The following is a 144179-nucleotide window of genomic DNA, read 5'->3' on the forward strand; positions in this document are numbered from 1 at the left end:
AATGAATTACCCTATCCAAAATGTCTGCTAGAAGGAATGTAAGGAATCACTACAACTATGGCATAAACTGAACCAAAATACGACAAAATTTTGGCAGTATAATGGTAGTAAAATGGCTGTAAGAGACCCAATAAATGTGCTAACAAGTCATGTGCATAAAGCAATCGAGAATAATGGAAAAATTTTGGCAGAGTTTCCCCAGAAAAATGGCTAAAAAACAAAAAACAGAAGCTGAAAATAGCTCAAATACCATATCTCCCACTGTCTGGCAAACTTTTTGCATACATGAGAGAACCAAACTATCTCTATAAATGACCAAGTCACAATGAATATACCATAAACAATGCCTCAAAGGCATGTAAGAGCACAAGATGCAAGCCCAGACTATCCACAGTCTCAATACATCCTATGTCGATGCCGAAAAAGGGTGCTCGAGGGACTTCCACCTACATCACTGAAAGGATCCCGGACATGGGTATCCCCCATCTAGAAAACCTCACAACATGTCCCTCACAAAATAGGCTATGAAAATGTCTGTGAGCTAACCACAAAATAGTACATCCTGTCTGTCTAGAAGAACAACTGAAAGATCATTGCGGCGATCGTGTCTACTAGCGTGACTCACAACCAGCGGACCCACAATGATACATACATCAATCTGCTCTATACATGCACCAAAAGGGCTTAGCCATTGTATGGCTAAGCTTGACCTACAAGCTAGAAGAGCAAAAAATAGGAGTATCCAAAACCAAGACCCAGTCTAGGCGTCCCGGGAGCGGGGTCACTCACAAATGGGAACGATGATGAACATGGTCGAGAAGCCAAAGGAGGACTCGAAGCTTGTAGACAGGATGAGAAACCTTGAAGACAAAGTCAAATGCTAGTAGACATGATGAAAATGGCTCAAAACAGACCAAAAATGCGACTGGAGCGCAAATCTGTGTGAAAGGCTGCTTAAGCTTTAATTAATAAATTAATTAAGCATTAGTGGAAGAATCTATGCATGAAACAGAGAAATGTGTGTGTGTGTAGATGAAAAAGCAAACTGCAAATCTCCTGCTGGTGATGCTGGGAAGCAAGCCAATGATTGCCACAAGCTCTCTCAAGCTGTAGAAGGTGGAGTAGGTGAAGCACAAATGCATAAAATGAAAATGCACAGGCTTCAAGAGATGCTTTCAAAGTGCAAATGGAGTGTAAATACTGCTCCTAGAGTAGTCCACAGGCTGTGTGCAAAGCAAACAAGCAACCCACACACTCAAAACACTCACAAAATGCAAAATCGATTTGCACAGAATCACTCTCTTGCTCATCCACTCCTTGCCATAAAATTTGTTCACGTGCGAGGTGCAAACAAAGTGCCAAACCTCATGCTCTGATACCAGATTGAAGAGAGAAGACGTGAACGCAGAGCAGACAAGCAAGTGTGCGAGAGTGTAAGGAAGGAGAAGCACACATAGAAGATTAGGTTAGCACGAATGTATTTACAATGAGTGGAAAATACAAGTATATGTTAGTTGTCAATGGGTGGGCAGTAGGCCATAGTAGATGGCCATTTTCCCAACACTTCACATTTCACAACACTAGTACTTCTTGTCAGATCACCTAGCTTTACTAGTTTTGCACATTCTGAGCATAGTGACCCGCTATATGCTAAGTCACCATCATAATACCAAGGCTTTCCATTTTGGCAATCCTATTAGGGAAACTAGCAGTGAATTAGAATGGCAGATAGAACTGAGAGAGACAGGAGAGCTGAAAGAAGAGCAGAAAAGATTTGGTAGACATCACCAGGAGGAGATGTATGAAGAGCGGGTAAACCATCAGTACACAATTGTAGAGTCTGAAGGGGAAGAAGAACCTCGAGACCAACATCATGAGCAACAAAGAACATTTGGTGGTTCTGGTGCTCAAAGTAGCAGATGCTAGGGCTCCACGAGCAGATCACAATCTACTAGCAGAAGCCGGCAGAGTGTAATCCAGACCACAAAGCTAGAGATGCTGATCTTTAAGAATGGAAAAAAGGGAGATCTCGATGTTCATGTGCTAGCATTTAAGCACTGGGCTGTTATGACAGACATTCATGAGGAGGATTGGGAAATGTTTTTTCCCAGTACTCTGAAGGAACAAGCTCAGAAACGATATTACAAATATCTGCCAAAGAAGCTGCCAACCTACAAAAAGATGAAGAAAGCAATCCTGACCAGATTTAGGGATGAGAAAGCAGATGAAGAAATTCTCTGTGATCTTGGGAAGATCAAACAAAGAAACAATTTGGTTAGGAGGTTTGTAGAAAGGTTAAAAGACCTCACCAAGAAGTTAGAGGAGGAACCAAAAGATACAAACATGAGAGCCTAGTTTTTGAATGGTAGCAATAGCAGAAAGCTAAAGAGTGCAAAAGTGCTGACACCAACTGGAACTTTCAACGAACTAGTGGCTAGAGCTCTGAAGCTTGAGAAGAAAAACAAAAAGTCATCAAAAAGTGATTCTTTTGATACTTTTGACTCAGAGAGTTCATCAACTTCATCTGAATCTTTAGATTCAGATAAAGAGTGCAAGAAGAAGAAGTCGAGCAGAAAATCAAGCAAAGATGACACTAAGAAGACCATAGAGCTACTAACAAAGTAGATAGAAAAGCTCACAGCTCAAAGAATTTTAGATCCAAGCAGAGGGAAAAATTGTGCATCCATTGCAGAATGAGCAATCATTCTATAGAGGAATGCAAGTTATGTGATTTCTGTGGAGCTCGTGGTCATCTTTGGGACAGATGTAATGTTCAACTCTGACTCATGATGAAAGAGGGTCAAGAGGTCAGAGTGGTTGCAAATGTGCAAGCATCGGGCAACATAGAATTTGGCACTTTGTATGGTGGTTGAGGCTATGAACGAGGGGGCAGAAGAGGAGGCAGAGCTGGGAGAGGTCCCAGAACATATACCTGCTTCACCTATGGTAAAGAAGGCTGCTTTGCCATAGATTGCCCAAACAAGCCAAAGCCCAAGGAGGCTACACCAGCATTGAATATGGTTAGCTCTATAGATGTTTCTGCCATAACCAAAAGTCAAAAAAAGATATTGGCCATTGAAGACATGCCAACAATTTCTGAGAATTATGAAAAGAAAGAGAAGCAGAAGGATGATGAATGGTAAGAATAGAGGGACCTTGCTGCAAATATTTCTGAAGAGTTCTCAAAAAGAGCTCCTGAACATCCAGAGATTTCTGCAAGGGAAGAAGGGGTCATAACATTGCCAAAGAGCAATGTCATAAAGAAGCAAAAAAAGTCTGCTGAAGATGTGAAAGTAAAACAAGTTTACCAGCCTAAGACTTCTCTGTTATTAGAAACAAAGCAGAAGGTCAGAGAGATAGAGGATTGCAAGGAATAGGAGCAAAAGCTACTTGATGTGGAGGAAGGATTAAGGGGTGATTCTAGTGAGAAGCATCAGACACCATCTAGTATAAAGGAGGTAAGATTTGCAAATCAAGAAGGGTCTATTGAGAATGAAAAGAAGTCTAGTTCTGTGTATGTATGCAGACCAATATTGGAGAGAGATGATGAGTTCAGGAGAAAGGATGGCAAAGCACCAATTGAAGGGAATCAGAAGAATTCCAAAGCTACCTCTAATGCATCAGGAAGGGAATGTTCTGCCAAAAGTAATGCAAATAAGAGTAAGACAATAGAATTGAGTGATCAATAATGCTGACAAGGATGCAGTAGTTGAGTTGCTTAAAGAAATATGGGTTAAAAAGTCAGCAAGTAAGATGAAAGGTGCTGTGACAAGCAGAAGAATAAAATTAAGAAGAGCAAATGCCAGGTCCAACCAAAAATAGGAATTCTGGAGTGGAGAAGGGTGAGAGGGACTAGCAATTTAGAAGCTCAATGCTCTAACTCTGAGGAGTAGTGGTAGGAGTGTGGTTCTTAGCATGCATTCTAGACAGATACCCAATAGCATCAAGCCAAAAATGCTTTTCCAAAAGCAAACCCCAATGCAGATCGAGGCAATGCTGATAGCACTCAACATCATCCCAATAGTAGAGATTGACCTTAATGTAATTGTGGCAGATGTTATGAAGGCCCAAGAATAGAGGGAGTTTTTCCTAGAAAACTTCCAGGAACAAAAAGAGGGCACAAGAGAGGCTATGATAGAGGAGAAGAAGGTGCTCGCGCAACAACTAGATCATCAAAAAAGATTAAATTCTGAAGTTTATGAAGGATCGACGACCTTTCTGTAGAAAAATATGCTCCTAATGTATTAACACAGTTGGCTCAGCCGGAGGAACCCAATACAATAAGTTTTGAATTAGACAATGTCATTGGACTATATGAAATATGTGTGGATGCAGTTAAAAAGACAGATGAAGAACTGCAAGGTCCACTATACAAGATATTGCTTGCAGATTATATAAAGTAGTAGCAACCTGACAGTGAGGCTGAGAATGAAGAGGATAATGAGGCCTCGAAAGATGGGAGTAATCAAGAGGACCATAAGGATGATGAAGACCAAGGGGGGGGTAATCCAACAAAATGTGGAGAATCTAATGATGAACACTCTGATGATGGTGATGAACCACCACCAACAAAACCTGCACAGAAGGACAAGAGGATAAAACATAGATAGGAAAAGTCGCATGCAAAATTTGGTAAGAAAAAGTATGGTTTTAATGCAGATTCTTCTCCAAGTTTGCAGGAGGCATTCATGCAGGTTCGGATAAGGAAAAAGCAATTGTAGTTCAACATGCTGGTCTGGATAAGGGGAAGGCACTAACAGTTCAGAAAGTGACCTACCCTCCTCTAGAACCAACCCATTTAGTGGTAGCACCATCCTTTCAAAGAATCATGGAAATACTGCTAGAAACGCAAGGCATGTCATTAACCAAGGAGTGGCTACACAAAGTGTAGACCCATGCATTGCAAGGCCCGCATCTAAAAATAGGTGTGCTATATTATGATTATCTTTTACGACTTCAGCAGGAATATGAGAGCATGCAGTAGAAATACCAAACTATCCAACAGTAGGAGATTTTAACTATGCCCATATTGGACACTCACCTGCATTATCAAGTGGAGTTACTAAATGAGCAAGCCAATAAGCTGATGAGCCAGTGGCCCAAGTATAATATGCATGAAATTTTAAAGTGCCATCTACCTGAGCATCTGTGTACCATACATGTGATGGATCTACCTCCAAAACTCAAGGTCTCTGAGGCAGATAAGGGGAACAACCCCATGTTGAGAAGGCTCACCATTGCTAGCTTGGACAAGATCCAAACACCCCTAGAATTGCTGCTAGGTTAGAAGCCACAATGGGAATGCCTTGAAGATGTAAAGGCGGCTGTCAGAGATTTGTAATTTTAGTATGCTGAGGTGAGATGTGCTTACATAGACAAGATGGGTTAGCTAGTTCCACCTGATACAGATGATGTCCATGAATATTTGTAGTACTTCAAGAATTTAATTTCCCAATTGGAAGAATACAAGGAGATCATGACCAATGATGTCATGTCCCCATCCTAAAATAAAGGGAAACATGTTGACAGTACCTAGGACTACCTAGAATTCCAATGGACGACACTCTGTCCTGGCACCGAGTCCAAAGATACGAGCCAAAGGAGTCTAAATCCTAAGTCCATCTCTGTACTAATGTAGTCTCCTAGAAGTCTTTTAAATCTAATTTCCATCATACGTCTCTACATGCGTCGGAAGAATGGAGTTGTAGAGGTACTTCGCCTGCACACCAGGAATCAAGTTCGACTCCCCGAGACTCAAAACTGACTCTGAGAGGCGACATCCTTGGTTCAATGAACAAGTCCTGGCTCCCCGAGGCTCAAGGACCCGTTCGTTCCCTAAGATGCGGGTGCTATTGCTATGGTCCTAATGTTTTTTTTTGATAGAGAAGCCACGCAACTTATCGCATCCACCCAACCATAGATGTCTACCATCCGGGTAGAACATCTCCCGCTTACCGTGTTTAGATTAGCCTTGCGTTTCCTTATTACTACCACACTGTTTGAACACAAAAAGACAAGTTCCTTCAATTATTTCCAGAACATTGTTCTTCAAATCAGCCCTTCAAACATTCTTTTCCAAACAAGAGAATATAATCATTTTGCATCAAAGACAAGACACATCATAACCAATTCTGAAAATCACTTTACTTCATTTGATATTTACAATCACTTGTTGCTTCACCAGCTAACAAGTTGTTAGATAACTTGGAATTTCTGATTCTCTGCTCAGGTTCCCCACCTGAGAGAGACTCTCAACTCCGGTTCACCACCAGGAGGAGGTACCAAGGGACCATGTGCAAGCATCAGCTTGGTAAGGCTCTTATTTCACCATCTATCTTCATGCACAGGAAAAATAGATAGCTCATCCATCCATGATCTACCTGACCCTCTCTGTGGATCGGGCAATCGGGTTCACCACCCGGCATCGGGTTCACCACCCGGTATGCCAATGAAGGCTTTTAGCCTTGCCGCCTGTCTGGACGCAATTATAAATAATAAAGAATCTTTATTTCTTTTTCCAAGCAATGTCATACAATTGTCATTTTGCAACCAAATTTGAAGGAAGACATTCTTTTGAAATAAGTGAATACACATGCCGAGTTTCCACGACCTCGTCAAGGTTTTTCTTAGTCTGTTTTTGTTTTTGGGAACTCCTAAAATTTCACTAGGTCTTACGTGATGCAATGTTAACTTATTCCTTTAAAACTTAAACTTAATAGATCTAGGATCAACCTCTTGGGTTGCACGGGCAACTGTTCGTTTGTGTATCGCTTCCTCCTGTTGCTCTTCGACTGGAGCCTTCCCTTTTTCCTCGGTCGACAGGCACTCGTGCTCCTAGCTTGATCCAGCTTCATTGTTGTGGGTTGTCCTTGCGCATTTGGGAGCCATTTTTAAGTCTACAAAAGGCTAATAAGGTTAAAGAGTTCCTTTTAAAGATTTCCTCAATTCTTGGAGGTATGTATGTTCTAACACATGTGATCATGTGTGTAGGTATCCTTATCAATCCTCGTCTTACAATTATACTTTAATCCATTGAGATTTAATTGCTTTTCTTTTACTAAAGTTTCCACTAACCTTATTTAATCCTAGATTTAACCTTAGGAGTGCACAGGTACTTTAGCCCTCTCATCCATAATTAAGATCCTTCTTGATCCTAATTTATTTTACCCTTTTCTCATTGATGGTCAATGAGCCATTAATCATCAATATTACCTAAAAATTTGCCCTAGTCAAGAGTAGATTCTTGGATTAGCACTTAGACAATGTGCTGAGGTATCCTACCCTCTTAATCCATGAATAAGTCCTAAATTAATCTAAAAGATTAATGAACAATCCATTCTTCAAATCTATTAGCCAATTTTCCTAAAAATTGCCTAGTTTCGATGCTAATTAAGGGTCCGATTTGATTAACTCTTAATCAGAATTTATAGAGTTAATTCAACCCCTTAATTTCCAAAATTAAGTGTCTAAATCACAAGAAAAATGATGGTACTCCATTCCTCTAACATAAATGAATCATTTAGTGCCAAAGTTGCCTAAAAATTGCATAATTTTGAGGTTAATTAAGGGTCGGATTTGATTAACTCTTAATAAAAAATTATAGAGTTAATTCAGCCCCTTAATTTCCAAAATTAAGTGCCTAAATCACAAGAAAAATGATGGTACTCCATTCTTCTAACATAAATGAATCATCTAGTGCCAAAATTGCCTAAAAATTACCTAATTTTGAGGTTAATTAAGGGTCCAATTTGATTAACTCTTAATCAGAAATTGCAGAGTTAATTCAGCCCTTTAAGTACCTAAATTATAAGAAAAATGATGGTGCTCCATTCGTCTAACATAAATGAATCATTTAGTGCCAAAATTGCCTAATTTTGAGGTTAATTAAGGGTCCAATTTGATTAACTCTTAATCAGAAATTACAGAGTTAACTCCCTTAATTTCCAAAATTATGTGTCTAAATTACAAGAAAATGATGGTGCTCCATTCCTCTAACATAAATGAATCATTTAGTGTTAAAATTGCCTAATTTTGAGGCTAATTACTAGGAGCTAAATTAATCAATGATTAAATGATTGAATTTAAAACTAATTTAATGAAGCTTTAGGATCAGAATTTTATCATTGATTTTCATGAATCATTATTGAATTACAAGTGCTTATTTTATATATTGGGAAGATTTGATTTATCTTTTCCTAAAACACAAATTCATGGATTAGCTTCCCGGATTACTGCTTTGAAGTAGACCGTTGATTTGAGTTGAGCTTGATTCTCCTTCTTCTTCCTCTTGAAATCAGCCCTTCCTTCTTGAATTTGATACTTGATTGCTCCTCTTCAACTTGATGCTTGATTTAATTCCCCTCTTGAATTAAGGAATGCTTAATGATGATGATTAATTCTATGATTAGATAGATAGTAGAGAAAATAATGAGTGTGTGAGGCTAGCAAATGATGAGCATGTGAAGGAAGCTCATTAAATAGGTGAGGGAGGAGCTGAAGTGCAGCCCACACACACCATCTCAAAAATGCGCATTTTTGTAAGAGAGAGGGAGGGAGTTTCCTTTCCAAATTTTGACTCAAGTGGTGCTCTCATCTCATTGGTCCACACTCCACTTTCTCATCCATGACTAATCCATTCACTTTTCCACTTATTTGATCAATTTTTCCAAGCCAATTTAATTGAGAGAGATGTGCAACTTACTAGCACATGAAGGAGTTTCATACTAGCCTCACTTGAATCCGGTGCATTGTCCCAATACTAGCGGAACTAAAAAACATTTTCCCGCTTTTTTTTTCACTTTTCATTTTTTTCCTCTTAAATTTTTCTTGGAATATAACTTATGAAAATAAAGGAAATGGATATTCTTATGGTTTTGGGAACATTACATCCTCCCCAACTTATAGAATTCGAGATGTCCTCATCTCGAGAAAAACTGGGGATAGTCTTTACATAATAGATTCTTCTCTTCCCAAGTGGCATCATGGGTTGGAAAACCTTTCCACTGAACTAGATGTTCCTTAAGAGTCCTATTTTTAAGAGTCCTTTCCCTAGTATCTAATATACAATCAGGTTAGATTTCCAGAGTATTCTGGGTTGGTATGACCATCTGCTCGTTGTCCAATACATGAATAGAGTTTGGTACATATGGCTTTAATAGATTAACATGAAATACATCATGTACCTTCAATTAAGCTAGAAATTTTTGCTTATACGCTACCGATCTTGACTTCTTGATAACTTCATAGGGTCCATAATATCTAGGGCTAAGCGTTTTATACTTATTCAAGGACCAGGTACTTCTTTTCGGCCTGACTTGCAGAAAGTTCTTGTTGCCTTGTGTGAATTCTCTTCCAAATTGTCGAAGATCAGCATAATGTTTTTGGCAAACCTGAGCTGCTTGAATATCCTTACAGATGACTCTTGTCTGTTGTTGCTGTCATTTCTTCAACCATCCTTTCTGAAGCTTCCATTCGCAGGGTAGGATCTGAGAAATTCAGAGGAGACCAACACCCTTGACCATAGAGAGTATTAAAAGGAGTCATACCTATGCTTTGGTGATAAGATGCATTATAAGCATACTTCATCAAGGTAAGTATTGAATCTGTTGCAATAAGATTTTAAAATATCCTTAATGGTTTGATTCATCTTTTTTTTTTGTCTGACCATCAGTCTGTGGATGATATGCTGTACTAAAGTTAAGCTGAGTGCCAATAGCTTGAAATCCAGAAATTTGATGTGATCTTAGCATTTCGATCGCTCATAATCCGCTTTGGTAACCCATGCAATTTAAAGAACTCTTTAATGAATATTCCAGCAATGCTAGATTTGTTGCCTTGATTCTCTGATATGAGAGACACTGACGAAGAATATCGCCTTTTACGGGTAAATTTCACCTTATCTAGGTATTACTATGAAATATAATATCTTTTCACTTATGTCGATTAATTCTCAATGTCCTGATGTTTTAGGGTTCCTTTGAAAAGATCCCTGGACACGTTTGGGTTGGAGTTTCAAGATATTGGTCTTAGACCATCATCACGTGATGTGGGATGGAAGGTCACTGTGGGATACATTGAGTTCCTTAGATAGTTTGTGTCGTGCTTCATCTTTATAAAGGTGTTCGTATCTTTGAATTTACATACTCCCCTATGGAGTAGGCAGTAATTTCTAGTCTTACTTGATTGAAAAGGATTCTTTTCCTTGTATCTAGGCACAGTGTTCTATGCTATACTATTCTGGGCTTTATTCATATGTTTTTGTGTATAGTATTAACCCCAGCTTCAATAAATTTTGATGCTTTAGACTATGTCTAGGTCATCTATCTTTACAAGCTGGAGTCATGTGGTATTAAGATTTTTGCAAAACTTTCAGTCTTAATATCTTGAATCTGGAATTACTTAAGATATCGTGTCTATTATCTTATCTTTAAATTGTAGCAAGCCAAACTTATTTCAAAGGTAATCCTTTTACATAAGGTAATTCTGAAGTGCTATCTTGATGGAATAGTCAATTAATGCTCAAGGTTCTCATCAACTTATTCCTCTCCTTAAATACTCTTAATTTGGAGATATCAATTCAACCTATGGATTATCTTGAGCTCAGAACTTGTCCCAATATATTCTTCATAACATGACTATGAAATATAACTCAGAGGTTTCATCTAGCATGGCTTAGAGACTGTATTTTCATGATACCCATCACATATAACATCAAGAATTCTATTTCCCTTATAGAAGTAATTCCAAGATTAAATCGTAATGAAGGCATTAACTGCCTGGCTTGGAATTTATCAATAAGTCTTAAGGCAGTTAGACTTAAGGTTCTCTTAAGATCAAAATTCCTTCAAAATAAATAATCATAGTCGTACACTCGTTCAAAGATCATGGTCTCAGTCAAAATTTATGGTTCAAGTTTAAGAAAACCCAAGATGATCATTATTCTTCAAGATAGAAAATTACATAACTTGAAAATATCTTATTTAACCATAAAGTAACCTCATGTAAGAAGAATCCCGAGATTATATACACCCTAGTATTTACAAGGTAGTAAAAACTTGATTTAACATGAGGTATATTACTTAATCAAAGCGGTTCGTAGTTCTTTATGAAATTTCTCCCATCCAACTTCCTTGAAATTGGGAGGCTTGGCTGTTACTTGCAAAACTTGGTATTCTTTTGGTAAGGTGGGTAATCCAAAAGTGCTTGGGGAAGGTGATCGTCCGATGGCTGCAATTTGATTGGCTGCTATGACTTTGGTTATCTGATCATACATCCATCGGTTTTGCAAAACTAGTTCTTTGTCAAAAACAAATTGTTCTTCTGATTTGGGAATTGCAATAAAGAGATAAAGTTGGATTATCTTAAGCTTTTCCATCCATGAGAATCGAATAAGATCATATTCGAGGAATGCCATTTGTGAAGCATTAATATAGAGATAATTTCCTCCGTCTAGCCAAAACGGATTCTAGCAATGAATCTTGTAATCCCAAAAAAAGAAAATTTTCTCTAAAATGCAAAGCATATTTTCCTGAAAGGAGGAATTCGTAGAAGTTTGAGTAGTGTTGAACATGAGCTTAAAAATCAAAACTGATTCATAATCTTGGATAGTGCTCTGCTCAAGAAAGAGAATTGATAATTACTTGACAATTTTAGAAGAGAGTGATCATAAAACATCATCTTATTTATGAACAGGAGTATTTACAAATTGGCTTAAGTAATTTAAGCTTCAAGCTAATCATTACTTTGAAACATACTCATCATCACTAAGAATAGGATTATACTTCTCTTTGCTTCTTCCTTTCCCATCTGTCCCAGAGAAGGAGTCATTAATAATTGTGGAGGTAAATTCCCCTTCTGGTGGAGGAATGTCAATCATTTCTTTATAACCATGAAACTCATGAGCTAGAGTATACACATAATAGGGTACTGGAGAGAAAACTTCCAAGGTCCTATATACATATGGTAATTTTGGAAGACCAAAGGTACTTTCGGGATTTGAAAGTGAAGTTCCCCTACCCATGACAGCGATTCTATCAATAGGAATGACACTTGATACCAAATCATACACCCAATGATTCTGGAATAAAATACTGCCATTGATTACGACAGTAGAGCCTGGGTGAGTTTCGAAGAAGCAAAACAAGCAAAAAAGACGAAGCTCCTTAACCCAACTTATATGTTGCAAATCAAGGGTCAAGTTCTCCATCCTTTTAGCATAGATGTGAAAATAGGGAGTTCCTATCACACAACATGTAACTTGGTCCCATCCTTGATTGATACTAGAAGGATGTGGGTTTGTAAGACTTTCCAGAGTCTGCATGACCATATTTCAGACTCCAAGATGCGACAAATTGCATGCCATAGGATATAATCATTGAAGCATGCGTCCTCCATCATAAAACTATGGGTCGACCTGCCATCATAGCTTAAGTTCTCGTAAAGAAGTCTTAATTGAATGACTATTGAAAACCAAAATCCAACAACCACACATTCTTGTAGAGAAGTCCTTGATGTGTAAACATCATCATGACTTAAAATTTTTGAATCCCATATCCTAGTTTTCATCATGAATCCCAACAATGTACTAGAAGATAACCTCTTACTATGAGTATTTTTCAAGAACTCCAGACCTTGCGGGTAGTTTATGTACAAAAATATCTACTCATATTTATCCTTGGCACTAACATTAGGATGATCATCAGTATGATAATCACAAGCCTTAACTTTCTTAAAGGTAGGAGGGTACTTAGAAGTTTCTAACACGCGATACCCCGACGGTTTTTTTGACTTACATTTCAATGCTTTTTTTGATGAATATTTAGATGTTTATACAGACGTTATTTTCGACGTTGGCTTTTGTCTCCTCTTGAGGACAGCAACACGATCATGTGGTAAGACCGTCAGCACTTGATTATAAACCCAATGATTCTGGGAGATCTCTTCTTGGTTCTTGATTAGCTTCTTGGTGGGATATGTCAATCGAAACTTAAAGATAGTGATAATTTGGAGGCTGTCAGCCCACTTCAAATGCCATAAATCTATCTCAATATGATCCACCATTTTTTGGTCTAATAAAGAAGTAATGGTATCTTGCCCCCACCAATCTATGTAAATTCATTGGGAAAGATAAGGATCCACTCCCGGTAAAGCCATGTAATTCAGGATAGACATCACTTTGCCTTGGAAATGCAATGATGGCAAAATGCAAGCCGCCATATACATGGTTCAAAACATCATAAATTAAAGATAAGGGTCCATCTCACCCTGAAATCGATTCAAAAACCAATCCCACTTTGGGGTAGATATCATAAACTAGCTCCCTATGGAGTTTAGTTTTCCAGAGATGCTATAACAATCTTCCAGTTTTTTCTTCAAATATTTTTCTTAGCAGTTCACCACTGCCTTCATTTCTCAACAGTTACCCACTGTCTTAATTTCTCAACAGTTCCCCACTATTTTTTTTGCAATGATAAGCAGTTCCCCACTACAAGTTTTTCATTAAGTTTGCCAAAAATAAAGCAAATACCAATCAATTTATGGCTATAAAAACAAGCAGTTGTTCACTGCATCAAACATAGAAAAAAAAATCAAGTAATTCCAAGATTTTGGCTCTGATACCACTCTGTCATGTCCCCATCCTAAAATAAAGGAAAACATGTTGACAGTACCTAGGACTACCTAGAATTCCAATGGACGACACTCGGTCCTCGCACCAAGTCCGAAGATACGAGCCAAAGGAGTCTAAATCCTAAGTTCATCTCTGTACTAACGTAGTCTCCTAGAAGTCTTTTAAATCTAATTCCCATCATATGTCTCTACATGCGTCAAAAGCATGGAGTTGTAGAGGTACTTTGCCTGCACCACTAGGAATAGAGCTCGGCTCCTCGAGGCTCAAAGCTAACTCTGAGAGGTGACATCCTTGGTTCAATGAACAAGTCACGGCTCCCCGAGACTCAAGGACCCGTTTGAACCCTAAGATGTGGGTGCTACAACTACCATCCTAATGTTTTTTTTTGATAGAGAAGCCACGTGACTTATCGTGTCCACCCAACCATAGATGTCTACCATCGGGGTAGAACATCTCCCGCTTCCCGTGTTCAAATAACCCTTGTGTTTCCTAATTACTACCACACTGTTTGAACACAAAAAGGTAGGTTCCTTCAGTCATTTCCAGAACATTGTTCTTTAAATCAGCCCTTCAAACATTCTTTTCCAAACAAGAGAATACAATCATTTTGCATCAAAGATAGCACACATCATAACCAATTCTGAAAATCACTTTACTTCATTTGATATTACAATCACTTGTTGCTTCACTAGCTAACAAGTTGTCAGATTATCTAGAATTTCTGACTCTCTGCTCAGGTTCCCCACCTGAGAGAGACTCTCAACTCCGGTTCACCACCAGAAGGAGGTACCAAGGGACCATGTGCAAGCGTCATCTTGGTAAGGCTCTTATTCCACCATCTATCTTTGTGCCCAAGAAAAATAGACAGCTCATCCGTCCATGGTCTATCTGACCCTCTCTGTGGATCGGGCAATTGGGTTCACCACTTGGCATCAGGTTCACCACCCGGCATGCCAATGAAGGCTTTTAGCCTTGCCATCCATCTAGATGCAATTATAAATAATAAGTAACCTTTATTTCTTTTTCCAAGCAATGTCATACAATTGTCATTTTGCAACCAAATCTGAAGGAAGACATTCTTTTGAAATAAGTGAATACACATGCCAAGTTTCCACTTGACCTCGTCAAGGCTTTTCTCAGTCTGTTTTTGTTTTTGAGAACTCCTAAGATTTCACTAGGTCTTACGTGATGCAATGTTAACTTATTCCTTTAAAACTTAAACTTAATAGATCTAGGATCAACCTCTTGGGTTGCACGGGCAACCGTTCGTTCGTGCATCGCTTCCTCCTGTTGCTCTTTGACTGGAGCCTTCCCTTTTTCCTCGGTCGACAAGCGCTCGTGGTCTCGGCTTGATCCAGCTTCATTGTTGCGGGTTGTCCTTGCGCATTTTGGAGCCATTTTTAAGTCTACAAAAGGCTAATAAGGGTAAAGAGTTCCTTTTAAAGATTTCCTCAATTCTTGGAGGTATGTATGTTCTAACACATGTGATCATGTGTGTAGGTATCCTTATGGATCCTCGTCTTACAATTACACTTTAATCCATTGAGATTTAATTTATTTTCTTTTACTAAAGTTTCCACTAACCTTATTTAATCTTGGATTTAACCTTAGGAGTGCAGAGGTGCTTTAGCCCTCTCATCCATAATTAAGATCCTTCTTGATCCTAATTTATTTTACCCTTTTCTCATTGATGGTCAATGAGCCATTAATCATCAATATTACCTAAAAATTTGCCTTAGTCAAGAGTAGATTCTTGGATTAGCACTTAGACAAGGTGCTGAGGTATCCTACCCTCTTAATCCATGAATAAGTCCTAAATTAATCTAAAAGATTAATGAACAATCCATTCTTCAAATCTATTAGCCAATTTTCCTAAAAATTGCCTAGTTCAGATGCTAATTAAGGGTCCGATTTGATTAACTCTTAATCAGAATTTATAGAGTTAATTCAACCCCTTAATTTCCAAATTTAAGTGACTAAATCACAGGAAAAATGATGATACTCCATTTCTTTAACATAAATGAATCATTTAGTGCCAAAATTGCCTAAAAATTGTCTAATTTTGAGGTTAATTAAGGGTTTGATTTGATTAACTCTTAATCAAAAATTGTAGAGTTAATTTAGCCCCTTAATTTCCAAAATTAAGTGCCTAAATCACAAGAAAAATGATGGTACTCCATTCTTCTAACATAAATGAATCATTTAGTGTCAAAATTACCTAAAAATTGCCTAATTTTGAGGTTAATTAAGGGTCTGATTTGATTAACTCTTAATCAGAAATTGTAGAGTTAATTCAGCCCCTTAAGTGCCTAAATCACAAGAAAAATGATGATGCTCCATTCCTCTAACATAAATGAATTATTTAGTACCAAAATTGCCTAAAAATTGCCTGAATTTGAGGTTAATTAAGGGTCCGATTTGATTAACTCTTAGTCAGAAATTGTAGAGTTAATTCAGCCCCTTAATTTCCAAAATTAAGTGCCTAAATCACAAGAAAATGATGGTTCTCCATTCCTCTAACATAAATGAATCATTTAGTGTTAAAATTGCCTAAAAATTGCCTAATTTTGAGGCTAATTACTAGGAGCTAAATTAATCAATGATTAAATGATTGAATTTAAAACTAATTTAATGAAGCTTTAGGATCAGAATTTTATCATTGATTTTCATGAATCATTATTGAATTACAAGTGCTTATTTTATGTATTAGGAAGATTTGATTTATCTTTTCCTAAAACAGAAATTCATAGATTAGCTATCTGGATTACTGCTTTGAAGTAGACGGTTGATTTGAGTTGAGCTTGATTCTCCTTCTTCTTCCTCTTGAAAGCAGCCCTTCCTTCTTGAATTTGATGCTTGATTGCTCCTCTTCAACTTGATGCTTGATTTAATTCCCCTCTTGAATTAAGGAATGCTTAATGATGATGATTAATTCTATGATTAGATAGATAGTAGAGTAAATAATGAGTGTGTGAGGCTAGCGAATGATGAGCATGTGAAGGAAGCTCATTAAATAGGTGAGGGAGGAGTTGAAGTGCAGCCCACACACACACACCCATCTCAAAAATGCGCATTTTTGGAAGAGAGAGGGAGGGAGTTTCCTTTCCAAATTTTGACTCAAGTGGTGCTCTCATCTCATTGGTCCACACTCCACTTTCTCATGCATGACTAATCCATTCACTTTTCCACTTATTTGATCAATTTTTCCAAGCCAATTTAATTGAGAGAGATGTGAAACTTGCTAGCACATGAAGGAGTTTCACACTAGCCTCACTTGAATCCGGTGCATTGTCCCAATACTAGCGGAACTGATTTTTTTTTTCCCGGTTTTTTTTGTCATCCTGCTAGATCCATGGATCTTTTGCCCATTGCCAACATTAGGGTAAGGGCAGTTCTTATAGTCTTAGGGATGAAGATTCTTCCCAAAGAACAACAAAGCCCATTGAATTTCAGGTCAAAGGTAGTCATCTAGCAGAGGAAGGCTAGAACAAAAAAAGAAAAAGGGGAAGAATGAAGATGGTACTTTGCAATTTTGACTCATCAGAGTTCTGGTAGAATCTAGCAGAATGGCGGGCTGCACTTGGTGGGATGATATCCGAACATCTAAAAGCTATATAAGTACCAAGCCTTGGCCATTGTGGGGGATGATAGTTGACACTCTTTGAGCACATAGAGCACATATAGCCTATCAAGCCTTCTTGAGCTTTGAGAGAACATGCTTATTTCTTGTATTCTGATATACATTGTACACAGTTTATGACATGAATACATGATCTGAGTCTTGGTTTTCAGCTTTTTGTCTTTACAATTCTTGTTCACAGTCTACTATGGCTATTTTTGTCATTTTACCTTGTTGACTGTCATCTGCATGTCTGGAATGTACATATTTCTCTTCATTTCTGCTAGATTGTACTAGTAATTGTTTCTTTGGCTTATCACACGTGTCATATTGTCATTTATGCTCTCTGTCTGACAATATTTAGCAAACCTAATAAGTACTACATAGTACTTTGGACAGAAGTCCACATTGCTACTTACCTTTATATCTAGAATAGCCAGCACTTCACATTTCAGAACACTAGTACTTCTGGTGTGATCACCCAACTTTACTAGTTTCCACATTCTAAGCATAGTGACCAATATCTGCTAAGTCACAATCATAAGACCAAGGCTTTTTAGGGGGGTAGAGAGAGGGGGGTTAGAGAGAGAGAGAGAGAGAGAGAGAGAGAGAGAGAGAGAGAGGGGGGGGGGAGAAGGTTATCTCGGTGGGATTTTTTGGGGGCCCGGTAGGCCATTGGGATACAACAAAATCCCATTGGGATTTGTAAAAAGGGGGGAACCCCTAGATTTAGAGGTCCCTGTATAAGGCCTCTCACTATACCCGACATTTACCATTTAGAAGTGTGAAGAGATATCTGAGGTAATTTTAATTTATGTCTTTTTTGTAAATAAAAATAATATCTAAGCTTGGATTAATAGCCCTTAATTGGGTTGGATGATTCTTGCATCAAAATTTTTTGGTAAACATCATGGTCATTTGTCCTCATGGAGAGTGCTTTATTAAGGCCGTGGATAGTGCTGGAGAAATAAAATGTGGCTCTTATATAGCCTCAATTATTAGTGATGTTATTGATGAGATTGGTGAAAAGAACATGGTTCAAGTGGTGATGGATAATGCGGTAAATTGTAGATCAGTATGGAGAATCTTGGAGCAACAATATCCAAGGCTCTATGCATCAGGTTGTAACACACATAGTCTAAACTTAGTGTTACAGGATTGGTATAAAAGCAACGACATAGAATTGTTCAAGACCAGACAAAGCAAGAAGAGTTGTGAAGTTTATCCTCAAGCAACAAAGGCTTTTAGATTTGTATCATCAAAGGATGTCAACTGTGCTTCGTCTCCCTTGCAAAACTAGGTTTGCTACAAACTATTACATGGAAAAATCACTTCTACACAATAAAAACATTGTGATGGAGACATTTGTTTCTGCTCCTTTTTTTGAGTGGGAAGCAAGTCAAACTGAATACGTTAAGGCAAAGATTTTTTCATTGAGAGATGACATTGCAAGAAAGGTTTTTTGGGATGAGGTGGAAGATGCATATCATATCATGATGCTTGTCATTTTTGCCTTACAACAACTAGATTCTAGGGCTCCAAACATTGGAAAAGTGTACATGGCCTGATGGACTATCCAAGAAAGTCTCAAGAAGCTAGAGGAGCCTCAAGAAAATTTTGTGAAGCCATGGAAAATTCCTTTCAACAAAGCAAAGTGAGAAATCTTTGTGTACGCTCAATGGATAGCAACACATAGTCCATTGTATAGTGCTGTTTTTCTACTAGATCCTAAATATTGGGCCATGGATTTGGATGAGCTTGATGAGGAATTCTAGAGGACTTCTATGATGCTATTGCTAGGTGGTTTTGTGATGCAGATGAGTAGGCTACGGTTGTGATAGAGCTCACAAAGTATAAATTAAAGGAAGGTTAGTTTAACAACAACTTTGTGCAGAAACTAGTGACTGAGCAACCTGCATGGAAATGGTGGCTTCTTAATGGTGGGTTTGCTCCTCTGCTACATTGCTTGGCTAATCAAGTGCTAGCCCAATGTGCCTTAAACAATAGCTTAGAGAGAAATTGGAGCACATACAAGTATGTGCATTCTACATGCATAAACAAGCTTCTAAGCTCTAGAGGTGACAAGCTTGTGTACTTATATTGTAACAATGAACTTGTAAGAAAGCTTGAGATTGATGATTATATAATGAGGAAATGCCTAGGTGGCCATATGATGTCACTAAAGAAGAGGAAGCAGAAGAAGAGATGGCAAGCTCATCACAAGTGTACTCTAGGATAGAGATAGAAGAAAACTTGGCAATAGATGTATCTATACAATGCTTTGGCAAGCACAGATGCGTGTCGTAACTTGCAACTTGTAAGCTATAAGTTGTGACTTATGATTAATTGGCCCTATGTGAATTTTTCCAAGTGATACTCAAAATATGTGGATTTTTGGTTTTTGATTAACACTATGTAAGATTTCTCCCCAGCCTTCGAGGTATACAGGAGTAAGAATCTCCCTTTCTGATCTTATAATTATTCCCTCTCTAAAATAAAAGAAAGTTCTGTTTAACAAAGGAAGACCCTTTTCCTAGAATACTTCTCAAGAGTCCCACCTGTTTTAAGGATTCAGAACAATGAGTTCAGAAGTGAGAATCGATGTTTTGGATATCAAGGTTTTGGTCTCGAGTACGGCCCAAAAGAAGTTCTTTATCTCTTGGGAAGTATAAGAAGTTATCTCCCAGATATTGTGGACCAAAGGAAGTAGGTGATTTAGCTTACGAACTTCTTTTATCTCCTCATCTCAAAGTTCTGAATGCCTTCTATAGAAAAATGTGCCAAACCCAAATCATGGAAAGACGGTAAAACTTTAGTGGCAAGTTACCGTTGGCTTCTAAGTTACGCTAGCTCCTTCCTTTATATAAGTCGTAACTTTTACTTGTCGTTCACAGTAATCTTACTCCCATCGATCTCCTTTCTTTCTTAATCTCCTTCATGGCTTGGCAACAAGAACTAGTTTTATCCATAATGATTCCTCACCTTCAAGACGCAAGTGAGTCTGTGAAGAAGGATTTTATAGAACAGTATGAGCGCTCACTTTTTCCTCACCTAGGAACTTCTGTAGCGCAGACCAAATGGCGGACCTATCAAGACATAACTAGGGTAACACCCTGGGGTCAGCAACATTTTCGTAACAATGTCCGCTTAGCCATGGTTATTGAAGCTTTGGGTTTGGGTCCCCGATACTACTGCGTCATGAGATCAAGGCATCCTGGGTTTTCTGAGCGGGTCTTCTTACTGGCGTGTTTTCTTCCTCATGAGAAGATATGCCTTTACCCCGTTTTTGGCTTGCCTCTCAGAGGTCCTTTTCTTAGAACACCTCATACCACTGAGATAGGCGCAGCAATAACCCACAGAATCATTCCCATAGATGAGTTACCTTATACTTGTCCAGCTTGTGAGGACTGCTTTTGTGACCATATGATGGACGGACTTATGGAAGTGTAAAGAGTTCCTCTATCTTTACTGTATAAGTTCCGAGAATGAATAAAGTTTAAATCTTGTTCGTATTTTGAATCTTGCTCTCTTTAAGACTTATCTTGGTGGTTAATCTTGATTAAAATTTTTCTCTAAGTCTCATATTCGTGCATCTTGCGAAATTATCCCAGTTTGCGAGATGAGGACATCTCGCATTTTTTTAAGTGGGGTAGAATGTAAGATTCCTCCCCCACCCCCTTTTTGATGTCTAGTATCTTTCCCTGTAATCAATCCCTCTTCAGAAATATAAAGACCTTGTTTCTATCTGTTTTAGCCTAGAGAGAGAAAAATATTCTAGAGAGAGAATATTCAGATTTTGAATATTTTTGGATAGAAAAATATCTCTTCTAATTCAGATGAGTTCCCCTGAAACAGAAATTCAAAAAGAATTTTCCAATGTGCAATTGGAATTAATTGAAAATAGCTATAAAGAACCTTAACCTAAGGGTCTAGATTTTCAGAAATCTTTAGACTATGGTCCAATTAAGGTTCCTATGGACCAATAGCATCAATCCATGTGTAGGGAGGAGATAAATCCAACTTGTAAAAAGAAAATACCCAAAAATGAGTAAATGCTCACATGAGGTGAAGAGTTGAAAATGTACAAGGTTTATTAGTAAAAAACTATGAGCAATATTAAAAATATGACATATGTAAGGAAGGGGAATTCTTTAAAGGAGGTGCATATTTCACATAAGATGAAGAGTTGAAAATGTACAAGGATTATTAGTAAAAAACTATGAGCAATATTAAAAATATGACATATGTAAGGAAAGGGAATTCTTTAAAGGAGGTGCATATTTCACATAAGATGAAGAGTTGAAAATGTACAAGGTTTATTAGTAAAAAAAAACTATGAGCAATATTAAAATGATTCCATTATGACACATATGTAAGGAAGGGGAGTTCTTTAAAGGAGGTGCATATTTCACATGCTTGAATGAGTTTTAAACTCATAAAAATTGAGATATTTCATCTCTCCTCTCTCCTCATTCAAGTCTAGTTCCAAAAAGTTAGCCTAACTGATCTAAAAATGGTCAAATATTGACCAAACTGATTTAGAAAATTCTAGAATCAGTTTGTTTGGTTAGGAGCTCAATTTTTCCTATAAATAGAAGCCTCCCCCTTGTTGAAAAATATATAGTGTTTATGCATCGTTACTCTACTCCACCTAAGCCAGAAACTGTGAATTCATTTAATAATTCACTAGTTTTTGGAGCTTCCCTCTTTCTTCAATCCCCATTAGTGGCTCCATCAACATACTTAACCAATTGATTGGTTGGGGGCCTCTACCGTGAACAAAGAATCAAGCAAGTTGTAAGGTAATTAGTGAATATTGATCTTTCTATAATTTCTCAATGTTTCTCTCTTCTCAACCCCTCTCAAGCTTGAGAAGTTTAATTGGTATGGTTTTTTTTTAATGCTATTGAAGTTTGAATAGTAGTGAAGAGTTACATAATGCTATTGAAGTTAATTTTCATTTATGTTTAAATTCTAATGATTTTTATGTAAATTCTCTCTCTCACTCAAGAAATGGTCATAATCATGAACCGTTCTCAATCCAAATCAAGCTTTTCATAAAGCTTTTCCTTAACCCAAGATTAAGCTATGCTTGAGGCCAAATTAATGGCTTTTTCTATGCTTTTAGTTTATATATATTAATGATTCAATCCATTATGGATTGATAATCCAATTAGAGATTATTTTAATTATTTTCTTAATGATAAGCATTATCCCTTAGAAAAATTGAGATTTATCAGTCATAGCAGCGGAGCTATGGCAAAATTTTTATAAAAATTATGCATAAAATAATCTCATTCAAAGCATAAAAAGAGGACTTCCTACCATATTCTAGGAATTATCATCCTAGATTAATTGAAAGAATTTCATTACAATCATGGAGAAATTGAATTTTAATATTATGCATAATGGATAAATTTTTATATCAAAAGTGTTATTTTTATCATTTTTAATTTTCATGCATAGAAGTATGCATAAAGGAAAATTTTTATATCAAAAGTGTTACTTTTATCATTTTTAATTTTCATGCATAGAAGTATGCATAAAAGATAATTTTTTATATTAAAAGTGTTACTTTTACCATTTTTAATTTTCATGCATAGAAGTATGCATAAAGGAAAATTTTTATATCAAAAGTGTTACTTTTATCATGTTGGATTTCATGCATAGAGGTATGCATAAAAGTTGAATATTTTATTATAAAAGTGTTACTTTTAGCATAATTGAATTTCATGCATAGAGGTATGCATAAAAGATATGGGAATGTAGATGTGGATGTATGGATGTGAATGTGGATGTGGATGTGGATGTATGAATGTGGATGTATGGATGTATGAATGTGGATGTATGGATGTGAATGAGGATGTAGATATGGATGCATGGATGTAAATGTGGATGTGGATGTATGGATGTATGCATATAGATGTGGATGCATGAATGTGGATGTATGGATGTGAATGAGCATGTGGATGTGTATGTATGGATGTATGCATGTAGATGTGGATACATGAATGTGGATGTATGGATGTGAATGAGGATATAGATGTGGATGTATGGATGTGAATGTGCATGTAGATATGGATGTATATATGTGAATGGGAATGTGGATGTGGATGTATGTATGCATGTGGATGTGGATATGGATGTGTATGTATGAATGTGGATATGGGATGTGGATGTATAAATGAGGATGTGAAAATGGAGATAAGCATGTAGATGTGGATGTATGGATGTGAATGTGGATGTGGATGAGGATGTATGAATGTGGATGTATGGATGTGAATGAGGATGTGGATGTGGATGCATGGATGTAAATGTGGATGTGTATGTATGGATGTATGCATGTAGATGTGGATACATGAATGTGGATGTATGGATGTGAATGAGGATATAGATGTGGATGTATGGATGTGAATGTGCATGTAGATGTGGATGTATAGATGTGAATGGGAATGTGGATGTGGATGTATGTATGTATGTGGATGTGGATGTGGATGTATGAATGAGGACGTGATAATGAATGTATGCATGTGGATGTGGATATGGATGTGTATGTATGAATGCGGATATGGATGTGGATATGGATGTGTATGTATGAATGTGGATATGGGATGTGGATGTATAAATGAGGATGTGAAAATGGAGATAAGCATGTAGATGTGGATGTATGGATGTGAATGTGGATGTGGATGTGGATGTATGGATGTGGATATGGATGTGAATATATGATATGTGACGTGAAGGAATCTGAAGTGAAGAGATGGAAAATGATGTGATTGGATGAGTACACATATAAATAAAATGTGGAATAAGTAATGTGGATTGTATGAGGGATAATGTGGAAAAATGAGAGTTAACATAGAAATTGTATTTGTAAACTGTTTATAAATGCTGTTTGTAAATGGCTGTTTTATGTCAAGAATGCTGGGAAAGCATTTTGACCGTCTTGTGATTAAGGTCGTGGAGACCTAACTGATGAAGTTGCAACTGCTGACGGAGAGTCAATGGAGGACGTCTCACGTAGCAAGGTCGGCCGAGGTCTTGACCAGCCTCGGTTCGATTAAAATGGTGAGCTTCCGGTACGGTGGATGAGGGACCAAGGAAGCGGCCTATGAGTGAAGCGCTAGGTCACCTGCGAAGGATCCTAGAGGGTGCTGACCATACGGTGCTCGGGCTCTGGGTCGCCTAGGATACCCACGCGTGCGTCGAGGAAGATATTGGAACAAGGAGTAAGAGTTGTTTTCTGGAACCGGGCATGGATCTGGTTGACTGACCTTGCTGGTCCTCAACGGATGAGTCCATGGCTCTTTTATATGGATCTGTTGGTTGATCTTGCTGATCTTCAACGAGAGTCCATCTTGATAAGTGATTATATTGTTGAGTATTATGGGCTAGGAACTATTGAAACGGCCCCTGTGTGGACAGGTGGTGAGCGTTCTAGTTGCCAATGATGCCATAGATACTCTGATGAAGGAATGATGGGAAATTATGAATCAACTGGATAAATTGGGAGATTGTGATCAGTGGTACTATGGTTTCATTAAAGGATTGTTTTAAAGTTAGCTGATGCTAAGAAAAAGGCAATTTTCATATTGGGTGTGTAAGTGGTGTGGCTAGTTTTATGTTTGCATGAAATTCCGGCTAGGGGGCCTTGGAACTCTTTTCCTTGGTACCCGGGACAAAACCTAACCAAATTCCAAATTGGATCCTATCACTACAGTGGTTGGGCGGTTGGCTAACCCATGGGATCGGATGGGGTTAGGCTGGACTGATGGATCCGTAAATCGAGATTTAAATTCTATTATTACGATAGATGAAGTAAATCCCGGATAGAAATTGTTCTATGGATAGGAATCAACGGCTGTGCCTCTTGATGGGGAAAAAAGCGTTGATCCTAATGATCCAAGTGCAAGTTTCTTCCTTGATTTGACCAAGTACCGTTAAAGGTGCAGTCAGATCAGTTGATCCGTAATGATCTTGACTACGCTAGAGTAAAGAGTTATCCTGGTGGAATCGCCCATGCTTTCCGGGTAAAGGAAGTTTTTCCGGTTTCGGTTTTGGACAAACCAACGGATTAGTCTCTTGTCCGGATATCCGTGGGCGAGGCCCCGAGTGTGAGACCCCTACCCGCGCATGATGTGCTACTTCCGCTGCTAGTAACCCGAATCCGTTGCACGGTGAAGATCGGGATCTCACACACTAGGTTGGTAATGGGACACTTTTATGTCTTGGGACACTTTTATGTCCTTTGAAGTGACTATTTCTTGAATTATTTCAAGAACTTCAAAAAGGATTTTGAGGTGCTATCTGTTTAGGAAGTTGCCTTGTGAGTTGAAAAAAACTTGATTTTTTTTTTGAAATATCAATTCCATCATTAACCTTGTCCTTGCACAATATTTCTCGACCTAGAACTCATGTTTGTGAGGTCTATAATGTTAGAGAACTATCTTTAGTAGTTTTCAACATGTTTTGATGCTCCTAGGGAGAAATAGAAGTTAAAGTTGAGAGTTATGACCAAATTACAAAAATCACATAATCTTGTCTTTTGGCCAATTTTAGCACTTTTATGATTATTTTGGTGGCTTTCATGATATCCAAATGCAGTTTTGATTTTCTAAGTGGCATATTATAGCTTATATTCCTTGAGTTTTGGAGCAATTAATACTCTACTCTGCATAGTATACACTGATGGTTGATTTTTTTAATTGTAGAAGAATATGCAACATTCTAGTATAGTAACTATAGCTTTCTCAATATTGTTAGTTTCCTATGACAATTGTATGCATTTTGTAGGTAGTAACCATATCTAATCATAAGCATCAAATTTGGCTAGATATTGGATAGTTTCATTGGGATTCTAAAGGTAATAATATTGAACCCAATTTTTTCATGTTTGCTTTATTTACAACTTCATGTTTGCCCCCAGGATTCCCCTTGGTAAGAGATCTATTATGCCTTTGACATGCTCCATGGCTTCTAGTGAACTAGAGGCCCAAAGAGAACAAATAAAACATGCATATATTATCTATATGGAGCGTTACTATAGAAACTTTGATGATAGGTTTCGTAGAATGAAAAAATTCCACTTTTTTATACCTGCATTTTTGGTTGTTACCTTGGATCATACACTGAACAAGACATTGTGGCCCAACCCTCAATTCTATGTATATAGTCAAAATGAACCCAGGCTACACTCAAATCCCCTTCTCCAATTTGTCTCATTTGATTGACAAGATTAACACCTGATCCTAGTGTTACAAAAATTATATATTGTATAATTTTTTGACATAAAATTATATTCTATGTAGTTTTTGGCTTGAAAAGAATTTTCTCTCTCTAGAATTAGCCATTCTAGTGAGAGAAAATCAAGCAATGATAATGCATGAAGAGTTGTCAGGGCATCTTAAAGTGCCAAAGGGATGAAAAAAGCTTCACAAGTGCATAGGAATTTTGATCGAGACATCACCATGTTTTTCAGATGTAAAAAAGGATCAATAACGCTCCCGGAATAGTGAAATTAAGTGCTGGACATGTGGGAACAGGGTTTAAGGCTTTGGGGAAAGGGATTGGTGGGCCAAATTTGAGGCTAGATAGGGGCAAGAGGGGCAAGAGTTCTCCCCAAGTCCCTCTTCAAAAATGCACTTCCAAAAAGTGCTCTAAAGGCCCTAAAAGTGCTCCCTCACTCTCTCTCTTGCTTTTTTTGCTAAAAATAGCAGTGTATGCTCAATTTGCAAAAAATGTGGGCTTGAAGGAGGGATAAAGAGTGTATGATTTGCCTATTTTTGAGCAAGGAGAAGTGCAGGTGATATCTCTCTTCATGCTTGATTATCCCTCAAAGGTATTGCTTCTACCCACTTGGTACAATAATCCATAACAACAAGAATATATCTGCCTGTTTGCTTAGCCCTTGGTTTAATAGGTCCCACAAAGTCCATACCCCATTTCTAAAATGATTCCAATGGAAGTACAGGTTGATGTGGCATCCTATCTTCTTGTGTTGGTGTGCCTTCCCTTTGGCACTATATACATTGTTTTCCATAATCCTGTGCATCCTTCAAAATAGTTGGCCACCATAATCCTACGTGAAAACTTTTTCTTCCTATAATGTCACCTAAAAAGTGACCACCTACTATTCCTCCATGGGCCTCTTTAAGAACAACCTCTTGTTCAAAGTCAGGAACACATCTCTTGATAACCTGATCCACTCCTTTCTTGTACAAGACTCCTGCAACCACTAGAAATGTCCTGCTCTTCAATGCTAATTTCTTTCTCTGCTCCTTACTCATTACTTTAGGAAACAATCCCTCTATAAGAAATCTGATCATACCAATTATCTGACTCTGTTGGATAAATCTGAAAAATACTTGCATCAGGCAACTCTCCCAATTCCTCTGTTGGTTCTTCTCCATTCTCCAACCTGCTTAGATAATCTGCCACCATATGGCTTCTCCCAGGTGTATGAATCACTGAATAGTCAAATTCTTGTAATAACAGAACCCATCTTGCAATTTTGCCCACCAGTTCTTACTTGTTGACCAAATAGAACAATGCTTGGTGATCAACATGAAACACCACCTTATTGGCTAAAACATAGTGTTTGAACTTTTTAAGCCCAAAAATCATTCTAAGAGCTTCCCTTTCTTTTACTGTGTAATTCTATCTACTACAGACAACACTCTACTAGCATAATACACAGGTCTAAACCATCCCTTGACTTTCTCTTGCATAAGGACAACACTAATAGCAATATGAGATGCATCCACAAAAATATGGAACTCCAAATTCCAATCAGGTGGTTGTAAAATTGGGGAAACAACCAACATCTTCTTTAATAATTGAAAAGCTTTATCCTATTCCCCAGTCCATATAAACACAGCCGTCTTCTTTGTTAATTGAGTCAATGGATGACATACATGAGACAGATATCTTAAATACCTATTATGCCACTTGATTTGTCCCACAAACCTAGAAACTTATTTTAGAGTCTTGGACTTTGGAGCATCCATAATTGCAACAATCTTTGACACATCTATTTGCATCCCCTCCTTGGAAATAACTTGTTCCAACAGAATACCCCTACTGATAGCAAATGCACACTTTGCAAGGTTCAATGATAATCCATCCATTCTGCATCTCTCAAAACACAACCCTAAATGGTTAATATGATCCAATAACTTCCCAAAAACACTTAAATCATCCAAAAATACTCTCATGAAAGAAGTCAAAAAAGGTCCAAAAACTTCCTACACCCATTTTTGAAAAGTTGGGGGAGTAGTTTTTAGGCCAAATGTCATCACATTACGAGCATAAACTCCCCATTTTGTAATGAATGCTATTTTATCCCTATCCTCAAGTGCCATCAACACTTGGTTATATCCACTAAAGCCATCCAAGAAACTGTAAATTTCATGCCTTGCTATTGCATCAAGAAGTGTATCACAAAATGGTAGTGGGAATGGATCAGTAATTGTTGCTGCATTAAGTTTCTTGTAATCCACACACACCCTAATCTTCCCATTCTTCTTAGGTACAATGACAATAGGAGACAACCAAGTAACTTAATGTACAGGGTAAATGAAACCAACTTTCAATAGTTTGTCAATTTCTTCCTTTATTTGTTTTGCAAAGTTAGGGTTCATCCTGTATCTCTTGTGGACAACTGGCACAACATCCTTTTCCAGGTAAATTTTATGCTGGAAAAATAGTGGATTCACACCCTTCATATCAGTATACTTCCATGCATCCTAACATTTCTAGGATCATCCTGTGTTCCCAGATTCAGATCTTCTAATTCATCCTCCCTCACTCTTGTTAACTTTGACATATTCTTCTCATACTCTTCTTCTGATTTTGCCAGAGCCTTCAAAACTTCTCATGTTTCTTCCATATCATCTCCCTCCTGATCCTGCATAGTTTCCTCCTGCATCTGCTTGTCCAATTCCTGGTATGTTTTGATGGGTTCCTTTACACCATCTTCCTTCTTTGGATAGACATACTGTTGCAGTACATTCTCCACATTCACTTTGAATACTGGCACAACATAAGGATTATAATTCAAAAACTCTTCTTCTTCATCCTCAAGCAACTCAAGAATCATATTAATGGTCTCCACCTGTAATGGCCTAAATTCTTGTGGTAAAGCCTTCTTAGAAGTCATTACTAACTTCATCTTCTTCTTGCCCTTCCTAATGATAATATTATCTACACCTCAATCTTGTTTTACTTTGGCTGCTCTTATCAAGGTCTACCCAAGATCATAGGATAATGTTTCTTTGATTCTTCCAATCTAAGAACCACCAAATTGACACTAAAATTCAATCTAGCTACCTCCAGCTGTCTTCCTCTAACAATTCCCAAAGGTTGTACTCTCCTTTCATCTGCCATTCTCACATGAAATGGTGCATTCTCAAATTCTGTTATTCCAAGCTTCTTACAAACCAATTTAGGGAGTATATTCACTCTTGATCCACTGTCCAACAAAGCATTTTTTATTTTGAATCTTGCATATCTAACATCCAAAATAGGGACCTTATAGTCCACATCCTCCACTTCTGGTTTAACCAAATTGGTCTGTTGTTGTATCCTATGCACTGAAATTTCCTCCCCTATTTTCCACTTCTGCATCAACTTGTGTCTAAATGTAGGTACTAAACTCAGAATTTGATCCAATGTTGAACTGAGTCTAGCTTTCATTAGATCTTCCACTAAACTGTCCTGTTTACCCTATTGTACATCCTTCCCTTCCTCCCCAGATGATTTTTGGAACATTGGTAAAGAAGATATCTTCTGGGATGGGGAAACTGGGATTAATGGCTCCTGTACATTTATTCCCTAAATTTTTTGTAGATCCTTGACAACTTCAGTTCTCACATCTTTCTACACATGCCACTGAATAGGGTCTTCTGATTCTGAACCTTCCTGCTGTTTCTTAGCATCCTGTCTCTTTGGTCTTGTGATGGCCAAAAAATCACCTGCTAATTTATCCTCCTGTACTTATTGCACCTGTACACACTTGGCACAATCACACTGCCAATGGCTTGTACAAGATTCTTCTGGAGCATTGACCCCTTGTGGAGATATTTGTATATCTTCATCCATCAAAACTACATTCAATTGTGTAGGTGGTTGATTTTTTTCAGGGATTACGATCACGTAATAACGTTTAGGTGATCATGTGAATATCATTTGATATTCACATGGTCTTATAGCGTTAATAACGTTAGTATTCACATTGACCTGTCAAAACTGGCCAGGCTTGTAACCCCGCCGGGGTTTTTCATTTTCCCGACGGGCCCACCGAGGTTTTGATAAATCCCGGCGGGCCTACCAGGATTCTTCCAAACCCCTTAGGGGTATGTTTATATAAAACATTTGATGTGTGCCGCGTCACTTTCACTTTACCAGCTTTGACTTTTGGCAAGGACATCCTTTTTGGGTGTAAAATTTCCTAAAGTTCAAAGCTAAGAGTATCTTAGTGAATGATTGAGTGGCCCTTACTGGACCGTATCTCACTCTTAACTAGGGTGCTTAAAATTAAGAGTTTTATTTGTGTTCTTGGCTAATTCGTCCTTTTTTGGATAAAAATTATCCTTGAACTCAATTAATCAAAATTATAAATTATCTGGTTGTACGTTCAATGTCTACTATAGTCCTTTTTTTGGGCTTAAATGGTAGCCATTGAATTTGCGATATTACGTTGCATGGTACATTCTTTTATTGCTTTCTCTCTTTATTATTTTTCAATAAAATAGAATTAGAAGGGTTGTTGCAAGATCAGGGTGTCCAGTTTTATCCAGTTTATGCTGGACTGGGACAATGCTTGGAGAGCAAGTTTTGGGGAGCAAGGTACTTAAAATGAGATCAAGCAAATAATAGAAAATACGCTTGTCCTTAAATTAACCCAATATAACTTAAATTAATATAAATTAGTCTAATTAATGAAAATTAATCAAAAATATGATGAAATGATAAAAAAATGATCTTTCCATACTTAGAGTGATCCAATTTATTTTTCCATAGATGCACCATTACAAGCACACTAGTCCCTATAGGTTTTATATGATTCACATCAAAAATATAATTTTACTAATTAGATTATTAATATTTGCAGGCCTTCTGATAGTCTGGACGAATTTTAAAAAAGAGATCATTAAAAATCCAACCATTGGATTTGCAATTTTTACTAACCACCACATTCTACTAATGTCTCAGTATCTACCCACTCTTTTGATCTACAAGATTGAGGATTTTAAGTGGTAGCTATTGTGGGTACAAAAAGTGGCATATATTATAACACTTTAAAGACCTTGAAATATTTAAAGAAAATAGACAAATATCTTAAAATTTTCTCAAAAAATCAAGTTAAGCTCCATATTATGTGAAGATATAAGGTACAAAGTGGGAATCTCATATGAGTTTATATGTAAAAGATATTAGCATTTTATGGAATCAGTTCAAATTTGGGACAGGGTGTATACATTGACTTTGTACCTAAGAAAATGAGGACTTTTGACTATCTAATGCTTAATCAAATTATGCAACTATATTTCCAACTTTGAATATGATGTTCCAATAAAAGAACTTGAAACGAAATTCCTTCATTTACTAGGAGAGATTAGCCACTAAAGGTAAACAAATGCCTGTTTTTTTACTGTTTACAGGGTGCCTGAGTGGACAAAACTGGGCACCCTGATCTTGCAACCACCCAGAAAGTACATCTCTCGCTTTACGTCGGTATAAGCGTCGATATTCATCGGAAGAAATGTTTGTACAACAAGAGAAACAAGCTCATAGAGCTTATTCAAACTCATGAACTCAGCAAGAGTACGAAAGAAAAGGTACTGGCTTTTGTAGTGCTTAATTCACCATTAAGATAATTTTTGAGTTATTATACTATCAAGAAATGAGAGAGATACACATACACATACACACACACATACAATGGATAGTATAGAGTTATGGTTAGTATAGAGTTTATGCATCCAATGTTTAGTGCATAGGACTTGAGTTATCTATGAAAGGTTGGGCTTGTGCATTGCAATATGGTAAGTGGGACTAGGATTATTATATTTGTTGTTGCGCTGCTTTGCGGGGTATGGAGTACACCGTTCGGAAATATGGTCTTAATAATGCAGCCTTGTTAGACTTGCCTATGGCTTAACCATTATTAAGTTATTAGTAAGCTCAACAGGAACTAGCCCGTGTCAACTTAGCAATGTTAAACCCACTCCACTACTCTTTGCAATTAACAAGATTCTAAACCAAGGGTGTGGATACTCGAGTATGTAGCCATTACACACAGGCTTTAGGCATTAGTATACTGTATTAGTATAAGCGTCATGCATGAGCCATTGATTTGGGGATGTACCGGTAAATTTTCTGCCATGCACATTCAAATTTTCTTGGACTCGCATGTCAAAGTAGAAAGATGTAGCACTGACACATTTGAGTCCGTTCAAACTTTAAATGTGCATGGTAGAAAATTTATTGGTACAAAATATAATTAATGGCTTAAGCATATTGCTTATGCTAATGCGTCAGCCTAATGCCTAATGCCTATGCCTAGTGCAACACAATTCTATTGACCACGGTGTGCAATTTTAATTATCTTGATTGTAAATTAGACATTACAAAAATTATCTTGATGGTGATTTAAGTACTACAAAAGCTAGAATCTTTCCTTTTGTACTGTTGAAATCATGAGTTAGAAGGATCTCTATGAGCTTGTTTCTCTTGTTATACTCATTTAAGTACTCCACTCTTTGATCAATCAGATCCGTGCTCGAGCCTACTCAACCAACAAAGAGAAAGATGTGGTCCACAGAAATCTGATATGATGTCTTCATTCCCTACTTTATATAAACATGTTTGTAAGGACTATAGATTTGAGTAAAATGTAGTGTTCTTTCTTTTTTAAGTATGGATCAATGAGATGTGAATGCAAATTGTGGCCAGTACATGATGATGTTTGCATCTCATGAAAATGTCATCCTTTGCTAATGATCTATATTTCTTGAATTTATTGATGAAGTACATGATGTAATTAATCATAAGAGGGTTGAAAAAGAGGAGGCTAGATATATGCTTAAATGGCTAGTGTAGACATTGCGTGATAGTAAGTTGAATGCATCATGGCATGCAATGCCAATTTTACAATAGTACAACCATCTCACAAACATGAGAGAAAATGACACCCCTTGGGGGCCTAAAAACAACACAAATATACTTCAAATGTAACCGGCCAAGGTTAGTATAAACCCCACTAGGTCCGCCGGGCTTTAGAAATTTCCCGTCGGGCCCGCCGGGGTATTGAATTTTCCTGCTGGGGTTTTGTGGGTTACCAGGTTGCCCTCCAACTGGCACAAGAGTGATTAATTTGTTTGTTATTATGTTAATAACATATTCACACTCAGTGATCACACAAAATTTTGGGTGATCATATTCAATCCCTGATTTTGTTGATTGGGATTCCTATCCTACCTATCATTATATCAGACAATCCGTATGCCCCTCTCATTTTTGTGCTTACACCACAGTTCACAAGCTGGTCCTTGTTTATGTCCCTACTGAGCACAATAATTACAGATGTTATTGTTATCATTGAAATTTCTATTCTGATTATTATTGTAGAATCTCTATTGTCCACCTCCTTGATTCTGCTCTACTGATTCATAGGTTGACATTAACCGTGATTCTGATTGTTATTTCTTCTTGGAGGACCATGCCCCCTTCTTTTCTCTACCCCCTACTTGATTAGCCTGAGGAGTAGCATTCTAATTTGCTTGCAAAATATGCAAAGACACTCTCCCTCTATAATTTGGGTTATACCAATAATTTGCAGCAGTGTGTCCCACTTTGCTACAAATATCGCAATTTGTCTTTGAGGTTTCCCCTATCGGTGGCACCCCAAGAGTTCTGATCTTATCCAATACTCTGGCTTCCAAATCCTTCTCCTTCTTACTTGACTTGCCCTTGACAACTTTCATCTTTTTCTCCTCCTTTTTCTTTTTGTTGCTTTTCTTGTTCTTTTGCTTCTTTTTCTCTGACCATTCTTCATCATCTAAATCTTCAGAATCGGAATTAGAATTCTCTTCTTCTTAATCACAATCTGTATCTTCATCATCTGAATCTTCCTCCTTTTTCTTGGAGGTTTTCCCAATTCTTCTTTCTGCCCTCAAAGCAGTATTCACCATATCTGTGAAATCATTTTGGTTTTGAATATCCGTTCCAGCTACTACTGACCCCCGCAATGCCTTTCTTAGACCCTTATAGAAATAATCACCCAATTGTTCCAGTGTAGGTCTCTGAGTCGGTAACAATTTGTTTATAAAGTTCTGAACTTTTGGGAGTAATCTTCAACCCCAAGTTTCTTTTGTTTAAGAGTTCTCAACTTCTTAAGCACGTCTTCAGGAGTCTTCTCCTTCTTGAACCTTGCCAATAATGCCACTCTCAATGCATTATAATCTGCAAAATGTGCTAACCCATACTAAGTAAACCAAGTTTCTAGGTAATAAAGATGTTATTTTGGGGGCACCATGGTTTCACCGCATGTATGCCAAATTAGAGTATCCTTCTAGAGATATTAAAATAACTTGTAGGGGTAGGAAAATTATTCTTAAGACTGAAGCAAAGGGTAATACCATACTGATTGTATGGAACGATTCCACTCAAAAGATAATGAAATCATCTCTTTTTGCGTACTTGATTTTTGTACAATCACCTCAGTCTTTTGAATCTTCCTCATCTCAAGAAGTGCAAGTTAATAATGTTAATATTTCTTATGCTAATTTGCACAATGATGCATGCAAAGAAGAAGTTGAGAGTTACTCAACACAATACAAAGATTGTTTTTCTGATGAACTCCCTTCTAAATTACCTCATGTACGTAATGAGGATGATCATAGGATGGACCTAATTCCAGGAAGTGTGCCTCCAAATAGACCTCCTTATCATGTATCACGTGCACAACAAGAGGAGATCATGACTCAAGTACAAGAGCTACTTGAGAAAGGGCTTGTATGTCCAAGCTCTTCTCCATTTTGCTCTCCCGTAAAGATGGTACCTACCACATGTGCATAGATTACCGTGCACTAAATAAGAGTACAATTAAGAACCATTTCCGGGTTCCACGCATCAAAGACATCTTTGATAAGTTACAAGGCTCTTCTTACTTTAGTAGGATAGACCTTAAGGGTGGGGGTACCATCAAATAAGGATAGTGCTAGAAGATATTCATAAGACCACATTTTGCACAAGCTTTGGTCTTTATGAATTTTTTTAATGCCCTTTGGCCTTACAAATGCACTGGACACCTTTAATAGGTTAATGGATTGCATATTTTGTAAGCATAGGCATTACACAGGTGTGTTCTTTGACAACATTATAGTGTATAGCAAGACACTAGAAGAACATAAAGAGCACTTAAGGGTAGTTTTTGAAGAACTACATGCACATAAGCTTTATGTTAATGCAAAGAAAAGTGAATTTTTCTTGCGAAAAATTTGATATTTAGGCCATATCATTTATAAGGATGGGATAAGCATGGATCCCGAGAAGCTTAGAGTGATAGAAGAAATGCCAGTGCCAAAGAACATACATGAACTGTGAAGTTTCATAGGTATGTGTTCATATTTTCCTAGATTTATTGCTAAATTTGTGGTAATAGCTAGTCCTCTACATGACTTAACTAAGAAAAAGGTTAAGTTTCAATGGACTCTAAAGGAATACTATGATTTTATGACTCTCAAGAAAAGGCTAAAGTCTAAACCTTTACTTAAGCTTCCCAATTTGGACCAAACGTTTGAGGACGTGTACTGCAATGCAAGTGGTGATAGCCTAGGAGCCATCGTTTCTCAAGAAGGGCAGCCCATAGCCTATGAAAGCCGCCACTTGCAACCACAAGAGCATACCTTAGGAATCTATGAAAAAGAACTACTTGCAGTTATACATGCATTAGATTCATGGAAGCATTACCTATTGGGAACACCATTCATAATTCGTACTGATAATCAAAGTATACGTTACTTTATGACTCGGCAAAGCTTTCAGAAAGCAAATGAGGTGGGAAAATTTTCTATCTCAATTCCACTTTCATATTGCACACATTCTTGGAAAGCTTAATCCCATAGCCGATTCTCTTTCACGAAGGCCTATGGTGAATGCTATCTCCATTGCATATAATCATGATCTTATGAGCATGATCAACAAGTATGCACAAGATGAAGATTATGCATCCATAGTAAAAGATCTTGAAGAGGGAAGGGCTCATGAACACTTCTCACTAAAGGAAGGGTTTCTTATGTATGGTTCTAGACTATGCATAATCAAAGACCTTCATGAGAAAGTAATGGATGAATCTCATGCACCACCTTATGTGGGCCACAGGGGGATTCAAATGACCCTACAGGCTATAGAATCTTATTTCTATTGGCCTACCATAAAGCAAGATGTACAACGCTTTGTGGAAGAGTGTATGACATGCCAAAAGTTTAAGTTTGACAGGGGTAAATCTCCTAACTTACTTCAGCCATTGCCTATGCCTACGGCTTCATGGGAAAGTATTTCTATGGATTTTATTTTTGGGTTACCCAATATATTCATGGAAATATGGGCATATGGACTATTGTTGATCGATTTAGTAAACAGGCACATTTTATCCCTATTGAAAAGACTATTAAATTGCATCACATGGCTACACTATTTGTGTCACAAATTTTCAAGTACCATGGCAAGCCAAGTTCAATAATCTCAGATAGAGATCCTAGAATGACTAGTCTCTTCTGGAAAGGATTATTTGAGAACTTAGGAACCAAGCTTAATTTCTCTTCAGCCTATCACCCACAAACAGATGGCCAAAGCAAAATTGCTAATTTGACCATACTAGATCTCCTCAAAAATTATGTTGACGGTGCAGATCAAAGGGGTCAATGGGAGAAATATCTTCTTCTAGTAGAATATGCGTATAATAATAGGATGCATAGTTCTATAGGGAAAACTCCATTTGAAATAGTGGAAGGACGACCTAAGGTTCCTCCTATTTTAAGGATGAAAGGCAACATTTTTGTAGCTAATGAGCATGTTAGGGATATTAAGGAATCTTTCCAAAAGATTCGTGAAGCTATCCTTGCATCTCAACAACTTAGAAAAAACGTGCTGCCGACAAAAGCATTGAAGACATTTGGAGTTTAAAGAGGACGATTGGGTTCTCCTCAAATTTACCAAGGCAAGGTTAAGACACAGGGCTGGCAAGGATAATAACGGTGTGCCCACGGGACATCAAAAGTATTATGCCAAGCTTTGCCAAAAGGTATTATGGACCATTCCAGATTCTCGAGTGAATCAATGAGACGGCTTACCGTCTAAAGTTGCCAGAGTCTTGGAAAATCCATAATGCATTTCATGTTGGTCTTTTAAATCCATAATGCATTTCATGTTGGTCTTTTAAATCCATATAAGGGACAACCTCCCAAAGGGCCTCTACAAGAGGATCCTCCTGCTTTTGAAGAGGGAGATGAAATCCTACATCCGGAGAGTATTCTATGACACGAGGATAAGGTATTGAGAAATGGTAAGGTTTTGCATAAATTTCTAGTTAACTATAGGAACTATCCTTTTGAAGATGCCAGATGGATGCAAGAAACTCAAATGCAAGATTCAATTGATCTTGTACAAGCTTATATGGTTTCCCAAGGGTTAACCAATTGAGCTCATGACATTTCAAAATGTAAGTTAATGCAACTATTTCCTTTCTCATGTTATGTTTTTTACGTTTTAATGTTTTAAGATTAAAGGATGCATTAAATGTTTAAATCGTGCACATAAAAACAAATGTAAGTTAGTTTTTCTTGACAAGTGTCTTCAAAATGCCTTCTCGTTTTGCCAATGGGTCTAGGAATGTAACTTTCACTCAAAAGTGGATCCTGAGTGAAATGATGGCAAGCCTTTTCCTTAAGAAAATGCATAGTCGAGGATGAATATGGATTTTAAGGGCAAGGAAAATGTTACAAAAATTATATATTGTATAATTTTTTGACATAAAATTATATTCTATGTAGTTTTTGGCTTGAAAAGAATTTTCTCTCTCTAGAACTGGCCATTCTTGTGAGAGAAAATCAAGCAATGATAATGCATGAAGAGTCATTGGGGCATCTTAAAGTGCTAGAGGGATGATAAAAGCTTCACAAGTGCATATGAATTTTGATCGAAACATCACCATGTTTTTTAGATGTCAAAAGGATAAAAAACGCTCCCGAAATTGTGAAATTAGGTGCTGGACATGTGGGAACAGGGGCTAAGGCTTTGGGGGAAGGGGTTGGTGGGCCAAATTTGAGACTCAACAGGGGCAAGAGGGACTAGAGTGCTCCCCAAACCGCTCTTCAAAAATGTGCCTCCAAAAAGTGCTCATAAAGGCCCTAAAAGTGCTCCCCCACTCTCTCTCTTGCTTTTTCTACTAAAAATAGCAATGTATGCTCAATTTGCAAAAAGTGTGGGCTTGAAGGAGGGCTAGAGAGTGCATGCTTTGCGTGTTTTGAGAAAGGACAAGTGCAGGTGATAGCTCTCTTCATGCTCCATCAGATGATATGCACAATTCTCTTCTATTCTCTCCTGCTATGGTAGCTATCCAAGGTAGCATGCTTATGTAAACCAAGAGATTTACTTCTCATAATATGTATTAGCGCTCAGCATTCTTTTGCAGATGGCTCTACTCCTTTTCCCCACAGTTCTACTAGCCTCAAGAGGCTAGCCACGGCTTGGGAATAGGAAAACGTTGTTTTGTTGCAGGAACAAGTGCCCAAAAGTGGTAGTTTATGGAGCTCTAAGCCTCCATAGCCTACCAAATGGACTTAGTTCTCTCAACCAGTGCTTGTATTCAAAGTTTCCTTTTGGAGCAAGAGTTATACAAAATTTTCTTTCGAGGGGGGGGGGGGGCTGGCTGTTACAAAATTCCAGCCCTCATTGTCTTTGCAAGTGTTTTTAATTATCTATGTTGCAATTTATGTGTTATGCTTAAGATTGTGTGTGCTAATATTATTGTTTGCTACACACATACACACCCAAATAGCTGTATCATCAACTGTTTCCACATAACCTGGCTGTTCTGGAATATGCAAATCATTAAACCAATTTTTGTAATGCGTCATATGGTTTGACGCACGAGAATCCACATACCATACATCATCTGCACAACTACCTTATGCACAAGCACTCATCATGTGCTGCATAACAAACAGATGCTCAGCATTGTTATTTGATGATGATGCATAATTACTTTGCTGTCCACGACCATATCTTCTGTTATTGTTATTATTCCTGCTATAACAGTCATTTGCATAATGACCTATTCTTCCACATTCCCAGCAAACTATGCCTTGATTATTCTGCCTTCCACCTCTTCCATGAAAGCTCCCCCTTCCTCTAAAATTTCCTCGACCTCTGCCATGACCTGTATTCTCTGAATTCTACTAATTCTGATTATTCTGGTTATTTTGATTATAACCTCTCCCTGCACCATGTCCTCTCTGGGATCTCCCCCTGCCTCTACCATAACCTGAGTAGAAGGCTTGTGCCTACTCATTAGGACCCGTACCTGAAGAAGGTCCTCCTATATTCCTCTCCTCTATAATCATCAAGGAGATAAGCTCATCAAAATCTGGAAGGTTCTCTTGAACATTCACAGAAGTGGCAAACGCTTTTCAATTTTCATCATGCTTCAAACCATTCAAGACTGCAGACACTAAAACATCATCTTCTATTGGTGCTTCAATAGATCCTAATGCATCAGAGACTGCCTTTATCTTCAAAACATAATAATTCACAGACATATTGATTTCCTTCTTCATGTTGTTCAATTCGTTCTTCAACAAAATCCTAGTGCATCCCAGACATCTTTAGCACATGACAGATCCTGTATCTGTCCTACCATACTGTTAGACACGTTCTGTGAGATCACAAACATCACCTTCTTGTCTTTTTTGTTCCACGCTTTCCATGCTTTCAGATCCTGTTGTGTTACGTTTTCTATGGGAAGCTTTGGTTCCTTTTCTTCTCCTGATACATACCCCCACAAGCTTTTGCCTCTCAAATACGTCCTCATCCTGAACCTCCACGGCTGGTAGTTGTCCTTATCTAGCTTCTCAATACCCATAGAATTGTTTCTCTCACCCATATCTGCAATTTTTGCAAAATCGTAAAACCTGCACTATTTGCGATTTCAGTAGGCTTACCTTCAAACAGTCGTATCTTTCAAACCGTAACTCGGATTGCAATAAACCGAAAGGCTAAATTTGACAGCACGACCTGATCTTTCAAATCTTCAATAACGCCACCACCAAATTTGTGTCATCGCGCCATGTCTCCAAATTCCCTTCAGAAGACCCGCAAAATTTACCTGCAAGATCGGGACCTCAAAACCTAGAATTGTTTTGTGAGCTAGTCAAGCTCTGATACCATGAGAAAACACAGGGGTACGTGCTTCACTGTGTTGTGGTTCTTTTCCTCTCACACACACACACACACAAGCTCTCTTCCTCGCTCAACACAGACACATAGAGATGGAGACAAAGTCTCTTTTTCTTCTTCTTCTTCTACATCAACAATAATATGAGAAGGGAGAAACCCTAAAAAAAATGGTGTGTAATAAAGCTAGAAACTAAAACTGGCTAAGTAGGTATGCCAGCTATAGACGCTGTGTAGTCATCCTCCTCATCATAAATGAGTATCTCTAGCAGATCCCGTCAGTCACGCTGGCTCCAACTAGTCGGTGCATAGTCAGTGCAGTCGACCCGTCATCCCGGTGGGTCACCTGTCGAGCTTGATATATCAACACAATTGATGTGCACCAGGAAGTCTTCATAATTGATAGCCATGTCTGTGAGAAAATAGAAAGAAGATGTAAACTGTCTAAAATTGCAGAGTGGTTTGCCTATTGCCCTCCGAAAGTGAGGCTAATCATATTACCTTATTTTTTAGGGTATGTATTCTATTTACTCTAGTATGTTGCACTATTTACTCTAGTATGTTCCTTACAATTAGAACATGGAGCTTTGCAGGAGCCATTGGAGTCTTGCCATTTTGGATATTCATGATAGAAAAGTTTTTCTAGCCAACTCTTTGAGGACAACACAAAGACGTGTGAAGTTTATGTGCCATGTTTGTCATTGCTAGAAGTTTTAATATTTTAAGTTCACATCTATACTAATTTGGTGTAATTGAAATGCAGGCATGTCAAAATACTAGTTGTAGGATTTGAGGCCTTTCTCAAGTCGAGAAATTTGTAAATGTTATTGAATTTGTTGACCTTGATGTACCCCATCAGAATGACAGCCACACCTGTGGGTGGAGGGTCATCTACAATGCAAAGATTATATTAATCCACTACTATATGCTTATCTCGATGGTATTGTGAATCTAATATTATGCAAAACATGAGAAGATTTTTTGTAGAACATAAGAGAGGTTGATATTGAAATGTTGACATTAAAACTATCTTTTGTATCATCATCAGGATGACATGATCAAAAATACAATGACTACGAACTCCGTGGATTCAGATTGTACATTATTGCCAAGATTTTGTACAATACAGTTTTGGCTTCTTGGACTACTATGTGTAAATCCATAGCTATCAACACTAAGACAATGGACACACAGGATGAGGATGCGCCTGAAGAAGAGACCAAGGACCCACAATAGAAAGTTGGAGAAGGTGTGGAGAAGGCTGAGGCTGAGGCTAAGTTTAAAGAAGATGAGAGCCTGCATGATGGCAAAAAAGAGTATTTCATCCATGAGGTGAAGCCAAAGAAAATTGAGGAGCAAGATGATGAGTAGAAGTCAAAGGATGAGGAAGGGCAGAATAAGCCAAAAGATGAGGAGGAGAAAATCAAAATGGGGAAGTCAAAAGATGGGGAGAAGCTGTAGGAAGATGGAGAACAGAATGTAGAGGGTGTGGAGGAGACACTCAAAGAAGTGCACTAGGAAGGTGGGGAGAAAAAGGTAGATAAGGATTTAAATGAAGAGGAAAGTTCTAGTGCCATTGCTTGAAAATCCTCTTATGTAGGGATTATATGAGCCACTTTTCCTCGATGTTGTATATCTTCACCTTTCTCTTCCTTCTACTTGATACCTGAAAGAAACAATATACATCAGCATTTTTGTAATATTGTTATCTTTTCTGAACATTGTAGCAATTTAATAGAGAGGAGTTGTTTTACATATACCTTTGAGTTATTCACTTTAAATAGAAAGCTTTCTGGTAAATCGATTTCATCCTCATTTACCAGGTCTGCATGTAGCTGAGACAAATTGCAATCCTTTCCAAGAAAAATGATAGTTTGGATTTCATTATTCATGAATATCTCAATATCAACTATCTCCCCCTCTTGTTCCTGCTCCCCAATATCTAAAAAAACTTGTGTGTCGTGAACGAAATGAAATCTTCTATAAGAAAAACTGAGAATAAAGTTTTGGCTTTTAATCATGTACTTTGTAGAAACACACCCTAGATCTATCTCACACAGAATATTAACACTATATTTTCTATTCCATCCTTCATCTACAAACTGAAGAATGGTTTCCTGTTCCATATTCTTGCAAACTAGGATGGTATTTTTTGCAGATATGGGATAGCATGCAAAGAAATCCACAAATATCTCTATAGGCATAATCACTTTAAGTTTTACATTTCTAACTGGGTTATTAGGCTTAAGTGCTTTTTGAACTTTACAAAATAGCTTACATCTAAAAGATTCACTAACATTGGAACAAGGTAAATCCTAGTTTGCACTAAGAAAACTAGGCAAAGGGATCTTGTGTAGTATGCAACTCTCTAATCTAGGGTTTACATGATAAAAATGGTTATAAAAGAAAATACTGACTTTAGCTAGAGCCCCATGCTTTCTTCCTTTGTACAATTGTTCACCTATGAAAGAATGAAAGCAGATTATTATCCCAACAATGCTTTGAACGGGTTTCCATTCTTCATATGAGTTGAGATAAAAATCTGCGATAATTAAAGGTACAACAATTTAGGAACATGTAGAAAATCGAATAACATAAACATTAAAACATGAAACATTTTATTTTTTTTTCAAAATAATAAAAATATACTCATATATACTCTCACAGTTTGGTCTATGTAGTGGTAGTTCTTCAGGCCAAGTAGCAAAAGAAAGCTCCTTGTGCATATATACGTGATGTACTAGAACTTCTCTTACTGTTTTCTATGTTCCTAATAGCCTAAAATCCTTGACTCTAGCTTTCCATTGGTCTAGAAATTCATTAGGAGATTCTATTTTTCTTTTTCGTGTTTGTAATAGTATCCAACTACATTTTTTGAGGGTCAATAGAGTCCTCTTATTATCCTCATATAATGTGTAAGATATAGTGATAGCTTCTATAGATGAAAAGGGCCTTCGTGGCCTATTAGAGGAGCTCATAGTAGAGTTCTTGCTGGAGAATATGCAGAGAAGCTGGAGTGTTCAAAATGAAATGGGTATACAAAATGAAATGGGTATACAAAACTAAGATTAGTATTTTGGAGGGAAGATATCCCTTTGATATGCATCTGCTGGTATATGCATGTACCATTCATAACCGAACGTTTGAAAATGAGATCATGAAGGCTTCTTACCCTAATAGGCCTCATATGATGTGATCCCTTTGAGCACCTTTGTGTAGGATCTGTTGAGAATGTAAACTGCAGTGTTGACTGCAGTGTTGACTGCTTCTGCCCAGAAAGTGTATGGTAACCCTTTCCCTTTCATCATGCACCTTGCCATTTCCTTGACTTTACGGTTTTGCGAGGTTCCACAACTCCATTTTGTTGAGGTGTATGTGCATCAGTGAGATGGCACTTGATGCCATGCTCATTGCAGTACTCATTGAATTCACCGAAAGTGAATTCTCCTCCTCAATCCATCTAGAACTTCTTCACCTTCTATCCTGTCTCATTCTCCACAAATTTATGCCATTGTTTAAACTTTCCAAAAGCTTCAGCTTTATCCATGGAGGAAATAAACCGACAACTTTCTATTGTAATCATCAGCTAATAGTAAAATATCCCCCCAATGCAATAGTAGACATCTTACCCCACAAAGATCAACATATACTGGCTCTAGAGGAGACTTTGCTTGATTGTTCATCTCTTGTGGAATGCCTTCCATTGTTGCTTGCCCATCATACAAGCTTCACATGGTTCCTGCAATTTTGCAAATGTAGGTAAATTTTCCACCAACCCCATTTTATACATCTCCTTTAGCATAGCAAATACGATGTGACCAAATCGCTCATGCGAAAGTTTGCTTGTGCCCTTGTCTGCAAACAAGTGTAAGAGCACTCAACTCATACGAATTGTTATTCCTCGCAACTTTGCCAACTGTCTTCCTGTTAGCATCTAGAATCTCTGCTCCTGTTTTCTTGAAGCCTACTTCAAAGCCATAATCTATTTTTATTGCAAAAAACTGAGAGTAGGTTTCTCTTTATTTGAGGCACATAGAGCACAACAAATGATATGGTTCTAGACCCTTCAGCTGGACATTTAGCATTATTATGGACAATAACATTGATGGATTGTTGTAAAGGCTATTAGGAACTATATCTCACATTGATGTGTGGTGCACATTTGTATGGCCCCCATTATGAGGAGAAGACATTGGTGCACATATCTTTAGTGGGAACCCCAGCTTAGATGCTAGAAGGGGTCGTAGTTGGTGACCGTTGATGGTTAGGAGATGATGAGAGGTAGTACAAGCATGTTTATCATTAGTGGGCGATGGTTGGTGGGGATGCGTTATGAATACGTGGGTGGTGAGCTGCGTTAATGCAACGTAGCGGCCCACGTCTTGGACACGTCCACTTGCAACACTATAAATGGACATAGCTGGCACAAGCAAAGGCATATATTCCCTATACTCTCAGTATGCCCTCTATCTAGAGTTAGTCTAGATCACCATCTAAGCTCTACACTAGAGCGCACGAGTGGACAACACCGTCATATTGTACCTATCTCTTGTTTGGTATAATCAGATTTTAAAATCCTCTCCATGCTCTTTATTGCATTATCTAGTGCACTTTCTCTTGTTGTATTTGTTTCCATTGTGCCATATTCTTACATGGTATCAGAGCACTAGGTGCTCTTAGCAACAATAGTACACACAGTCTAGTCTTTCGTAGCATAGAAGTAGCTTGGAGTGATGTTTGCTTCAGGTTTCGGTTCTGTTGCTGCTGCTATTCCAGTGCTACGCATCCGTCCACCTGCCTTTACTGAGAAGGAAAATTAGATGGGACAAATTACACTCTTTAGAAGTTCAAAATCAATGCCATCCTTGATTCCTATGAGCTGCTAGAGACCGTTCTAGGAACGGACTAAGAACCAGTGGAAACCATTGACCCTAGGATAACACAAGAATGATTCCACCAGATGCTGCTCTTCTTCGGGCATGGAAGTGGCACAATGCAGCTGCACTTTGCACCATTGTTACTAGTGTAAGTGATTCTATTCTTACTCTAATTTATTCTATTCTTACTCTGATTCAACACACAACCAAGGAATCCATGGTTTGGACCATACTGAGAAATCAATATGAGACCCGAAATTAGACTAGGATTCAAAACCTAGAGAATTAGCTTACTACTGAAAAGTTTGCTGCAATAACAGATCGTGGCCTTGAAGTACACTTCAAGAAAATAGAAGCAGAGATTCTAGATGCTGAGGGGAAGACAGTTGGCAAAGCTCTGGAGAATAACAATTTGTACGAGTTGAGTGCTCTTATAGACAAGGGCACACCAAAACTCTGGCATGTCACATCAAATTTGTTGTGCTAAAGGAGATGCAAAAAATGGGGATGGTGGAAATTACCTGCATTTGCAGAATTACAGGAACCATGAGAGGCTTGTATGATGGGCAAGTAAAACGGAAGGCACTTCCACAAGACAACAATAATCGAGCAAAGTCTCCTCTAGAGCTGGTACATGCTAATCTTTGTGGTAAGATGTCTACTATTGCATTAGGGGGATCTTCTTACTTCATGCTATTAGTCAACAATTACAATAGGAAGATGTGGGTTTATTTCCTCCTCCGTGAAAGGCTGAAGCTTTTGGTAAGTTTAACAATGGCATAAATTTGTGGAGAATGAGACATGACAAAAGGTGAAGAAGTTCTGGATGGATCGAGGAGGAGAATTCACTTCAAGCAAATTCAGTGAGTACTGCAAGAAGCATGGCATCAAGCACCAGCTCAGTACTGCACATACGCCTCAACAAAATGGACTTGTGGAACACCACAATCGCACAATCATGGAAATGGCAAGGTGCATAATGAAAGGAAAAGGGTTACGAGACTCTTTATGGGCTGAAGCAGTCAACACTGCAGTTTACATTCTCAATAGATCCTGCACAAAGCTGTAATTTTAACAACATTCATTGCTGTTCTCTTCTTTCATGCGCTGGGGCCATGAGCTTGTCTGTCAGGTCTTCTTGCTCCATGTGAGCAACATGTTTAAATGTTTGTTTGACAGTTCTTTTGGGCTTTTGATATTTATCTTGTATCATTATGCAATGCAAACCCAAATCTATGTGGGAGGTCTTACCTCTTGTCCCTTATTCTCGACAAGGGTAGTGTCTGATCCCATTTTTACACTGATGTAATGTGCCCAATACATAATGCATATAGCATTCATTCTTATGCACATTCCTAAATGCAACTCTGGCTGTGAATAATCTTGAATTTGAGTGAGATTTACCAACATTAACCAAGGGTTAAATGCAAAATGATGATTACGTAATTTTATTAGCATAATTTTACCAAAAATTACATTAAATCAAGGGTAACCAATTTGTATAGAATGGTTGGAGTATCAAACAAACTTTGAATTGCAATTTGAAGCTATAGGGATTTCTATCAGATACCTAATGGTTAATTTGAACCTTTAATTGCACCAAAATATAGTGATGATTAGCATTGATTAATCACTGATTAGTAAATTAATCCTCTATTTTGTGTGCAGAAAACAGAGTATGCGGGGAGCCCAGATCTGGGGCCTTAGACTTCAAATGAGCTCAAATTCTTTCAAGGCCATCAATACCAATTAGTCTAGTAGAGGATTAAGCCAAGAAACACAAGATTTGACCAAACATTGAATGCTTAATCTCTATTTTGCCAAAGTCACCTGTAGATTTGATGAAGAGCTTGGATCTCACTGTAGACTTGATCAAATCAATTTCTCACTTCACCAGCTTGTAGAGCATGCTTGAAAACCCCGGGAGCTATAAGGAATTAGACCAATTTGATTTGTGGAAGTAGAACTCTTTGATTTGCTGCAGAAAAACGGTGCCCACTAATCAACGAAAATCGGGAGCTTCCATTGGCGGTTTGACGTTTTGTCTTGATGGGCCGAATCGTGGGGATGATGGCTATTTGTGGCTAAAAGCAATGGGCCTAATTTGATGTGCGTAAGGAGATAGAGCTCCTCCACCAGCTGGGGGTACATAGGTTAGTTGAAAAAAAGGGAAAAATATTTATTTTCTACTAATCCTAATTAGAAAATTAATTAGCTAGATAATGGGCTCACAAATTGATGGATTCTAGGCTTGGCTCTGATACCATGTTAAAATTACAGCAATGTGATGAGCTATGGTGGATCAAATACTAGAATCAATATCATTAACAAAGTGATTAGATGATAATTAACAAAGTGATTAGATGATAATTAAGACTTGATTAGTGAGTAATTAAGATGTGATTAGATGATAATTAACAAAGTGATTAGATGATAATTAAGATGTGATTAGTGAGTAATTAACAAATAGCTTAATGTAGGCATGGATAATCAAAAACCAACAAATTCTCATTAGGCCAATGCCTCAATTTATAGAGTTTACATCCAAGCATCTAATCCCACTGATTTCTCCTTGATTCACTCCACCTCTTTTGCTTGATTCTCTCCCCACCTCTCCCAAAATATCTCCACACCTCCTAAATCTTCTCATGCTACCCTTTATTCTCTCCCAGTAGATTCTTCTCACCTTTTCACAGGTCCTCTCACATTTACAGATTCTCTTTTACACCCTCTAACCAAGGGCTTGTTCTCGCACACACCCTATTCACTTGTATATTTCAACAAATGTTACATGTATATACCAGATGCAAATAGAACTAAGCTTGCTGCGAAAAGCAAGAAATGTATCTTCCTTGGATACAGTACAGAGTCGAAGGCTTATCAACTATTTGATCCAGAGGCTAAGAAGATAATGGTCAACTAAGATGTGGTGTTTGTGGAGCATCCACATTCAGTGGAGGATAGGGATCCGTCCACTTTATCATCAAATGGAGAAATAATCCACCATGTGCCTAGCCCAAGCACTGGAAAACTAAAGGAGGAGGAGTTTTCAGATGATGAAGACTCTCATAAATCACACCAGCCTGCCCCTGCACCTAAAGGACATCCACTTCCTACCTGGGTAAGGTAGCTCTTTGATGATCACAACCCCCAACCTGATGTTGTATAAACTTCAGCAGATGGCTTACGTAGATCAAAGAGAATAGAGGAGCAGAGAAGATCTCCTAGGTGAGGTAGTATGGTTGAGGAGGATTCTAGCAAATATGGGAGTTCTAGTGAGGTCAGCCAACGACCTAATGATAATACAATCAGAGTTGTATGGCCATTGCAAAGAACCCTATGTTTCATGCTCGCACAAAGCACATTGAGTTTCAATATCATTATGTGCGAGAGTTGATCGAGGATGAGATTATGGAGTTGGAGTATTGTTCTACGAAGCAGAACTGCACTGACATCTTCACCAAAGATCTTGGGAAGGACCAGCTCATTCCACATCTTTATGGACTTGGCATTGGGCTAAGGAATTCTAAGTTCTTCGGGTGGACTTGGCATTGGGCTAAGGAATTCTAAGTTCATCTTCGGCGGGTGGACATTGAGGGGGGGTGTTAGTGTATGTTCTGCCTCTCACCATGTATTGATGTGTTGAAAGATCCCTGTCCCCTCCGTGCAACGAATTCTGGGGTGCTAGCAATGGAAGTAGCACTTCTTGCGCAGGGCAGGGTCCCTCACTTGGGGCCTCGCCCACGTATATCCAGACAAGAGACTAATCCCTCGGTTCTTCTAGAAAAACTTCCCTCGCCCAGAAAGCCAGGCGATTCCTCTAGGATATTTTTACTCTAATGTAGTCAAGAGCCTTAACTAACTGAACTGATCTGACCGAACCGTAAGTCCCATAGTCAGATCAAGGAAAAAACTTGCACTTGGATCATAGAGACAAACGCTTGGATCATAGAAAAAACTTGCGCTTGGATCATAGAGACAAACGCTTTTTTCCTCATTGAGAGGCACAGCCGTTGATTCTTTTCCATAGAACAATTTTTATCTGGGATTTACTCCATCTATCGTACCATAACAGAATTGAGTCTCATTTTAGAGATCCATCAATCTAGCCTAACCCCATCAAGTCCTGTGGGTTAGTGATGGGATCCATTTAAGAATTTGGTTAGGTTTTGTCTCGGGTACCAGGGAAAAGAGTTCCCAGGTCCCCTAGCGAGATATTCATGCAAACTTAGAACTAGTCACACCACTTACACACCCAATATGAAATTGCCTTTTTCACAGATTCAGCTGTCTTCAAAACAATCTTTTAATGAAACTATAATATCACTGATCATAATCCTCCAAAATATTCGGTTGAATCCTAAATTCCAATTTTCCCTTCATCGGTGTACTTATGGCATCATTGGCAACTAGAACGCTCACCACCTGTCCACTCAGGGGCCTTTTCGATAGTTCCTAGCTCATAGTAATTGGCAATATTTGCACTTATAAAAATCAAAATGGAATCTCCGTTGAAGATCAGCAAGATCAACCAATAGATCCATATAAAAGAGCCATGGACTCATCCGTTGTTGAGAGGACCAGCAAGGTCAATCAACCAGATCCATACCCAAATTCAGAAAACAACTCTTACTCCTTATTCCAATATCTTCCACGACGTACGTGTGGGTATCTTCGATGACTCAGAGCTTGAGCACCGTATGGTTAGCACCCTCTAGGATCCTTCGCAGGTCACTTAGCGCTTCACTAATAGGCCGCTTCCTTAGTTCCTCATCCACCGTTAGTGACAGCTCGCCATTTAAATCGAACCGAGGCTGGTCAAGACCTCGGCCAACCTTGCTACGCGAAACATCCTTCGTTGACTCTCCGTCAGCTGTTGCAAATTTATCAGATAGATCTCCACGACCTCACTCACAAGACGGTCAAAATGCTTCCCCAGCATTTTTGACATAAAACACTCATTTAAAAACAGGTTATAAATACAGTTTCTATAACAAACTCTCGTCTTTCCACATTGTTCCACATCAATCCTCATTTATTTCATATGTATTCCCATTCTCATCACATCATTTTCCATCTTATCACATCTTTTCTCATTTATCCGCATCAGATCTCATGCACTCGCATCTACCATATCTCATCCACTCGCATCTACCCATATCCACATCTCATCACATCATATTCATTCACCTCACATATCACATCTATCCCAATTTACGTCACATCTCATGCACTCACATCCCGATTCACATGACATCACATCTCATTCATTCACATCCCGATTCACATCACATCACATCACATCTATTCACGTCCATCACATTCATTTACATTACATCCATCACATCACATTCATTCATATCCATCACATTCATTCATTCATATCCATCGCATTCATTCTCATAACCATCCCATCACATACATTCTATCCACATTATATCACATCACTTCTATCCACATCATATCTCATTCATACACATCTCATCTCATTCATCCACATCCATCCAATCGTTCACATGTACGACTACTCACATCTATCCATACATTCATATCTATCACTTCATATCCACATATATTCATGTCACATCACATCTCTTTACATCACATCACATTCTTTCACATGCACATCCATATCCATTCTTTCACATACATCCACATATATTCATGTCACATCACATTCTTTCACATGCACATCTATATCCATTCTTTCACATACATTCTCGTCTTTCCACATTGTTTCACATCAATCCTCATTTATTTCATATGTATTCCCATTCTCATCACATCATTTTTCATCTCATCACATCTTTTCTCATTTATCCACATCAGATTTCATCCACTCGCATCTACCCATATCCACATCTCATCATATCATATTCATTCACATCACATATCACATCTATTCCAATTTACATCACATCTCATTCACTCACATCCCGATTCACATGACATGACATCTCATTCATTCACATCCCGATTCATATCACATCACATCTATTCATGTTCATCACATTCATTTACATCACATCCATTTACATCCATCACATCACATTCATTCATTCATATCCATCACATTCATTTACATCACATCCATTTACATCCATCACATCACATTCATTCATATCCATCACATTCATTCATTCATATCCACCACATTCATTCTCATAACCATCCCATTACATACATTCTATCCACATTATATCACATCACTTCTATCCACATCATATCTCATTCATACACATCTCATCTCATTCATCCACATCCATCTAATCGTTCACATGTACGACTACTCACATCTATCCATACATTCATATCTATCACTTCACATCCACATATATTCATGTCACATCACATCACATTCTTTCACATACACATCCATATCCATTCTTTCACATACATCCACATCCATTCTTTCACATATTCATCCACATCCATTCTTCACATACACATTCACATCCATTCTTCACATACACATCCATATTCTCACATCCGTTCTTCACATACACATCCACATCCGTTCTTCACATACACATCCACATCCGTTCTTCACATACACATCCACATCTGTTCTTCACATACACATCCATTCTTCACATACACATCCACTTCCATCCATTCATTCACATCTATGTGATTCAGATCACATCTATTCACATCACATCTTATCACATTTATTCACATCACATTACATCCATCCATTCATTCACATCTATCTGATTCACATCGCATCTCATCACACAACTATTCACATCACATCTCATTTCTATGCAAGTTTTCAGTTTTGATTTTTTTTTAAATACAAGACGTATTTCTTGAATCAATATTCCCAAAACTTCTTGATCGGAATTCTGAATTTCATACCAGAATTCCTTGAATTCTATAACCTTGATCCATAGATGAATTCGAAGAAGGGTCTCAACTTAGTTTCAGATTTGGCGGGAGTTTTGAGTGTATTTTTCTAAACTGGTCACACCTTCTTTCCTCAAAACTGACGAAAGAGTTTGGTCTTGGTCATAGTCTAATTCAAGGTTTGAGTTGGATAAGATTTTTCTTGATCTATCTTTCTCGAAAAGGTTTGATAATTCAGTTACTATTTTATTGAATTTCTATCTTTGAATATTCACTTAACTGATTTCTTAATTAGTTACGAATTCTAATGAGAAATAGATTAATCATTTATCTGAATATTTCAATCTCGATAGATTTCGTGAATTCTCTTTTTACAATCCGTATGAATATAAAACGATAGAAATTTCTTTCTTAGAGTATTTAATTATTCATTTATCAAATACTCACAGAATTTAAACATCAAATTTAAGAGAATTCTAATTTTGATATAAAAATTCTTTATGCATCTATTTATGCATAAAAATCAACTTCAATGGGAAAACTCTTTTTTCTTAAAAATCCTTTTATGCATCTATTTATGCATAAAATCAAATTTAATAGGAATAACACTTTTAAAATAAAATGAATTTCTATATACATCTATTTATGCATAAAAATTGGTTTTTATAAGAATAACGCTTTTATAATAAAAAAATCCTTTATGCACCTTTCTATGCATAAAAATCAAATTTAATAAGAATAACACTTTTGTAATTTAAAAAAAATCCTTTATGCATCTTTTTATGCATAAAAATCAAATTTAATGAGAATAACGCTTTTGTAATAAAAAAATTCCTTTATGCATCTTTCTATGCATAAAAATAAAATTTAATGAGAATAACACTTTTGTAATTAAAAAATTTCTTTATGCATCTTTCTATGCATAAAATTAAATTTAATGAGAATAACACTTTTGTAATAAAAAAAAATTCCTTTATGCATGTTTCTATACAAAATATCAAATTTAATTAGAATAACACTTTTGTAATAAAAACATTTCCTTTATGCATCTTTTTATGCATAAAAATCAAATTTAATGAGAATAACACTTTTGTAATAAAAACAATTCCTTTATGCATCTTTCTTTGCATAAAAAATCAAATTTAATGAGAATAACACTTTTGTAATTAAATTTTTTTCTTTATGCCTCTTTCTATGCATAAAAATAAAATTTAATGAGAATAACACTTTTGTAATAAAAAAAGCTCCTTTATGCATTTTTCTATGCATAAAAATTAAATTTAATGAGAATAACACTTTTATAATAATCGCTCTCGCTGAAGCTCTCGCTCCCCCCTGCTCGCGCTGACTGCACACCCTCTCCCCATTCCCGCCTTCGCATCTGCTCCCCCCCGCCTGCCCTCGCGTTTGCCCCCCTCCCCCGACTGGCTGTCCTGCGCACCCCAGCTGCGCGCCCCAATGCTGTAGCGCCGCTGTCCCCTGCTCCTGCTCCCCTCCTTCGCGCCCTCTTGTCTTTCTTCAGTGCCATGCCCCCCCTTTAGCCGCCATCGCCTTTTCTCCCCCCCGCCCCCTTTTTCGCGCTGCTTCCGCCCTAGGGGCTTTTTGTCTTCGCCGCCTTACCCCCCCCTTTCCTGTTCTGATTTTTCCGTCCCCTCTGGGGTTTTCTTCCTTTTTGCCTTTCGCCTTCCTCCTCCGTCCTTTGTGTGCAGCTCGGTTCTTGCAGGACTCTCCGCATTCGACATAGCAGACACTGATGGAGGCTCCTCCCGCCCCACCTCAGAGGAGGGACTCCCCTGCAGCCCCCTCGCCTGAGGACACCCCCATCAGGATTTCTCTTTCACCAGAAGAGGAAGCGAGCCTTGCCAGGTGGAACGCCTCCAGGCACATTCCACCATCTGCCGTATAGTCGGCACACTCGCCCCAACAGAGGGGAGATCTAGGATCTTCTCTTGGCCCGCCTTCTTGCAGATGTGGGCAAGATCCTGGACGTTCTACTGGGCCATGGACACTACCAGATCAAGTTCGAGACAGCCCAGAGTGTGGCCAAGGTCCATGAGGCCCCTTGACATCAGGTTTGCTCGAGCTTTCTTCAGACCTTGGCAGCATGGCTTTGACCCATGGCTTTGACCCAACAGCGACCGAGCAGGGAGAGCGCCTTTTCCATGTTACAGTTTGCTTCCCTGGACTCCGCCAAGAGTACCTTCCACTCCTTTCTAGGCTAGGAGCATTGGTGGGTTTAGTGCTAGAGACTGGCCCCACAGCAGCTTCAGTGGTGGCCAGAGCAGCTGGGCTATACCTTCGGTCAGAGTTTTGGTGTCTGACATCTCCTCCCTTTTCCGAAGGTCATTCAACTACCTAGGATAGGGGGGATGGATTGATTAAAGAGTGGAGTTCTCGGGGCGCCCGAACCAGTGCTTTATTTGCAGGCAGGTCGGCCATCTGGCCAAGGCCTGCTGCCCTCGCAGGAGACCTCGACCTTCACCGCAGCAGCAGCAGGCCCCTGATGGCCCGCCCACAGATGCGGCTCGGCAGGCAGCCTCCGGGACACCTGCTCAGCCACAGAGACCTCAGAGTGGCAGCCTCGATAGGGGCACCGTCGAGGGAGACCGATGCAGCAGCACGTCTAGAGACCGATGCAGCAGCACAGCCACAGTCTCAGCATCACTGGGTTCCCGTGATGAGGAACAGCTTTGCTCCCCTCCAGGAGGAGACCCGTGCGACGACTGAGGACCAAGAGATGCCAGCACCCCCTCCTTCACCCCCCCACCCCCGTCCCCGTCCCCGTCCCCGCCGTCCCCCCCTACCGCCTCGCTTCCACCTTCGCCTCCTCCCGTCCCCGCTCCGGTTTCGGTAGCGGCTCCTTCTCCACCCCCCCTCGCCCCCCCTCCTCCCCCCCCCCCCCCGCTTGCCTCAGCTCCTCAGGAGGCCCTGGCAGTCCCCTGGTGTTCACCTGCAGTCCGGAGGGCTCTAAGCACCGACCTTGCTCGAGCACCGCAGAGAGGAGACTTACCATGCCGATTCGGGCTTCACGGATATCATCTATCTGCAGTCGGCTGAGTTGCCTCGGCACTAGACAGCACTCGGAGGCTTTTGATTACTCCTTCACACGGATTTTTGGAGCAGAGGGCCCCCATGAGCCAGCACCCATCAAAGTTCATGTAGTGATACCTCCCCGGCCCGTGGGGAGGAGGCACTTGATTTAGCGGTGGCCTTCTTGTTCCCTCTCTATGGCCCATGCGACCGGGAGTGGACTCTGGAGCTCGCTCTTAGCACTTTGAAGACTCAGGCAGTTGAGTTTTCACACCATGTGAGCGATCTGGAGGTGACAGATGTGATAGGCGGACTATGGGAGTTGGCTCATTTTTTCTTGGATCCCACGAGTATGGATGCCTCAGGGATTCGTCATTTGGTCGTTCGGATAGTGGCAGACTTAGCACGCGACCCTGGATATGTATGTATACACGAGGTTGCTCTGCCTGAGCGGGAGGCAGTCGCCATGGGACACAGCCCACTGGCGCCTGATCCGTGATTCTTGCAGCACACCGGGTGGGCAGGTTCATAGCCGCTCAGATGGGGACTACTCTCCATCCAAGCCGCTTGCGAAGGCCTGCCATACGGCTGAGACAGCATCCACCTCAGCAGGTTATCCATGAGGATCATCTCATGGAATGTATAGGGCCTTGGCGGAGCACATTATATACGCTATCGTGGTTGCTTGAGGCAGGAGCTTCAGAGATGCCTGGTTGGTGGCAGCATTGATATTTTGATGATGCAGGAGCACCACTTGGGTGAGAGCACGATCCGGAGATATGGTTCAGAGATGCCTGGTTGGTGGCAGCATTGATATTTTGATGATGCAGGAGCACCACTTGGGTGAGAGCACGATCCGGAGATATGGTTCAGTGATGCCTGGTAGATGGGACACCTTTTGGTCTACAGGGTTTGGTCCTTTGGTCCTTTGGGTGGACAGGGTTTGGTCCTTTGGGTGGATAGGGTTTGGTCCTTTGGGTGGACAGGGAGGAGTATGCATGGTCATTTGCAGATGTATGGCGGAAGGCCATTGTGGATCGAGGGATCATTGTGCCTGGTAGAGCACAGTATGTCATTCTAAGGATGCATGATGAGCTATTGGGCGTGCTCAATGTCTATGCGCCCAACCATGCTAGTGCCAGAGCAGAGTTCTGGACCCAGGTTACGGATGCATTGCCAGAGGCCGCACATTGGTGTGTCGGGGGAGACTTCAACATGCTTGAGGACTCGACAGATAGGGTGGGAGGCAGTCATGTTACAGTGCACGGCATGGAGCTTGCAGCTTGGGAGCGATTTTGCATGTCACTGAGGATCACTGATGCATGGCAGCATGGGGCCTTCTCCCGCTCTCAAGACAGTCTTAGTTTCTCTCGGTCGGATCGCCGACAGGGAGGGACTAATCTATCACGGATTGATCGCTTTTATGTGAGCGACTGGTTAGGGGAGCGAGGGGGCTCCATTGGCATTCTCGCTGGCACCTCATTTTCAGACCATGCGCCAGTTATTTTGACACTTGAGGAGAGGACACGGGAGCCCAGCTTTTATGTGGGCGACTGGTTAGGGGAGCGAGGGGGCTCCGTTGGCATTCTCGCTGGCACCTCATTTTCAGACCATGCGCCAGTTATTTTGACACTTGAGGAGAGGACACGGGAGCCCGCTTGCAGTTGAGGATCCCAAAGAGGGTACTTATTATAGATCCTAGTCTCGCTGAGGACATTGAGAGGATCTGGCATGATAGTCAGTGCTCTGACCAGGATGCAGTAGGCCAGTGTGCCCATGGACTCATCGAGCTTAGCTCTTTTCTGCTCGCTGTAGCTTTGACACGGCTGGGAGAGATTCGCGAGCGGGAGCATCGGTTGAGACGCAGCCTTGCTTCGCTTAAGCGCCTTCAGGTTCAGCAGCGTGCATGTGAGTGGGTGGCATCCCAGCTGAGCCAGGCACGCCAGGAGGTTAGAGAGGCAAAGGAGCAGAGACATGAGTTTTACTATCGTCGCCAGGCCTCTCAGTGGACGCAGCTTGGTGATAGAGTGACTGGGGAGTTTTTTGAGATTAGTGGACCCCGCCATGCTCGAGCAAGAGTCCATCAGCTTGGGAGGCCGGACGGATCGGTAGCTACTGAGCCCGGGGAGATCAGAGCCATTGCCACTGGGTTCTATAGAGACCTAAGCCACTGAGGCTCAGGATGCTTGCAGACGGCGGACTGTGTGGGCCCATGTGCAGAGGAGGGTCACACATCGTATGCGTACAGTTCTGGGTGAGCCTCTTTCCGAGGATGAGCTTGCTGAGGCCTTGAGGGTCCTGCCGCGCCATAGTTGCCTAGGGGAGGACGGCCTTTTTTATGCGCTATTGGGACCTTTTGGGGCCAGGCCTCCGCAGGGGCTTTCAATATGTTTTGGACACTGGGGTGATGCCACAGAGCTTTTTAGAGGGCTTGATCTTTCTTATCGCCAAGGGGGGGAGGGAATTTCAGATGATATTCGGCATTGGAGACCTATTACGATCCTCAATACTGTCTACTACAAGGTCTTAGTAAAGGCCTTAAACAAATTCCTTTATGCATCTTTCTATGCATAAAAATCAAATTTAATGAGAATAACACTTTTGTAATAAAAAAAAACCCTTTATGCATCTTTCTATGCATAAAAAATAAATTTTAATGAGTAACACTTTTGTAATTAAAAAAATTCCTTTATACATCTTTCTATGCATAAAAATCAAATTTAATGAGAATAACACTTTTGTAATAACAAAAATTCCTTTATGCATCTTTCTATGCATAAAAATCAAATTTAATGAGAATAACACTTTTGTAATAAAATAATTTCCTTTATGCATCTTGCTATGCATAAAAATCAAATTTAATGAGAAAACACTTTTGTAATGAAAAAAATCCTTTTATGCATCTTTCTATGCATAGAAAATCAAATTTAATGAGAATGACACTTTTGTAATAAAATGATTTCCTTTATGCATCTTTCTATGCATAAAAATCAAATTTAATGAGAATAACACTTTTGTAATAACAAAAATTCCTTTATGCATAAAAATCAAATTTAAGGAGAATAACACTTTTGTAATTAAAAAAATTCTTTTATGCATCTTTCTATGCATAAAAATCAAATTTAATGAGAGTAACACTTTTGTAATAAAAAAATTTCCTTTATGCATCTTTCTATGCATAAAAATCAAATTTAATGAGAGTAACACTTTTGTAATTAAAAAATTGCCTTTATGCATCTTTCTATGCATAAAAATCAAATTTAATGAGAGTAACACTTTTGTAGTTAAAAAATTACCTTTATGCATCTTTCTATGCATAAAAATCAAATTTAATGAGAATAACACTTTTGTAATTTAAAAAAATACCTTTATGCATGTTTCTATGCATAAAAATCAAATTTAATGAGAATAACACTTTTGTAATAAAAAAATTTCCTTTATTTATCTTTCTATGCATAAAAATCAATTTTAATGAGAATAACACTTTTGTAATAAAAAAATTCCTTTATGCATCTTTCTATGCATAAAAATCAAATTTAATAATTAATATCAATGATATCCATGCATAATCATAGGTGAATATGTACATGGAGTAATTAGAATATTTCTTTTAGATGCAAAAATGGTGGGAATTACTCTTTTGGAATAACATAAAAACATACTTTCTTTTCCACAAAATTTTAGAAAATTTTGCCATAACCTCCTTTGTATGGCTGACCATTTCTCATTTTTATCATTCTTTATTTAACTTAAATTAACCCAAATTAGATTTATAGAACTCGAATCTACACAAGTTTTTAAATTCAAGAGAGTAAATAATAAAAAGAGTTTAATTAATCTTTTAGTTAATCTTTCTAGGATTGAGAAAGGTTGGAATGTAAAGAGGAGAAGGGGGTGGCCTTTTTATCAAAGGCATAGCATTTGAATTTAATTCAACATCTACAAAACATAAAAATTAAGAAAATCATAGATTCTTCATTAAATAAGTAAGAAAATTAGCTTACATAAAGCTTCTAAGCTCTCCTTTGGCTTGAGGGATTGAGGGTTCTACTCTTGTTTGAAGCAAGAGTGGCCACCAATTCACTTTGGAGAGGATTAGGCCAAAAACAATTGAATTATTAAAAAATTCAATGTAGATGGCTCAGGACAGGAGCAGAGTAATAGTGCATAAACACCATTAAGCTTTTACAAAGGGGGAGGCTTCTATTTATAGGAAAAGGTGAGCCTCTAACCAAGCAAACTGATTCTAGAATTTTTCAGATCAGTTTGGTCAATTTTTAACCATTTTTGGGTCAGTTCAGCTTACTTTTTGGATCTAGTTTTAAAATAGGAGAGAGGAGAGATGAAAATATCTCATTTTATTGATTAAAAATTAGGGGTAATGATGAGAAAAAGGCGTCTACTTCATGAGGGGAGATCCCCACATTGAGGTGTCAAAATTTAGTTTTTTAATTGTTTTTTTGGTCCTTAGTCCACTCTTCATCTTATGTGAGCATTTACTCATTTTTGGGAGCTTTTTCTTTTATTATTCAATTTATCTCCTCCCTACATTTGGATTAATCTTATTGGTCCATAGGAACCTTAATTGGACCATAATCCAAAAATTTCTAAAAATTTGGACCCTTAGGCTAAGGTCCTTTATACCTATTTTTAATTAATTCCAATTGCACATTGGAAAGTTCTTTTTCAATTTTTGTTTCAAAGGAAACCATTTTAGACACTAGAAAGATTTTTTAATCCAAAAATATCTCAATTTTGAATTACCTCCCTCTAGACATTTTCTCTCTCCAGGCCAAAACAAGGTAAAACAGGATCTTTCTTTTATTTCAGAGAAGGGAATAGTTATAAGATCAGAAGGGAGGGTTCTTACACCTGCACACCTCAAAAGCTGGAGGGAGGAATCTTACATCGTACCCCACTTAAAAAACGCGAGATGTCCTCATCTCGCAAACTAGAGGACAACTCTTTCCCTTAAGATCTAACTGATTCTGGGGTTCCTTACAGTGTGGTGAACCCAATAGAATCCTGGGATAAAGATCCCTTATATAGAACTCATCATCAGATAATAATTCATTCAGATCATATCATTCATATCCTTAATACAATAATGGTCCATTAGACCGAAATTTCCATCTGAACATTCCTCCATGGGAATTTCAATAATACAGGTTTTTAATTTGTCATCCCTTAACTTAATCCACTGGGTCAAGTGTTAACAGTAGCAATTTGTTAGCACAATCCACTAATCTCATAGTGATTTACTGAAGTCATTATCGTCATTCCAGTTAACGAACATCATCACAGGGACTCGTCCCATTCATCCTCATTGTGGTTTTGCTCAGCTTATCGCTTTTCAACCAAAATTGAGGAATCATCATTTTTCAAAGAGAATCCAATTCAACTCATTAGTTCTCAACTTGAATTTTAAAATCATATCTACCACATTATTCGAATTCATCATCAGGATAGCATTTTTGCTTATAATTTCAAGGTCTTAGATTTACTCGTATATATTGCCAGTAAAGAGCTACAGTTATACCCTCAGTATATACGAGTAGTCACCGTCCTTCGAATTTTAAGGTAAATACCATCATGTCGTCTAGGTCTCAAGCAAGTCAGGGATCCATACAATTACGGTACTTCCTTTTGAAGGCCTAATCATCTATTTATGAATCTTCATTATGAATATCAATTTGTATGCATTTCATCACACAATTACAACCTTTTACTGTAACTTCATAAATTTGCCTTCCAAAACAACCCAATCATCAAGGCGACATGTACCTGGGCCATGGCTGAGAGAAGCAGCCCAACCAAACAACACATCTCTGCTCCTACTACTAGCTGCACCCCAACATGACGACTGATCCCTCTCTCACCTCCTCTCAAAACATCATCACCTCAACCCTCCAGCTGCCCTCAGACACCAGCGGTAGCAAACCAACAAAACACACACCCCTCGACTCAGACACCAGGGGGCAGTAACCCAATGAAACAACACACACACTCTCTCACTGGCAGCAATACTAACAAAAACTAAACACGAGCTGCTCAGAGGTATCTACCCAATAAAAACAGCTCACCTATGAGCTCTGTCGGCTCTCTACGTATACAAATAAGCACACCACTCTGTGCCAAAGGCGGCAACCTCAACAATGTACACACACACATAAAAAACTCTCTCTGGCATCACCAAACACCAGTCGCCCGCGCAGCAGCCCTATTGCCATCGCCATCACTCTGAGAAAGCCCACCACTACTGTAACGATCACATATTTGAGCTGCAATGGCCACGACTATCATTCCCTGTAGAGCCGCCACACGTTCTCTTTCAGCTACTACAGGTTCTCCGTCAGCTACATCATTTAAAAAAATCAGATATGGTTACTGTAGGTGGTGCTATGCACTCCATCATCAATCATGTGCTTGCTAAAAATGGCCAACATCCACATACTATAGGCACCAGAGAATGATATCTAGAATTAGCACAGGATCGACCAGCCATCATCACATTTAGGGTTCCCATATATTTCCATGTGGAGGCATCATATATGGTAAGAGTGCACTATCAAAACCATGACTCCATACATGCTTTGTCCAATCATTATCCCAATATGGAGGCATTACCAAGAGCTCTTAAAAAAGCATGAAATCATCATGTTCCAACATACATGCATCAAAGCCCAAAGGCTGCCAACATCAAAGGCCTTCCGCAAGCTTTCTACACATTGGAGACCAATCTTCCCCAAGGCCATACGCACAGCTACAATGAAAAAAAAGCTTCAAACCTCAAGCACCTGCTCCGAGAAAAAAACCATGCATGTACTAGCCTACTACAAAACTATCCACTCTGTACACCTGCCAGGGCATTCAGGGCAAAGCTTTTTTGCATGCCATGCATCCCATATGCACACAAGCCCAAAACACTTTTACAAAATTTTGCCTGACATACTTTGCCCAACCCCTAGCCTGCTAGAGCATTTATGCGCAGCAAAAAGCATAAAGTCCAATAGCTATCCACCAGGATCAAAAGGAAACTGCTGTAACTCACCATCCCATTTTCCAACATCTGTGAAAAACAATGGCTGCATCCCTACATACCAAACGTCAAGCATATGTGCCACAAAATCATTTTCGTCCATCATTGATAAGCATTCCACAGACTCTGACCACGCAGCATCACCCTCAAGCATTCGCTCTTCAAATAAACCATGAAAGAACACTTCACCCGCAATAAACCTCCTTGTCTTCAAAACCTGTGGCATTGCAACATCTAGCATCCAATTCATCAATACCAGTTCCAACATTTTGACCTTTATGCACACAAAAATCCACATCCTTTCCAACAGCACTGTCCACAAGCACTTCCAACTCTTGTAAAATAGGCATCTCTTCACAACCATACAACTCAACTGGTTCAGAATCCTTGTCATCCATGGACTTTGTCTTTCCAACAGCACTGTCCACAAGCACTTCCAACTCTTGTAAAATAGGCATCTCTTCACAACCATACAACTCAACTGGTTCAGAATCCTTGTCATCCATGGACTTTGTCTTTAGCATTTCAGTAACACGCAAAGAAGCCTTAGTTACATTCTCAACCATATTTGCGTCCATGTCTATTTCTGGATCCTGTTCATCAAGGCTAGCAACTTCCCACATATCATCCTCAAGTACAATACTCACATCACAACACTCTTCATCAGCCCAATCTACATGCATATCTTCTTGAGTGTTGCCAACCCCCCTGGTATCATCGTCCAAAGACTCCCCAGCACATAATGCATCAAATGGAAAAACATCCACATCATTCATCGCAGGTACCATACCACCATCAAGTTGTCCAAGAAAATCCATAAAAATAGGATCTTCCTCCATGCTTTCCACATCCACATTGCAAACCGTCTTCACTTCATCACAAGTCTCTACCCCATCCTCCTCCCTTGTAGAATCTGGCAAAGAATCATCCTCAAAGCATTTTGTATCAACTCCTCTTCCTTCTTATCATCAGCCAATCCCAAGGCATCATCCTCTTTGCTTCCATGTGCATGCATGTCATCCAGATCCGAATGCAAATGATCTTCAATAGAGCATTCCAAATCATTGTCATGCACAACCATGACGTCCCAATCCAAAGAAGAATCCACTGGCAACTCCTCATCTACAAAAGTCTCAAACCTTGACCTAGATTCCTCATCCTGCTTTTCAACATGCACATCCTTAGTTTCAATCGCACATCCTTAGTTTCAATCGCAACATCAATAGGGAAAACCTTAGCTACATCCACATCATTCATCAAACACACATCTTCACTTTGCTCCTTCACCTGCTTTTCATCCACCTTCACATGCTTTAAAGACTTTGGAAAAAAATCAGAAGGCACATAGAACATCCCCCTTTGCACCTGCATAGGCCTTTGAGGCTCCTGTCTAATCAAACTTTGCAAAGGACTCTTATCCACCTCAACCAAATTTACATGCATATCCCTTGCAGACACAACACCTTCATGCGGATACCCATCTCCATCTGCTTCAAAATCTTGCCTTCCTTTTCCCTAGCAACCCTAACTGCATCATCAAATGACTTGGGATTCTTCAACTCAACCCTGACCTTCAAATGGGGTAGCAAATAAACATCAGAAACATAGAAGGAACTTCTTGCTTCAATGTCGTACACCACCTGCCCCATAGACATGAAAATACCTTCACAAAATCATCCAATGACCTGCTTCAAGATGCTCAACTCCTACCAAGGCACACTAGGCTCCTCTGCTTGTTGCTGAAAATGATCCAAAAGGCCTTCTTTCAACCTGTCTAAGGTCAAAACACCATGTAGCTCATATGCCGCATCCTGTGCTTCAAAATCTTTAAGCCAGCTTCGGGCATCGTCCTTCAAGAAAATCTTTACTAGCCTCAAAACCTACTCTTCATCTCTGTAACATGATTACTAATGCATGCCAACTCCATTTGCTCCAAAAAGTCAAACACATCTTCACCCTTCCTGCCATGAAATTCTGGATAAGACCACATCATGAAAATCTGCAACAATCCCTGCCAACACTACAAGACAATGCTGTCATACACGCGTTTCATACACGCGATAAATTACGAGCGCGTGTATGGTCGCGCATGTATTTGAATAGAATCGGGCACGAGTATTTTGGCATTTACATTTGCGTGTATATTTGCATTTATCAACGCGTGTATAAGCGCGTTTATATACACGCAATAATACACGCTGCCATACACGCATTAATACATGCTTGGCAAAGAAAAACTGAATTCCTTTACAAAATTAAGAACTATTTTCTTTAAACCATCTCATAGTACATTACAGTATATATCATTACACAATCCCACTACATGCATTTACAACAATGAAATATATTCAAAAATAAATCATGTATATGAGATGATAATTAAAAGACAACACATACAATAGAAATGTCATCAATTTAGAACGATACAGTGACGGATTGGTTAGGGTTTGATCTCATCTTCAATAAGATCCATCCTTGCCAAACGATCAACATCAATATCCATTTGATCAATTTGTAAGGCTACGATTAAATTTATTCCACTATCGATATTCTGTACTGAGCCATTGATAATGGTGTATCGATGTCCTGATCATCCTCATCAACATCACCATCATCCTCAATGGTAGGGTCATTCTCATGATCATGAGAAATGGCATGCTCATCCTCATTATCATGATCATCTCTTATTTCTTGATCATCGATCACAACATCTTCATTGGCATGTTCGACATCATCTTCATTGCGGCTTGTTACATCCTCCATATGCTCCATATCAGTGAATGTATTATACATCACTTTGGAACGTGGTGCAATAGGGATGACGTACCACCATTTAATGTCATGCACCATTGGTAGATAGATAACCTACTCAAATACACATACTACAGTAATTAATTAGCATATCAAAAGTCAAGGGGTACGCGAGCTTAGATATATATGTACATGAAACACATTAGTAAAAAAATGCATACCTGCTCACATTGCTGTGGCAATACGAGCCTATCTTTCTTTGTTTGCCAAAACTTTGTAGAGTTAATAGTTACATAGCCACTTGCATGGCGTTTTATCATTGCATCAGGCCCGTTTTCCACCACGTTCATTTGCCATTTGACATCCAAAACATACACAAAGAAGCGACGAAAGTCAAGCCTAAATATGTCTTGGATTATGCCACAATAATCATCCATTTTTCCATTAGCTCCCTCAAAGCTACTAATGACACCGCAATCTTGTGTATTCCTCTTTTCATCAATTCTTTGTGTTAAAAAATGCTTGCCTTCACACCATATAGCATTGAACATAGTGCACTGAACCAAAATAGAAGCAATATTTGTGTAAGCAATGTGAATAAATATTAAAAGCAAATCACTTACAACTAATGCAAAACATTAGTTCTATGTACCTTTAACATGCATCCTCGTGCATACTCCCATTCTTCCGCCGTGATATGCAGCCCCTCGTCGCTCTCTGCTCTCTCCATTTCCTCATGCAACCAATTAACATGGATATCATTCGGAAGTGTTGCTAGATGCTTAGGGTACGCCTTACGAGAGCCATGTTGCCTCCGAAAGAGAGCTCTTTCTGCTTGCCTTTTTGTCTTTGCATCCTCATATCTTGTAACCCATCTGCTCATCACGTCACTATTAAGGATGCAAGTGAAATTGAGATCATCAATCAATGTTCTGTCAATTACTTTACTCTGTCCTTTTCCTTGAGGCACAATAGAGGTCATCCTCAAGTCCTCTTCATTGCTCCATAGTCGTGGCAAAGAGCTGTCCACCTGACCAAGAAATTTTGAAATATATACTATCAACCAACCCTCGGCCATGCTTCCTTCAGGCCTTGCACTTTGCCTCACAAAGTCTTTTAAGGTCTTCATGAAGCGCTCTAGGAAGAACATCCAACGTGCATGCACAGTACCACATAAAGCGATTTCGTCCACTAAATGCACAATGAGATGTAGTTGACTTGTGAGAATGGTTCGCGGAAAAGTCTCCTCTACTAAACAAACCACCTCCACTGCCATAACACGCGCATCATCCAACGTGGCTGGATCAATTGCTTTGGAACTAACATATCTGAAAAATAAATAAATAGTACGTTATACCTCATGCACGTTCATTTTGCAAGGTATAATGAAGGGTGATCTGACATGGGTTTTACATACCTCACAAGCTCGCCCATCTTATAAATACATTTTTTCAAACTCTTATTTGCACAATGGTCGATGCTAGTAGGTAGTATGAACTGCACACATAAGAACACATGTATGTATGGTTCATGGCATTACAAAATTTAATTTCAACGTACAAGACTTGGAAAACACTTACTTGAAGCATCTTGTGCCAATCGTGGGACTTCAACCCATATAGTTGCTCAACACCTCTTTTCTTAGTGGTTGTAAAGGCTCCCTTCAATGATCTCATGTATCTAGTGGGAGTACGCAAAGTGGTGATGGCCTGCTTTACCTGCTTCTCCTCTTTCTTTGATATAATCCATGGTGCAGGTGGAAGATGAACGTGCCCACCCACCTCTCGTGGCCAAGCTTGACGCATACGTCCTGCGACTCGCAAGTCCTCACGTACGCTAACATTGTCTCGTTTACCAATAATATGTTCCCAAATACCAGATCCCACATTCTTGAAGATGTGCATGGGATCAAGAAGATGGTTGATCTTAAGATGGGTCCAATATGGTAGCCGAAAAAAATGGAGTACCTACACAAGGGATTGTTCTATGTGACCTTTAATCCAATTAGAGACTACACAAAACAAGATTGAAAAAACATTACTATACCTGTTCATGCCATCTGGAGGAAGAATATTTGTAGACTCCCAAATACGCTTCCAATCTTTTGCACAGGAAGTGTTTGTGGAGGAATGTTACTCTTACTAGCAACATATTTAGGATGATCTGAGGGGAGAAATCGATGATGATTATCAAATATGGTCTTACACAAACCGTCAGCATACTCATGTACTAACGAAGGGCCACAAACAGGACATGCATGTTTACCCGATGTTTTCAAACCTGTTAAAATATAAATAAAAGTTAGAATAATAAAGTCAATATGTATAATTAATATATATAACCAATAGTATTAGAGTATGGAGGTAATTAGAATTCTTACCAGAACAATCGCTGTATCCTGGAAAGTCATGCATTGTCCACATCAACACTGCTTTTAAGTCGAAGTGTCGAGAGGAGGGAGGCCTACTAATGTCCACCACCACAACACCTCTCCATAGTTCCTCCAACTCATCAATCAACGGTTCAAGATAAACATCCATATGCTTGACTTTATATTTCCCTGGAATTAGAAGGGATAACATAAGATGTCCCTTCTTGATCGCCATTGATGGTGGAAGGTTGTAATTCACCAACACAACTGGCCACACGTTGTATGCGGTGCTTTTGAAACCAAATGGATTCACTCCATCCATACCTAGGCCAAGTCTCAAGTTTCTGAGCTCTGTTTTAAAGCTGGGCCACTCATCTTCAATATGCTTGGAGTGTCTGCGGAAATTCTCCACATGCCATCATCCGATCGATGTGAGGAATGTCATGACATGAGCTCTGCTATGGGGATTTGCACTTAAACATGTGTTTGATGCGAGGAATTATAGGAAAGTGTCGCAAGACTTTACGAGGTACATCAAAACTCTTCATATCTGTTCTATACCTTGCTTCACCACAAGTGGGACAATGTCGAGCCTCCTTATGCGTCCCACAAAGAGAATGCAATCATTGACGCATGCATGTATGCGATCATAATCCAATCCTCCAAGAGATGTCACATAGTGCCTCGCTATGTCTCTTGAGGTGGGTAGTCTATTTCCCTTTGGAAGCATGTTTGATAATAGCCTGCATCCAATATCATCAATTATAATTAGTCTTAAATCCTAAACCTTAAACCACTAATTCAAATTTGTAAGTTAGAATGCTTACTTCAATAATGCGTCAAGACTTGCATTGCTCCATCCATAAACTGTTTGTATATTGAGTAGTTCAAGTGAAGCACGTAAAATAGAGAATGTGCACCCTTCAAAAACCGGTGTCGATGAAGCCTTGTAAAGATGCTCTTGTTCCATATCATCGTCGTCCATACCTTTGGGATCATCCTTAAAAATATTCCGCACCATATCATCAAGCACTTCCTCTTCCACAACTTCGTGGGGTGCAGGGCTATTGTCATCCCTTTCCCACTCATCTCTGACAATAGATCCCGAAGCTCCAGCATCATCTCATTGACGCTTTGCGTGCTCTCGTCGCGCGTAGGGCACCATGTTAGGGTGTGGTACTGCATCCTGCTTCAATTAAAGTTTATATATTACAACTCTATTAATTTAATTTGGATACCATGAGTCATTTGAATACCATCAATTTACATCTACTCACCTCTAAACCTGTTTGATTCCATTCTCCATACATGGAGATGTGATTCAAGGTAATTCGACGTGCTCGTACAATGCATCCTTGACATCGATTACACATACATTTGATCCGTTGTCTCAACCACACATCGCGATTATGATGACGCATTGTCTCATCTTTCCCAGAACTGCTTGAGGAGGTTGATGACATCCTATGTACAAACCAGAAAACACAAAATCATAATATGTTTTTAATGAAAGTATAAAAATCGCGTGTATTAACGCGGCTATTTCCTAAAAATTACGCGTATTAACGCGGCTATTTCCTAAAAATCGTGTATATTAACGCGGGTAATTCTTGCAAAACGCGTATATAAACGTAGCTAAATTATCATACACGTGTTTATAAACGCGACGATCTGTTTAAACTAAAAATAGCCCGCCTTCCCCAAATAAAGATTTTGAACTAACAATACTGTTCTTTTTCGTTTTCGCCTCTTTCAACAGAAATGAAACCTAAGTGCAAGGAGGGAGAAGAGAAGAAGCACACACGGGAGGAAGCCGACCAAGAAAGAAGACTCACTTTTTCAGAGGTGAGTCAGTTTGTCCTTTGCCTTGTCTCCTTCCTCAGATTTGTTTATGCTATTTTCTCTTTGCTTTTTGGGTTTGTCTCCGTCCTTTTGCTTTTGTGCACACGATTTTGGGTGAACGATTCTGACAGGGGCGACAGTGGGCCTTTTATAAGGACACATTGTCGGAGGTCGGTCCCTTTCAAAAAAAAATTTACGCAGGTCGCATGTAGAAACGCGTGTAAAAGCGTGTGTATCTTGTCTGCAAAGTCTGTTCACGCGGATATACACGCGTTTTTGGACGGATGTATACACGCATTTTTTGACGGGTGTATACACGCGTTTCTGGATGGATGTATACACGAGACTGCGTTTCCTGTTTCTATGGTTTGCAGGCTGATAGGTGACTTGAATGATGATATTTGTGGTTGGGGAGGTGATAGAGGCTGTACATAGTCGGTACCCCAATCCCCCACATGCTACATTCTCGGATGTATGATGAAGGACGCGAATAAGGGAGATCTTAAGTAATAAAAGATCTCACCTTAAAAAACTCGCGTACGATGACCAGCTAAATGTAGCTGCGGGTGGCTATCCTGCCGAGAAACCTGCCCACTGCGCACAAACGCGAGTGGAAGGAGGCAAAGAAACGAGCAGAGGGTGGCGTGAAGAGCAGACAGCATGTGGAGGCACGACCGATCTAGATGGAGACCATTAGATCTTCGCATTTCGGATCTGGCGGCGTCGAGTCATGGAAGGCAGAGTTCGTAAGTATCTTGCCACTTTATTTGATTGTTTACTTAATTCATTGATTCTATGATTGTTTTAATCTTACAAATTGTGTTGATTATGATACAGCGAGACGGGTTACGGGGAGGAAGCCCACAACCCACGATACTGCGTATGCTCGTCGGCATAGCAGACGTGATACGTGGGCCATCTTCAGAGCCGAGGGACGTATTACAGACGCGCAGTTTGAGATAGCCATGAGACCATACGGTCCACAGGTACTTGAAAATTTTAAACGAATGATTTTGGTTTATTGAATTACATATATATATACTTATATACTATATATTACTTGAACAGGCACAAGCTGCTGATGATCCACCCGCCGCCACTGCAGAGGGTGGACGTGAGCACTACTCATTGGACATTCCGACTGATGTGAGCTCATCTGAGCATGGAGGGAGCACTAAGTCATCATCTGGGTCTGAGTAGTACTCAGACTTATAGTATCACATTCCATATTGAGGATGTGGTTGTATATATTTTTTTGTAAACTGAAGCCATGGGCTACTTCGAGATATGGACTCCCTTGTATATATGTGTGAAATTTTGATAGTAATATTGAATCGTGAATCGAAAGTATTACATTCATGTCTGTCTTGAATCGTGTATTGACAATGCATTCATGTCGTTCTTGTCTTAATCTTCCTCGTGGTTCTTCGTGGATGGTCTAATGCACAAAAAAAAAATCCAGAGAGTGTTATTGGGTGCTGGAATGCTGGAACAGCATTCAGGCAGCACCAAATAGCACTCTCTCGATTTTTCTTTTTGCTCTCTGTTCGCGTATATAAACGCGTCAGAACTGCTAAAAGTCGCGTGTATATACGCGGATAATCTGTAAAGCACGCGTGTATAAACGCATCAAACCTGAGAAATACGCGTGTATAAGCGCATCTAAATTAACAAAACGTGTGTATAGACGCTTGTATCAACGTGTCTAAATTCATCTGAACTGACGGAATGCGTGTATATGCCCGTGTATGAGCGCGTCTGCGCAGTCCTATACACGCGCTTTTACACGCATGTCTCTGGCCGCGATGATACATGCGCTGATACACGGGCCCGCTACTTTTTTTCACAAGTCATCTTTAGCGGCTAGGAACGCGGGTATGAGCCCGATCCCTTGTAGTGCAAAAGAAACGGTACGAGTCTCTCTCCTATGGGGCATACATCCTTGTAGGCAAAGAAAAACACTTGGCTCTCCTCAGTGGGGGCACCAAAAAGCTGTGGAGTGGAAAAAAAACAAGGAAACAGGCCTCTATAGCTTCCCACTCCCCTAACCTTGGAATCACTAGCACAAAATAGGGGCACCATAGTCAAAGTAAACACCCAGCAAACACATATGCTCTCACTGTGTGCATGACGAGGTAATCGAAGGCTGGCACAAGGTGCACTGTGAGAGTGTAAACCCATGGACTACACCACCAAACACGTCAATCATGCCTTCTCCTTCAAATCAACACACACAAGAAACAAACACACAAACCATAGCCAGATACATCACCTATATCATCCATCTTTGAATTCCCCAATCAACACTTCCATATATTAGCTTCTTTCGACACACAGGAGCTTTTGCTTCACACCATCTCACATATATAATGCCTTTCAAAACAACCCAATCATCAAGGCGACATGTACCTGGGCCATGGCTGAGAGAAGCAACCCAACCAAACAACACATCTCTGCTCGGCTACTACTAGCTGCACCCCAACATGACGACTGATCCCTCTCTCACCTCCTCTCAAAATATCATCACCTCAGCCCTCCAGCTGCCCTCAGACACCAGCGGCGGCAGCAAACCAACAAAACACACATCCCTCGGCTCAGACACCAGGGGGCAGTAACCCAACGAAACAACACACACACTCTTTCACTGGCAGCAATACTAACAAAAACAAAACACGAGCTGCTCAGAGGCATCTACCCAATAAAAACAACTCACCTATGAGCTCTGTCTGCTCTGCAGTAGCTATACAAATAAGCACACCACTCTATGCCAAAGGTGGAAACCTCAACAATGTACACACACACACATAAAAAACTCTCTCTGGCATCACCAGACACCAGCCGGAGCAGCCCTATTGCCATCGCCATCACTCTGAGAAAGCCCACCACTACTGTAACGATCACATATTTGAGCTGCAATGGCCACGACTATCATTCCCTGCAGAGCTGCCACACGTTCTCTTTCAGCTACAGGTTCTCTGTCAGCTACATCATTAAAAAAAATCAGATATGGTTATTGCAGGCGATGCTATGCACTCCATTATCAATCACGTGCTTGCTAAAAATGGCCAACATCCACATACTATAGGCGCGAGAGAATGATATCCAGAATTAGCCCAGGATCGACCAACCATCATCACATTTAGGGTTCCCATATATTTCCATGTGGAGGCATCATATATGGTAAGAGTGCACTATCAAAACCATGACTCCATACATGCTTTGTCCAATCATTATCCCAATATGGAGGCATTACCAAGAGCTCTTAAAAGAGCATGAAATCATCCTGTTCCAACATACATGCATCAAAGCCCAAAGGCTGCCAACATCAAAGGCCTTCCGCAAGCTTTCTACACATTGGAGACCAATCTTCCCCAAGGCCATACGCACAGCTACAATGAAAAAAAAGCTTCAAACCTCAAGCACCTGCTCCCAGAAAAAAACCATGCATGTACTAGCCTACTACAAAACCATCCACTCTGTACACCTGCCACGACATTTAGGGCAAAGCGTTTTTGCATGCCATGCATCCCATATGCACAGAAGCCCAAAACACTTTTACAAAATTTTACCTGACAACATCAATGTGTGACATGTCAGAAAGTCAAAGCCGAGAGAGTAAAAATGCTTGGGAAGTTACATCCATTAGACATCTCCCAGATGAAGTGGGAATGTATCAGTATGGATTTTATTACTGGATTACATTCAGTGTAATCAGGTTACAACTCCATCTTCGTGGAAGTTGATAGACTAACCAAAGTTGCCCATCTGATTCTAGTAAATGAAAAAATAATCAGGTGAAGGTTAGTTTAGTCTCTTGACCCCATTAGAAAATTTGTTATGGAAATCAAAAAGGTGAAATCGTCCCCGTTTTTTGGGCAAGGAAAATTTTTCCAATTTCGATTTCGGTTTCGGAATGACCACCAGATTAGTCTCATGTCCAGACATTTGAGGGCGAGGCCTCGAGTGGGAAACCCTGCCCCCACGCAAGAGGAAGTTACTTTCGCTGCTATCAATCAGGAATCCGGTGCGCGGAGGGGGTAGTGGGAAAAACAAGATCTTTTATTATTCTGAAGAAGGGATTGATTACAGGGGAAGATACTGGAATCTTGAGGGGGTGGGGAGGAATCTTACATTCTCTGCCACTTGAAAAACGCGAGATGTCCTCATCTTGAGGGGGTGGGGAGGAATCTTACATTCTCTCCCACTTGAAAAATGCGAGATATCCTCATCTTGCAAACTGGGGGTAATCTCGCAACAGTTTGGCTTCTTTCTCCCATGTGGCATCTTCAAAAGGATAGAACTTCCATTTGACCAATAATTTTCTCAAAATTCTATTCCTGAGAACCTTTTCTCGCACATCAAGGATTTTTTCAGGTTGGAGTTCCATCTACCCTTGGGTTGAAGAAGTTAAGATTTCATCATCAAGCACTTGATTCGGGCTTGGTAAATATTTTTTAAGAAGGCTGACATGAAATACATTATGTACTTTGAGATGAGGAGAAGAAGCTCGTAGGCTAAGTCACCTACTTTTTTTGTAATCAGACATGAAATACATTATGTACTTTGAGATGAGGAGGCAGAAGAAGCTCGTAGGCTAAGTCACCTACTTTTTTTGTAATCAGATATGGCCCACAATACCTGGGGGATAACTTCTTGTACTTCCCAAGAGATAGAGAACTTCTTTTGGGGCGTACTCGTTGGGGCGTACTCGAATGAAGACCGTATCTGCTTCTTTGAATTTTTTGTCTGTCCTCTTCTTATTTGCATACTGCTTCTGTCTATCCTGGGCAGCTTTATATCTTTGCGAATTGATTGCATCTGCTACTCCATGTCGTCAAGCATCTGTTTGGACATCTCGACCCTAATCAATGGATCGGACCAAGTTAATGGAGTTAAGCAATCTTGTCCATACAGAGCTTTGAAAGGGCTCATCTTGATACTTCGGTGATAAGAAGCATTGTAGATGAACTCGACTAGGTGCAGATAGCTTAGCCACTTCTTGGGTTCCCTTCCATAGCATGACCAAAGTATATCTTTGATTACTTGGTTTACCCTTTCTGTTTGACCGTTGGTCTCGAGGTGGTAAGTTGTGCTGAGATCTAAGAAAGTTCCAACGGCTTCAAAAAATACAGTCCAGAATCTTGACGTGAATTTGGGATCTCGATCACTTACTATTCTTATGGGTAGGCCATGCAATCTGAAGATTTCTTTGAGGAACACTCTGGTCCTTGAATTCTGTAACCTTGATCCTCAGATCAATTCAAAGGGTCTCAACTTAGTTTTAGGTTTGGCGGGAGATTGGAGTGTATTTTCCTGAACTCATCACATCTTCTTTCCTCGAAACTGACGAAAGAGTTTGGTCTTGGTCAAAGTCTGATTCTGGGTTCAAGTCTGATAAGGTTCTTCCTGAACTATCTTTCTCGAAAGGGGTGATATTTTAATACTATTTTACTCAATTTCATTCATGGAATATTCAATTAACTAATTTCCAAACTAATTAGGAATTTCGATGAGGAATAAATTAATCATTTATCTGAAATTCTGACTTCGATAGATTTTCTGAATTTTCTCATTACCATCGGAGTGAATATGAAACAATAGAAATTTCTCTCTCAGAGTATTTACTTATTCATTTATCAAATATTCATGGAAATTAAACATAAAATTAAAGAGAACTCTAATTTTAATATGAAAATTCCTTATGCATCTATTTATGCATAAAAACTTCAATGGAAATAACACCTTTATATAAAAGAAAATCCTTTTATGCATTTATTTATGCATAAAATCAATTTAATAGGAATAACACTTTTAAAATCAAAAGAAATTATTTATGCATCTTTTTATGCAAAGAAATTGAATTCAATGAAAATAACACTTTCATAATAAAAAAATTTCTATTATGCATCTTTCCATGCATAGAGATTAAATCTAATGAAAATAACACTTTTATAATAAAAAAATTTCTATTATGCATCTTTCCATCCATAGAAATTAAATCCAATGAGAATGACACTTTTATAATTAAAAAATTTCTATTATGCATCTTTCCATGCATAGAAATTATATCTAATGAAAATAACACTTTTATAATAAAACAATTTCTATTATGCATCTCTCCATGCATAGAAATTAAATCTAATGAAAATAATACTTTTATAGTTTAAAAAATTCTATTATGCATCTTTCCATGCATAGAAATTAATCTAATGAAAATAATACTTTTATAATAAAAAAAATTTCTATTATGCATCTTTCCATGCATAGAAATTAAATCTAATGAAAATAATACTTTTATAGTTAAAAAAATTCTATTATGATGCACAAACGGTGGGGATTACTCTTTTAGAATAACATAAAGATAAACTTTATTTCCATAAAATTTAAGAAAATTTTGCCATAACCTCCTTTGAATGGTTGACCATTTCTCAAATTTTTACATTCTAATATCACTTTAAATTAATCCCAAGTTGAAGTAAAACACTCTAATCTACTCAATTTTCACTTTCAAGTGAGTAAACAATAAGAAAGCTTAAATCAATTTATTTGTTACTCATTTTAGGATAAAGAAAGGCTAAATTCTTAATGAAGAGAAGGGGGTGGCCTTTTCATCAAGGCATAACATCCATATTCACATTAAAAAAAGTAAGAAATCAGAAAATCATAGATTAGAATTAAAAAAAAGTAGAATTTTTAACTTACATGGAGTTTTGTGAGCTTTCCTTTGGCTTGAGGGATTGAGGGTTCTACTCTTGTTTGGATCAAGAGTGGCCACCAATTCTTTGTAGAGGATTTAGTCAAAAACAATTGAGTTATCAAGTGAATTCAATGTTTTTGGCTCTAGGGATGAGTAGAGTAACAGTGCATAAACACTATTAAGCTTTTACAAAGGGGGAGACTTCTATTTAGAGGAAAAAGTGAGCCTCGATTCTGTCTTTGGATACCAGGAAGCCCAAGTATTCAACATGGTCAACAAAGAAAGTGCATGCTCTTTTTAGCAAAGAGTTGGTGCTTCTTTAGAATCTCAAAAACTTTTCGGACATGAGCTTCATGGTCAGCTGCATTCTTTGAGTAAATCAGAATATCATCAAAGAAAACAAGAACAAAATCATCCAAGTATTCTCTGAGAATGTTAGGCGATTGAATGTCCTGCATTAGGCAATTGAATGTAGCTGGGGCATTTGTCAATCCAAATGGCATGACTATAAATTCATAGTGCCCATATCGAGTATTGATTGCTATCTTCTTCAGGATATCTTGCTCATTAATCCTAATCTAGTAATACCCTGATTTGGGATCTATCTTTGTGAAGATCTAGGCTCCACTTAGCCTGTCCAGAAGCTCATCAATTCTGGGGATAGGATACTTATTCTTAACTGTTAGCTGATTGAGACCTCTGTAGTCCACACAGAGTCTTATCGTTCCATCTTATCTTTTCTGAAAGAGAACTAGTGCTCCCCACTCTCATTGTAACCGGTTACATCAAAGTACTCTTCCATTGTCTCGATCCATTTTTCCACTGTTTCTCCTAATTGTTCCCCTTTACCCTTAAAAGGACCAGGTTGGGATCGGTGCAGGGATTTATGAACGTCTGGATCTAACTCTTCATCATCGGTAAGAGGATCCAGTTGCCTAGCACGGGCTGCGTGCCTCATGATTCTGATAAAACGAGATTTTTGTCAACTTAACTTCGTCATCAGATTTATGATTTTTGAGATTTATTTCTTAAACAATAATTATTCCATCATAATTCTTAAAAACAAGATTCACTCTGATAACTTTTTTAACCAATATTCACAACCACAAAAACAATTTGGAATCTTTTGCAAAATGTCATTTATTATCAAAAGTTTTTGATATATACATAGAGCATCTCGGCTCCAAAAGTCATTGCCTCAATTGCGTACGCATAAAAAGGGGATACTATGATGGAGACATGCTATCATATACACGATCCATCACTGATAATTCTACTTCTAGGGTTAAAGCGACTCAGAAGTCTAAAAATTCGACAAGAATTTCTAAAATTCAAGGCGAATGATTAAAGGGTTGGACATGATGAACAACTCCTAGCCTTATCAAGATCATGGCTAAAGAGATATTCTGCCTGAGTCTTTGAAGCTGATTGGTATTAACATTAGTACATCACCCTCCAAAGAACCACATGTGCTGACGTCTCTCTACAGGATCAGGGAAGTATAGATCCTCAAAGTGACGAGCGAGCCTCACTCTGCTTTCTCAGGTTGTAGTCGAGTTGATGAGATGTTCGAAGGCAAAGGCGATCGTATCTCCCGACTCTGGGAAAGTCCAGGAATGCTAGAGAGATTTGGGGTATCCATCTAAAAATCCAATTTTGATCCTTTTCTTTTCTCATCCTATTCTCTTCCTCCCGTCTGGCCTCCTGTTCTGCCGTTGCTCTTGTGAGATACCACTGCCCACTCTGCGCACCAGATTCCCGATGATTGATAGCAGCAGAAGTAACTTCCTCTTGCGCGGGGCAGAGTTTCCCACTCGGGACCTCGCCCTCGAATGTCCGGACAAGAGACTAATCTGGTTGTCATTCCGAAACCAAAACCGAGAGAATTTTCCTTGCCTAGAAAATGGGGATGATTCCACCTTTTTGATTTTCATAACGAATTTTCTAATGGGGTCAAGAGACTAAACTAACCTTCACCTGATTAAACCCGATAGAAGGAAAACTATTACAGACTTAACTTGAAGAAATCAATGCTTTTTTCCTAATTGAATCAAACACAACCGTTGATCTATTCATTTAAGAAGTCTTCAAGCTTATTTTTTTAACTACTTGAGTTCTAAGCATATTCCTATTATTCAATTACATTATTAAAACTCTATTGACATGGGTTAGCCACCGCCCAAGCACTGGAATTGGTAGAACCAGACAATTACTCACCCACCCATAATTGAATGCCTTTCTTAACTTTTGCTTTCGAATACAGATACACACACACTCCTCTTTAAACTTTAACTTATAAAACAATCCATTGACAAATAATTATTGGTTACAGATGTCATAACTCAAAATATCCATCCAATCCTTGTTTCTAAAAAAATTAGTATTACTCTGGACTCTCCGTTGAGACGAGATGGTCGGGTAATAGATTACAATAGTCATTGGTCCATCATACAATATCTTCCACGACATACGCATGGGTGTCCTCGACACCACGAGCCCGTGCATCGCCATCCCAGAATATGGAATTATATATATATATGTGTGTGTGTGTGTATGTATGTATGTATGTATATGTATGTATGTATGTATGTATGTATGTATGTATGTATGTATGCATGTGATTGTTAGTCTATACACCGCCTATATATGCCAATCAAAAGGTGGCTCACCCTAGTAGCAACCTTTGCAGTAGAACAGAGAAGGGACTTCACGCTTTCTTCAACTTTCAAGTATTTGAGCCAGCAAAGTTTGATTGTATATAGAGTCAAAGGTAAGGGCTTCTATTGTGGATCGGAGTGTGGTGGAGGATCGCCAATCTAGTTGTGCTACTTGTTACAATATCGAGCTCAACTAGTGCTATGGGTGGACATTGATGACCCGCCTGGTGATATGCGCCCAGTGGGATGACCGGCTGTGTGACAAGCCATTTTGGATTACTAGAGACTGGCATAGTTATAGTGCCAGTTCATTTAGTCGGATTCACATCATGGACTGACCCTTGTATGTTGTAGTAGTTGAGTACTAACCCATATAGTGTGTACTCTTGTTATGTTGGTTAAGTAGAGAAGTGTGTACTCTTGTTATGTTGGTTAAGTAGAGAAGAAAAAGATAGAAGAAAATTCAACTATCCATCTCTCTCTTGTGTGTGTGTGTGTGTGTTTTCTTGCTAGGGTTTGAAGCTCTCCCTCTCCCCCACATTCTCTTTATGGTATCAGAGCAGCCTGGTTCGTGTGTGAGAGATAAGGATGTAAGAAAGAGGCAAGAACAAGCAAGGAAGGAAGCAGTACTACACAGGTAAGAGCACCATTATCTCTTTCCCCTTCTTGGTTTAGGTACAACACCCCCTCAGTAGCTTCGTGAGCTACACATCTCCGATTGAGGAGATGTCTTCGCGGGAGTGGAGCTACAGGGCAGGTATATTGTCTTATCGGACACCATTTTTTTCGGTCAAATTTACATTTCGGGTGTGTTACAAGCCCTGTTTTATCACTGCATGGTATTTTTTGCTGGAAGTTCTAGTAGAGAACTGTTTCTGCTCAAAATCTAGTTATTGCAGTGCAACAGTGCATTTTGGAAGTGCAGACAGGGTTTACACATGTATTGTTCATACTAGGTGTATGTACATATACTCTAGTCACATTTAGTGAAACACACAGTGTGCTAAAGTACCGCTGCTGTAGTAGTTACAAGAGATACTGTTGTAGTAGTTACAAGAGATACTGTTGTATTACAGGTTGCATACAGAAGTTATCTGTTTGCAGGTTATTTGATTGCTGTAGGAAAACATGTCTGACAAAAGTAATTAGATTGTTAGAGAAGCTGTGGATACGAATAACTTCCATGCCTGGAAGTTCAGAATAACCAATTTCCTAATGGGTAAAGGATTTTAAGATTATGTAGAAGGAGACAATGAGGAGCCTCCACAGTTATCTAAGGAGAATACCACTCCTACGTATATAAAGGCATTCAAGGATTGGAATCAGGGTGTAAGAAAAGTCATGTACTAGCTTTCAATTAGTGTCACAGACACTATGATAGGACACATATAGGATGCAAACACTCTAGCAGTTGCATAGAAGAATTTGGTTCAGATATTCCAAACTAACACAAAGGCAAGGCAGTTGTAGTTAAAGCAAGAGTTGCATACTGTGGAAAAGAAAAGCATGTCCATCAATGAATATGCCTTAAAGATCAAGGGCATTGTTGAATCCCTTGGGTCTATCAATGTATCAGTGGAGGATGATGATTTGGTGAGTGTTTGTTTGAATGGGCTTGGCAAAGATTACAAGCCATTCAAGACCTCCATCGCAATTAGGGAGAATGTTAACCCATGACGGACATTGAGACGTACTATGTTTTACGTCATTAATTTAGATATTCTGAGTCATGGGCCAGGCTTGTCGGCACCATATGTTAAGGATAAAGGGATTGGGTGATCGTCGCCGATGAGAGGCGCACCTTGAATATCAGCAGGGTAAGGGTTAGGATTGGCCGGCCATGTATGGGCGCCCAAGTGTGAACGGCCAAGTCACCTATAAGAGTCAAATGTAACCCTAAAATCCTCATTCTCATGTGTTGTGAATACAAGAGTGCTCTTGCCTTATCTCCTTGGTTTCCTTCTCCTGCGTGTGTGTGTGTGAGAGAGAGAGAGAGAGTGAGAGAGCAATCGAGCACTGTGTAGCGGCACGGCGGCGGCGGCGAGGCGGTAGAGCGGCGACGGCGGCTCCTCCTTCACGGCTGCGACGCGGGAATCCTTCGAGGCGGCAGTTAAGCGGTGAGTGACACACCTTTTTGCATTTTGTTTGAGCTTTCCTTCCCTGGTTGTATGCTTGCAGCCATTCGTGGCTCGCATACGGTGTTCGACAAGTCCCCAGCTACGACCTGTGCGGCAAAAGCGCACATTTTTGGCGAAGTTTAATCTACACTGTAGGAAAGCGACTGTGTGTTTGTTGTTGAGGTGTTTCTGTATTTTGCAACCTGTTTCTGCAATTTGTCTTCTGCATTTCTGTTTCTTTTGTTATTTTTCCGCTCCACGTGTGGGCGTGCGATCTGTTATCTGGCTATCTGCGTGCGGGGGGGGATTTCTGAATCCCCACATCTGTGCTGTGTGCGAATTGCACCGCGGCCAAGGCTGAACCCTAAAGAAACCCTAAAAAACTTATCTCCAAAAAAAAACAAAAAATAAAAATGTAAAAAATATAAAAAAAATATAAAAAATTATTTCTAAAGAAAGAACCAAACGTGTGGAGAGGAAAGATTTTCTAATTAGAGAAAAAATTAAATTTTATTTCTAAAGAAAGAACCAAAAGTGTGGAGAGGAAATATTTTCTAATTGGAGAAAAAATTTGTGAAAAGAAAGAACCCCAATCGACCCCGGCCCCGGTCTCGGTCTCGGTCTTTTGATATATATATATAGGAGAGTGAGCCTCCATAGCTTTCTTTCAAGTGAGAGCTTATGGAAAGTTGTGCCCTATATGTAGCCCACTCCCCAAGGAGTAAAGTGAGCATGTGGGATAAAGCCCTCACCCTTTCCTCCACAAGCAAATAGGCTTTTGCCCCTTCCCCCATAGGGAAACGGACTGTTTTGAGGACCACGAGAGCTCCGGATAGGCAAACACGGTGCTGTAAAGCACGCTAGAACCCTTTGAACGATACGCTCGTTTCGAGCTATCACACGCCCTAGTCCAAGTTCGACCGTAAGTAAGGGGGTCAAAAATGAGTTAAAAATAATCTAAAAACAAGTAAAAACGGGGTGCGAAACACCTAAGAAACCACTTGTGTGAGTTTCGAGGGTAGTTACCAACGCACGTAGGGTACCCACATCACATGCATCTACGTTCTGGTCGGGTGCTAGAGCCTGAGCCACTAGAAAGCATTTCAGTTTACGCAGGCTCACACCATCCCTCCACGTTAGCATCTTGGCCTTCGGCTGGAACCCTAGGGAGTGCAACCCAAGATCCACGAATAGTGGATAGTGACTCGTCCTCTGACTCAGAAGCCATGGAAGGGCACCCTACCAAGAACCCTGAGGAGACAAGCCAAAACATGCCAGTGTGGGCCCCACAACCCGGATCTAGCATGTTTAGTCGTCTAATAGAGACCTTTAGTAGAGCTACACGCTCTGAACATGCGACAAGCGAAGTAAATGAAGAAGGAGGGGTAGTGGATTCGCCATTCACATCTTATGTGGACCCTACCCTCCCAAAGAGTGTCCATGTGGATATTCTACCCACTTCGTTTAATGAGGGCCCTACTGAGCTACCACATTCTGATGCTCTTCCTAAAGTAGAGGTCCCTAGAAGCCAATCCATAAGAAGTGACATTGCGTCCACTTCAAGAGAACCGTTGGCACACCAAGTCTAGATGGGATATTTCTCAATGAAAATTGGGAATATGATCTACACACAGAGACTCTAACTGACCTATACACGGGTTACACATACCATATAGGTTGGTTAGAAGTCCTACGATCTACATCTAGCGCCACTAATTTGGAGGAGCAACAACAAATGATATGTGAGGTTATTCATAGAATTATCCAAATTGAGAGGCAAAATAGGGGAGTGAACCTGGTTTCCACTGGCCCTATGAGATTTTTGGATACGGGCAAGGCCAAACAACCAACCCTATCACAATTGGAGACTCCCTCGGTGAGTCCCATAGACCCTTCGTATGTTGTTTCGCCTGGGGTCTCACAATGCAGGTTGAGCCCACGAGCAGTAACTTTAGTTTTCCAACCTTGGCTCAACTTTCCATTAAGGAATCCACAATGCCTACCCCAATGATGAGCATGACAGAAAGCGCACCTGTTACCACTGTAGTTAGTACGACACCGCTACCTAGTGGAACAGTACCTACAACAGTGCGTGCCAGTGCCTATCAACCATATGTACCTATCGCCGCTACTCATGCTCAGGTAGCTCCTACGCCTCTTAGTATGCCAATGGCGTATGCTCCACGACCGCCTTATCACAACCCTTATCCAAGAGGAGCTAGGCCTAGCTACATATCATATCCTATGTCAGTTGCCAACATACTCAGACCAACGCCAACTCCTATCAGCCAGGCTATCCCAGAAGTGCCTCCACCAGTTATGCCTGCTCACCTAGGTGATCTCGTAGCGTTTGCTCAGACGATCGGACGATCTATTGCGGAAAACATGCAGGGTATGCCTGAGAGAGAACCTAGAAGCAAGGCAGTACAAGTGGCTAAGCTCACTCAAAACTTCAGTGGTAACGAGGATGTTAGGAAGCACATTGAAGTCTTTGAACACGTGTGTGATTCCTTGGAAGAGCACAATGAGCTGCATAAGTGTAAAGCCTTAGGCTTAACCTTGAGTGGAAAGACTGGAGATTGGTATCGAACCTTAAGGGTTGAAGAGCGCACTCACTACCCCACTCTCAAGAGATTGTTCTTGAAAGAATACATACGTGAGGGTGTGCTTTGGGAAATAGCATCTCAACTCCAAAAAGCTGAACGCGAGGAAGGGGAATCAGTGAGAGACTTTATAAGTCGATTGAAGCATCTAAATTCTCGCTGCACTCCCGAGCGATGAACGCTTTAATAACAACCAACTCCTCGATAGATTCATCCGAGGATTGCGCCACGAGGACATTTACAATGGCCTAGTCATTAGAAGCAGTCACTGCCAATGCAATCCAGTTAGAGGACAACTTGATGATTGCAGGTAAAAAGGTGTCTTCGGAGACAAAATCCGTTAGTTCGCAAGTATCTGGGCACGGGCCAATGACGGTGAAACCCATTGCCAACAAGGAGCCCAAGATATCTGAAATGTCTGTGTGATCGACCTTACTAAGGCTCTCTAAGAATACTTTAGGGGTAATCGAGCTCCTCAGAATAGCCATATATACCCAAGGAGAGAGCAACAATGGTGTTCGGTTTGCTTAGGCCCACATAGCATGAGTGAATGTCCCACATTCAGAGTCAAATTCAATGGGAATTGCAATGCATGTGGTAAGTATGGCCATCAATCTAAAGATTGCCTAGTACTTAAGCGAATGCTGGCGAATCAGGCACCACCAGCCTGGTCAAACACACCTCAAGTACCCGCGCTGATGCCTGCACAACCTGTCAAGCAACCGTCACAGCACATAGTTCCAAGGAATCCGAATGTAGTCCAGTCTGTGCCGTTACCACCGCCAGTGCTAGGACCACAACCTCCACATCCCAAGGATTACCCTAATAAACCAGATGGGTTGTGAGTCACATAGTGCGTGTGGGGATTATGAAGAGGAGATATACCCCACTGCTCCATATAGGATTGATACGTTTGAAATGATTCCCCAGTACTACATGGAGGATCATTTCGGGCAAGTCAAGCCTGTATATCAAGCGGCTGCTCTCACCACACAAGAGGGCAAAACCTTAATACCTTGGCAAGGAGACCACCTCTTCAATGCTATGAGTGTGGTGGACCACATCGTGTAGCGGAGTGCCCTAATAGGCTACAAAAAATCACTACTCACATGCAACCAAATCAAGGGAGCATATCGGGAATGCCGGTACTTACATGTAATCGTTGTGGGATAGATCATTTGATTGCTCAATGTCCACATAATCCTAATGCACCCAAGATTACGCCATTGAATTTGGTTGAGGTCACCAACCAAGCACGAGGAACCACACCCGTTGTACCCGCGAATGTAGTTACACGGTAAATGCTTCAAAATCAAAACTACATTCTTGAAGAGAGGGATACTGCATCAATCACTCAGGCAAAGAAAAAGAAAACACGGCGGAAGAGATCGCTTAATTCCACGAGCTCCAAGCCTAGTTCAAAGACTAACATAGGGACAGGAGACGACCCCGTGTATATAAATGATCCTGACCGATTCAATAGAAACCATGGGGACCAAAGCCACTACCTTAAGGGAGGAACCCACTCGGGAGCTCAATGAAGGAGAATCAAGCGAGTACATAAATAAGGGGAAACAGAAGGAAACTTCCTCGGTCCCACAACCAAGTCAGTTAATGCCCTCTCGACCACAACCAAGTCAGTTAATGCCCTCTCGACCACCCAAACTGACTGAGACTCCCCAAGACAAGCCTTGTGGGCTAAAAACCCTCAAGAAAAAGTTTGGAACTTACCCAAACCCAGTTGAGGAGATTGAAAAAGTGCAACACTTAAGGGGTTTGGTGGAAGAAACACAAAGAGAATTGGAACCAAACCCGAGAAAAGTCAAAATTCCAGATACATTGTTTCCTACGCAAGTTCAGCCTCACAGGAACCATAAACTGTTAGCTATACCTAGTATCATTCGGGAAGAAAGTGAGGATAGGACATCAGGAAGTGGGCAAACACCCTTTTTGCTTGAAAGAATGTTTAGTGAGGGAATGCCTGACCCCATTGAAGAGGAAGTGATTCCATCTTCACCAATCCCTAGTCAAGGGGCGATGTCTCGAAAAGTACCGTTGAATGTGTCTAAGCTAATGGATTTCATGTCCTCTGAAATCAGAACCACGATCATATCCAAATTATACGGAGATCCTGAGCTATTCTTAGCTCTTCGAGCATTTCTCAATGGAGAAATAAAGGCGGGGCTACCACAATTTGTAAATATGGATAGACCTGACACGCTTCAAGATGAAGGGGAACATTGGGATCTACAACCCAACTTAGATGAAGATTCGGTCGTTGAAATACCTGTTAACAAGTTGGGACAGTACTTTGAAGGTGACGAATCTAATGCAACCCTCCCCATTACTACCAAGGGATTAACTCTAAAGGGAATCCTTGATGGTGGTGCTGGAGTGAGCATTGTGACTAAAAACTGTTGGGAATCTATGGGGAGACCTCACCTCGAAGTCACAAACATAGTGGTTAAGATGGCAAACGGAACTATTGCTAAACCTATTGGAATGTTAAGGGACCTTAAGATCAAGGTTCTGGGATACAAGGTACGACATACCTTCATTGTAATGGATTTCTCCAAGCATCCTATGTCATATCAAATGATCTTAGGACGTCCTTTCATGAGGGAAGCACAAATGGTGCATGACTGGTCGAAAAACCATGTCTATCTACAATTCCAAGACTCTCTCATTCGAGTTGATCTTGAGAATGGTCGTGCACATCCTTTAGGAAGCAAGGTTATCATTGATAATCGATCGGATACCACTATTCACTCCGCCCCATTAAGGTATTGCTATACATGCAAAAAAGAGACTAATGATGGGAAAGATTCTCCTTATATGGATGTCCTACCGGGTATGACTGAGTCGGATAACGTGGATTGGGTACACCTAGCAGCAACCATAGACACATGGGGAAATAGAGGCACAAGTTGGGTAACACCTGAGGGGCAAGATATGCCACCGTTAGTGCCAATAAACATGATAGGTGTTATGCACTTGACTCCTCATGGCGAGAAAGTGGTAAACTCCACTAACACTGAAAGTAGCGAAGACTCTGACCAATGCAACTCTGAGTATGAATCTCAAGAAGAAACTGACCCTGAGCCTGAGGGGGAAAATGAATCAAATATTCACCCAAATGTGAAAGCAAGGTGCTCAAGGCCTAGGACAGTGACCTCCTGCAGTTCATCCGAAAGTGAGGGGGACACAAGTGAAGATCGACCAAGTGAGTCCGAATCTGATAGAAACAAAAATCAAAGACTTGGTAAGAAGAAAACGAGACATAAGCGCCAACGCTATCGAGCTAATGTATGCACTGCAATAAACAAGGCAGGGTGCACTATATGGAAGCCCCTCCTACGACGTGCGTTCAAGGGGTATTTAAAAAACCCCTTATCTGTGAATTTTGAGTTGATAAAACTACCCCTTTTTCTTTATAGACTTACGGGTTTTTTTCCAAAGTACAATTAAAATACCCCTCTTGTAATTGTATTTCTGTAAATTTATCCAAAATTTTGGATTAAAAAAACCCCACCTAATGATCGCACGTGGTAGACTTACATTTTTTGAGGTGCACCCCCCGAGAAACAAGGAAAGATCCACTGTAGAATGGCTTAGTTATGTAGGAGCCATTGATGCTCATCGGAAGTTAGTGGATAATTGGGGACAATACCTCCAAAGCGTCATGTGGTGTATTCCGCAACCTCATGACGTCGCCCAATTAGAAATCGAAGAGAAGCCGAAACTAAGTCGTACTGCAAGAAGGCGGCAAAACCAAGAGTTGGCTCAACAACAAAAGGAAGCAGAATTGAAAGAAAAAAGCCTGGCACAACAAGAACCAGTAGACTTACACCCCGCACCCGAGCATTTCAAATCCTTTAGCACAGGGGAACGTAAAGTGGTCTACACAAAAGCCCAACAAACGCCTACCAATGGGAGTAGCGGTGTCTACGATGGCCCTACGGTAGTTAAGGAGATAGACTTAGCAGATCCGGGTGAGGAGTCTAAACCAGTTTTTATTGCTCAAGACCTCACCAAGGCGGAAGAAGCTGCACTTACGAAGCTTCTTAAAGAATTCAAGGACATATTTGCTTGGACATATCATGATATGAAGGGTGTTCCACCCTCGGTGGTGCAACACACAATTCCAATGATTAGCACTGCTAAACCAGTCCAGCAACGTCCCTACCCAATGAATCCTAAGTACGCAAAGATTGTACAAGAGGAAATTGAAAAGCTTGTAAAATGTGGATTCATATACCCTATTGAGCACTCAGAATGGGTTTCTCCGATAGTCATCGTACCAAAGAAGAATGGGAAACTTAGAGTGTGCGTTGATCTCAAAAAGGTTAATGCAGCTACCAGAAGGGATCATTACCCCTTGCCATATTCTGAACATGTGCTTGAAAGAGTGGCAGGCAAAGAGGCATAAAGCTTTTTAGATGGGTACTCGGTATTGAGATATCGAGCTCTAGTGAGGCGGTGGACACTGATGACCCACCTGGGGGATAGGCCCCGCACTTACACCACTGGCATGGTTGGTGAGATCTTGGGTGATATGTGGCCAGTGGGATGACAGGCTGTGTGACAGCCACTCTAGAGACTGGCATAGTTATAGCGCCAACTCATTTAGTCGGGTTCACACTATAGAGAACTGTATGTATTGTTTGAGTACCTTTCATATTGTGTGTACTCTTATTCTTATATATGGTGTGTTGAGTGTTGAGTAGAGAAGAAGAAGATTTTCAGCCTCTCACCTTGTGTGTTCTCTATTAGGGTTTTGTGAGTGTGTGTGTGTGCTTGCAAGAGCTCAAGCTCTCTACCCCCCTGCATCTTTTCATGGTATCAGAGCCTGGTTCATGCTAAGGGCTGATCTGCAAGCAAGAGAACCACAGGAAGCGGTACGAGGGTAAGAGCTTCAACTACTCTTCCCTATTGTGTTGGTGACTACACCCTTGTCGGGAGCTCTACGGGAGGCACCGGCAAACGGTCTCTGATTGAGGAGCTTTCTTTGTGGGAGTAAAGCTATAGGGCAACTATACAGTCCTTTGGACTACGATTTCCGGGCCGAAAACGCGTTTCGGGCGCGTCTGGACCTCCGTTTTTCAGAAAGCAGGCGATATCGAGCACTGCGGGTAAGTCATCGATTCTCTGCAGAACTCTGTTTTAAGAACTGCAGGAAGACAGATTGACTGTGCAGACACTGTGGGTGCTGCAAAGAGGTCTACAGTTGCCATTGGGGGTGTATGTATGCACATTGAAGTCACTGGTTGTGACATTTGAGAGTACTACAGTACCACTGTGCAGAAAATACAGCATTTGTGCAGGAAAAACCAGAGTGCAGGTTCTGGTAAAATTGTGTGTTTGGCAAGATGTCTAATGATGGCATAACACAGATTGTGGCTGAGAAGCTTGACAAGAATAACTTCCATGCTTGGAGGTTCAGGTTGACGAATTTCCTGATGGGAAAAGGCTATTGGGACTACATAGAAGGTGAGCATGAAGAGGCACCGGAGATACCGGATATAAATCCGACTGCTGCAGATGTGAAAGAGTTTAAAGACTGGAACCAAGGAGCCAGGAAGGTTATGTATTGGCTTTCCATTAGTATACAGGACACCATGATTGGGCACATTCAGGATGCCAAGTCCCCCAAGGAGGCGTGGGACACCTTGGTAAAGCTTTATGAAACAAATACCAAGGCACGCAAGATACAGTTGAAGAATGAACTTCATACTGTGGAGAAAAAGAGCATGTCTGTGAATGACTATGCGCTGAAGATAAAGGGTATTGTGGAATCCCTTGCATCTATTGGTGTGTCAGTAGATGATGATGACAAGGTGGAAGTCTGTCTACGTGGTCTCGGGCCACAATACAAGGCGTTCAAGACGTCTATTCAGACTCGGGAAAACATTCCCAACTTTACAGATTTGGTGTCTATGCTGATTATCGAAGAGAAGAACTTGGGTGAAGACCAACAGTCTTCACAAAGCAAAAATAGTTCAACAGGCCTTCTACACGAGTTCAGGAAGAGGACGAGGTAGAGGAGGCCGTGGACGCGGTCAAGGAGGTGGCCGAACAGGTAATCAGAATTATGGCCAGCAGAGCAGCAGCAACAACAACAGTCCCAGAATCAACAACAACAACAACACGTAGGTGGAAGAGGCAAATTCAGAGGCAGGGGGAGTCAAAGAGGCCGTGGAAATTGGCAAAGGCAGTATAATGATGCATGTGAATGTTATTATTGTGGCAAGCCTGGACATGTGCAGTCAGAATGTTATAAGAAGCAGGCTGACATGCAAAATGGGAAAGTGCAGCAAAACAACTATGCATCCTCAAGCAGAAATAATGAGGATAATGAAAGGTTGTTTGTTATGCAGCATGTTGTGAATGCCATGTCTGAAAATGTTGATGCAGCACAAAAGGATAATGTATGGTATGTGGATTTAGGCGCTTCGAACCACATGACGAGTCATGGGGAGTGGTTCAAGGAGATGAAAAACCCGGAAAGACCAGGTTTTGTGGAAACAGGGGATGACACTGCTCATCCAATTGCCCACGTTGGAGATGTGCCATTGTCTATGCAGGATGGCAAAGTGAAGTACCTTGCAGATGTACTTCATGTACCGACGAACATAACAAAGAATCTGGTTTCAGTTGGCCAGATGATTGAGCAGGGTTTGCAGGTTCGGTTTAACCCTGATGGGTGTTATGTTGAAGATTTTAAAGACAAGTGCAAGTTGGTTGCAAAAGGCAACAGAGTGGGCAGAATGTTTACGTTGGATGTAGACATGCCTGAGATGAGTGCTGCGATGTTTGTAAATGGTTCAGGAATTGTTGCAGACACAGACATGTGGCATAAAAGAATTGGACATGTAAATGTGCAGAGATTGAAGTCTATGCAGACAAAAGGAATTGTGACAGGGCTGCCAAAATTTAAAGTGGAAGGTATGCAGAAAATATGTGAAGCATGCCAATTTGGGAAGCAAACAAAGCATGTGTTTCCACGTAACAGATATGTGAGCAAAAATGCACTAGATCTTGTGCATTCAGATGTATGGGGTCCTACGAAGACCGTGTCTATGGGAGGCTGCAGGTACTATGTCACTTTCATTGATGACCACACAAGAAAAGTGTGGGTATATTTCATGAAGGAGAAGAGTGAGGTGTTCACTCACTTTCAGAATTTCAAAGTTTTGGTTGAAAAGCAAACAGGGAAATATGTAAAGTGCCTAAGGTCAGATGGAGGGGGAGAGTACTTCTCCAATGAGTTCTCTGAATTCTTGAAGAAGAATGGTATTCGGAGACAGTTCACATGCAGATACACTCCGCATCAAAATGGAGTTGCTAAGTGGAAAAACAGGCACATTGCTGAGATTGTGCGAGCATTGATGGAAGAGAAGAATATGCCGCATTGCTATTGGGCTGAGGCTGTTTCTACAGCAGTATACATCATGAACAGGACTCCAACTGCAGCCATACATGATGTAACTCCAGAGGAGAGGTTTACTGGCAGAAAACCAGATTTGTCTCATCTGAAAGTTTTTGGATGCATTGCATATGTGCATGTGCCGGATGAGCTGAGAACTAAGCTGGATCCGAAAGCTGAAAAATGTGTGTTTATTGGATATTCCCTTGAGCAAAAGGGATACAGGTGTTATAACCCTGCTACACGTGAGTTGAGGGTAAGCAGGGATGTTGTCTTTGATGAGATGAGCAGCTGGTATGCTGCTGAAAAAGAAGCTGTTGGGGCTGATGTGAGTGGAAGTGTGGTTGCACAGAATGCAGGTCAGCAATCGCAGTCTTTGAGTGGACCAGGAGAGTCCTCATCTAGTGGGTCTATTGATAGACCATGGAGTGGGCAGGCTGCGTCATAATACCAGCCCTGCAAATGTGATTACTACATCACGTAAAGGAAAAGAGAAAGTGGTTGAGCCCCTTGGTATGCCTGACATTTCTGCAGGGCATTCTCATGTTGATGGAGAGTCTAGTGGCTCAGATATGAGCCTTGATGAGGAGCTTGGGATCCCAGCTATGAGAACACCTGGTGTAAAGAAGGCTATGGAAGCCATGAATGAAAAGCTGCGAAGATCTGGGAGAGTGAGAAATCCTGTGCAGAGATTTACCTATGATGGTTATGTGGCACATCACTATGCATATATGGCAAAGGTTGTGCAGGTTGTTGAGCCCACATGCATTGATGAGGCTATTGGAAATGTGTGTTGGGAGAAAGCTATGGATGAGGAGATGGATGCACTATATGGAAATGAAACTTGGGACTTAGTGCAATTGCCTGAAGGCAAGAAAGCCATTGGATGCAAGTGGGTGTACAAAGTTAAACATAACAGTGATGGAAGCATAAACAGGTACAAGGCTAGATTGGTAGCCAAAGGATATGCGCAGACATATGGGATTGATTATGAGGAAACTTTCAGCCCAGTTGCCAAGATGGCACGGTGAGAGTTGTGATAGCAGTGGCTGCATCAAAGCAATGGTCTTTACATTCAGATGGATGTAAAGAATGCATTCTTGCATGGGGATTTGCAAGAAGAGGTGTATATGTTGCAGCCACCTGGTTATGAGGATGTGGGTCACCCCGAGCATGTTTGCAGGTTGAAGAAAGCCTTGTATGGCTTAAAGCAAGCACCAAGAGCATGGTCTGACAAGATTTCAGAATATCTTGTCACTATTGGCTTTCATGTAGCCAATGCAGATTTCTCGCTGTATGTGAGACATGGTGATAGAGGAGTTGTGCTTGTTGTCATCTATGTAGATGACTTGATCATTACGGGGGACCATGATGCAGAGATCTTTGATGTAAAGATCCTGCTTAGACAGAAGTTCGAGATAAAGGATCTGGGGGAGCTCAGATATTTCTTGGGCATTGAGGTGATTAGGTCACCACATGGTATTGGATTACTACAGAGACAGTATGGCTTGGACATGTTGTCCAAGTATGGTATGACAGGCTGTAAGCCTATTTCTGTGCCATTGGATCAGAATGGCAAGTTGAGTGCAGATTCAGGAGAGATCTTGGAGGATCCTACTATGTACAGACGCATAGTAGGAAGTTTGATCTACATGACGATCACCAGACCAGATTTGAGCTATGCTGTTGGGTTGGTGAGTCAGTTTATGCAGGTTCCACGGAAACCGCATTTGGATGCAGTGAGACGCATACTGAGGTATGTGAAGTCTACTTTGGATTGTGGACTATTCTATGAGACTGGGACAGAGATATGTGTACATGGGTACACAGATGCTGATTGGGCTGGTAGTATCTCAGACAGAAGATCTACCAGTGGATTCATGTTTTCTTTGGGGAGTGCTGCTGTTACTTGGAGCAGCAAGAAGCAGCCTACGGTTGCTCTATCCAGTACAGAGGCCGAGTATAGAGGAGCTGCTATGGCAGCATGTGAGGTAGCTTGGTTGAGAAAGCTACTTGCAGATTTGGGTCTATCAGTGGATAGACAAGTTGTCATTTTCTGTGACAACATTAGCAGTATACAGTTGGCCAGGAACCCAGTCTTTCATGCTCGTACGAAGCACATAGAGGTCCACTACCACTTCGTCAGAGAGAAGGTCAGCACAGAGGATCAGGTAGCTGACATCTTCACCAAAGCATTGGGTACAAAGAAGCTCCGCAGATTCAGTTGGTGTACATGAGATGGAGTTGAGCTCGAGGGGGAGTGTTGAGATATCGAGCTCTAGTGAGGCGGTGGACACTGAGATGACCCACCTGGGGGATAGGCCCCGCACTTACACCACTGGCATGGTTGGTGAGATCTTGGGTGATATGCGGCCAGTGGGATGACAGGCTGTGTGACAGCCACTCTAGAGACTGGCATAGTTATAGCGCCAGCTCATTTAGTCGGGTTCACACTATAGAGAACCCGTGTATGTATTGTTTGAGTACCTTTCATATTGTGTGTACTCTTATTCTTGTATATGGTGTGTTGAGTGTTGAGTAGAGAAGAAGAAGATTTTCAGCCTCTCACCTTGTGTGTTCTCTATTAGGGTTTTGTGAGTGTGTGTGTGTGTGCTTGCAAGAGCTCAAGCTCTCTACCCCCCTGCATCTTTTCACTCGGGTTATAATCAGATCACAATTGCAGTCGAGGACCAAGCTAAAACAGCATTTATCACGGAGTTTGGAGTGTTTGCCTTTCGCGTCATGGCTTTTGGCTTGACCAATGCACCTGCAACATTCCAACGATTGATAAACACGGCCTTTAAGGAATATCTAAGGGACTTCTGTGAAGCTTTCTTAGATGATCTTTGTGTTCATTCCTCTTGGGATGAGCACTTGATGTGTTTACGAAAAATATTTGAAAGGTGTAGATTATATCGCATCTCATTGAATCCTTTCAAATGCCAATTCTGGGTTAAACACGGAGTTATCTTAGGGCATATAGTGTCCAAAAATGGGATTTCCACTGACGAGAGTAAAATCAAGGTCATTCTGGAATTACCCCCACCCACCAACTATAAGGGAGTCCAACGCTTTATGGGCCACGTTGGTTATTATCGAAGATTTATTCTATTCTTCGCCGAGATAGCGCGATGTTTAGGGTTCTCAAACACAACACAACTAACTACTTCTGACACAGCAAAGACACCCCCATTAGGTAACACTAACTTCAATTGCCACATCAGGCTAAACACAAACAGAGCATAGAGAACATGGATTGAGCAGAGATTTGCTAAACAAGATAGAGAATAACAGAACAGAACTGAAATACCATGTTTGATTGATCAAGATGAATCGTACATTGCTTTCTTCTTGTAAAAGACGACTACAAAGCCCCTATAAATAGGCGACTTCAGACAGTTTTAGACGGATGTAACTAGAATGTCACAAGACACTAACAGATGATATCCGACTAACCAGATCATAACAAACTCCGACTGATCAACAATCCGACTGAGTAGAATTCCGACTGAGCAAAGATACATATATCCGACTAAGCAACTATTAGGTAACTATTAGGTATTCTATCTGTAGTTCAACACATGGCACAGCCCGGTGGTTGATTTCAAGGAAATCAGACTTGAATTCACAATCCCTTGATCAAAAAATACTGGCCACATGACAAAATTTGATGCTGCTTCTTCAAATGTCAGGTACTACATCACTTTGCTGCTCAGCCTGCATCCCTTCAACAACTGGAACCTCCTTCAAAACTTCAGTCTTCTCTGCTGATTTATCTTCCACTGAAGTCTCCACTGGCTGCTCACTCTGACTTGCTGTTTGCACACTCAAATTTATAATAGGTACTTCCACCTGAACTTCTGGTTCCTGAAACACTTCCTCCACAGTCCTATCACTCTGAATCTTCACACTCTGCATCTTTTTCAGTTCCTGTACCTGCTGAATCTAGTACTCACGTTCTTTCTTCAACTGTCCAACCTCTTCTACCAATCTTGCCTCATGCTGAGTTACAAACCCTGTTTTCATAACATCATAGGGATAATTTATCATTGTAGACATCCTCTCCTTGATCATTCCCCAAGAATCCTGCATAGTGCTATGCATTTGTTGCTTCAGAATCTGTACATCCCCTTGTGCCATCAGCACTCCATTTACATCCAACTCTTCATTCATCAACATCTGTTTTTCGAGCACCTGTAAAGGCTGAAGTCTCAATGTCATCATTTCATTATCAACCTTCATTTCTGCATTATCTTTAGCCAATTTGTCCAACTCGGATGTAACCCTATCATCCATTTTTGCTGTCCATTCCTTGAAGATTCCTAAAGACATCTTAACCTTAGCTATCTCCAATGCATGTTGTTCCAATAACTGAGCCTTTTCAGCAATATGTGTCACCTTTGTCTGCTTCAATTCCTCCTCAAGCTGCTTCATCTGTGCACTTTTAGCCTGGTAATCCTCTGAAGTTACTATCTCATTCACAAGATGCTGCTGCTCAATCTTCTCCTGCTGACTCTCAATGAAATACTGAAGTGCCTTCAGATACTGCTGAGCATTACTCACATCCTTCACAACAAACCCTGGTTGATTCACCACCTGTTCTCCAAATTCAAGTTTTGCAACTAACTTGCTTCCCCCCAATTCAAGTTTCCTCTTCTTGGACAGTGTAAAACTCTTCCCCAGCATCTTGGGTGTTTGTGAACCTGATGCATCAATCAAAGTCTGCACTTCTACACCCTCAACATACGGTTTTTTCTGAGCTCCATATATCACCTTGAAGGCCTCTGTCGGACTGTACCCAACTGTAAGCATGCTCTGATACAACTGCTTCTTGTCAGGCTCCAACTCATCACATTCCGACCCCTGCTCTACAACCTTCTCAGACTGCTGCTCTTTCTCTACTTTGCTGTATTTTTCTTTATCTGGCAACATAATCTCTCCCACTTCCACTTTCTGTGCATACTGAAACATTGCAGCTAAATAAGCACTCAACCTGCTATTTGATTGTGTCTTTCTCTTGTCCGACCCAAATATTTCTCCATGAATCTTGTCAAATAACCAATGTGCCCAGCTAACCTCCTCTCCTTTCTCTGCCCAAGACAATGGTGCATAATTTTCCTTCGACATGTAATCAAATTTTATAATAGAGAACATTCTTTCAAGATACCATCTGAGCTGTTCCCTCCTAGCATAGTTGACATTCCTTAACATATAATACTGTCTACCCCCTTCTCTGGGACCAAACTCCTTCTTCAAGGCTTCATCAAGACATTTTGGGATCACAGCATCCGAAACATAGGGTAGTTTAAATACTTCTGCAACCATTTCCACAGTAAGACTCACCTTTGAAGAAATTCCGCCTTTTGTTTTTCTGAGTATCTCCACCTGGCATAGAAGTTATTCCTCCAGTCATCCCATGGCAAGCCTGCAAACTCCTGCAAACCGACTTGCTTCAACCATGTTGTATTCCCTGGTGTGCTGCCCCGTCTAGCTCTACTTTGAAATCGGTGTAGGGATCCATCAGCGACTGCGTAAGTTTGCCAGTAGACAACGGTGTAGGAACCTCGTCTTCTTCCTCAGCCGCACGCTCCTCTTCCTCAGAGCTGCTAACATCAACTCTCATCGTTGCTCCCTTCCTACGAAGCCTCTTCTTCAGAGCATCCTGCTGCTCGTCCTCCGCTGGTAGTTGCATGCCTGCAGAGCTCTTAGCTTTCGGCATAGTGAAAGGCAAGTGCAAGGAAAACGCAGAGAAAATGCGCGAGTGGTCTTGCATGGACACTTGACAGAAAGGACCTCGCACACGCTTGTACGCGCGAAAAGTGCGATCCAAATCTGGCTGCCTCGAAATGATACTCTCCTTAAGTGTCCACTCACTGCTCAAATCAAGGTACCATTCAAAATTTTTAAAATTTTCAAAAACTCCGACTCTCTGAGATCCGACCCAGCAAAATCCGACTGAGTCCGACTCCGATTCAGACCCATATCCCTGTAGTGTCGGACTTTCTTCTGGCTCCATTTTCACCTGTTCCACCTGTACCAATGCTGAACTTGCCCAATCCAAATGTGGTGGTTTTCCTTGAAACTTTTTGTTGCATGCAAATGAAGATCAATACAAGGATGCAACAAAAAAGATACTTAGGGCTCTTGTAAAGAGTTCCACTTTGTAGATGAATGTGGGAGAGGGCTTGACAATAATCCCACATGGGAACTTTTGGGAGTTCTAGAATTTTTGTATAAAAGGTGGCCCATTTGAGAGCTAGAGTACTCTTTGGTCATTTGGTTGAGAGGCTCATAGAGAGAGCTTGCTCCATAGCTCCTTCTCATGTGCTCTCCCAAAGCTCTCCATTTCCATTCATGCTTCAGTCTTGTACTCTCTATTCTCTACATTTTCAATGATATGAGGTTTTGGTCTACACACTTGCTAATCTAGATTTCTTAATGATGTTTTGATTTGTGAGTTGTGCATGTGATGAAGCTTGTGCATGAAATGATGTGTAGTTGAGGCTTGTGTGATAGCTCTTTGCATGTTAGGTTCTTTGCATAAGTTGTATCTTTGTGCTTAAGTGTAGCCTCATCTTGATGCTTTGATAATGCTAGATTGATGTGTTGATTGTGTTAGATTGATTGCTTGAGTGTTGAGAAGGATTGAGTAGGACTAAAAGTCATTAGTATGTGGTTAACTCTTCTTCTCCCATTCGGGATAGCCTCTATGCGCTAACCGGGTTGCTTTCACGGATTGACAAGTGTGTGGGTTGGAGTGTAGCCTCCGCTATGCTATGATGCCCCAAACAATGGCGCCGCTGCCGGGGAACGTACACCTAAGTTAGTGAAGGGTGTTAACCATTACTTCTTACTAAGTGCTCCATTGATTGCAAAATCGTGGATTAGGATAGATTAGAGTAGAGTTTGCAAGGGCATTGAGTGTGTGATCTCAAGGGCGCCTTGTGTGTTTTCTGTTTTTTGATTAGAAGCAAAAAAATTAATTAAAACCCCAATGCGGTAGAGAAATCCCGCCATTAGTCAGATTTATGCACATTTTGTTTTTGCATCTTTGACGGCCTTTCTTTTAGTGTTGGAGACGGCCTTTCTTTTATTGTTTTGTTGTGTTGTTATTGTGTGGGGAGCCAACGCATCAAGCGTGCTCGAGGAAAAAATGAGGAATATTTATCTATTGCAGCATGACTAACCGATTTGCTTGAAAGAAACCGATTTGCTTGAAAGAAACGGGCAACCAAGGGTGGCCCTAAGAAAGAACTTATAAATCTATATATATATATATATATATATATAGCAGACGGCTTTTTAAAAACAAAAACATTTATATATATATATATAATTGTTTTTTTTACGAGTGGTGCAAGCGGCCGGCGGCGTTGGCATAAGCGAGGTACCTGCGCAGCAAAGAAAACTATATATATATATATATATATATATATATATATATAGTTTCGCTAAGGCTTTGGAGGCCGGCAGTGGAGGTGGCCGAAGGCGGTAGCTTCGTCTGCAAGCAGGTGGTGGCCGTCGGCTGCTGTGGGCGAAGAGCGCAAGCTGGCGGTGAAGGAAGCGAGAGGGCGGTTGTTGGCGGGCACGAAGGAGGCAGCTACGAGGAGGGAAGGATCTCAGTCGGCTGACAGAAGAAGGCTAAAGAAATAAATATATATATATTTATTCGTTGAAGCGTGGCAGCAGGCAGAGCTCTGTGGGGAGACGTCTTCATCGAGTGCTGAAGCTGAGGGAGAGCAGCCTTCAGGTCGTGCGCTGCAGCTGATGTGGCGGCTGGCAGAAGCGTGGAGGGAGCCGGCGAGAAGCAGCTGAAGCCGGCGAATAAGAAAACTGGTTGGCAGCTGCAGTTGTGAAGGCGCCAAGCTGAGGGAGAGCAGCCTTCAGGTCGTGCGCTGCAGCTGACGTGGCGGAGGGTAGAAGGCGGCTGCAAGCAGAAGCGTGGAGGCGGAAGAGGTGGAGTGGAGAGGCGCTGTGGGGGGGGCGTTTTCATCGGGAGGCGCAGCTTGGAGAGGCGGCTGTGTGACGTAGAGGTGGATAGCTGCAGACGAGAGCAAAAGAGCAGAGAAGTAGGCGGACGGCAGCAGTAGATGAGGTGGTGCATTGAAGACGGCAAGTGGGTGCGCCAGCGGCAAATCCGGCGAGCGGCGAAGCGGCGGATAAGGTTAGTGGATTTTCCATTTTTTTTTTATTTTTATTTTTTTTATTTTTTTCATGATTTTTTTGTATTTTTAAATAAAACAAAAAAATAATATTTTTTTATTAAAAAAAGAGAAAAAAAAAAGAAAAAAACAATTAAATTTTTTTTAAAAAGAAAAAAAAAGAAAAGAGATTAAAAAAGAAATTAAAAGAAAATAAATAGAAAAAAAGAGATTAAAAAAAAGAAAGAAAAACAACTAAATTTAGAAAAAGAAATTAAAAGAAAAAAAGAAGAAAAAAAAAGGGAATTAAAAAAAAAGAGAGAGAAAAGAAAAGGAAAAATTAAAATTAAAATTAAAATTAAAAAAATGCAAAGTATTTGTTTTTTTTAGGAGTCCATATTCTTTGCATATTTTTTTTTTCATTTCTGTAATTTTTAGCATAATTAGAGTGATTTGCATTGTTTTAACTTTTTGTTATTAAAAAAAAACAGACAAAAACAAAAACAAAACAAAACAAAAGGAGAAAAAAACAAAAGAAAACTAAAGAAAATTAAAAAAAAAACAGACAAAAACAAAAACAAAACAAAACAAAAGGAGAAAAAAACAAAAGAAAACTAAAGAAAATTAAAAAAAAAGATAAAATTGAGTGTTTTTTAGGAGTCTACTTTTTTGCATAATTTGTAATTCTTCATTCTTTAATTTTTTGCATAATTAGTTTAACCTGCATTTTTTAATTTTTGTAACTTTGTGCATAATTAGTATCTTTTTTAGTGTGATTCATAATTTTTGTGTTAAAAAAAGTAAAAATCATAAAATCATAAAATCATTAAAAAAACATTTAAAAAACAAATAACAAAGAAATAGGATAGATAGTTATGCCACACAGACCCATTTTTAGTTGCCTTTAGTGGTTAGGTAGGGTAAAAAAATATATATATATATATATACATATATATATATTTTTATCAAAAAAATAAAACACAAAAACCAAAAACAAAACAAACAAAAACAAAACAAAATTAAAACACATAAAAAAACCAAAACAAAATTTTGACCTTATGCAATTACGGTCGGGACGTCTTGTAGAGTCTAGGGCACCTTCTAGAGTACCTACGCAGGAAAGTGGGACCCAATCGGTAGGCAATTTGGCAGATATTGCTGAAACCCTATCTGAATCCCAATCCGATACCCTTTCCTCTAGAACAACTAGTTCATTGTCCATGGACAATCTAGGGCCGACAAATAGTCATCCCGTAGCCCCAAATAGGACACCCTCAAGATCCTTTAATCCATTTGAAGCTGACACCATGGGGTTAACACTCAATGTGAGACTCCAATATGTCTACACAAATGCTCAAGGAGCTGAGATCTTTAGGGACCCACAACAACGGTATCTTATTAAGATCGCCGACATATTCTCAGAACTTGATAGAGCACCTCTAGTCAATGACCAGGGTAACATGTACATGGGTGGAGATGGTGTTCGCTACGAAGTCACCTACCATCCAGAAAATGTAGACAAATTAGGGGAGCTCTCTAAAACCGAGTTTTTAGACTTATCAGAACCTTCCAGAGCAAGGGTGTCTAGAGATGATTGGCTCATTGAGCCGGACATGCCTGGACCATCCAATGCCCAGTCCTCAAAGCCATCCATAGATGATTTACTTCTTGTAGATCTATATTTGGAAAGGGATGCTTCCACAACAGCACTACATGTAGAAGAAGTCTCAGTGGAGAATTTAACACTCAAATCTGCTAATGATGCTGATCAAAAGGGTGGTGTTTCTACCTTACACAAAGCACTTTCAAAATCTGCTCTTGAAGCTCCAAAACAAATGATGTGGATAATTGATGAGTACTCAAGTGAGGGCCATGGCTGGCATGTTCCAACTAATCTAGTTGCTGCACAAAGAAGGCCAGGCAAGAAAGAATTATCAATGTGGCTACCCAAATATGCGTACAAACTTGTACCATCTAGTCCAGTTGCTAAGCCTCCTAAGAAGCACATCATTTCCAAGCCTAAACCTCGAATTGTTACTCGATGGGTCCCAAAACATGTGCTCAAAGCACAAGGCTATTATGAGGGTGCAACAGCAATTTGGCTTCCAAAATGCCATGCTGTGCTAGAGGTAAAAGAGTGTTTCAAAAAGGTTCCAAGAGCCACCCTTGATTTTCCATATCAGTGGGTGCAAAAGAAATCAACACAAATTCTTCAAGAAAGGAAAGGTGGCTGTGATAGCACCTACAAATTTACTTGTGTTGATCTTCCCAAAACAAGTAATGAATCACCGGTTGTCCCAAATTCTCCTTGTTACACAATTCCATCATCAACTGGTGTACCTAAGACACATCCAACTTCACATGGGTCTCATTTGAGCATAGATTCTAGCATTTCAATGCCTAAATCCTCTTATCTTGCTCAAATTCCTCGACAATTGATAAAATTTACACCCAAGAAGGACATACCTAAAACCAAAGATAAGGCTTAGCACTACAAATGAAGCTCTTTGGTAGATCAATGTTTGTATAGTGTGGTTCCTTATGCCTTTTGAGAATTATATTCTTTTTGAGATGATCTCCACTACCAGTGCAAGGGTAAGTTCAACGACTCCATAATAAGATCGACAAGCCAGGGCACTTTTCTCCCATTGGGTTTTTCCCCTCGGCTATATTCGGTGTTTGGCACCAATGGCAAATTTTATTTTTTTCTTTTCTTTTCTTGTTTGTTAATAAAAATTTTACAGAGATCTTCGCTAAAACAAGAGCATCAAACACGCCCCAATAGTCCACCTATCGTGCAAACAAATTAGGAAGGGGGGAGACATGCTACGCCTACAAAGATCAAGGAGGAGCAATCTGCACAAAATCAGCAATTAATCAAGGCAAACGAACAACATCAACAGGGCACTACAACAGGTGTATTCAAATCTTAATCTCTACTTCTTTTTGTGCTCTTATCTTTCGAATATATGGTTTGTATGTTCACACAATGTTGGCTGATTTAAGTTTTTGATTAGTTGTTAAAATATGATGAGTGAATTCTAGAGTCTTAGAAGACTTAGGAAAAGGATATTTCTATCTAAAGACAGTGTAGGATATATACCAAGGGAATATGCCAAGTTCTTATGCTTTCAAGGTATATTAGTTATCCCTAGTGGTGGCTACCTCTTAGATATGAGCTAGGTGCTAGGAGTAATAATAATTTATATGAAAAAAAAAATTATACCCTTTTAAAAAAAAATGTACAAAGTAAATTGAGACATGACGTGTCTACAGCCATGAGAAACGCTTGGTAGGACCTGGGGTTGTCTTAGCGCCTCGGGGCCGATGCCTTGGTTTCCATGGGGTGAACACTGATGTCTAAAAGCTTCATAAAAAGACCTTTGAGGAATCTATCGCCTTGATAGATGTTGGTAGGACTCTAGGGTACACTATGGGCCCTCGAGACCGATGCCCTCATCTTCATGGGGTACTCCTTAGGTCATAAAAGAAAGAAAGGGGGTCTGTCGCCCTTGAGATACTTAGCGGTCTTTAGATTCTCTTGGCGGAGGTCTCTTGGCCATTGCTTGGGTCTCTTTGGGATAGAACCTTAATCTTCATCAACTTCTACACACATATCAAAAAAAAAAAAAGAAAAGAAAAAAAGAAAAAACGAGAGTTCCAATCACCTTTGCTCATATTTAGGAGTAGGTATGCCATTTAGGAGTAACTTACATACTGGTAGGACATTGAGACTACGGTCATAACCGGCGGTGTACAAAGCACACTTGCCTTTACATAGCACTATCTACTACTTAAGTCTCACTTTGACCAGTCTTTACTCACCCATTTTAGTACTCATTACAACTTTAATCAGCCCTGCACTTGATTGCTCACGTGTGTAATTATCATAGCTGGTTTTTCTTTTCTTTTCTTTTTTTCAATAAAGGACTTTACTCGTATCAATTGTTTTTTTGTTGCAGCTCTTGCTACTACCTCGCTCGAGGACGTGCGCAAAATAGGAAGGGGGGAGTGTTGCATGCAAATGAAGATCAATACAAGGATGCAACAAAAAAGATACTTAGGGCTCTTGTAAAGAGTTCCACTTTGTAGATGAATGTGGGAGAGGGCTTGACAATAATCCCACATGGGAACTTTTGGGAGTTCTAGAATTTTTGTATAAAAGGTGGCCCATTTGAGAGCTAGAGTACTCTTTGGTCATTTGGTTGAGAGGCTCATAGAGAGAGCTTGCTCCATAGCTCCTTCTCATGTGCTCTCCCAAAGCTCTCCATTTCCATTCATGCTTCAGTCTTGTACTCTCTATTCTCTACATTTTCAATGATATGAGGTTTTGGTCTACACACTTGCTAATCTAGATTTCTTAATGATGTTTTGATTTGTGAGTTGTGCATGTGATGAAGCTTGTGCATGAAATGATGTGTAGTTGAGGCTTGTGTGATAGCTCTTTGCATGTTAGGTTCTTTGCATAAGTTGTATCTTTGTGCTTAAGTGTAGCCTCATCTTGATGCTTTGATAATGCTAGATTGATGTGTTGATTGTGTTAGATTGATTGCTTGAGTGTTGAGAAGGATTGAGTAGGACTAAAAGTCATTAGTATGTGGTTAACTCTTCTTCTCCCATTCGGGATAGCCTCTATGCGCTAACCGGGTTGCTTTCACGGATTGACAAGTGTGTGGGTTGGAGTGTAGCCTCCGCTATGCTATGATGTCCCAAACACTTTTTCAACCTGAACCCATTAATTGGTTTCTCAACCCTAGTTCTAAAAACATCAGCCACAATAAAGGTTCCTTGTCCCAGATCTGCAACAATTTGATAAGGCCCTTTGTATCTCAGTGTTAGCTTACCAGGATGAGGTCCCAACCTGGAATTGTACACCATCACCCAATCACCAACCTGAAACACCTTAAATTTGACATTCATACTCACCCAAGCCTGTCTTCTTCTTTGAATCACCTCAGTGATGTAAGAACTGACTAATCTGTCCTCTTCCAACTGCATCAAATACCTGCTCCTGTACTTCACTGACAAACTTGGAGACATTTTCTCAGCAGTTACTCTTAAACTTGGTACCACAAATTCCATAGGCACAACTACTTCTAATCCATATACCAACCTGAATGGTGTCATCCCTGTTGTAACTTTAAAAGCTGTTCTATGAGACCACAAAGCAGAGTCCAGCTTCAAGTCCCAATCTTTCTGGTTGTCCTACACAATCTTCTTTAGGATCCTTACCAATATCGTGTTGGTACTCTCAGCTTGTCCATTCGCCTGGGGATGATAAGCTGTAGACTTTTTGTGCATAATCATATGAGTTCTTGTCAGTTCAGAAATTACATCATTCAGAAAGTGAGTTCCCCTATCACTTACCAGTTCTACGGGACACCCAAACCTGGTCATGATATTGTGATACAAGAACTTTGCAACACTTGCAGCCTTGTTATCCTTTAGAGCTACAGCCTCAGCCCATTTTGTACAATAATCAGTAGCAACAAGGATATACCTGTTACCTCTTTGAGTTGTTGGTTTGACAGGTCCCACAAAATCAATTCCCCACTTCTGAAATGGTTCCAAAGGCAAAATAGGATGATCTGATATCCTATCTGAATGATCTGGCTGTCCAAGCTTTTGACAAATCACACATCTCTTGGCATATTCATGGGCATCTTTCAAAACTGTAGGCCACCACAAACCAGCCTGCAATATTTTCTTTCCTGTAATATCCCCTGAGAAATGTCCTCCTGCTGTTCCTGAATGTGCTTCCTGAATTACTGCCTTCTGCTCATACTCAGGTACACATCTTCTTATCACCTGGTCAATTCCCTTTTTGTACAATGCTCCAGCAATCACTAAGAATGGTCTACTCTTCAAAGCAAACTTCCTTCTCTGATCTGGAGTAAATTTTACTGGCATAAATCCCTCAGTTAAAAATGTCAAAAACTGATCATACCAGGAATCCGACTCAGCAGCCTGAACTTCAAACAATGGGGCATCTGGTAGATCATCATCCACCCCACTTGGTGCTTCTCCAGTTTCCAACCTGCTAAAGTAATCAGCAATAGCATGCTCTTTTCATGGAGTATGGACAATCACAAAGTCAAATTCCTGTAACAAAAGCATCCACCTGGCTAATCTTCCTGTCAACAATGGCTTCTTAATCAGATACAGCAGGGCTTGGTGATCCACATGAAATATTACCCTGTTCCCCAACAAATAATGCCTGAACTTATTCAAGGAATATACATACCCAAAGCTTCTCTTTCAGTCACAGCATAATTCCTTTCTGCAGATGATAATATCCGACTGGCATAAAATACTGGCCTGTACCATCCTGTCACCCTCTCCTGCATCAGAATTGCCCCTAATGCTACATCTGAGGCATCAACAAAAATATGGAAAGGTAGAGTCCAATCTGGTGACTGCAAAACTGGTGCAACAGCTACCATCTTCTTCAACAATTGAAATGCCTTCTCTTGAGGCTCAGCCCACACAAAAGCCACATCCTTCTTAGTTAAATGTGTCAATGGTGCACAAATATTGGCTAAATATCTGAGGTACCTGGCATGCCATTTGATCTGACCCACAAACCTCATTACTTTCTTCACATTGGTAGGAGACTTTGCTGTTTGAATAGCCTCAACCTTCTTCACATCAATTGCCATGCCTTCCTGTGAGATCACATGACCCAACAAAATCCCACTCTTCACAGCAATCACACTCTTGTAAGGGTTCAAGGCCAGTCTGAACTGCCTACACCTCTCCAAACACAACTTCAGATGCATCAGATGTAAGTCCTTCTTACCAAAAACAGAGAAATCATCAACAAATACTCTCATGAAGTCTTGTAAGTGTGGCTCAAAAACCTTATGTGCCACATAATTGAATGATGGTGGTCCATTTTTCAAACCAAAACTCATGACAGTAAAATCATATGCACCAAACTCAGTGATGAAAGCAGTTTTATGCTGATCCTCCTCAGCAACACTAATCTGATTGTAACCTGAAAAGCCATCCAGAAAGCTATACATTTCATGACCTGCTACAGCATCTAACACTGCATCACAAAATGGCATTGGAAAAGGATCTGTTATGGTTGCTGCATTGAGTTTCCTGTAATCAACACATACTCTCAGCTTCCCATTTTTCTTAGGCACCACAATTATTGGAGATAACCATGTCACCTGGCTCACAGGTTTAATGAACCCTACTGCCAACAACTTATCTATTTCTTCCTTCACCTGCAATGCAAAATTCGGATTCATCCTATACCTTTGCTGCACCACTGGAACTGCATCTGTTCTTAAATTAATCCGATGCTGATGTAATGCAGGATCTATACCCTTCACCTGAGAATACTCCCAAGCAAAGACATCTATATAGTCATGTAACAACTGCAAAAGATCCTCCAAAAATTGTCCTTCCACCTGCACACTTACTTTCACCATCCTTGGTTCTGCATCTGTACCCAAATTCAGTTCCTTAAGATCATCTTCTTTAACCCGACTGGACGTGCCATACTTCTTGTCATAAATCCTTACAGCCATCTCTCCTGCCTCCTTTTGCTCTTGTTCCATCTGTTCCTTGGTAGCAATCTCTGTTTTCTGTTCCAGCAACTGTCTGAACACTGTCCCTTCAATCTCTTGACCTGGCAAGAACTCAGACTCTTCCTGATTCTGATATTCCACAAGCTGCAATATTCTTTCTACATCAACATCAAATAGTGGCACCACTGTTGGATTAGCCATTAAAAACTGTTCCTCCTCATCATCTTCTATTTCTTCAGCAAGATTAATTGTCTGTGCAAACAATGGCTTTTCTTTAAGAGACATATTTCTCTTACCCTGCATGGTTACAGTAATCTTCTTTTTCCCCTTGGTCAGAACCACCACATTCAATCCCCAATCCTATTTAACTTTAGCCATTCTAAACCAAGGCCTACCCAGTAACATTTCATAAGGTGATAGTGATTCTGACATTCTGATTACCACAAAATTTACCACGAATCCCATACCTGCAACTTCAATTTCCTGCTGCTTCAGAATTCCCAATGGTTGCACCCTGGTTTGATCTGCCATTTTCACCTGAAATGGTGCTGGGGCTAAACTTGCTGCACCCATTTCTTTGTATACAATTTCAGGGAGAATGTTAACCCCTGATCCTCCATCCAAAAGAACTTCATCAAACACCCTGCCCTGGTACTCAACCTCAAACCAATCTTTGTCCCTTTCATCCTTCATCTTCACATTGCTTTCTGACTGATGCAGAACTAACTCTTCTTCATCCTCCAACTCCGATTCTTCTTGCTTGTCCTGATTCTTCAAAATTCTTCTTTGTACCTGGTCCCTGATGCCTTTTTGTTCCTTCCAATCAATTGGTCCTTTCTGTTTAGACCTGGTAACAGCCAATACCTCAATATCCTCAATATCCTCAGTATGCTCTTTGCTTTGCTGCTCCTGTATGTTTGGACCTTGCTTTACCTGTACCTGTTTATCTGCTAATTGAATCATGATTACATTTGCTTGAGCTGCTGGTTGATTCTGTTGTTGCTGCTGCCCCTGCTGCTGGTTATTCTGATTGTACCTAATCACTGGGACACCTCTTTCTTCTCTATGTTTCACCCATAAGGCACAATTTGGCCCTATCCAATGATCTGGTGCTGAACAATAAACACAAGGCATGACTCTTGCCTGTCTTCCTTCATTGTTTTCCTGTTCCCTCCATGGTGATCTATCAGATCTTGCTCTCTGAAATCCTCCTCTGCCCCTAGTTGGAGCAGCCTGGTTTGCTGCAACCTCACCCCTGCCTCTACCTGCATAAGGTGTAGTCTGACCCCTGTTCTTGGGATTATACCAACATAAAGCTGTCTTATGCCCATCCTTGTCACAAATTTCACAGAACGTCTTTTCTTTTGGTGCTGCAACAGAATAACCTATCTTTCTCAATTTACTTACCAAATCCTCCTCTTTGAATTGCTTTGCTTTGGTCTTGTGCTTTTTCTTTGTCTTCACCTCTTCTTCCTCACTGTCGGATCCTGCTTCTGAATCCTCCTCCTCAGAATCTGATGCTGACTCTGGCTGGTCATCTGAATCCGAATCATTCTTTCTGGTGTGTTTGCCCTTGCCGCTTCCAAGTCTTTTCTCTACTCTAGCTGCTGCAATTACCAAATCATTAATTCCACCTGCAATATCAATGCTAGCCACTGCATTTTTCAGCCCACTTCTCAATCCTTTCAGAAAATAACCTGCCAGCATCTCATTGGTGGGTCTCTCATTTCCCTGTAACCTTTCAACCAGAATTCTGAATTTCTGAGCATAGTCCTCTACAAGCATCTTCTTCTGTCTGATGTCTCGGAGTTTTCTTAAAATGTCTGTTGGAGTCTTTTCCCTCCTGAATCTCTGTAAAAAGGCTGTTCTAAGATCATCATATGTTGGGAAGTGTGGTATCCCATATTGGCTAAACCAACTCATGGCCTTCCCTTCTAGAGTTGCTGCAAATTGCTGCAATTTAACTGCATCATTATACAACACAGTATACCCATTTGCTTCCCATTTTGTCTCAAACTGAGCTACATGACAATCAGCATCCTCCTTAGATCCTCCGCTGAATTTAGCTGCTTTCACCCTAGGGTTGGGTAGTTGTTGAGCCATCGGATTTGGCTGAGGTGGTTTCCTAGGTCTTTGCCTGGTAGCCCCCCTTAATGGGTTGAACTGAAGACTCCTTCTAACTCCTGCAGACCTTCCTGTCAGGATTAGGGCGCCGAGAAGTCCCCCCACTAGCCTCTTCTCTGGTGCAACTGAACTTTCCCCCCCTTGGCCTACAACAATTTCTTCAGGGATTTGGTGTTCCTGATCATCTTCACCCTTGTCATCATAATGAAACGGGTCAGTGTTACCAATTCGGGCCTGAGCCCTGGTATAGTAAACCCTTCCTACTCTTCTGTCCCCCTCTGACATTCATTTCCCTTCTCGTAACAGAACGGGACCAGCGGGATCGCCAATGTGTTTAGGGTTCTCAAACACAACACAACTAACTACTTCTGACACAGCAAAGACACCCCCATTAGGTAACACTAACTTCAATTCCCACATCAGGCTAAACACAAACAGAGCATAGAGAACATGGATTGAGCAGAGATTTGCTAAACAAGATAGAGAATAACAGAACAGAACTGAAATACCATGTTTGATTGATCAAGATGAATCGTACATTGCTTTCTTCTTGTAAAAGACGACTACAAAGCCCCTATAAATAGGCGACTTCAGACAGTTTTAGACGGATGTAACTAGAATGTCACAAGACACTAACAGATGATATTCGACTAACCAGATCATAACAAACTCCGACTGATCAACAATCCGACTGAGTAGAATTCCGACTGAGCAAAGATACATATATCCGACTAAGCAACTATTAGGTAACTATTAGGTATTCTATCTGTAGTTCAACACGCGACCATTGTATAAGCTTCTCATCGAGTTTATTTGGACCGAAGAATGTGACCGTGCCTATGAGCTATTAAAGAAGTCCTTGGTGAGTGCTCCAATCTTGAGAATGCCTAACTGGGATTTACTCTTCCATGTGCATATTGATGCATCAAACTTTGCTATTGGGTGTGTGTTAACTCAACCTGGAGAACACAAGCTAGACTACCCCATTAGCTTTGCCAGTCACCGGTTGAATGATGCTGAGATGAACTACACCACTACAGAGCGAGAAGGGTTGGCAATGATATATGCAATAAGGAAATTTCGTTATTACCTCCTTGCCACCAAGTTTGTTTTCTATGTGGATCATCAAGCATTGTTGTATCTGGTAAACAAACCATGCTCCACAGGAAGAATCACACGATGGCTATTGATTCTTCTTGAGTTTGATTTCACTGTTGTTGTGAGACTTGGCAAAAAACATGTTATGGCTGATCATTTGTCTCGCATACCTAATGGTGAGGCTCCTACGGGGGTTGATGATGACTTACCCGACACTTCCCTGTTCATGGTGGAGACAATGCCTGAATGGAGTGAGAAGATTGTTAACTTTTTGGTTAATGGCTTTCCACCCAAAGAGCTTCGTAAAGATCTAGCTCGAAAGCTAATCAAAGAATGCGAACCCTATTGCCTGATAGCAAGGACTCTTTATAAAAGAGGAAAGGATGACGTTCTTAGGCGTTGTGCCCGAGAGGATGAGTATCTATACATTTTGCAAGAGGCACATATGGGCGTAGCCGGTGGTCACTTCTCAGGAGACTTAACTGCGCAAAAGATCTTACAATCAGGGTATTGGTGGCCCACTATGTTCCAAGATGCATCACTCTTTGTGAAGGGTTGCGATGAATGCCAACGATACAAGAAACCCCAAAGGAAAGATCAGATGCCCCTACATCCAATCAAAGTAAACCAACCATTTGAAAAGTGGGGTTTAGACTTTGTAGGTCCAATTAGCCCAGCAGCCCGAAACACACAATCTCGCTATATTATTGTGGCCACTGACTATATGACCAAATGGGAAGCAAAGGTGACACGTAAGGCAGATGCAAGGACAACAGCCAAGTTCCTCTTTGAAAATATAATCACACGCTTCGGTTGTCCTTTTGAACTTGTGAGCGACAATGGGACGCATTTTATAAATGACGTGATTAAGGAGCTCACAACAAATTTCATGATATCCCATCATAAATCTACTCCTTATTATCCGCAAGCGAATGGCCAAGCCGAGAGTACAAACAAGACATTAATCTCTGTTTTGACAAAGACAGTTGAAGCTCATCGCACGGATTGGGATCTAAAGCTTATGACAGCTTTATGGGCCTATCGTACTGCGTACAAAGTGGCTATTAATTGCACACCATTCAAAATGGTATATGGCCAAGAAGCAGTCATGCCGTGGGAATTTGTCATTCCTAGTCTTTGTGTTGCTACTCAAGAGGGTTGGGATGGTAATCCCTTAGCAGAGTGTCTGTATATCCTTGAGCAGCTAAATGAAGAAAGACAATTGGCTGTGTACAATGCCCTTGTGGAGAAGAATAGAAGGAAAAAAATGGTTTGATTGCCACCTAAAGGACAAGGACATCAAGGTTGGGGATAAAGTCCTGATGTATGGAGTGCGTAACGAAAAGAAGAAGCTCAAATATGCTGGTAAGGGACCGTATAGAGTATGTGAAATTACCCCGCAAGGTACCATCAGAGTGGAGACTCTCGATGGAGTTAAAACCATTGGATTCCTTAATGGGAGTAAATTCAAAAGATACTATAACCCCCTGAACCAAGAGGAGTTACATGCAATCCATCAAAAGAAGGCAGCTAAAGAACAAGCTGAGCTTAAGAAGATACAAGCAAGAGTCGAAGCCAAAGAATGTCAACAGCGTGCTAAAGAACAAGCTGAGCTTAAGAAGATACAAGCAAGAGTCGAAGCTAAAGAATGTCAACAGCGTGCTAGGCGACAACGAGAAGCCAACTTGGGAATTACGCAAGTATTTTTCGAGGAGGCAAAGGAGGATTCACTGGAATCTGACCCACCTCTAAGATACCCAATTGAGTTACAGAGTCCTTACGGGGAGGTGCTGTATAATGCATTATTGGATACAGGAGCGCAACACAATTTGCGTGTGGTGTCAACTTGGAAAACCACCTTTATCCAAAGAGTGCTATCCAAGTTCAAGGTATCAACAACAAGAAGAAAACCCATGTCTCAGGAATTGTGCACACTCCGGTTACTTATGACAAGGGAACCATAATTCAAAGCTTTTTGGTTATGCCTGCGGGTACCATGGAAGGGACTATAAACTTAGGGCGCAAATGGATGTTGGCCACCAAGTGCAATATCGATTGGGCAACCAGACGAGTCACAACGCAAGAACCAACACTCATATGACCGCTCAAAATCCCGCTCCTAAGCCATCGACTGTGGATGGATAACGAAAAATCACAAAGTCCAGTGGCAAAACCATCTTTGATTGTTTGCCATCCCTCTAACGCTTCAACGCCAAAAGTGGAAACATGCAGGGTGGTCTCTAAAGCTCCGCTTACTATGCCAAAAAACACATACAAATGGGTCCCAAAAGCTTCGTTAAGAGCTACTTCCCATGCTCAATCTCGTTCAGACAACACGAAGCCTCGTAGGAGGAAACAGCTACCCACTCGACAAAGGGCAATGTAACATCGCGATGGATCCCTAAAAAATTATTAGTAGCCCAAGGGTACTACGAGGGGAATGACCAGATTTGGGTCCCTAAACATAAGCTGAATCCCTCTACATCACCTGTAAAACCTTGCAAACCAATTGTTGCCACCCCAATGACAATTCAAGACCGTGGTAAGGGAAAGGTAACAGAGTGCTCCGCACCACTTCTTCCAGAGTTAGTTTGGATTCCCAAACGATATCGATCATTACCACCTAGCTCAGGAAGGGGGGAGCCACATGAAGCTTCTAGCTCCTCATGCCAGGCACACACTCATATAGAAGTTTCTACATGCTCTACACCTACTCTTGTCAACACCCAACAAAAAACCGATGAGTCTACGTCTCCCCTTGTAATAGTATCGTCGAAAACCATTTCCTCCATTCGTCAATGGGAGCGTACACTACCATCTTTGCAATTGGATGTGGCCACAAGGGTCATAAAAAGCTATCTGCCCACATCACAACCTATGACCCGCTGGACAAATTGGTTCCAAGAGGCTGCAACATCATTGCAAATAATATGATCTACCCAAGGAAAGGGGGAGCATGTACTCAAGCTCGACATTCTAATGCCTCCTCCTTAGCCTTCTCCCCTGACCATGTAATTGCCAAATTCAAGGGGATGTATATATATAGCTTTATACATTTAAAAAAAACAAAAACAAAACAAAGAAAAGAAAAACAAAAAATAGTAAAAAGAGCAAGAGCATAAAAAGAGGAGCAATATCCAATCAAGAACTAGATTGACCTGTCTCACAAACCTACTGATGCTATATCTGTGTTTGCAGACATGGCAGATGCACGATCATCATACACTTCATCCACTCCTACCTTTGGTGAGAGGTATCATCTGTACCTTTCTCAGATATTCCACATGTGCTATCCTCTAATTGAAACTGAATGGGATCATATAGCCAGAGAGGAAAATGTTGAGGAATTAGAATGGCTAATTTGCCTATTGACCATGACTGACCCCTACTCCGTAGAGGACATATCCCCGATAACCCAATGCTTTCCTTTTCCACAAGATGACTATCCTCGCATGGTTACATTCTTGATGAGTTTATGTGGATGGAAAAATGAAAAGGAAATATCTGACAATGATGAATGGACAGATGAAACTCATGGCACTACTGAGGTTGACTTTATTTGTTTGGATGATGCGGATAGAGGCTTAGCCTTAGGGCTAGAGCCAGGACCCTACAACATCCTCTTACCGTATCCTCAGTAGTAGTGTGGTGATTGGTAGGTAGGTTAGCGTTTTCAAGTTTTTTCTAGTTTAGATTCCTTAAATGAGTCTTGAAATTTTCACACTGATGTGCCTCTCGAGGTATAGTGCTTTAGTTGATTGTACAGGTTAAAAAGTTTGAGGTGGGTTCGCTTCCAAGTCCTGAGACTGCCGCAACGTTCATCAAAATATATCTACATCAAATCGCAAGCTGTCTCGTCAAATCAAGGAGATCTCCAATTTCAGGTGTAATTCTTCCATGCCCACTCTCTTTAATTTTTTACTGTTCAATTAATTGCATGAACTATAACTCATGACCACATAGATATTGTCAATGTAATACTTAGTTTGTGAAGTTGCTTGACGTGCTAGTGTAAATCATTAATGAGCTTAACCTTATTGGATATATTCCTGAGAATGCATGACGTCTTTAGTTAACCTTGGAATATGATTGTCTTAGGTCTAGGGTCAAACCATCTTAATGTTTGACACTTGGCCATGTGTGTGTTGACCTCTAGGACATAGCTTTTACCCCTTGTCGAAAGGATGCAAGACAAATTATAGTTCAGGAGCGAAGATCAAAAGAGATAAATTAAAAAAAAAGCCTACAATAAATGGCAATACAAGTCTATGATGTGCTTTAATGTTGGCCTATCGCCTTATTGATACTTGGTAGGCGAGGAGTATTCTACTCCAGACCGATGCCTTGGTTGGTAGGGGGTAGCCTTGCCTAAAGTGAGCTAATAGATTCCTGGATAATGCCTTGTGTTAAACATGGTACGGATCGATATTAGCTTTGCCTTAGGAAGGTCGCCATTGTGTGTAAAAATTATCACGTGCATAAAAAAAAATAAAAATAAAGGCAAAAGGCTCCTGTAACTCTGATATTTCTTGTGTCCCTAGGCTCGTGATATTAACTTGTTCTTAGAGTAGACACAGTGTGGTCATCTGTTTATTTATTAAGCTTGGTTATTTTCCTTGACTTAGGCCAGTTATAAACCTTGATTAACCTTTGACACCTTGCTAACTCTTGATTTACTTTCAATAATTTTAAACTCCTGTTAATTTGCTCACTAGCTCATTCATGTGACCCTTAAACTAAGTTCTCATAGCAACATCCATTGTGGTCTAACATGCTTGAATTTATACAATTTATATCTTTTGAATTTCAGCATACTTTCACTCTACTTCCCTATTTTGCAGACGGTCTACCACAACAACCCTCTCGAGCTTACCATACCATAGCTTCCGAGGATGGAATCTACATCAGGAAGGGGGACATGTTAACCCATGAGACGGACATTGAGACGTACTATGTTTTACGTCATTAATTTAGATATTCTGAGTCATGGGCCGGGCTTGTCGGCACCATATGTTAAGAATAAAGGGATTGGGTGATCGCCGATGAGAGGCGCACCTTGAATATCAGCAGGGTAAGGGTTAGGATTGGCCGGCCATGTATGGGCGCCCAAGTGTGAACGGCCAAGTCACCTATAAGAGTCAAATGTAACCCTAAAATCCTCATTCTCATGTGTTGTGAATACAAGAGTGCTCTTGCCTTATCTCCTTGGTTTCCTTCTCCTGTGTGTGTGTGTGAGAGAGAGAGAGAGAGTGAGAGAGCGATCGAGCACTGTGTAGCGGTGCGACGACGGCGGCGAGGCGGTAGAGCAGCGACGGCGGCTCCTCCTTCACGGCTGCGACGCGGGAATCTTTCGAGGCGGCAGTTAAGCGGTGAGTGACACACCTTTTTGCATTCTGTTTGAGCTTTCCTTCCCTGGTTGTATGCTTGCAGCCATTCGTGGCTCGCATACGGTGTTCGGCAAGTCCCCAGCTACGACCTGTGCGGCAAAAGCGCACAGAGAATATTCCCACCGTGCTTGCAGGGCAAGAATTCCCACTCGTGGCCTTGCCCACGAATGTCCAGGCAAGGAACTAGTCCGGCGGTTCCTCCGAAACCTAGATCGGAAAACTTTCCTCGCCCAAAAGGCGCAGGCAATTCCTCCAAGAAAATCATCTAAGGAAAGATTTATCTAACGGGTCGTCAAGGCCTTAACTATCCTTTCTAATCCGACCAAACTTGTAGGTCACATGGCCAGATCAAGGAAGAGACTTGCACTTGGTTCATAGAAATCATCGCATTTTTCCCCCTTAAGTGAGGCACAGCTGCTGCTGATTCTTTCCCACAGAACAAGAATCTTCATGGGACTTATTCTAACCAACGTAACTTGGACGTATCTAAACTGTATTGTAGGAATCCACCGATCCAGCCTAACACCAACCAGCCCATGGGTTAGCCAACCACCCAACCACTATATTGGTGGGATCCCTTTATATAAAAATTTGGTTGAGTTTTGTCCCCCGGGTAACAAGGAAAAGAGTTCCCAAGCCCCCTAGCCAGCGGTCATGCAAAATACAATTTAGACACACCACTTACACACCCAATATGAAATTGCCTTTTACAGATTCAGCTGTCTTTAAAGCAAACTTGAAATGAAACCATAGTATTTCCTCCAAAATATCCAGCCTATTGTTTTACAATCAAAATATCATCCGAACTCTCCATTGGAGACTCGCTAGTCAACTAACGAGATCCAAATTCAAGTTCTAGTTCACATAGATAATTCCTTATCAGTCCATCCATATCTTCCTCGACATATGCATGGGTGTCCTAGCAACCGCGAGCCCATACATCGCTTGGTCAGAACCCTCTAGGATCCTTCTTAGGTGTCCTATAAGATTCCTCCCTCCAGCTTTTGAGGTGTGCAGGTGTAAGTACCTCCCCTTCTAATCCTATAATTATTCCCCTCTCTCAAATAAAAGAAAGATCATGTTTTACCCTGTTTTAGTCTAGAGAGAGAAAATGTCTAGAGGGAGGTAATTCAAAATTGAGATATTTTTTGATATAAAAATCCTCCTAGTGTTTAAAATGGTTTCCCCTAAAACAGAAATCAAAAAGAACTTTCCAATGTGCAATTGGAATTAATTGAAAATAGGTAAAAAGGACCTTAGCCTAAGGATCTAGATTTTCAGAAATTTTTAATTTATGCTCTAATTAAGGCTCCTATGGACGAATAAGATTAGTCCAAATGTAGGGAGGAGATAAATTGAAGAATAAAAGAAAACCCCTAAAAAATGAGTAAATGCTCACATAAGATGAAGAGTTGACTAAGGACAAGGTTTATTAGTTAAAAAAGAAGAGATATTTAGAAGAAATGATGCATTTTTGACACCTCAGTGTGGGGATCTCCCCTCATGAAGGAGGCACCTTTTTTTGACACCTCAGTGTGGGGATCTCCCCTCATGAAGGAGGCACCTATTTCACATGTGTGGAGCAGTTTTAAACTAAAAAATAATGAGATATTTTCATCTCTCCTCTCTCTTGTTTCAACTAGATCCAAAAAGTAAGCTAAACTAACCCAAAAATGGTCAAAAATTGACCAAACTGATCTGGAAAATTCTAAAATCAGTTTGCTTGGTTAGAGGCTCACTTTTTCCTATGAATAGAAGCCTTCCCCTTTGTAAAAGGTTAATGGTGTTTATGCATTGAGCCAATTACATTGAATTTTCTTGATAATTCAATTATTTTTGGCTTAATCATCTCCAAAGTAATTGATGGCCACTCTTGCTTCAAACAAGAGCAGAACCCTCAATCCCTCAAGCCAAAGGGAAAGCTTACAACTCTATGTAAGCTAAAGTGTGAATCAGATAAATGTGAATGAATAGATGAGATGTGATGTCATGTGAATCAGGATGTAAGCTAAAGTGTGAATCAGATAAATGTGAATGAATAGATGAGATGTGATGTCATGTGAATCAGATAAATGTGAATGAATAGATGAGATGTGATGTCATGTGAATCAGGATGAATGATATGGGATGTGAGTGAATGTATGTGATGATAATGGATGGAATGTGAGTGAATGTATGTAAATGAATGATATGGGATGTGAGTGAATGTATGTGATGATAATGGATGTGGATGTGTATGTGAAGAATGGATATGGATGTGTATGTGAAGAATGGATGTGAATGTGTATGTGAAGAATGGATATGGATGTGTATGTGAAGAATGGATGTGAATGTATGTGAAAGAATGGATATAGATGTATGTGAAAGAATGGATATGGATGTGAATGTACACGTATGTGAAGAATGGATGTGGATGTATGTGAAAGAATGGATATAGATGTGTATGTGAAAGAATGGATATAGATGTGTATGTGAAAGAATGTGATGTGACATGAATATATGTGGATGTGAAGTGATAGATATAAATGTATGGATAGATGTGAGTAGTCATACATGTGAACGATTGGATGGATGTGGATGAATAATATGAGATGTGTATGAATGAGATATGATGTAGATAGAAGTGATGTGATATAATGGTGATGAGAATGAATGTGATGGATATGAATGAATGTGATGTGAATCGGGATAGATATGAATGAATGAGATGTGAGGTAAAATGAATGAGATGTGATGTGAGTGAATGTGATGTGGTCTGAATGGATGAGATGTGAATGAATGTGATGTGATGAGATGTGGATATGGGTAGATGCAAGTGGATGGGATCTGATGAGGTTAAATTGAGGAAAGATGTGATGAGATGTGGATATGGGTAGATGCAAGTGGATATGGGTAGATGCAAGTGGATGGGATCTGATGAGGTTAAATTGAGGAAAGATGTGATGAGATAAAAATGATGTGACTGGATGAGAATAGGAATACTCATGAAATGGTTATGGAATAATTAATATGGATTGATGATGGAACAATGTGGAAAGACGAGAATTCGTTATAGAAACTGTATGTATGACCTATTTTTAAATGACTGTTTTATGTCAAGAATGCTGGGGATGTAGATCTGGTATATGTCAGCATAGAGGATCAGATTGCTGACATCTTCACGAAGGCATTGGGCACAAATAATCTCCATAGGTTTAGGAGCTTACTTGGAGTGCAGTGTGTGGATTTGAGCTCAAGGGGGAGTATTGAGATATCGAGCTCAACTAGTGCTACGGGTGGACATTAATGACCCGCCTGGGTGATAACTTCTGCATCTACACCACTGGCATGGTTGATGAGATTATGGGTGATATGTGGCCAGTGGGATTACAGGCTATGTGACAGCCATTTTGGATTACTAGAGACTGGCATAGTTATACCACCAACTCATTTAGTTGGGTTCACATTATGGACCGACCCTTGTATGTTGTAGTAGTTGAGTACTAACCCATATAGTGTGTACTCTTGTTATGTTGAAGAAAAATATAGAAGAAAAATCAGCTATCCATCTCTCGTGTGTCTTGCTCTCTCTTGTGTGTGTGTGTGTACTTGCTAGGGTTTGAAGCTCTCCCTCTCCCCCACATTCTCTTTATACCTACCACTTTCTAAACTTGATTGTAGTTTTATTCAATCAAAAAAAGGAAACGATGGAGAATTTTGACAAAGCAGTGTTATGTTTTGACATGAATAGGGGTCTAGAAGAGCAATTAATTCTATATTATTATCGTCATGTCTAAGATGTTTTACCATGTTACATGCATATTACTTTTGAAGACATAATAGATACCTCTTTTGGACATCCTATCCTTATTTTTGATGCACTTTATGTAAGCTTCAATCACAAATATACCATTATAGGTTTAAGCTTGGCAATAGGGATTTCTTATATTGTAGGAGAATTCAGGAGCTTGGAGCTAGCAACCACTAGTGGTCAAGGAGATCTTTAGCCCCAGAAGTGAGGTAAGTTTCCCACAATGTTTATTGCTTATTCCACAAATTGCTAGAATGGTAGATTTCTTGTGAGACTAAGAATAAGCTGTAATAATGTACGATCTTCTACATGGGCACACTTTTAGCCCCATGATAAGATACAATTCTAGATGGGGGGATATGGCAGGTGCAAGATGACGATGTCAAGTGCAGCACCTACATTAAGCCTCATTCTCAATAGCCCATTTTGAGGTACATTTATGGATGGGGAGGCCATGGTAGGTGCAAGAATGGCCATGATACAACCCATCACCTAGATCCTCCACACAAATCAGGAGGAACCTTGCATGGCCTCTTCTTAGATCACACTAATTATTGCTCCAAAAGCCTATATCCCCAATGTTCAATAATCTCAAATCCTCCAAGAAAGAGAGGCTACCCAACTCCATTATAGCTATGGGCAAAGTCCATTGTTGCACACATTAACATCTCACGATCGTCTCTCAAAGAAGAGGGATGTCAAGTAAATGTCAAGGAAATGTCAAGAGGGATGTCAAGTAAATGTCAAGTAAATGTCAAGGAAAACAGTAAAAAGATCTTTAAAAAATAATTTGAGTTGGATAAGTATAGAGGGCACACCTTCCACCCATTCTCTATGCATGTCACCTATATATTTCACTATGGGCATCACATTTGTTTCACATCTTGCACCTCATAGTACTCTTATGGTGTAAGATTCCTCCCCCACCCCCTTTTTGATGTCTAGTATCTTTCCCTGTAATCAATCCCTCTTCAGAAATATAAAGACCTTGTTTCTATCTGTTTTAGCCTAGAGAGAGAAAAATATTCTAGAGAGAGAATATTCAGATTTTGAATATTTTTGGATAGAAAAATATCTCTTCTAATTCAGATGAGTTCCCCTGAAACAGAAATTCAAAAAGATTTTTCCAATGTGCAATTGGAATTAATTGAAAATAGCTATAAAGAACCTTAGCCTAAGGGTCTAGATTTTCAGAAATCTTTAGACTATGGTCCAATTAAGGTTCCTATGGACCAATAGCATCAATCCATGTGTAGGGAGGAGATAAATCCAACTTGTAAAAAGAAAATACCCAAAAATGAGTAAATGCTCACATGAGGTGAAGAGTTGAAAATGTACAAGGTTTATTAGTAAAAAACTATGAGCAATATTAAAAATATGACATATGTAAGGAAGGGGAATTCTTTAAAGGAGGTGCATATTTCACATAAGATGAAGAGTTGAAAATGTACAAGGTTTATTAGTAAAAAATTATGAGCAATATTAAAAGTATGACATATGTAAGGAAGAGGAGTTCTTTAAAGGAGGTGCATATTTCACATAAGATGAAGAGTTGAAAATGTACAAGGTTTATTAGTAAAAAACTATGAGCAATATTAAAAATATGACATATGTAAGGAAAGGGAGTTCTTTAAAGGAGGTGCATATTTCACATGCTTGAATGAGTTTTAAACTCATAAAAATTGAGATATTTCATCTCTCCTCTCTCCTCATTTAAGTCTAGTTCCAAAAAGTTAGCTTAACTGACCTAAAAATGGTCAAATATTGACCAAACTGATTTAGAAAATTCTAGAATCAGTTTGTTTGGTTAGGAGCTCAATTTTTCCTATAAATAGAAGCCTCCCCCTTGTTGAAAAATATATAGTGTTTATGCATCGTTACTCTACTCCACCTAAGCCAAGAACTGTGAATTCATTTAATAATTCACTAGTTTTTGGAGCTTCCCTCTTTCTTCAATCCCCATTAGTGGCTCCATCAACATACTTAACCAATTGATTGGTTGGGGGCCTCTACCGTGAACAAAGAATCAAGCAAGTTGTAAGGTAATTAGTGAATATTCATCTTTCTATAATTTCTCAATGTTTCTCTCTTCTCAACCCCTCTCAAGCTTGAGAAGTTTAATTGGTATGGTTTTTTTTAAATGCTATTGAAGTTTGAATAGTAGTGAAGAGTTACATAATTTAATAAATGCTATTGAAGTTAATTTTCATTTATGTTTAAATTCTAATGATTCTTATGTAAATTCTCTCTCTCACTCAAGAAATGGTCATACTCATGACCCATTCTCAATCCAAATCAAGCTTTTCATAAAGCTTTTCCTTAACCCAAGATAAAGCTATGCTTGAGGCCAAATTAATGGCTTTTTCTTATGCTTTTAGTTTATGTATATTGATGATTCAATCCATTATGGATTAAGGATTCAATTAGAGAATCATTTTAATTATTTTCTTAATGATAAGCTTTATTCCTTAGAAAAATTGAGATTTATCAGTCATAGCAGCGGAGCTATGGCAAATTTTTTATAAAAATTATGCATAAAAAATTTTCATTCAAAGCATAAAAAGAGGACTTCCTACCATATTCTAGGAATCATCATCCTAGATTAATTGAAAGAATTTCATTATAATCATGGAGAAATTGAATTTTAATATTATGCATAAAGGATAAATTTTTATATCAAAAGTGTTATTTTTATCATTTTTACTTTCATGCATAGAAGTATGCATAAAGGATAAATTTTTATATCAAAAGTGTTACTTTTATCATTTTTAATTTTCATGCATAGAAGTATGCATAAAGGAAAATTTTTATATCAAAAGTGTTACTTTTATCATTTTTAATTTTCATGCATAGAAGTATGCATAAAGGAAAAATTTTTATATCAAAAGTGTTACTTTTATCATATTGGATTTCATGCATATAGGTATGCATAAAAGATATTCTTTTTATACTAAAAGTATGATTTTCCTCATAAATGGATTTTATGCTTAACTTACATGCATAAGAGAAATTCTTTTATTCTAAAAGTATAATTCCCTACCAAATTGAAATCATGCATAAGAAGATGCATAAAAGATTGATTTTAATTCCGAAAGTGTTAGTCTCCTTAAATGGAATTTATGTATAAATAAATGTGTAGAGAAATCTTATATCAAATAAAAGAATTCTCTTTTTTTAAAAAAAAGATATGAAATGTGATAAGATGTGATAAGAGGTGTATGAGATGTGATAAGAATTGATAAGATGCGTATGGAAAGTGATAGGATGTGATAAGAGGTGTGATAAGAGGTGATAAGATGCTTATGAAATAAGTTAGGATGTGATAAGATGAATTAAGATGTGTATGGGGGGATGAGGTAAGAAGTGTATGTGATAGGATAAGATGTATATGGGTTGTGATAGGGCGAGAATGGATGTGATGTAAAAGATTAGATGTGAAGGTATATGGGGTTATATAAATGGGAATGTGAAAATGGATGTATGTATGTGGATGTGTGGATATGGAGATGGGAGTGTGGATGTATGAACATGAAAATGGATATATGCATGAAGATGTATATGCATAGATGTAAATGTGGATGTAGATGTGGATGTATAGATGTGAATGGATGTGGATGTATAGATGTGAATGGAAATGTGGATGTGGATGTATGTGAATGTGGATGTAGATGTGGATGTATAGATGTGAATGTGGAATGTGGATGTGGATGTATGTATGTATGTGGATGTAGATGTGGATGTATAGATGTGAATGGGAATGGGGATGTGGATGTATGTGAATGTGAATGTAGATGTGGATGCATGTATGTGAATGTGAATGTAGATGTGAATGTGGAATGTGGATGTATAGATGTGGATGTATGGGAATGTGGATGTGGATGTATGTGAATGTGAATGTAGATGTGGATGTATAGATGTGAATGTGGAATGTGGATGTATAGATGTGGATGTATGGGAATGTGGATGTGGATGTATGTGAATGTGAATGTAGATGTGGATGTATAGATGTGAATGTGGAATGTGGATGTGGATGTATGTATGTATGTGGATGTAGATGTGGATGTATGGATGTGTATGTATGAATGTGGATATGGGATGTGGATGTATAAATGAGGATGTGAAAATGGAGGTAAGCATGTAGATGTGGATGCATGGATGTGAATGTGGATGTGGATGTGGATGTGGATATGGATGTGTATGTATGAATGTGGATATGGGATGTGGATGTATAAATGAGGATGTGAAAATGGAGATAAGCATGTAGATGTGGATGTATGGATGTGAATGTGGATGTGGATGTGGATGTATGGATGTGGATATGGATGTGAACATATGATATGTGATGTGAAGGAATATGAAGTGAAGAGATGGAAAAGGAGGTGATTGGATGAGTACACATATACATGGAATGTGGAATAAGTAATGTGGATTAATGAGGGATAATGTGGAAAAATGAGAGTTAATATAGAAACTGTATTTGTAAACTGTTTGTAAATGCTGTTTGTAAATGGCTGTTTTATGTCAAGAATGCTGGGGAAGCATTTTGACCGTCTTGTGATTAAGGTCGTGGAGACCTAACTGATAAAGTTGCAACTGCTGACGGAGAGTCAATGGAGGACGTCTCGCGTAGCAAGGTCGACCGAGGTCTTGACCAGCCTCGGTTCGATTAAAATGGTGAGCTTCCGGTACGGTGGATGAGGGACCAAGGAAGCGGCCTATGAGTGAAGCGCTAGGTCACCTGCGAAGGATCCTAGAGGGTGCTGACCATACGGTGCTCGGGCTCTGGGTCGCCTAGGATACCCACGCGTGCGTCGAGGAAGATATTGGAACAAGGAGTAAGAGTTGTTTTGTGAAACCGGGCATGGATCTGGTTGACTGACCTTGCTGGTCCTCAACGGATGAGTCCATGGCTCTTTTATATGGATCTGTTGGTTGATCTTGCTGATCTTCAACGAGAGTCCATCTTGATAAGTGATTATATTGCCGAGTATTATGGGCTAGGAACTATGGAAACGGCCTCTGTGTGGACAGGTGGTGAGCGTTCTAGTTGCCAATGATGCCATAGATACTCTGATGAAGGAATGATGGGAAATTATGAATCAACTGGATAAATTGGGAGATTGCGATCAGTGGTACTATGGTTTCATTAAAGGATTGTTTTAAAGTTAGCTGATGCTAAGAAAAAGGCAATTTTCATATTGGGTGTGTAAGTGGTGTGGCTAGTTTTATGTTTGCATGAAATTCCGGCTAGGGGGCCTTGGAACTCTTTTCCTTGGTACCCGGGACAAAACCTAACCAAATTCCAAATTGGATCCCATCACTACAGTGGTTGGGTGGTTGGCTAACCCATGGGATCGGATGGGGTTAGGCTGGACTGATGGATCCATAAATCGAGACTCAATTTCTGTTATTACGATAGATAAAGTAAATCCCGGATAGTAATTGTTCTATGGATAGGAATCAACGGCTGTGCCTCCTTGGTGGGGAAAAAAGCGTTGATCCCAATGATCCAAGTGCAAGTTTCTTCCTTGATCTGACCAAGTATCTTTATAGATGCAGTCGGATCTGTTTGATCAGTAAAGGTTTTGACTACGTTAGAGTAAAATTTATCTTGGTGGAATCGCCCGTGCTTTCCGGATAAGGGAAGTTTTTCCGGGTCTGGTTTTGGAAAAACCGACGGATTAGTCTTTTGTCCGGATATCCGTGGACGAGGCCCCGAGTGTGGGACCCTGCCTCGCGCAAGAAGTGCTACTTCCGCTGCTAGTACCCCGAATCCTTGCGCGGTGGGAACAGGGATCTCACAGTTGGTATCAGAGCATTTGGTTAATAAAGATCAACTGAGAAGACAAATATGTCAAAAATTTATCAAGAAGCACAAAAAGGTTGTAATTGTGTGATATAATTCATACAATTTGATATTCAAACTGAAATTTGTAATTTGGTAATTGGGTCTTCAGATGGAAGTACCGCAATTATATAGAATCCCTGACTTGCTTGAGGCCTAGACATGATGGTATTTACCTTATAATTCCAAGAGCCACGACTACCCGTATATACCGAGAGTATACTGCAGCTCTTTACTAACAGTATATACGAGTAAATCTAAGACTTGAAATTATAAGCGTTAATGCTATCCAGATGATGAATTCGAATGTGGTTGATATGATTTTTAATTCTGTTTGAGAATTGATGAGTTGAATTGGATTCTGATTGAAAATTCTGATTGAAAAATGATGATTTCTGAAATTAGTTGAAATATAAAAATCTGAACAAAACCACAATGAGGATGAATGGGACGAGTCCCAGTGATGATATTCATAACTGGAATGATGATAATGAATTCAGCAAATCACTATGAGATTAGTGGGTTGTGCTGTCAAATTGTTACTATTAACACTTGATCAGTAGATCAAGTTAAGGGATGACAAATTGAGAACTTGCTTGACTGAAATTCCCATTGGAGGAATGTTCAGAAGGAAATTTTTCGGTCTAATGGACCATTATCATGTTAAAGATATGAATGATATGATCTGAATATTAATGATGAGTTCTATATAAGGGATATTTATCCCAGTGTTCTGTTGGGTTGACCAGAATATAAGGAACCCCAAAATAAAATTGGATGTTAAGAAAAAGAGTTGTCCTCTACCTTGCGAGATGAGGATATCTCGCACTTTTTAAGTGGGGTAGAATGTAAGATTCCTCCCCAGCCTTCGAGGTATACAGGAGTAAGAATCTCCCTTTCTGAGCTTATAATTATTCCCTCTCTAAAATAAAAGAAAGTTCTGTTTAACAAAGGAAGACCCTTTTCCTAGAATACTTCTCAAGAGTCCCACCTGTTTTAAGGATTCAGAACAATGAGTTTAGAAGTGAGAATCGATGTTTTGGATATCAAGGTTTTGGTCTTCATTCGAGTACGGCACAAAAGAAGTTCTTTATCTATTGGGGAGTTTAAGAAGTTATCCCCCAGATATTGTGAGCCTTATCTGACTTCAAAGAAAGTAAGTGACTTAGCTTACGAACTTCTTTTATCTCCTCATCTCAAAGTTCTTAATGCCTTCTATAGAAAATTGTGCCAAACCCAAATCATGGAAAGACGGTAAAACTTCAGTGGCAAGCTACCGTTGGCTTCTAAGTTACGCTAGCTCCTTCCTTTATATAAGTCATAACTTTTACTTGTCGCTCACAGTAATCTTACTTCCATCGATCTCCTTTCTTTCTTAATCTCCTTCATGGCTTGGCAACAAGAACTAGTTTTATCCCTAATGATTTCTCACCTTCAAGACGCAAGGGAGTCTGTGAAGAAAGATTTTATAGAGCAGTATGAGCGCTCACTTTTCCCTCACTTGGGAACTTCTGTAGCGCAGACAAAATGGCGGACCTATCAAGACATAACTAGGGTAACACCCTGGGGTCAGCAGCACTTTCGTAACAATGTCCGCTTGGCCATGGTTATTGAAGCTTTGGGTTTGGGTCCCCGATACTACTGCGTCATGAGATCAAGGCATCCTGGGTTTTCTGAGCGGGTCTTCTTACTGGCGTGTTTTCTTCCTCATGAGAAGATATGCCTTTACCCCGTTTTTGGCTTGCCTCTCAGAGGTCCTTTTCTTAGAACACCTCATACCACTGAGATAGGCGCAGCAATAACCCACAGAATCATTCCCATAGATGAGTTACCTTATACTTGTGCAGCTTGTGAGGACTGCTTTTGTGACCATATGATGGACGGGCTTATGGAAGTGTAAAGAGTTCCTCTATCTTTACTGTATAAGTTCCGAGAATGAATAAAGTTTAAATCTTGTTCGTATTTTGAATCTTGCTCTCTTTAAGACTTATCTTGGTGGTTAATCTTGATTAAAATTTTTCTCTAAGTCTCATATTCGTGCATCTTGCGAAATTATCCCAGTTTGCGAGATGAGGACATCTCGCATTTTTTTAAGTGGGGTAGAATGTAAGATTCCTCCCCCACCCCCTTTTTGATGTCTAGTATCTTTCCCTGTAATCAATCCCTCTTCAGAAATATAAAGACCTTGTTTCTATCTGTTTTAGCCTAGAGAGAGAAAAATATTCTAGAGAGAGAATATTCAGATTTTGAATATTTTTGGATAGAAAAATATCTCTTCTAATTCAGATGAGTTCCCCTAAAACAGAAATTCAAAAAGATTTTTCCAATGTGCAATTGGAATTAATTGAAAATAGCTATAAAGAACCTTAGCCTAAGGGTCTAGATTTTCAGAAATCTTTAGACTATGGTCCAATTAAGGTTCCTATGGACCAATAGCATCAATCCATGTGTAGGGAGGAGATAAATCCAACTTGTAAAAAGAAAATACCCAAAAATGAGTAAATGCTCACATGAGGTGAAGAGTTGAAAATGTACAAGGTTTATTAGTAAAAAACTATGAGCAATATTAAAAATATGACATATGTAAGGAAGGGGAATTCTTTAAAGGAGGTGCATATTTCACATAAGATGAAGAGTTGAAAATGTACAAGGTTTATTAGTAAAAAATTATGAGCAATATTAAAAGTATGACATATGTAAGGAAGAGGAGTTCTTTAAAGGAGGTGCATATTTCACATAAGATGAAGAGTTGAAAATGTACAAGGTTTATTAGTAAAAAACTATGAGCAATATTAAAAATATGACATATGTAAGGAAAGGGAGTTCTTTAAAGGAGGTGCATATTTCACATGCTTGAATGAGTTTTAAACTCATAAAAATTGAGATATTTCATCTCTCCTCTCTCCTCATTTAAGTCTAGTTCCAAAAAGTTAGCTTAACTGACCTAAAAATGGTCAAATATTGACCAAACTGATTTAGAAAATTCTAGAATCAGTTTGTTTGGTTAGGAGCTCAATTTTTCCTATAAATAGAAGCCTCCCCCTTGTTGAAAAATATATAGTGTTTATGCATCGTTACTCTACTCCACCTAAGCCAAGAACTGTGAATTCATTTAATAATTCACTAGTTTTTGGAGCTTCCCTCTTTCTTCAATCCCCATTAGTGGCTCCATCAACATACTTAACCAATTGATTGGTTGGGGGCCTCTACCGTGAACAAAGAATCAAGCAAGTTGTAAGGTAATTAGTGAATATTCATCTTTCTATAATTTCTCAATGTTTCTCTCTTCTCAACCCCTCTCAAGCTTGAGAAGTTTAATTGGTATGGTTTTTTTTAAATGCTATTGAAGTTTGAATAGTAGTGAAGAGTTACATAATTTAATAAATGCTATTGAAGTTAATTTTCATTTATGTTTAAATTCTAATGATTCTTATGTAAATTCTCTCTCTCACTCAAGAAATGGTCATACTCATGACCCATTCTCAATCCAAATCAAGCTTTTCATAAAGCTTTTCCTTAACCCAAGATAAAGCTATGCTTGAGGCCAAATTAATGGCTTTTTCTTATGCTTTTAGTTTATGTATATTGATGATTCAATCCATTATGGATTAAGGATTCAATTAGAGAATCATTTTAATTATTTTCTTAATGATAAGCTTTATTCCTTAGAAAAATTGAGATTTATCAGTCATAGCAGCGGAGCTATGGCAAAATTTTTATAAAAATTATGCATAAAAAATTTTCATTCAAAGCATAAAAAGAGGACTTCCTACCATATTCTAGGAATCATCATCCTAGATTAATTGAAAGAATTTCATTATAATCATGGAGAAATTGAATTTTAATATTATGCATAAAGGATAAATTTTTATATCAAAAGTGTTATTTTTATCATTTTTACTTTCATGCATAGAAGTATGCATAAAGGATAAATTTTTATATCAAAAGTGTTACTTTTATCATTTTTAATTTTCATGCATAGAAGTATGCATAAAGGAAAATTTTTATATCAAAAGTGTTACTTTTATCATTTTTAATTTTCATGCATAGAAGTATGCATAAAGGAAAAATTTTTATATCAAAAGTGTTACTTTTATCATATTGGATTTCATGCATATAGGTATGCATAAAAGATATTCTTTTTATACTAAAAGTATGATTTTCCTCATAAATGGATTTTATGCTTAACTTACATGCATAAGAGAAATTCTTTTATTCTAAAAGTATAATTCCCTACCAAATTGAAATCATGCATAAGAAGATGCATAAAAGATTGATTTTAATTTCGAAAGTGTTAGTCTCCTTAAATGGAATTTATGTATAAATAAATGTGTAGAGAAATCTTATATCAAATAAAAGAATTCTCTTTTTTTAAAAAAAAGATATGAAATGTGATAAGATGTGATAAGAGGTGTATGAGATGTGATAAGAATTGATAAGATGCGTATGGAAAGTGATAGGATGTGATAAGAGGTGTGATAAGAGGTGATAAGATGCTTATGAAATAAGTTAGGATGTGATAAGATGAATTAAGATGTGTATGGGGGGATGAGGTAAGAAGTGTATGTGATAGGATAAGATGTATATGGGTTGTGATAGGGCGAGAATGGATGTGATGTAAAAGATTAGATGTGAAGGTATATGGGGTTATATAAATGGGAATGTGAAAATGGATGTATGTATGTGGATGTGTGGATATGGAGATGGGAGTGTGGATGTATGAACATGAAAATGGATATATGCATGAAGATGTATATGCATAGATGTAAATGTGGATGTAGATGTGGATGTATAGATGTGAATGGATGTGGATGTATAGATGTGAATGGAAATGTGGATGTGGATGTATGTGAATGTGGATGTAGATGTGGATGTATAGATGTGAATGTGGAATGTGGATGTGGATGTATGTATGTATGTGGATGTAGATGTGGATGTATAGATGTGAATGGGAATGGGGATGTGGATGTATGTGAATGTGAATGTAGATGTGGATGCATGTATGTGAATGTGAATGTAGATGTGAATGTGGAATGTGGATGTATAGATGTGGATGTATGGGAATGTGGATGTGGATGTATGTGAATGTGAATGTAGATGTGGATGTATAGATGTGAATGTGGAATGTGGATGTATAGATGTGGATGTATGGGAATGTGGATGTGGATGTATGTGAATGTGAATGTAGATGTGGATGTATAGATGTGAATGTGGAATGTGGATGTGGATGTATGTATGTATGTGGATGTAGATGTGGATGTATGGATGTGTATGTATGAATGTGGATATGGGATGTGGATGTATAAATGAGGATGTGAAAATGGAGGTAAGCATGTAGATGTGGATGCATGGATGTGAATGTGGATGTGGATGTGGATGTGGATATGGATGTGTATGTATGAATGTGGATATGGGATGTGGATGTATAAATGAGGATGTGAAAATGGAGATAAGCATGTAGATGTGGATGTATGGATGTGAATGTGGATGTGGATGTGGATGTATGGATGTGGATATGGATGTGAACATATGATATGTGATGTGAAGGAATATGAAGTGAAGAGATGGAAAAGGAGGTGATTGGATGAGTACACATATACATGGAATGTGGAATAAGTAATGTGGATTAATGAGGGATAATGTGGAAAAATGAGAGTTAATATAGAAACTGTATTTGTAAACTGTTTGTAAATGCTGTTTGTAAATGGCTGTTTTATGTCAAGAATGCTGGGGAAGCATTTTGACCGTCTTGTGATTAAGGTCGTGGAGACCTAACTGATAAAGTTGCAACTGCTGACGGAGAGTCAATGGAGGACGTCTCGCGTAGCAAGGTCGACCGAGGTCTTGACCAGCCTCGGTTCGATTAAAATGGTGAGCTTCCGGTACGGTGGATGAGGGACCAAGGAAGCGGCCTATGAGTGAAGCGCTAGGTCACCTGCGAAGGATCCTAGAGGGTGCTGACCATACGGTGCTCGGGCTCTGGGTCGCCTAGGATACCCACGCGTGCGTCGAGGAAGATATTGGAACAAGGAGTAAGAGTTGTTTTGTGAAACCGGGCATGGATCTGGTTGACTGACCTTGCTGGTCCTCAACGGATGAGTCCATGGCTCTTTTATATGGATCTGTTGGTTGATCTTGCTGATCTTCAACGAGAGTCCATCTTGATAAGTGATTATATTGCCGAGTATTATGGGCTAGGAACTATGGAAACGGCCTCTGTGTGGACAGGTGGTGAGCGTTCTAGTTGCCAATGATGCCATAGATACTCTGATGAAGGAATGATGGGAAATTATGAATCAACTGGATAAATTGGGAGATTGCGATCAGTGGTACTATGGTTTCATTAAAGGATTGTTTTAAAGTTAGCTGATGCTAAGAAAAAGGCAATTTTCATATTGGGTGTGTAAGTGGTGTGGCTAGTTTTATGTTTGCATGAAATTCCGGCTAGGGGGCCTTGGAACTCTTTTCCTTGGTACCCGGGACAAAACCTAACCAAATTCCAAATTGGATCCCATCACTACAGTGGTTGGGTGGTTGGCTAACCCATGGGATCGGATGGGGTTAGGCTGGACTGATGGATCCATAAATCGAGACTCAATTTCTGTTATTACGATAGATAAAGTAAATCCCGGATAGTAATTGTTCTATGGATAGGAATCAACGGCTGTGCCTCCTTGGTGGGGAAAAAAGCGTTGATCCCAATGATCCAAGTGCAAGTTTCTTCCTTGATCTGACCAAGTATCTTTATAGATGCAGTCGGATCTGTTTGATCAGTAAAGGTTTTGACTACGTTAGAGTAAAATTTATCTTGGTGGAATCGCCCGTGCTTTCCGGATAAGGGAAGTTTTTCCGGGTCTGGTTTTGGAAAAACCGACGGATTAGTCTTTTGTCCGGATATCCGTGGACGAGGCCCCGAGTGTGGGACCCTGCCTCGCGCAAGAAGTGCTACTTCCGCTGCTAGTACCCCGAATCCTTGCGCGGTGGGAACAGGGATCTCACATATGGGCACATGCACTTGCAACTAACCTCATCAATCCTAACCCTCAAAGTACATATTTGGATATGGGGAAACAGGCAACGCATCGCTTGAAAGACAATGGATCTGTAGAGTAGGTACCTCCAAAGGGCTTCCCTACTTGCAACCTCTTCTTTGACTTCAATTTAACACAATCCAACCTTTCCATGGCTAATGCATTAAAACCAATGAAGAAGCCCACTCTCTAACCATCAGGACGTGAGTTCTAGGCATAATATCCTATTGCATCAAGAAGATGTTTCTATCAACTACCTGAATTTGAAAAGCCCAAGCCACTTCCACAATAGAAGGAGGCCTTGCATCATGAAGAACTTCAACATCACACATGCCTTTCATGGAGCCTCGACAAGCTATCTACCATACAGGCTACCCAAAGCCAATCATCACACATGCCTTTATGGAGCCTCAACAAGCTAACTACCATCTGGGCTACACAAAGCTAATCATCAATATGTCTTACATTCGGGTTGCAGGCATGGTTTCTGAACCATACTACTTAACCTCGTGCACGCTAACTTTATGGCTTATCCTAGACCATCCACGGCTCTCCAACCTGGCAGAAGATTCACCACCAACTTGGGTGATGATGCAAGGATGTGATCGACCATTAGGAAGGAAGGTATGTTAACCACTTCATAGATTAACATAGTTTCACCCTAAAGAGAATATGGGGGAGACGGAGAGCTTGAGTTCCTTACAAGCAAACACACACACACACGGGAGAGCAAGACACAAGAGAGAGATGGATGGCTAAATTTTAATCTATATTCTTCTCTTGTCTACAACCATTAAAATAAAGAGATAAGAGTACATACTATAAGGGAAATACTCTCCTACTATAAATACAATGGTTGTGTTGGAATTAGGGTTGCAGGAATGCACACACAACTTCAAGAAGATGAGGAAGCTTGAGCACAACACAGTAGTGTATTATAAGTGCCAAAAATGAAAGATAACAAGCCCTAGAAGATAATGGGCGTATATACAATGCACGGGGGAAAAAACCTCCTAGTGAGGGAAAAAGTGCCCCGGCGGTCCTAAGTGTGTTCACACACATCACTACTATAATATGGTAACAAATCCCCCCTGGAGTGATGCGGTGAACAAGAGCTAGCACTCATGTATAGGGAAGTGTCTAGCTATGTGGACGAATCCACAAAAGGGAGTAAGCCCAAAGCTTTGCGAAAAGCTTCGAACTTCTCACGAGGCAGAGCCTTTGTGAAAAGGTCTGCAAGGTTATCCTGTGTTGGCACATAAGCCAAACTGATCTCTCCTGCAGAGAGTCTCTCCCTGACATAATGGTAGTGCACCTCAATGTGCTTCGTACGAGCATGGAACACTGGGTTCCGCGCAACTGCCAATGCGCTCTGACTGTCAGTGAAGATGGTGGTGGCAGATGGCTGCCCAACACCCAAATCAGCCATAAGGCGTCTGAGCCACACACACTCAACCGTAGCTGTGAAAGCTGCCCTGTACTCAGCTTCACAACTAGAAGTGGCCACAGTAGGCTGCTTCTTGCTCAACCATGATATGCATGAGCTTCCAAGCATGAAGCAAAAACCACTCGTGGACACGCGTGTGTCATAACAACCAGCCCAGTCAGAATCTGAAAAAACATGTAAATCTGGCGGCAATGATCCCCCCTTGGGATAAAACAACCCAAGATGCCGAGTACCACTCAAATAGCGAAAGATACGCTTCACTGCCTGCCAATGCTTAATGCCTGGGCTATGCATAAATCTGCTCACCTGTGAGACTGCAAACTGAATGTCTAGCCTCGTAATGCATACATAAATGAGGCAACCAACAGCTGTCTGATAGAGTGTGACATCAAAGTGATCTCCAGCATCATGAAGACTCAACTTCAAACCTGTCTCCATTGGAGTAGCAATAGGCTTGCAGTCTTCAAGGCCAAATCTCCGCAACAATGTTTCAATATACTTTGTCTGACACAAAGCAATACCTCCATCACACTGCTTAAATTGTATCCCCAAATAATGATGCAAATGCCCCAAATCTGACATCTCAAAAGAGGCATTCAAATCAGCCTTAAAATCAGCAATATGACTCTCATTTGGTCCTGTGAGCAGCATGTCATCGACATAGAGAGCAATGATTAGATGTACACCATCCACACGTTTAACATACAAAGTGCTTTCTGTTGGACTATTCTGAAACCCATGTGCAGTCAAATATGCATGTATTTTTTCATACCAAGCTCGTGGAGCTTGCTTTAAACCATATAAAGCCTTTTTTAACCTGCACACTTTGTTTTCCTGCCCTCTTTGAACAAAACCACGAGGCTGCGATACATACACCTCCTCATGCAAATCTCCATTTAAGAACGCAGTCTTTATGTCCAGCTGATGTACATTCCAACCATTATGAGCTGCTAATGCACAGATGCTACGAACAGTGGTCATACGACATGTGGGAGCAAAAGTCTCATCAAAATCAATGCCCTTCTCTTGAGCATAACCTTTTGCAACAAGCCTAGCCTTATGGCGATCCACTGTGCCATCAGGCTTACGCTTCAATTTGTATACCCACTTAGTGCCAATGGCCTTCTTGCCAGGGGGCAAGTCACATAAAGACCATGTACTATTCTTCATAATAGCATCGTATTCTGTTTGCATAGCAGCCATCCAATTTTCTGAACTTTGTGCCTCATCAAATGAAACAGGCTCACTTTCATCGCACATACTAGAAACAGCCAATGCATAACAATCTGACGCATAAGAGGCACCATGAGAGCCAGAACGAGTGCGACTAGACAAAGGGGCATCCAACTTGCTGTCACGCAAAGTCTGCACCAGCCATCTAGGCATGTTCCTAGAGCCCTCAATCTCTTGTCTCTCATCCTCAAGTGCATCATGCACATCTGCATCAGATATAGGCTGATCTGTGCCATCATTTAAAACCTGCATAGGCTGAAAAACTGCCTCATGAGGTATTGCACTTGACTGTGCACCACTGAAAAGAGGCAACAATGTATCATAGACATCACGTGAGCTGATATCTGTCTCCTTAGTACATGAAACCAAGGGCTGAACTGCATCTTCCACAAATACAACATCACGGCTAACCAAAATGCGCTTTGTCTGTGGATGATACAAACGATAGCCTTTGCTCTCAGCACTATATCCAACAAAAATACATTTGACAGCTTTGTCATCCAATTTTCTGCGATGTTGCACAGGCACTAATGCATATGCCAGGCAACCAAAAACACGTAAATGGCCAACAGATGGCTTGCGGCTATGCCAAGCCTCATATGGAGTGACAACCTGTAATGCTTTGGTGGGACACCTGTTTAGTACATAAGTGGCACACATGACAGCCTCAAGCCAAAAACCATGTGGTAGACTTTGACTCTTAACCATACATCTTGCCATTTCCATGAGAGACCTATTTTTTCTCTCAGCCACACCATTTTGCTGTGGTGTATACGGCACTGTACATTGGTGTTTTATCCCACGCTCAGCCAGAAATGCATTAAATTCTGAAGACATATACTCCCCCCCTCGATCTGAACGGAGGGTGCCCATCTTACTTTCTGACACATTTTCAGCCATAACCAAAAACTGTTTGAAGCACAAAAACACTTCGGACTTTGCCTTCAAAGGATATACCCATGCATGCCTGGTAAAATCATCAATGAAAGTCACGAAGTAAAGGTAGTTTCCAAATGATGGAGTTTGCATGGGACCACAAACATCACTGTGAACAAGCTGCAATCTGCGTTCAGCTCTCACTGATCCATCTTTGGGAAAGGAAGCACGCTGCATTTTACCCAATATGTAGCCCTCACAAACATGCTTGACAGGTGCCTCAAGCTTAGGCAAAGAAGACACCATTTCAGATTTCTGCAGGCGCAGCAAACTTGCAAAATTCAGATGACCAAAACGTGCATGCCACAGTTTTGCATTTGAAATAGCCTGCGTATCCATAATAGCACATGCTGAATCCTCTACACATTTGCCATCCATATTGAGCTTATACAGCCCTCGACATAGTGAACCAGATGCTACAATGATGTCACCACAAGAGAGATCATGAACAGTACATCTGTCATCCACAAATTTTACAACCAAACCTGTTTTGGCAAATGCGGATACTGACAGCAGATTCTTTTTGATCCCTGGCACATACAATGCATCAAAAAGTGTAAAGGTGTTGCAATTTGCAACATTCAGCACAATCTGTCCAACTCCTTTAACGGGATAAGAGGAGTTATTGGCACAAGTGACAGTATTCCCTGCGGGAGCAGACTCAAGGAAAGTGAATAAACTGCGCTGCGAGGTGATATGCTTAGTGGCACCACTGTCAAAGTACCATACATCTGAATCTACTGCAGACATACATGTGTCATGCAAAGATGGGTCATAACTGCACTGCGCATTGAATGCCCATTCTGTATCTTGAACAACATTAGCAGATTCATTGTTAGAAGGAGAGGCATCTGCAACAGCCATACCAGCCTCTTTCTTCTTAGCCTCTTTCGCAGCCAGCTTAGGACACGCTTTGATGACATGATCATTTCCCTTACAGTACTTGCAAAATGTCTTCTGTTTGTCACCCTTCTTCTCATCTTTGTCTTCCTTCTTTGGTTGCGCAGCATTTGCAGATTTCTGCTTACTAGAAGAAAAGCCAGCTTTACCTTTCCCGCTTCTCTGACTAGCAACGAAAGCTTGATCTGCGACACGCATAATATTCCTGTTTTGCCTTGACTGGTCTTCTTGCAGCAAAACAGAAACTAACTCCTCAAATGATAAGGCATTGGGATTGCCTTTCATCATCAAGCGAAGAGTGGAAGCAAAACCCTGATAAGAATCTGGTAGACCATTCAAAACAGTCTGCACAAGTGAACTGTCTGACAGGATTTCATCTGCAGAAATGAGCTGCTCTTTGAAATCCTTGATCTTTGTCAAAAAGCTATCCATAGAATCACCTTCGTTCATATGCTCACTCTCCAACTGTTTTCGGAGGTAAGCAACACGAGCCTCATTTCTTGCCTGATACAATGTGGCAAGTACATCCCAAGCATCCTTAGAAGTCCTGCAGGAGCGAATATGTGGGATAATGGTACGTTTGACAGACAGCGCAATCAAGGCATGAGCCTGCGCATCTCTACCATCCCAACGAATCTGCTCTGCTGAAAGTGGTGGTTCTCGAACAGCTGCTACAGCACTTGTGCCTGCACCATCATCAACAGTACCTGTTTCTGATGTGTTTGCAGCATTCCCAGCCACAATAGGACGTGCATCAATACCCTGCACAATGTTCCATAACCCCTTTGCTACCAATACATGTCGCATCATATATGCCCACAATGGATAGTTGGTGCCATCCAACTTATCCTCAGCAGCCAACATGCGGAATACATCATTGTTGTCAGCCATGGCCAATGACTGTACTACTAGATGTAAATGCTGTCTGTAAGAGGTAAACCTGTATAAAATCGACCTGTGCTATGTAGCACAGCCCAAAACAGACGAATGGGCACCTGTCCTGCAGATTTTAATCTTGACAGAAAATCTGCACAGTAGGACGATTTTGCCTGCGCAGTACTTGGAATGCAAAAACGGAGGGCGAAATGACTTCAGATCAAAATTCTGAAACGAACAAGCCCTACGGGCTTACCCACGGCATATACTAACCTGCAGACGCTCGTGAAACCTCGTCGCAATCGGAGGAGATGAAGCGGCAGGTGCCGGTGATGCTGCTCGGGAGGAGGAAGCCTGCTCTGATACCAATTGTTGGAATTAGGGTTGCAGGAATGCACACACAACTTCAAGAAGATGAGGAAGCTTGAGCACAACACAGTAGTGTATTATAAGTGCCAAAAATGAAAGATAACAAGCCCTAGAAGATAATGGGCGTATATACAATGCACGGGGGAAAAAACCTCCTAGTGAGGGAAAAAGTGCCCCGGCGGTCCTAAGTGTGTTCACACACATCACTACTATAATATGGTAACAGGTTGGTCCATAGTGTGAACCCGACTATATGAGCTAGCACTATAACTATGCCATAACTCTAGTACTCCAAAGTGGTTGTCACACAGCTTGTCATCCACTAGCACCATATCAACCATAATCTCACCAACCATGGCATAAGTGTGGAAGCTATCACCCAGGCAGGTCATGAATATTATCTGTTGTAGCACTAGGTTGAGCGCGATTAAAGAGAATGTGAGGGAGAGGGAAAGCTTCAGTTCCTTGCAAGCAAACACACACAAGACAGAGTAAGACACAAGAGAGAGATGGATGGCTGCATTTTCTTCTATCTTCTTCTCTTCTCTACAGCCATTAATATAAAGAGACAAGAGTAGTTACTATAAGGAAAAGTACTCTCCTACTATAACATACAATGGCCGATCCATAGTGTGAACCTGACTACATGAGCTATGTGAGATTCCTATCCCCAGGGGTGCTAGCAGCGGAAGTAGCACTTCTTGCGCAGGGTAGGGTCCCACACTCGGGGCCTCGCCCACGGATATCCGGACAAGAGACTAATCCATCGGTTCTTCCAGAAATCGAACCCAGAAAAACTTCCCTTGCCCGGAAAGCACGGGCGATTCCTCCAGGATAAATTTTCTCTAACGTAGTCAAAAGCCTTAACTAAACTGAACTGATCTGAACAAACCCGTAAGTCCCATAGTCAGATCAAGGAAAGATTGCACTTGGATCATAGAGACCAACACTTTTTTTCTCATTGAGAGGCACAGCCGTTGATTCTTTTCCATAGAACAATTTTTGTTCGGGATTTACTTCATCTATCGTACCATACCAGAATTGAGTCTCAGTTTAGGGATCCATTAGTCCAGCCAATCCCATGGGTTAGCTAACTGCCCAACCACTGTAGTGATGGGATCCAATTAAGAATTTGGTTAGGTTTTGTCCCGAGTACCTGGGAAAAGAGTTTCCACGGTCCCTAATCGGATATTCATGCAAACTTAAAACTAGTCAAACCACTTACACACCCAATATGAAATTGCCTTTTTCTCAGCATCATCTATCTTTAAAAATAATTATTTAATGAAACCATTGTCTCACTGATCATAATCCTCAAAATCTCCAGTTGAATCCTTATTTCTAATCATTCCTTCATCGGTGTATCTATGGCATCATTGGCAACCAGAACGCTCACTACTTGACCACTCACGGGTCTTTTCGATAGTTCCTAGCTCATAATAGTAACCGGCAATATATTCACATATCAAAATGGAATCTCTGTTGAAGATGAGCAAGATCAACCAACGAATCCATATAAAAGAGCCATGGACTCATCCGTTGAGGACCAGCAAGGTCAATCAACCAGATCCAAACCCGAATTCAGAAAATAACTCTTACTCCTTGTTCCAATATCTTCCACGACACATGTGTGGGTATCGTCGGCGACCCAGAGCCCAAGCACCATATGGTCAACACCCTCTAGGATCCTTCGCAACAGGTGACCTAGCACTTCACTCATAGGCGGCTTCCTTAGTCCCTTATCCACTGTACCGGAAGCTCACCATTTAAATCAAACCGAGGCCGCTTCCTTAGTCCCTCATCCACCGTACTGGAAGCTCACCATTTAAATCAAACCGAGGCTGGTCAAGACCTCAATCGACCTTGCTATGCGAGACGTCCTCCGTTGACTCTCCGTCAGCTGTTGCAACTTTATCAGCTAGGTCTCCATGACCTTAATCACAAGACGCTCAAAACGCTTCCCTAGCATTCTTGACATAAAACAGTAATTTAAAAACAGGCCATAAATACAGTTTCTATACTGAACTCTCATCTTTCCACATTAATCAACATTACTTAATCCACATTCATTTCATATAAATTCCCATTCTCATCTAATCACATCATTTTCCATCTCATCACTTCTTTCCTCAATTATCCTCATGAGATCTCATCCACTCGCATTTACCCATATCCACATCTCATTCACATCTCATCCGTTCAAAATTACCCGATTTGCATCACATCACATTACATTCATTCACATGACATTACACCCATTCTCATCCCATATCATTCATTCACATCCCGATTCACATGACATCACATCCATTCACATCTCATATCATTCATTCACATCTCGATTCACATGACATCACATCCCATATCATTCATTCACATCCCAATTCACATGACATCACATCCATTCACATCCCATATCATTCATTCACATCCCGATTCACATGACATTACATCACTCACATCCCATATCATTCATTCACATCTCGATTCACATGACATCACATCTATTCACATCCCATATCATTCATTCACATCCTGATTCACATGACATTACATCACATCTCATTCATTCACATCTCATTCATCCTGATTCACATGACATTACATCACATCTCATTCATTCACATCTATCCATTTTACATCACATCACCTCCATCCATTCACATCCATCACATCACATTCAATTCATATCCATCACATTCACATCCACATATATTCTTTCACATACATCCACATATCATTTCGAAGGGTCTCAACTTAGTTTCAGATTTGGTGGGGGTTTTGAGAGTATTTTTCTAAATTGGTTACACCTTCTTTCCTTAAAAGAGTTTGGTCACACCTTCTTTCCTTAAAAGAGTTTGGTCTTGGTCATAATCTAATTCAAGGTTCGAGTCTGATAAGATTTTTTCTGAACTACCTTCCTCGGAAGGCTTGATAATCCAGTTACTATTTTACCGAATTTCTTTCTTTGAAAATTTCCTTAACTGATTTCTAAATAAATTATGAATTCCAATGAGGAATAAATTTATCATCTATCTGAATATTTCAATCTCCATAGATCTCCTGAATTTTCTTTTTACAATCCTGGTGAATATAAAACGATAGAAATTTCTTTCTTTTAATAATAACTCCTTTATGCATCTTTTTATGCATAAAATCACAATGAATGAGAATAACACTTTTGAAATTAAAAAAAAAATCTTTTATGCATCTTTCTATGCATAAAATCAAAATTGATGAGAATAACACTTTTGAATTAAAAATAAATTCCTTTATGCATCTTTCTATGCATAAAATCAAAATTGATGAGAATAACACTTTTGAAATAAAAAGAAATTCCTTTATGCACTTTTCTATGCATAAAATCAAAATTGATGAGAATAACTCTTTTGAAATAAAAATAAATTCCTTTATGCATCTTTCTATGCATATAATCAAAATTGATGAGAATAACACTTTTGAAATAAAAATGAATTCCTTTATGCATCTTTCTATGCATAAAATCAAAATTGATGAGAATAACACTTTTGAAATTAAAAAAAATTCCTTTATGCATCTTTCTATGCATAAAATCAAATTTGATGAGAATAACACTTTTGAAATTAAAAAAAATCTTTATGCATCTTTCTATGCATAAAATCAAAATTAATGAGAATAACTCTTTTGAATTAAAAATAAATTCCTTTATGCATTTTTCCATGCATAAAATCAAAATTGATGAGAATAACACTTTGGAAATAAAAATAAATTTCTTTATGCACCTTTCTATGCATAAAATCAAATTTGATGATAATAAAACTTTTGATATAAAAATAAATCTTTTAGAATGCACAAATAGAGGGGATTACTCTTTTAGAATAACCTAATGATAAACTCTAGTTCTACAAAATTTAAGAAAATTTTGCCATAACCTCCTTTGTATGGCTGACCATTTCTCAATTTTTACATTTAATTTATGACTTGAATTAATCCAATTTGAATTCTAAAATCTCTAATCTGCTCCATTTTCTAAAAATCAAGAAAGTAAATAATAAAAAGAGTTTAATCAATCTTATAATTAAACTTCCTAGGATTAAGAAGGGCTAAATTGTAAAGAAGAGAAGGGGGTGGCCTTTCCATCAAGGCATAGCATCAGATTTTAATTCAAACATTTACAAAGCATAAAATTTAAGAAAACCAGAGATTTAAAATTCACAATAAGCAAGAATTAAGCTTACATGGAACTTGTAAGCTTTCCTTTGGCTTGAGGGATTGAGGGTTCTACTCTTTTTTACAACAAGAGTGGCCACCAGTTCTTTTGGAGAGGATTTAGTCAAAAACAATTGAATTATCAAGTGAATTCAATCTCTGGGGAGGAGTAGAGTAGCAGTGCATAAACACTATTAACCTTTTACAAAGGGGGAGGCTTCTATTTATAGGAAAAAAATGAGCCTCTAACCAAGAAAACTGGTTCTAGAATTTTCTAGATCAGTTTGGTCAATTTTTGACCATTTTTGCATTAGTTTAGCTCACTTTTTGGATCTAGTTGAAACAGGAGAGAGGAGAGATGAAAATATCTCAATATTTGAGAGTTTAAAACTCATCCACACATGTGAAATAGGCGCCTACTTCATGAGGGGAGATCCCCACACTGAGGTGTCAAAATGCATCATTTCTTCTAAATATCTCTTCTTTTTTAACTAATAACCTTGTCCTTAGTCAACTCTTCATCTTATGTGAGTATTTACTCATTTTTGGTGGATTTTTCTTTTATTCTTCAATTTATCTCCTTCCTACATTTGGATTAATCTTATTGGTCCATAGGAACCTTAATTCAAAATTTTCAAAAAATCTGGACCCTCAAGCTAAGGTCATTTTTACCTATTTTCAAATAATTCCAATTGCACATTGGAAAGTTCTTTTTGAATTTCTATTTTAGGAAAAATAATTTTAATAAGAAGGGATATTTTACCATCCAAAGATATCTAAAAATTAAATTATCTCTCTCTAAAATATTTTCTCTCTCTAGGCCAAAACAGATAGAAACAAGATCTGTTATTATTTTGAAAAGGGGTTTGATTACAAGGGGAGAAACTGGACATATTGAGGGGCTGGGGGGAGAAATCTTACACCCTACTCTACTTAAAAAAGGCGAGATGTCGTCATCTCACAGGTGGAGTATGATCTCTTTCATCTTCTTCTTCTTCTTCAATCACTTCCAGCGTTACTGGCTTGGAAGTGGACGGCTGATTTGGAAACAACTCTCTTTGACTTTCCCTATTCTAAGGCAGAGGTCTTGTATTACTTTGGATTGAAACTACGGGTTAGTTAGAGGGCCTACCTCTTGGATTTCCCTGATTTTGGCGGATAGAAACCTGATTACTCTAGAAGGAAGGAGCTGGAGTCTAGAATCTTAATCCCTGATTTCCCTGCCCTAAAAACCTTGAGCCAAAAGGAGTTGGGTAATCCATACTGCAATGTCCAAATCCTTGACAGTTATAGCATTTCACTCCCTTGTTCAAGGGTGAAACTTCTGAAGTTGAATTCCAGGGGATTAAGTTTTGGAAAAAGGACATTTCTTCCATTCTGGAACTTCCCATATCTTGGGCTTTGACCCTGATATCTCTTAGGCGGTGGAAGGTTGGAATCACCTTCTGGAACTAAAAACCTTTTGAAAGGTGATGGTGCTAGCTTTGGTGGGACCTTGACATCAAAGGCCTTGGAGAAATCATTCGCCATCTGCACTGCTTTGGCCATGGAAACTGGCTTTGCGTTCTTCACCAAAATATTCAAAGGTTCGTTCAGCCCCCGAATGGACCTGGCCATCAGCTGTTCTTCATTCAGCGAACGCTTGGCGAGTATTTGAGGAGGAGAGCGAATGCTTGGTGATATACTTCAATAGTTTTGCTCCCCTAGGTTAACTCTAAGAAATTGTTCATCTTTATTTCCAAAAAGCCGGGAGGACAGAACCTCGTCCTTAGGTAAATTTTGAGATCATTCCATGTCTGGGTATTTCGATCCAGATATTTCGATCCAGACGGTTTGTCTCGCGGTGGTTTCTTCATGCCACTCTGGTTGTTTCTACTATCTTCAGCCTTGCAAGAGCCATTTTGCTCTTCTCATTGTACCCAGTGACATCAAAGTACTCTTCCATTGCTTCGATCCACTTTCTAGATTTTTCCAGCTTCAGTTTGGCTGAATTTGGACAAGTTTTGGACTAGTTTGGCTCCCTGTTTCATTTGGTTTGATCCAGGAGAGAGGAGAGATAAAAATATCCTATTATTTTTGAGTTGAAAACTCATCCACACATGTGAAATAGGCGCCTCCTTGAAGGGCCCCCTTGGACCTTTTTTCCAAGGGTGAAGGGGAAAACTTGGGCGAGGCTCAATTGTGCCATATGACTTTGTTACTATATGGGGCGGATCCCCAATGCTAGGTATTAAACTTTCACCACTAATGCCAATAGCTGCATGAGCGATCATTGATGAGCACATCAGAGATGTCATCAAAATTAGTAGACATG

General features: G+C 39.8%; 1 pseudogene; it reads left to right on the forward strand.

The window, feature by feature from the left end:
* The first annotated feature begins 18601 nt into the window (after window positions 1–18601).
* LOC147625152 (uncharacterized) lies at window positions 18602–19485 on the forward strand (annotated as a pseudogene).
* The last annotated feature ends 124694 nt before the right edge of the window (window positions 19486–144179 follow it).

This window comes from Cibotium barometz, chromosome 24 (assembly GCF_041138505.1).
Source record: "Cibotium barometz isolate CiBa-2024 chromosome 24, ASM4113850v1, whole genome shotgun sequence".
NCBI lineage: Eukaryota > Viridiplantae > Streptophyta > Polypodiopsida > Cyatheales > Cibotiaceae > Cibotium > Cibotium barometz.